We start from the raw sequence: 121896 nt of genomic DNA on the forward strand, positions 1-121896 counted from the left end.
TATGCTAATTGTAGAAGGCGCTGAAGACTTTTTTTACTCCCTTCTGCAGACTCTTACTGGGAGTTGAATTTAATGATAAATAAAGGAAAACATTTTTTAAATATGAAATTGGAGGAAGAGGTGGGTTTATTGATAATACAATCTACGCAAAGTGAACGCTAATGTTTTAAAATATCTGAATGTATAGATGGCTGAATATAGACATGGAAATGTTTTCACAGTGTTGCAGCCAAATGCGTGGGTACTTGTACAAGAGAACTTTCATGGTAGTTTAAGATATTGGAGGAACTGAAGGGAGTGGGTATTGATTTCACCAAAAGGAAAGAAAACAGGTCTGAGTGACAATATTTTCATTTCCCTTCACCATTTTGTCCGTTGGGATCAAACTCCAGGTATGCTGTCTTCCAAAAAAAAACGGGTCAGCAGGGAAGGAAATTCTCAGCTGGAAATTGTAGTCTTTCTCAGGCAAAAGTTTTGAGACGAAGTAAATGTGAAGTAGTGTGCCTGAGCCAGCAAGCAGCGGGTATCTATGAGAAGTCTGGTTTGCAGAGGACAGCAGTGCACTGACTGTTGCGTATCACATAATTGAGACAGTTTAACCCATTATTGAAGGATCAGTTGGGCTTTTATGTATATTGGCTTGTTACTGCTATTCCCCACTGGAAAGCTGAAGATAGAGCACCCTTAGTGGAAACGCTTCATCAGTCTGAAACAGAAACCCATTGGCAGAGGTCAACAGCATCAGTGTATGAGGGTTCATAGTGGTCGCAAGAGCCTCATATTCTCCTGTTTTGGAGTCATAGGAAGTAAAAAAGAAAGGAAATGGTATAAAAGGATTTCTTTTGCAATATGTGCTCCTAGGTAATGGTGTGTTCTGAAAATCAAAAGTAGATGAGCACTGCAGAAAGGCTATCTCAATGGTGTTTGGAACTTTAAAATGTTGATAACCTTAAATAAAAAATGAATATGGCACCAGTGTCTGCATCCCTCCTGCAATTTCCTGGGAGCACTTTAGTAGAGCACTTGTAGGACCATGACCAAAATGCTGTCATATAAGAGCAACTTGAAACTATGTGATTAAAGCTTAGTCAATTTATTTTTGCCCCAAATAGAAATCCAGAGACTTTTGGCCCCAAAAGCCGTGCTCAGTATGAGAAGGAAAGCAGTTTGACTCCGTGGGAACAAGATCCTCAAAACCTCATGTCAGGGCTCTGATATCAAAATCATTAAGCAATCCAGGCGTGGGGCAAGACTCCCTGTTTGCGAGAAAGACTACATGACTGCACTGAGACACAGATCATGTACCTGTGAATTCAAACTCTACCAAAAAGAGCAGCAGACAGCTTTCAGTTTTACTGGGTAGTACCTTACCATCTATTTGGTTCCACTGAAATAAATGGTATTTCTCGCATACCAGGGTAAAGCCCATGGTGAATATGCCGTTGTCCCCCTGCTCAGTACTTCAGAGCAGCCTAATCCTTCTTCGTGCCTTAAGAACTGCTCTGAAAGGAGAACTCTGCTTGTCTATAATACTTCTCTAAACAGCTTTTTTTTCCCTCTAGGTTCAAATCTCTAGTGCATCATCAAAAATAAAAACCGTTTCTACACAGCACATTAATTAAGATTCACGAACAAGGTCCTATTGCCCTGGGCTGTGTACAAATGAGAGAGATGATCTTTTCTGTGAAGGACTGGCAATTAAAACACAAAGGAAGAAGAAAGTGCGCATCTTATTTTCGTGATATACGACAAAAGAGCAGATGACTATTCCTTCTAATAACACAACCTTATTAGTCTGCGCATAAGCTGGTATTTCTGTTGGGAGCAGTAAGACAGACAGATCTTGAAGCTGAGTTCAGTTTGGGAGCTTGTGCTATGATTAGTATAACTGTTGGCCCAATATGGAAATTTTTACCTAAAATTCAATCCCAAAGCCATGTCCGAGGATGCAGGAGAAACAGTATCCAATAATTTCTGACTACTGCAGGTCAAAGTCTAACTGTAAAGCATCTTAATCACTTACTTCAGATACATGACTGGCCTAAAAAACAAAAAGGCTACAGAGTAAATGAAAGACTGGGGGGGGGAAAACATCGTGGGGGTCATCTAAGTGGAGTTTCCTTTGCTTGCAGAGTAGATTGCTTGCTCCTGTCTACAGGAAGGCAAGGCTTTTAAAAATCCTTAATAGAGTATAAACGAAAGTAGAAGTTCTCCCTGATATCTTGTGACGTGATGTTGGGATGTTTGGCACTATGCAAACTGCTGCAGCTGGCAGGTGCTGCACCGCTTACTGTCATTTATTAGTTGAAGGAGCAGCTGGATGCCAAAGGTCTACAGCAGGTTGCCCGCATGCTCCCAAAGGCAGTTATGAATCACTTCAGAATTTAGCTCCCCTCTTTTTTTAGAGCACCACAGACTATAAAAGAAAAAGTAGTTTTCTGTACCACTCTTTGCAGAGTATTTTGGAACTGCAGATTGCAAGAGTGTTTCTCAAGTTAACCTGTGCTCAGAGATAGGGGTTTTTTTTGTTTCTAGGCAGAAAGTCCCATTCCAATAGCTTTATTTTTGAGTTGTCAGCTTACCTCCGTACAGCTGGTAATGTCACATAACCCACCACTTCTGAAATCAAGGAGCAGGGTCACAGGCAGAGTATTAGTTTACTACGTAGCCTTGTTGGGTACGGTCATGAGAACACTCGCTTTATGCTGCTGGAGTTAACTTTGAAGAGCGGGGATCCCATAATCTTTTTATACCTGATATTGTTGCAGTGAGAATAAGTGTCCTCTTTTTATCTAGTAGCACACGTCGGTGCTGGAGCTGAGCCTGTCTCGGCCTCGCTGACAGTGCTCACAACTGGACTGGAGGCACAGGAACGGGAGTGCAGGAGGCTCTGGCTCAGTTGTGCCTACAGAGCTCTGTGGGAAATGTTTTTAGAAGGATTAAAGGGCTGAATAAGCCGTGAAAGCAAACTCCCTCATCAAACCTGGGAGGCTCAGCAGAACTCCCACTGAAGCTACTGAATATTTCGCTTGCTCAAGGACAACTGAATTTGAACTTTTCTTTAAAAGAGCAAGTGGGCATATCATGCACAGCTGTGCATAGAGGTAACCGGTAATATGAACAGAGGATAGACAGCAGATCTCAGATTCCGGCTTCAATAGCAACGTTCTTTCAATTCTTGACCAAATGATTTATTTCAAAAAGTACAACTCTCCCCATGCTCTTCTAATCAGTTGAGTAGGAAAAAAAAAAATCAAACCACCTACTCCCATGTTGTAAGGACTGACTGTTCGAGTTTAAAGCATTTCAAGTGCTAAATATAATATTTGCAGTTCTGCAGCTCAGCTATTGGAGGATTCAATAGCTGTTTGAATACCAGTAATCTCTTGGGACCCTGGCCAGGGAAGACTTCATTTAGTTTGTGTGGGAGTAGGATGCACAGCACTCCCCAAAATGGGTACTCTAGCTTCTCTGCTTAATTCTCCACCTGTATAAAGGAGATAATGCACTTCTATTCCATAAGAAGAATGGAATTAGTACCTGCCCTTCAGGGATCCCTGTAGTGTCAGTTCTTTAAAATCTTCTTAACAATTTGCCCTGAGCAAACAGGACACATAGTAAACTGGGGACAGTAACAGAGTCATTCGGTCTCAGTGGGTAATGTGTGCGGTTTCTCTTCTGGATTGCTGGGTTTTCTAGTTCAAGGAAAATAAGGGCAATGTCCTATTGACTCTGTCAGTGCTTAATGAAATACCTTCTTTCACTGTGAAGATTGCATAAGAACAGATTTTTGACATGAAGGGTTAATAAAATATTTAAAATGAAACATTATGAAAATACTAAAGGATACAAGGTTTAACAGGCAGGTTCTGGAGTAGTAGATGCAACCTGACATTGTCACCTCTGGCTGCCCGGCTGGCCTGTGCCAGAGGCCGCAGCTGGCGTAGCAGGGCTCTATGTGAGCCCCAGGCTCCGCTCCCACGGCGCAGTCCCGCGACTTGGTCTAAAATCACTGTCATCAGGGCTCAGGCTGAGAACTGAGCCCCCTTCTTCCTGGTGGGGGCTAGTCGTACAGCCGAGGAGGGTAATGCTGTGAAGAACCTGACTAGAACTTCATCTCAGATCATTCAATCTCTCCAATATGTGCCCTGAAGAGTCTGTTCCATGGCTAGAATCCATTCCAGTGCAGATTTATGAGGATGCTGGAGCACCTACTCCAGAGCATATTTTTCTCCCCCCATCAGTATAGTCAGTTGTTGTCAACAAATGTTCCATAACTCTTCCTGGGCCCCAAAAGGTTGGTGTGTGTTGAAGGAATCGCAAAGACTCTTTCCCAGGTTTGACGCCATTTTTCAATAACTCTCTGCAGCGTAAGAGAGGTGCTGCTGATGTTTCCCATTGCTGCTGTTTGGTGGAGTGCAGGAGACGTTAAGTGGCACTGGAGCCGGGACTCGGGCTTCGAGTGCTACTTCAGGACCCGAACACATCAATTTCCTCTGAGAAGCAAGGACAGGCAAAGATTGGTGTTGCAGAGAGTGGAAACGTACTCTGATGGGGCAGTTTTCTGGGTTGCTATGGTGAGAGTGTGTCCTGCTGTGCTCTGTTGTAACAGCCTTAGAAATACAATGGCTAGAGTCTATTCCAGTGCAGATTTATGAGGATGCTGGAGCACTTACTCCAGAGCATATTTTTCTCCCCCCATCGCTATAGTCAGTTGTTGTCAACAAATGTTCTGTAACTCTTCCTGTATTTTACTCCTGGGAATAGAACAGAAACAGACCCTTAAATCCAATAAACATGGAAATGGAATAAGCTTCCTTTCTTTAAAAACTTTTTTTTTTCTTTTGTATTTTCTTTGCCTTTTACTCCAGATCTGAAGTTCTGGTTCTGGCCTTGCAGCTTGAGGCAGTTTGGGTCATCTCTGCCTACTTCTCCCGCTCCAGCTCAGCCCCGCTTCATTTGGTGGGAGATGAGGGCAGTGTCAACCTAAAGGAGGTTTAGGCAAAGGAGGGGCAGTCACCAAAAGTTCCTCCCCAGCCAGATTTTTCCCTCCATTTCTTTTATATCAGCATAAAAAAAAAAGGGGGGAGGTCAGATTAAAACCAATTTTTTTATCTTATCATGTTTGAAAAAATACTGATTTTCAGTCAAATCAGTTCCCTGAGCTGGCTCGTTGGCCTCATGTGATGTGGAGATGGTGAGACACATTCTGGTGACAGAGCAGACTTGAATCAATATGTAGTCATCAAGCAACAACAACAGCTAAATATTGTGGTTTAAGTCATTCTTCTCTTTTGTAGGTAAAATATTAGCTGTCTAACTCCTTCACCTTTAAATTGTCTTTTGGGGAGGAAACAGGAGGGAAGAAGGGAAGGGAAGGAGGGTTTTTTAGACACTGGCCTTCCCTAGGGAGGAAATATCTGCTCAGATGTTGAGGAAAAATCAAATAGTTCCAGTACAACCTGTAGAACAAGTAAGGTATGCTAAAAACTCAGTTTAATTCCCTGTGCCCCCACTAGGTGTACAGCTTTACTAGGCTCTGCCAGCCCCATGGACCATTGCCGCTGCCATCCAGGCAGTAACTTATCGTTATTAAAATCCCCTTGTGCGGAACAGAAAGCGAGGTGTCGGGTCTGCGGGTGGGTGCTGGACGCATGGCGCCCGATAGCTGCGGGCCCTAGAGGGGCTGCTCACGCTGGGAATTTCTGGGCTCTGTCGTAGTTTGGAGGGTTGGGTTGGTTTTCTGTGCTGGTTTAGCTCCGTCTCCAAGGTTTGAAGAGACTGTACTTGACCACTTCTAGCAGGACAAGTTTGGTAGCTTAGTGTTTATGATGAGTAAAACCTGGCTAGAAGGTACCTGTGACGTGTTGTCAGGGGCACTAGTTTGATCTTGTCGGATATTTTCTAAACTGCTTTTCGATTCGGGGTTTTCCTATACCCTAAACCTCTATAATTGTCGCAGAGATGCAGCAATGCCATCAGCTATTTGATACATTTCCCTGCTTCTCGTGAATTCTTGCTATTCCTTTTCCCAAGTCATGCTTTGCTGCTCTCACCTCTTTGGTTGGTTGGTTGGTTTGTTTTTTTCCAAAACTGAATTGTCCACATGGCACATCATGTTTTCTACGTAATGTTTTCTTCATTTTGGGGAGAATTATCATCATGTGTCTCTTTAAAAAGGTGTGTTTGTATTTATTTCTGTCATCTAAAGATCGCTGTGCCGGGTCATTATCTGTGAATCAGCGGAAACTCATTGTAAAAATACATATGGGTTAAGAAATGTCTGAATTTCCTTGTCTGGAGCAGGCTGAGTGTCTTGGCTCATGATGTGCCACAGCTGAGTTCTGGGGTTGTTGGGAATGAGGATGGTGGAGGAGAAGATATGTCTCAGTATACAGGTATTGAAATATTTGGGGAAAAAAGATAGTTAATCTGTTCTAAATAGTAATATGTTTCTCTAAACAGCCTAGAAGCATCACATTGAGTTAGAGTTGAGAAAGGAAGAGATACACTGCTGGTTTTCCTTTTGAGGGCTTAATACTGCACGTATGATTTTTTGTAGCTGTTTTGTCTGAATTCATGACAGTTAGATTATCCCTTGGCTTTATATTAATGTATAATGTTTTTAATATTCTGAGATCCAGAGTTCAGCAACTGTAATCAAATAATTACAGATGCCGTTAGCCGAGTTACTGCACCGATCTGGGTGTATTTCAATGGATAGTAATTTAGTAAAATTAGCACTTAACTTCTGGAGTCCTCTTCTCTGCACAGAAATGAAAACGAAATGACAGTGCTACTCTTAACTTCCTTCATTAAGAAACTCCGGCCTTGATTAACAAGATTTGAACATCAAGGCAGTCAGAACGTGTTTTCCTAAATTTCTACCCCCAGTGGCATTCGCGGGAGGACACTGGATTAAAAAATAGAACAGAATCTCCACATTTACACACACCGTGCGTGGGAGGGGAGATGGGAGCAGCGGTGCCTCCTCTCTGGCCGCTCTCCCGGAGCAGGGCACACGCTGAGCCGTTATCTCCATCAGGCCTTTGGATGGCAGGCACGGCCATACGTGTAGCAGGTGAACGGGGAAAGGTCTCTGTCAGCAGCTCCTCTCCGCCCTTAAAGCCTGTCTGTGAAAGAGGTGGCTCATCAGAAAGGTCAGGAAGAGGCGTATCAGCATCGTTGGGGAAGAACAACAAAGGGAAAGAAGGAAATGGGCACCAGAGTGCCTGTTAGTGTCCCCTCCAGTGTCTTGGACACGGGCAGAAGGCTCGGGTCTAGATATGATGATGCTCTTTGCTCTTCAAAATCCAGTGTCTTTGCTTGATGCGGTGTAAGTTGTATAGTTGACACTAAATGACTCCTTAATGTGTAGCCACCAACAGAAGGGATTTGTGCTGCGCTGCATTTGTACCACCTTTAAACTTATATTATTTGTCAATTTAGGAACAACGGTATAAACTAGATGCATCCCCGCAGCTCAGAGCAGTGGGATCTCTTTAGGTGTTCCCTCCAGAAACCCCTGAGGCAGCCTGAGATATTGTCTCTCACCTTACCCAGTCCCCCCGTTCTCCCAGTGCTCATGTCCTTCACCTGTATACACCATAAAAAGGCAGATTGTTGAATTTATGTGGCATCCACAGGGGACAGAAGCTGGGACAGTGAAGCCTGGCGCTGGAGCAGATGAGGAGCATCCACTCCATTCCTGCCGTGCTGCTGCAGGGCTGCTGTCCTCTGGCTGGAGCCTGCTGCAGCCCTGCAGGCACGGAACGTTTGCTGCTGAGAGAAAGTGCACCTGAGCATTCAAAGGAGAATGAAACAGCGGAGAATCTTATTGTAATACAAGAGAACCAAAATAAAAGGATTAAAGAAACTAATGGATTCGTTACCATGAAGGAGGGCCACAAAGATGCTGGGAGGGCTGGAGCCCCTCTGCTGTGAGGACAGGCTGAGAGAGTTGGGGCTGCTCAGCCTGGAGAAGAGAAGGCTCCGGGGAGACCTTAGAGCTTCTTCCAGTACCTGAAGGGGCTACAGAAAGCTGGGGAGGGACTCTGGATCAGGGAGGGGAGCCATAGGACAAGGGGTAATGGTTTTAATCTGAAAGAGGGGAGATTTAGAGGAGATATTAGGAAGAAATTCTTGGCTGTGAGGGCAGTGAGCCCCTGGCCCAGGTTGCCCAGAGAAGCTGTGGCTGCCCCATCCCTGGAGGTGTTCAAGGCCCGGCTGGACGGGGCTTTGAGGAGCCTGGTCTGGTGGGAGGTGTCCCTGCCCAGGGCAGGGGGTGGCACTGGATGAGCTTTAAGGTCCCTTCCAATTCAAACCACCCTATGATTCTGTGATTACCAGCATTGCAGTGGTCTGGATGCTCCTGACTTAGGAATTCCCTAAGCCGCACTGCAAAGCCTGCAGGAGCGGGTGCAGGAGGCTGACGCCCGTCCCAGCCAGGTGGCAAGTACAGAGCAGCTCTTCCCTGGTGCGCACTCACAAAGCAGCGCCCTACGGACTGTCTGAGGCCAAGGCTTCATCCATTTCCAATAAGAACTGACTGTTAATTAATGCTGCTGATCTGTCCCTTTATAAATAAAAACAAAGCTGTTGGGAAGTTACATACTAGGGGATCGTTTTCAGCAAACCAGACTGTCAGTAGCTTTTTTCCTTCTGCCTGGCCCAGGAGCGAGTGACACTTTGGTGACCAGAAGGACACTGTGGCACCGAGGTGTAAGCATGGGGACTCTGCCTGCCGGGACGCTGGACACTCCTCAGTGTATAAAACTTTGCGGCTGAAATTCACTGCTCTGTGATAAGCAGAAAATCAGGCAGTTTTTCGTAATAGTGTTTCAGGTAACACTATTGGGAAAAACAAATCGGAATTCTAGATGCAGCCTTTTGTTGCAGCGCTACCCTATGTCTGGGTTTAAATGCCTTCCCATTCTCGGCCCCATCCTTGGAAATGGTTCCTCACTTTCTGTGCTGTGTGTTGCTACGTGGCAAAGTGAAAATCTTATAAATCCTCAGGGAGTAGCTCTTTGAGATGCTTCAGGACTTAAAGGGCTATGAATTTGGAAGCTCTACTAGCATGATCTCCATTTATGGCATATATTTGTATCAAAATACAGGATTTTCACACTCAGATTTGACATGTGGATTTCTTCCAGGAGGAATAGAAAGATGGCATCAGTCATCTGTATTTAAAACATGAGGAGAGGAAGTTGTGTATCAGAACTGGCATTAGGGCATGAGAGGGAAGACGCCAGTGATTCCTATCGATCCTCAAGGTGTGACCCTGAGCGAGTCCCGGCATCTCCTGTGCCTCAGCCTGTGGTGCTGAGACATGATTAGCATGTGCACTTTATCAGCGAGGATGTTGTGCAAGTTGTTTAATGAATGCTTGCAAAATGATTTGTGGCATTCGAATGAAAGAGGCTGTGTAATTGCAAAGCAGCGCTGTATTGTATAATTGCAGATGTTGCAGGAAGCGTATGGCAAGCCGCTTGCTTGCTCCTTGCTGGGGTAGCCCATGAGCAAATGATCTTTTTAGTGCTGGGAGGAAAATCGTGTTATGCCGAAGCTCAAGCGTGAATCCTCTGCGTTTCCGGGCAGTTTACGCTTCCTTGTATAAAGCTCGGTGGTCGAATTTTGCTGCTGTGTGCTAAGCAGATTTTCATAGTGGTGTCTTCTGGCTTGAAATCATTATTTAAGCAGAGAAAAATCTGGCAAAGTCAGTAACTTCCATCTCAACAGCAGGGAGAAAATATCACACTTCAAGCGTGTTCCCATCAGGATTGAGACCGTGCCACTGGAGGTGTCGTTGTCCCAGAGGAGGAGTGCCATCCTTGCCTGTGTATTGTCAGTCCCCCGCACTCGTCACACGTCCAGCTGGAAGGTCAGATCCACAGATGTCTCATACCTACCAGGCAGTGCTGAGCCCTTCCGAACGAACATCTACGACAGCGAGGAAACTCCTCGCTGGATCTCTCTCCAGAGCCAGCGTCCCCTGTCGCTTGTCTCTGCCTCTGCCAGCGCTGACTTGGGGACCGATGCTGTCTCTGATTCCCTGACCCCTGAATACACCATACACAGCTCCAGCCTGGGCTTTGGCCTCCTGCCTGGGTAAATAAAACAACTTTTTAGTGGTGTTTGCACTAGAATTCATGACCTGCAGCATTGCAGAGAGGAACAAGTTCAGCTGTCACTTGTGCCACCATTTTTTGTCCCAAGCAGGTGCCTTTATGCAGAGTGTTTCTGTTTTAAAACTCTACCGCATGCTTCAGGCGGCTTTGACATGTAACTGAAAGCACAAAAGTATTTTGTGTTAAAGAAAGTCTGTTTGAAGTGTCCCAAGGACCAGCCCAACTTGAGGAGATGACTTCTTCCTGATTTGGCCTTTTCCCCCATAACATACCAGTCTTATGTCCTGGTTTGAGCATCGCAGGACTAATTGCTCTCCTAATGCTTGGGAAAACTGCACTTTTAGAAAACTCTAATTTGTGAAAATATTTACTTTATAGGTGCAGGGATGAGGAGGGACAAGAGCTGGGCACTTGCCCCAAGCTACCAACAGGGTTATTTCATACCATGAACATCACATTCAGTATAAATTTGCTGAGGAGTTCTCTCTCTCTCCCTTGATGGCTGCCATCCTGGGAACTCCTTGCCCCGGTGCCGGAGCCCTGAGCCCTTCCCTTGCTCCCAAAGCCGCAGCCCTCGCAGTGTCCGGCATTGGCTGTCCCTGCGGGGAGTGCACGGCTTCTGCTGATGGAATGGGCTGAGTGTGATCCTTGTGTATTTTATATCAGTATCGGGATCAATATTGGTTCTTTAGTGTTATTAATGTTAATTATTTAGTCTTACCCTATTAAATCTATTTATATTTCAACTCTCATGTTTCCTTGTTTTTCCCCAGTTCCCCTTCCCAGGCCGGGAGGGCTGACAGAATAATTGTCTAAACAACAGTCAGTTGTTGTGGGGTCCTCAAACCATAACAACGCCACATAGCACCTACCTGTTTCAGCTCTTCTTCTCTCTGAAAAACAGCAGGAAAACTTCCCAGCGGCCCCCCACAGGAACAGGGAGCGGACAGAAAGTCAGTTGTTGGTGCTGGAATATTCGCTGCCACCTGAGCAGGCTCGACATGGGAAAATACAAATTTACGGAGCTGGACCCCAAGGCTTCTTCACAAGCATTTCTGTGTTCACACAGACATGGGGGCATGGGAGTGTCGGGTGCATATTTTTTTAGCGTCTTCATATTTTACCTCCCTTTCTCGCTGTAGCAGCTGAGAAATGCCCTGGAGCCGAATTCTGCCTTTTCAGGAGAGTGACCGCTCCACAAACACCCCTCCACTTAGGGGTCAAAAACACTTCCTAAAAATCAGCGTGCGGTTCATTTTGTTCCACGTGGAGGTATATGCCCATCAGGTTTGAATGTGAATATAAAGTCCGCAGATTCAACATAACCTGCCTCATTCCTCGGTAGGGATTTCACTGGGATGGAAGGAATGAAGCTGCTGCCCAGCCCCGGCCGCCAGCTGATTTTTAAGAGCATTTGCTAACTTTTAAGCTTTAAGGTGGCACAAAGACAAGAAGTTTGAATTGCTGTGGCTACCTTAGCTAAATGTAATTTGAGTCTAAATTCTTTGAAGGACTATTCATGAGCTTAATTTAAATAAACAACCTGTAATAATAAGCCCAGATGTGCTTACAATTGTAGGTGATCTGTTTCTGTAGTGGATGTTGAATTATTCTGTATGATTTGGGAAAATCCTCCCAACAGAAAATTTTTAAACAAATAAACCGGTTTCTTAGGCAGAGACCAATTTAGGTGATAATCTGTAAATAATTATTTTTTGTACCACTGCAGTTTAAAACAAGCGTGACTCCAGCGTGACAGTTGGAGCTGTGCTTTAGCCAATACGTTATCAAAAATCAAGTCTCTGACATTTTCCGTGAGTAAGCATGTGCCTTGGGCAGTTTGCCATCCCCCTGGGGGGCTCGGGGATGGGTCCCGGCGAAGTGCCGGCTTCCCACCGCTCAATCTGACGCTCGGGCGACTTGGATGGGCTTTGCAGCTGGCGCAGCCGAGACTTGGAGGAAAGCTTGGCAAACAGGAAAAGACTCCAGGCTACGCAAGGCCTTGGGCTGAGCTGAGCCCTGGCAGCGGGAGCAGCGGTCCCCGGCTCGTGCTGGACCCAGCTCCAGGGTTCAAACGCACGCTCTGAAACGAGCCGGCTGAAAACCCCTTTCTGTGCCATCAGGCATCTCCGGGTGTCTGCGGGCTCCGCAGGACAGGAGCTGCCGGGCGGTTTGTGCACCTGTATTTGGACCGAGAAGCCCCGGAGCGAGGTGCGACAGCCCCGGGGATGGGACGCACCCAGCGTCCCCAGTCGCACGGGCTCTGAGATCACTGTGTTGGACTGCATGAGACAAACCCGGAGCCACCAACGGCCAGGAAGCTCGTTAGCTGGGGAAAATCATCCACTTAAGCAGGCAAAACTCTTAGTTTCTTCCAAGAGGAACTAAGTCTGGGAAAGCTTTTCAGATTGGTTCTTTCTGAATGCGGATCTAATTTTTTAGGCCAACTGCACAAAATGTCTGTCTAGAGAGCTCCAGAAAGAGGAACAAAAGTAAACTATAAATATTCAGCTCTTGATTTCAGGTTTTAATAAATGATGAGCTCTGGGAGAAGCGTTTTTTCTTTCAAATATCAAATGACTTGATTAATTTTATAGTTTGGGTATATAGCACTTGTCACCTTCTATCTGGATGCAATACAGCAGTCTCTGGCAATGCTTTCAGGTGACACATCCCAAAGGAAATTGGGTCCAAGGGTCTAATGAGAAGCAGCCACTCCCCCGGGAAGGCTGAAGGCTGTACCTCCGCATCCCTATCTGTGCCTGCCTATAAATAAAATCTCCAGCACAGGAAGGTCTGATGCGAGAGACGCGATGTTCAAAGATTCCCTGACCTATATAGAAATGACGGAGCGCTGCGGTGGCAGCCCCCGAGGCAGGGTGACGGGCAGGGGCTCGCTCTGCCGCCCTTTGCCTGCAGCCATCGGGATGCTGCGGCTCCGCTGCCAGCCTGGCACCATGGAACCTGCCACCCCCCTTCCAGGAGCACACCGGGGTGCCCGCGGGGAGACAGGATTCTTGAAGATGCATCTTGTGGCCCAGATGGTATCACTGGCTTTGAAAATCTCAAGACACAGATGCTTTCTGCGCCAAGGGAGGTTACTGTGAAGCCAAAGCAGGCTTAGGCCCGTGTAAATTTTTAATGTTATATGTTACTGATGTTTACCAAGAACGGCTCGTGGCTACATGGTGTAGTCCATTGGCAGCACCTGAGCGTGCCGATTCCATTAGCGACAGCATCGCTATGATGTGCGGCTGGCTCAGACCCTGCTCCTGAGCACACTGGTAGGATAAACGATAAAGAATTATTCCACCAGCTTAAAAATTGCCGGTTGCTTTACCATCTTCAGTTTTCTGGATGGATAAAAATACATGAGAGCTGAGCTCTCTCTGGGTCCTGGAACACTCAGGCTGCTTGGTGGGAACTGAAGGAAGGAAGGGAACAACGCGAATTCCAACTGTTGCACACATAGCCAATGGAGAGAAAACAATTCCGCTGATCATGTATGTGCTGGTGGCGTGAGGCTGAATGACAGGCATCTGGGAACACACAATGCACTGTGTACATTCCCTATAGCTGTTAATGACGTATTGTGTGGCTCGCAGCATGCGGGCTCACAGCAGTGGCAGTGGCAGCGGCTGCCGCTTGGCTCCGGGCTGCTCTGTGGGGTGTGACATCCCTTATAAACTCTGCCTTTCCTGGTATGGTCATAAAAAGTGCAATTTCCCAGGCTAGGTGCAAAATACATGATGCGCTTGGGCAAAACCCCTAGATAGCAGCACATAGGTATTGTTTGAAGTGTTCTGAAACGGGAAGAGCTGTGCTCGGTGGTTTACACCCAAAGCAAAACACCCTTCAGCAAAGTGAGCATCCAAACCACGGCTGAAGTGGCTGAATTAAAACAGGTGTGCAATGTCAGGGTAGCGACGTGTCCCTCCACCTGGCTAGCTGGGGTCTGCCGGGGAAGGGCGGCTGGGGCTGCTTTGCCGGAATAAACTCTGGTTTGAGTGTGCGCAGCCGGTGGGTGCCGCCCCTCTGCCTGGTCCCCAAAGTCTGGAGCAAGTGGTTTCCTGGGAAGGAGCATTAGGAATTGCACAGTTTAGGGTGTCTTTCGGAGAGATTTTTGCTAAAATAGATGATTGATACATTCTTCCCTCCAGATAATGTCTAACCTGCTGTTTGATAGGAACTCCGCGAGCTTGATGGTAATGTGAGGAGGGGGCTGCCTGTTGCCAGCTGTCTGCCAGACCCTCCATAGAGATGTCCCCTTCCCCAGGACAGGGCATCCCAGCTATTGCCGTGGCAGGAACAGCCCCGACCTGGGGTTGAGCTGCCAGAGCGAGTGCTCGTTGGCTTTGGGCTGCTGGGCTGCGAGTCGCGAGAGCTGCTCTGCAAACACCGGAGACGCCTCTGCCACCTAACAACGTGTATAATCACCGACTGCCTCAAATTGGTTTTGGCATAAGTAATTTGAATTATATTGTCTATTTGTAGTATTTAAAAAGTCATGTATTTTCTGGACTAACTGTACCTTAAATCCCGTTTCAAACTTCCAGGCTCAATGAGGGATAAGACCATTGTCTACTCTTGGAGGATTCTGAAGCGTGTTTCCAGCAGTACCATGTTCATTGTACAGGTGTTAACTGTGGCACGGACAGTTAAGACAAGCTTCCCCTGCTCCCACGGCCCGTGCAATCCTAGAAAGTGACGGAGTCTTCAGCCTCCACTACCCCAGCACCGCGCTGGGTAACACTTTTCAAGCACTTGTGTTATCCAATGGTTTCACACAATGACCTTGGTTTAATAATGGAGAACTGAGTCCAGCCTTAAACCAAACCATCTCCCAAGTCATTTCCTGGGAAGAGCAGATCCTTTGGGGAAAAAAAAAACCATATAAAAATAAGCAGATACTACTCCTGCAGTGTGTCGCAACACGAGAGACCTTTCATGGGGGAGATGAAATACCGGTGGGACGGTGAACGGAGCCATAGCTGCTGTGCTTCCTCCAGCCCCACATTCACAGCTTACAGTCCCACAACCTACAGCAAGCTGCTTCTCTTACCTTGAGAAAATTGTTTGAATTCACTATTTTCCAGAAAGTTCACAATCCCAGGCTGGGAATATTTAACAGCACCAGGCACAAAGCTCTATAACCAAGTTATTTTTCTGCTTTGCTCTGAAGGCACGCGGTGGGCACATGTGTAAGCAATCAGGCTGCCTGCCCACCATTCTTCCCCAGCCCACTGCCTGCCGGAGGAGAGGGCAGCGCTGAACCCTTCCTGCTCCGCTCACACGCAGCTCTCCTGGCCTCTTCTCCTCCAGACAGACACACCAGCAGAAGACTTGACCGAGACAACACAGGAGATGACCTTGATCTTGTATTTTTGTCAGCAAATCTTCATCTCCCTAGCAAAGGCGATTCCTGCTTGCACAGGCACGGATGTGCTGCTGGCCTTAAGGAGTCTGTGTTTCACCCACTGCTGTAGCTGTGACACAGGAGGTTGCTCGGTATATCCCAAAGCAATGCGATCTCTACCTGTAACTCTGTGCTTTGAGGAGCTTTGCTTAGCAGCTGTGGAAAAGCCATCCCCAAATACAATGAGACAGCACAAGTGGGTTCTGCACTGCCGGCTCCTGATTTCAAGAAGTTGACTTAATCTGTGCTCTGATGTTCTTCACTGACAGGGGAAATCTTGCTCCCGAGGCTGCCGTTTTCTTTGACTGTAATGCGCAAAACATCTTTCTAATTCATGCACTTCATAACACACACATGTTCCTATTCTCCCCAAGAATTATCTTTATAAAGGATTTGAAATGTTGCATTTCTTAAAAGTGTTGTATGTTATTACAATTTTTCACTGCAAGAATTAAAATTTGATATTGAAAAAAGCCCCTAGTTGATGAACATAATTTTCATAGCCTGTGCATCTGTAAGGTTTTTGTTAAACCCCCTGAACACAGGATCGAATATAAAATCTATGTTGCAATAGTTTACAGGGCTTTCCCTTTTTGGTTGATTCAAAATCTTACTGGAAACTTCACAAAGATCTTCAGAGACTTGTGGCCACATCCCTGGGTAAGAAGGTGGTTCCTAGAACACGTAATTAGCTTAAGCCCAAGTATGACAAACCTAAAGATGGGATATATTTGCTGCCGCTCGTGGTGGCAGCTGGATTCTCTTAGCCCCATCTGGGGTTTAAAAAGCCTCAGGATGAGCCCCCGGGGGTCTGCAGGAGACCTAGAACAAACGACACTGCAAGGGAAAAATGTGAAGCATCTACACTTCAGAAGAAAGATGAAGCTTTCTTGTTGTTCCTGTGGTTACTAGCGGCGCTAAACTGCGGGAAGAGATGCGTTTAGAGTTTATGCCAGCTACGTATGTGCTGTGACGCAGCCAGTGTTCCACTCTCACAACCCATGATGTGAGAGTTTCTTAAGCACATGTACATGGTCATGAATTCTGCAAGGCTGCCTTTACTTTAATGCCTTTTCATCCAACCGTTGCGTCGGTGCTGCTGTGCAATGCCCAAGGAAGGGGTGTCTTGGAGGGCACCGGGAGCTGGCGGCCGCAGTGGCAGGTCGTGGGTGCTGAGACACAGCTGGGTCTTCTCCTGTCCCCTGTCCCCGCCTGCTGGCCTGGAACAGCAGAGCCAGTAGCTTTCAGAGAGTATTTTGTTTACCCTTTATGAATTTAGGTGCCTACGGTTCCTTGACTCATCTCTGTTTATGTCGCTTGCAATTTTGTGGGAAAATTCCCAGCTGGGCTTCCCTGCATCCATACTGGGGATGTGCAATCCCTGAAAACACCTGGTGGTCCTTACCCACGCACACTTACCCAGCCCCTGCGCCGTGATTTTAAAAACTTCCCTCGTGTTCTCCCCGCGGTCACAGAAATCCTCCCCAGTGGTTTCCAAACCAGCTCTGGCTCTCCCTGGCTGGGGGACCGTCTCCCGGGCAGGGGACGGGGGCAGGGGACGGGGGGGAGCCTCGGGGCGCGTACCTGGGCGGGAGCCTGGTGCCCGCTCCTGCCTGCTCCTGCCTGTTCCTGCCCGCTCCTGCCCTCCGCTGTCCCCTCCTGCCTGTTCCTTCCCGCTCCTGCCCGTTCCTTCCCGCTCCTGCCCTCCTCTGTCCCCTGCTGCCTGCTCCTGCCCGCTCCTGCCCGCTCCTGCCCTCCGCTGTCCCCCCCTGCCCGCTCCTGCCCTATCCTGCCCGCTCCTGCCCTCCGCTGTCCCCTCCTGCCCTCTCCTGCCCTCCGCTGTCCCCTCCTGCCTGCTCCTGCCCGCTCCTGCCCTCTGCTGTCCCCTCCTGCCTGCTCCTGCCCTCTCCTGCCCTCCACTGTCCCCTGCTGTACGCTCCTGCCCGCTCCTGCCCTCTGCCGTCCCCTGCTGCCTGTTCCTGCCTGCTTCTGCCCGCTGCTGCCCTCCGCTGTCCCCTGCTGTCCCTTGCTGCCTCCGCTGTCCCCTGCTGTCCCCTGCTGCCTGTTCCTGCCCGGTTTTGCCTGCTTCCGCCCCCTGCTGCCCGCTCCTGCCCGCTGCTGCCTTCCGCTGTCCCCTCCTGTCCCCTGCTGTCCCCCGCCGCCCGCTGCTGCCGCCGCCTCCGTGTCGCATCCCGCACCCGCGCGGGTTCCCAGGGCTGCCCCGGGTCCAGGGAGCGTTTGCAGAGCCTGTACCCTCCAGGCACACGCTGCGCTGGAAAACAGCGTTCCTCTGGTGATTTTGAAATGATTTCTGGTAACTTTAAGCTAAGACAGATTTCATCATTTCTTTAGCTTTTTCCTTTTCTCTAGGGAAAGAGAAGGGTGGTCACGCTTCCCTACAGGCTTCCACATACTGACCTTTCAGGGTGTTGGTTTTTTTTTTTTTCAATTATTTTAAAATCGATCTAAAATATGTTCAGAAATTCCAACAAATAACTTTTCCTCCAAAATAAATTCTGCCTAGCGCTGCGTGGGTTATTACACCATCACCCCAGGCACTTCGAAGTAAGAAAATGAATAATTAACCATAAATGTGACTTGAGCGCTAACTACACTGTACACATCGGCAAAATTTCATAGGGAACATTTTCCTCTAGCAGAAACCATCAATTTAAATTCTACCTGCTGTTTTAAGTGGGAAATCTCAATTTACCCTTAAAGATTATTAAACAGTAAAGTAACTCTAACTTTGGGAATCTGTTTAAGAGCGTGTGTTTCCATGAAAGAAAAGCCTTTTTTTGGAGTTAAAAATAATATGAGTTATGTAAGGAGTGAATAACAGAAATACTATAGAGAGAAATCCCATAGAGAGAAATCCTGAAATATAGATCAGTTTCTGCACCCCTGCTCCAGGTTCCCTGAAGGGCCACCCAGCCCCCTGCTTACGAGCTGTCAATGAGAAAAGGTCATTTTGGGCTTTTGTGTGGGATGCAGAAAGGGATGGGCTGCCCATTAGTGCTTCATTAGCATCATTAGTACTTGTGTCCTGTGCGGCAGAGGGAAATGTCCCTTCGTGATACCGCATTGACTGCAGAAGAGCAGAGCTCACTCACTACCCGACACCTGCCACTCCGAACAAATCCTTATTCTTCTGATTTCAGGCTGCTCGCCTCTTCGTTTCTAACTCCGTGTTCATCCGTACTCTGACTCCTTCGGGTCCTTGCTCTGAAAGATGTGCTGGCAGTGCCATTTCTATGAGACTGTGCCCAAATACAAAAGTTTTTCCAAGTACCTTTCTCCAGCTGTTGCGATGCTGCTGTAAGGAAAATTAAAATTCCGCCTCTCGCCATCATACTGGCTTTGAACAGGGATAGCAGAGAGAGGCCGCCAGCTGCCGCCCTGTCGGGAGGAACACGCTTTGCTCTGCCCGGCCCCCTCCTGCTTCCCAAGCCTTGTCTATGGCCCCTTCGGCCCCCAGCTTCCCAGGGAGCAGTTTTGGGGCTGGTGAGGCTCATCCCCTCCCAGTCCATGGTGAGGAGTGCTTCTGGCCGAGCACTGCCCCTAAAGTCACACAGCGTCCCCCATCACCCACCCCCCCTCTGAAAGCGCAAGCTGCGGGTTAGAAAACAAACAAACAAACAAAAAATGGATGCAAAATCTGGGCTGAAATTCTCACGTATTGATGAGATGTGGAGCTTTAAATAAAATTAAAAAAAAATACAAAAACCAAAAAAACAAAAAACAAGCACACAAAATATCGTGAAATGCCTCAGCAATTCAGACTTGGGAGCACCGCAGGAGGCTGTACACCTGAAAGGCCTTTCTCCCCCGCCAGCCAGTTCAGGCACAAATGGTTGGTTGTTGCTACCATTAAGATGGAGAGATAAGGGGGAGCCGGCAGAGCCCAGGAATGCGGGCTGTTAAGGGACATCTCCCACCCATCTCGGCTCAGGGGCTTGGGGCAAGCAGCTGCCCTCCCCGGGCCACCGTCCCCGTCAGGCGGGCACAAAAAGTCACCTCTTCCTTACAAGAGCTCCTCTTCGGGCTTCAAGCTTTTATTTACTGCTTCAGCTCTGCAAATCCCAACACGCACTATTTTTAGCTCCCTCAAAGATGGCCCATGGTTTGCTTTGTTCCTGGGACCGATATCCTTGTGCCTGGGCTGCGGAATGCAGCATCCTCCCGCCTTCTGCTCTGACAGGCAACATTCGCTCACTTGACATAAAACGACGGTTTTTTTGGCTAGAATCCTCGTGCAGCAAAGGGGAATCGAGTACAATACCTGGTACTGGGCTCCTTGCAGGCTGACTGGTTTAACTGTCAGCATTTCTTGTGAAGGCAAGACTGCAAAGGTTTAAACGCAATCTTCTGTCCTTCCCAGTTCCTGCTGAGCACTCAGATGGATTTAAATCCCTCTTGGTGACTCTTGAAGTATGAATGTGCTAAGATACAGAGTATTTGTCATTGTGCACGCTAAATGTTTGTATCGGTGCCATCGCCTGTGGCCAAAACAATGAAACTTTCCTCTCTCCAGAAGCGGGAGCAGAGATGGCCCTCACAAAGCTTGGCTCTGTTTGACATCAAAGCGGATTTTGCAAACTTAAGATGAATCCAGCAGCTCTGAGGAGGTCCCTCTTCCTGCATCACTGCTCTCACCTTCTTTGAAAGACCTTGTGCAGAATTACGGCCTTTCGGAGAGGGATTCAGTGAGGGGGGATCCGGGGAGCACAGCCCCAGGGCCCGGGCATGGCTCTGCCTGGGGTTTGGTGGCTCAGCTCAGCCCCAGCACGGCTTTGGAGGGAAGGAGGGAGCTGCTCCTCTCCCAGACCCCTCAAATGAAGGGGAAGAGAACACCAGGATGGCATTGGGGACACAACCGTGTCAGGGTGGCCCTGTGTCCCCAGCGCCGGTGAGGCTGAGCATGGGACGGGCTCGTTACAACAGACAACGTCCCTTTTGCTTTAAAGAAGCGTGAAAGGTTTCAACAACGGGCACTTCCTCACCCGAAATATTTCTCTCCAGTGTTTGTCTTGAGGTGCTGCGTAACCCTCGGCTCGGGACCTTAGTGCATCGGTCCCTATGAGTGTAACATTCAAAACCCAAGTGGAGCAACTGATGTCCTTAAATTAGGTTTGATTTATTATTTTTTTTTCATTGTGCAGCTTTACAACTGTGTCTTTCTAATGAAATAAGAAAACCGAACTATGATCTTGAATGACTAATGCCATTAAAAGTGCTTCTAAAGCAGTTGTTCCTGGGATAACCAGTGGATGAGTTATGCTTTCTGGGAAGAAGTAATTTTCACAGACCTTAATGCTGATCTTTCACATAAACCCCTGCTCTACTTATCTGTTAGAGGGAACAGAATCTCTTCCAGTTACACGTGATGTTTTCCAATTACATCCCTTTCAATTACCCTTAACCCATTCACTGCCAGTACTTTTAGGTCCAAACACATTACAAAGCCGTGCCACATATTAAGATTTTGTGTTTCATCTGAAAATACCCATTTAGTTCAGATAACGCCATCTAGCTTCGTTGCTAAAGCTGCTTTAGCAACTCGCCTAAAACAAATATTGCCGTCGCTTCCATTTCGCGGACTGACAAACGGAGGCAGGGAGGAGATAAGAGCTGTACTGGGATGTACTGGGAAGGGTGGCGGCAGGGCTGAGCCCTGGGTTTGTCCTCTTGTCCTTACAGTGCCTCCTCCTTATGGACAGGCTGCTTTTCCTGGACCCGCCTGGTGATGCGCCAGGGGAACAAATGCAAACCGCCCGCATGTGCGCGTTTTGAAGGGAGAAAAGAAGATTGAAAAGGCAACGCACAATAACGCTGAGTGCTTGGGAAATCGCCGCCATTAGGCCAGATTATCATTAAATCTTCCCCTTGAGCAGAGCCCGGGGTGTGTGTGGGGGGGTGGAAACACAGATCACCCCAGACACTGTCTGCCCCCAGCGCCGGGGAGCAGCGAACGCTGCTCCCCGGCGCTGGGGGCAGACAGTGTCTGGGGTGATCTGTCCCTTGCTGGTTTTGTGCTGGGAATACTCAAACCTGAGCTCAACTTCCCATTCCGAGTGGCAAACTTTAACGAAATCAGTAAATAAACATCCATCGGCCCCCGAGAGCGGAGCCGTGGAGCCTGGGATTAAAGCAAGGCGTCACGCACATTCCGGCGTTTTCCTAATTCGTTGAAGTCGGGGCCACGCGGAGGTGTTTTTTCAGTGGTGCCCAGTGACAGGACAAGAGGTGACGGGCACAAACTTGAACGTAGGAAGTTTCATCTCAACATGAGGAGGAACTTCTTTGCTGTGAGGGTGGCAGAGCCCTGGCACAGGCTGCCCAGTGAGGTGGTGGAGTCTCCGTCTCTGGAGACATTCCAAACCCAACCTGGACGTGTTCCTGTGCAACCTGCTCTGGGTGACCCTGCTTTGGCAGGGGGTGGGACTGGGTGATCTCCAGAGGTCCCTTCCAGCCCCGACCACTCTGCGATTCCGTGATTCTGTTGGGGTTGGCGAGGCAAGAAGCCAGCCTACACAGGAGAACGAGAGCACTGTCCCTCACGTTGTCCCATCAGGAGGCTTAACATACAAGACGTCAATGCCACTAAACCAAAACTACCCCAAGTAATTCACTTGCGCCCGCTATATCTCACAGACCTACAGGGTGTCCTGTACTCATGGTTTTCCGGTATTTCAGATGCTATATGGATTGCATCTAACTTATTGCAGAATCCTGCTGCCCAGACGGGCTTGGGGGTGGCCTGAGTGTGGTGTCCCCTCCCCTCGGGGGGGCTTCAGGGAAATGAGCACCCCCTCCATGAGCTTCCCCCTGGGATGAAGGCTTGGTGGAAGCGGAGGGGGCTCCCAGGGAGCTGCCCTGCACCCTCCAGAAAGGCGGTGCTGCTGGGGGAGGCAGGAGGTTCTGCCGGAGCCTTTGGGGAGTGGGCTGGGAGCAGACAGACGTAGGGACCCAGCTAGGCAGCTCTGCACTTAGGGGCTCATTTGGACCATCGTGAAGCAAGTGCACTTAACTCAGCTTTCACGGGGCCCTTTCAGAGATGCTGGATGAGGTGCCCTGGAGGGGGACTCCGCTGCAAATGTCAGGAATTACCTGATTCCCCAGCACTGGCTGGGAGCAGCAGCTCCCGGACCATTTAGTTCCACCTTTTAGAAGTCAGCCCTCCAGAATCAAGGAGTGACTACGCTCTAAAGGGAGGGAAACAGCAAAAGAAATTAATCTTCTCCATGGCAAGAAAATGTTCCAATAATATTAGTCATTTAGTCAAATAAGTGCCATAAAAGCAATATTTCCTGAACCTTTTAAAAGGAGTTTTGCTTTAATCACAGACCTGACTGACAATTAGGAGACCTGTGATGGATGTAACGGAGACCCCAAGGGGTAACGGACACCCCAAGGAATTCAGACTCGCACAAGGACAGAAATACCAGGACCATGATGCCCATGAAATTGAGACAATGATATCAGACATCAGTACTTTCTTTCAGTGAATCCACAGTAGTCCTACTACATTAATGCTCTCAGTTTGGGAAGCGTGAATCTCTTAGTAGCTCTAGCCAAACTGCATGACCTTTTTTTTCCTGTGGGACTAGAAGATATCAGAAATCATCAGTGTTGCCTCGTTAGTTCTTAACGTCAAGACTTTTTTGCACTGAATCTTGAGTGGTGACCATCAGAGTCCTCTGTTCACACAAGCGGGGCCAGGGCTGTGCACTTCTCTCCCGTGATTTACACACCAAAGGCGACTGAAGGTGAGGATGGAGCGCATCTCCCTGCTTCATACTGAAGCTCTATATGCTGGTACAGGCTGCAGAAAAACATTTAACTTTATAATATAGCTATAGTTAGAACAAGCTTTAGGAGACACAAGTAGCTTGACTTTAGAAAATTGGAAAAGTGCCTCCTTGGGAATAGGGCTGTGTTAGCAGGGTATTTTGGCTGACTAAGTGAATTTGCGTGCAGATTTTGCTGCTTCAACAAGGCAAAAGAAAAGATTTTTCATCCTTTTTGGCTGTTAATTTTTTCAGAATTTGCCTGCCAGGGTCATTGTCTAGGATGGCGAGCAATTGAGATCTGTTTTGCAAACAGAAGTATAATGAGGTTTAAATATCTGGCATTTCCACAGCAATACCCTAGAATCCCCATAAGATAAAATACGCAGTCAGGAAGAACAACAGACACCTCCTGGGTTGTCACCAAGGAGTTGCTGGCTTCGGTGCCTTTATGCGGTTTAAAAAAAAAAAAAAAAAAAAAGAATTGAGATGTAAGATTATAATTATCCGTGATGGCAACACAATGCTCATAATGAGAAAACAATGCTCTTTGCACTTCAACCCAGGGCAGCACTCGCCTCTTCCTCTCTCCATGCCTCTGACTATCTGAATTAAGAACAAAATAGGTCCCGGCAGAGCAGGCGCGTTGCCCATCGGCAGAGGGAGCGCTCCCGGCCCTGCCGTGCCAGCCCTGTGCCCCGCTCCGGCGCGAGCTGCCCGAAAGCCCCCGTGCCGTAATAAAGTGCATTTTGGGCCCACACCAGCACCCACGCGGGAGGATATTGGATTATTTTTTCGCTTTGACAACAGGAAGTCTGAGACAAGGCATTTCCCATTCTCGTTCCAGCATTATATGAATGGCCTTTAAAAGTGTTGTGGAGAAGTAAACACAAAGGAATGTCCCACAAAGGAATGGTTTTTAACAATGCCCCTGTTTTCTCCGCATTCGTTTGGCTGCGCAGCTGAGCACGCTGCCTCGCAAGTCAGGGCAATTCTGCTCACATCATGGCATGGTGACCTTCCTCCTCTGTCCCCTCTCTTGGTGTCACTAACCATAAGACCACTTGCACTTTTAAAAGGGGCCCTTCATCTGGGGCTCTAAGACTGATGATCCTCACCCGGCACTTGGGGGCACATTTCCAACAGTATGGGAGGGTTAGATCCAGACCCATTTTCCAGGTGCTGCCCAGGTCAAATATTTAACGCTCGCTTCAGTCATGGAGGGAGCATCCCAGCCATGCTGAGGTCTCCCTGCTGAGGTCCCATCACCTCCTAGGCACGGTTGAACAGGTCTCCATTGTCCTTGATGTCTAGGGAGAGCCTCTTCCAACTCTGACCCCACTGTCTCACCCCTCCTGCCTTCTTTCCCCTTCTGCAATCCCTTTTTCCCCCATCTTATCCTCTTCTGAAAATCCCTTTTCTTCCCATATCTCTCTCCCCACCTGAATCCCTTCTTCCACTGTGCCTCTAAAATAAGATCTCGTGTTCAGCACCACAGTTTACAGCACAGCTTGGACTTGTCCCAATCACTGTGTGATGCCTTCACTGTTGCCCATTCCCTCCTCTTCCTCACCCATCAGCTACTGAGCAGGTGAGATGCTGATTTTGCATCTCAGGAGAAGCGGATCTGTTCCAAGACCAGCCCATGGAGGGGGAAGGAGAGTAGTGGCATGGGTTAGTCCTGGACCATCTCATTGATAGAAACCTGCCCTTGAAGCAGCTGCTGAGGCTATTTTCATCTGGAACCCTCTCCTGAGCAGGTCTCAGGTCTCCCAAGTCTTGTCCAGATAGGTTGAGTCCCATCTTTCTGAATATTCTTAAAATAAGAACAAAATGCAAGTCAGAAGCAGTAAGCTGTAATTCCATTGTGGGTTTGGTTTTTTGTGACGACAAATGATAAAGCCCAAAGTTTTCAGCTACTCATTGTTGATTACAGACCTGATTATGGCTCATGGTCTATGTTAGACCCCCCCTGTTCACACTTGTCACTACAAACCCATTGCTGACCGTGTGTTACAAAGGGTATTCAAAGTGATGGATCATGAGATGGAAAATTAATTCCCTTTCCTGCAGATACTGAGTGTCCGGGTTGTCCTGTGCTCCGTTTGGCAGCCCCTGCCAGCTTCTGAGAAGCGTGTCTCCAAAATGTCGTGTTGAAGGCTGATGCAAGGAAACAGCAAGAACTGGGATGGCTGGTGGAGCTGCTAGATGGCCTCCTGATAGTTTCTTTCTTTTTATTATTTTCATTATTGTTCATGATGTTTCTGCACTTTCACAGTATAAAATAGCAGACATGCCTCCTGGCTGCCTCTGTACACTGCCCATTAATCAATGCTTAGCTAATTCATAAATAATCCCTTTAATTTCTTTTTGTAAGCCTTACAGCCTTTGGGCTGCTCTGTAAACATTGCTACAGTGCGTTTTGGAAAGAACCTTTAAATGATTCAAATATTGCCTGAATTTTTCATAGGTCCTCTGGAGAGAGGTGACGTTCATCTGAACAATCATCTTTAATTTGCAGCACACAGGAAATGGGACAAAGAAAGGTTAAATGCTCTCCTCAGGGTCATGCAAAAGTCTGGGGAGAGAAGTAGTTTCTTGACCCTAGTCCCAGCCCTGGCCTCAAACCATGTGGCAAGTAGATATCTATCTCTTTAGAAGGATTGCCATACTGATCTCATCACTGGCATCTCCCTCACCCCTTTTTTATCTCTAATTATGTACTGACATAATTATCCTTCATTACATAGAGTGCACGCTGTGCACACACAGACAGGAAAATAAGCTATGTAGTGCAGCTGGGGCATGCTTTCTTCTGTCTAGAGGTAAAATTTACCCACCATCATCAGTTTTTAACTATTGAGAGTAACAGGAACCAGTTAGGGGGGTGGTTTTTCATTTTCAGGATTGAACTGCCCTGATGTCATGGTTTACGGTTCATCCATAAAGGTACAAATTGTTTTCATTTCTTCTCACTTCTGTTCTATCATTTTCTCCAATATTAAAGTGTCTTCTGCAGTAGATATGATAAAACTGCTATCACTAAACCTTTCTGCTTGGTTCAGGGCACTTTTCCATGTCACCTACTTGTATTTATTTCTCCTTTGTGAGGCTATAAATAGACAAAATATACCGCCTGAGGCAATCTGAGTATAGTAAAGTACTCCTTAAGTCACCAGGTGGAAATCAATCAGTTCTTTACTGAGTAAGAGGTGAATAAGGATAAGGATCCCTGGCCTGAAGACCACCATCGACTGGGTCATCCATGAGTGAGCTTCTGGAGACGAGAGGAGAATGCAAGTGAGACTAAACATCAGATGCCACACATCTCATGTTTAGCTACGCATCTGCCATTAATGGCAGCAGTGACTGCCAGAGCTGCTCAGGCGAGTTCCCCGGGCCCATCTCCCCCTGGCCACGTGGCAGTTGGTGGTGGCAGCACGCCAGGTTCATGGTTTACACTGACTGCCCACAGGCTCCTTCAGTAACGCGTTGCTGAAGGCCATGGCTGATGGGTGCTCAGGGTTTTTGGGGTGGCATGCTGTGCCTCCTGCTTACAAACAATGCCAACGCCCGATGCCAGTGGCCTTTCCTTGGCACATGGGCCCTCCAGATAACAAAGCCATTTGATGGCAGGAGTTTATTTTTCCAAATTGGCCATAGGTCAGTGCTATAAGTATTAACCTTTTTAATATCCTGGTTCCTCCTTAGTGTTTTCTCCTTTCATCTTCCCTATCTGAGTCAACCTGAGAAAGAAAGAGATGGTTCCTGATGCAGTATAAACCTCCCTTTTAACAGCTGAGGATGTGAACATCTATGTCTGATACCACCTAGGAGAGGAACTTCTCTGCCGTCAAGAGCAGGCTTTCCCATTTGACCCAGCCCTCCATCCTGCTGCCAAGGCAATGAGCGTCAGATTCCTCTGAATTTTCTTGGATGAATGCTTAGACCATGTTGGTTTGCAAACTTACTAAAAAAAGGAGGCAGGGCTGTGTTTTCATTTGCTTGTATTGTTTTAAGTAAGTTGATACGTTCCACAAATAAAAATGTTCTTTGTTTTATGCATAACAGTAAAAGAGGTTGGGAGGCTGAGGTTCTGCAGAAAATCCATGAGGATTCCCCAGTCTGGTTTTTAACGTGTGTCACCTCACCAGGAGTGAGGTGCTTTGTGACTGATTCATATTTTGGTAGTGCTGTAGTTTATGTGCCATACATCAGGTTTTGGCACCATCAGAAAAGCTCTAGTGAAACATTTTTGTGGGAGGCAGAATGGGAGGCGGACAGGAAGACATTCTCCCCTGTCTTGGGGAAAGGAATGAAAAATATCTCCCATAAAAAAAGAGAAACTGCCAGTTCACAGGAATGTAATGCACTCTGCCTGTGGCTCTGCCGTGTACCGTGTTCTGAAGCACTAACGACTCTTCTTTTTTTTTTTTTCCTTTTAGAATCAAGGCAAGCTGTAGACTATTTACATCCTTCTTTAACAGATCAACGAGTGAGCCATCACGCTTATCTCAGGCTGCGGTCCGTGACAGCATCCTGAGGCGCTGTGCGGTGCCGCGTTACTCAGAGCAGGACGGGAGGCTCGGCAGAGGCTGGCACTGGAGGAGCAGGTCCCCGGCTGGCTGCTGAGGAGCCACGATACACACTTACAGAAGAAATCCTGCCGTAGTGGACCCTGCATCTCTGAGTTACGCTCTTTCTAAAATTGGGGCATATTATTAAAGATTTGGGGACTCTTGGTGCAGTTTTTGGTTTTAAAGGAAGTTTTGCGCAAAACCAGGTTCAACTTGATGAGCCAATATTTCTTCCAAGTTATTTGCCCCACTTGTAACTTGATTGGTAGCAAATTCCACTTGAAAGGCTTTTAATCTGATACTTTATGCCATTCCACCGGATCAATGTAATATTAGTCACCATGCAGAGCAGAAAGAGCTGAAATACAGCACTGAAATGGCGTTGTTCGTGTCTGGAGTACTCCTCAGACACAGCTCAGCATCTAGCTCTGCCAGGGCACCTTAAATTGACCTTTTGTTCCTATGCTTGCCTTCTCTGGAGATAATACCCACTGAAATTACCCTAACTTTATTTGGGGAGGTCTAATGTCAATCAAAGAACAGGATACTTTCACACATAGAACGCTATGAGATAAATACCAATCTTAGAAACAGAGAGGATGCAGAGCATGCCTTGTCCTTTCATAATGAGCTGTGATAGGGAAATAAAATTACTTGTCTGATACTTATGAATTTGGGAGGACTGAAGAGAGAGTTCAGATAGGTCCTTGCATTACTTTGCTCAACAACGATGGTATTATTTTCATACTATGTTCATAGTAAAAGAATTTATTATATCCTTTTATATACTAATAGCGACATTTCTGCATCACAATCTTTTTTATTTCCTACCACTGTACTCCAAATATCCATTTCTCCACTGAGAGAGAGCCTTCCAACACTGAGCCATGTTATCACTGTCAAACAACCATCTTAATATTTGATTATTATATCACAGCTGCCTGTGACATGAACTGTAAGCTCCTTGGGACAGATACTGCAATACACATTTAGAGAGAGATAGGGAGAGGAGATGAAAGCCTTCCAGTACCTAAAGGGGCTACAGGAAAGCTGGGGAGGGACTCTATCAGGGAGTGGAGCGATAGTACAAGGGGTAATGGTTTTAAACTGAAAGAGGGGAGATTTAGATTGGATATTAGGAAGAAATTCTTTACTGTGACGGTGGTGAGCCCCTGGGCCAGGTTGCCCAGAGAAGCTGTGGCTGCCCCATCCCTGGAGGTGTTCAAGGCCCGGCTGGACGGGGCTTTGAGCAGCCTGGTCTGGTGGGAGGTGTCCCTGCCCAGGGCAGGGGGTGGCACTGGGTGATCTTTAAGGTCCCTTCTAACCCAAACCATTCTGTGATTCTAAGATTCTGTGAAAGTTGGTCTCCTTGCTATAGAGCCTTCTCATGACCTCCTGCAAGCCCTTCAGCCGTCCTCCACTGCTGAGCTTTGCCTCTCACTTTTTCACTGGGCACTGTAGATCCTTACACTCTCAATAAAGCAGGGCAGTACATTTTGCGCTTCCCCCTGAAAGCTGTCTTGCACTTTGAGACTCAGGAGTTGAGGCAAGAGGTAAGCAAGCTGCTTTTGAAGGGCCTCACAGTTTGACCCTATGCCAGAGCTAATGGAGGTTTAAACCAAAATGAAAAGCAAACGACATTAAGCAAACCGGAGATGACTATGGGAGGCGGAAATGAACATTTTGGGAACTGACAAATATTTTTTGAGCCACTGTCAACCTACAGGCTTTGCTTTCCATTGACTTATGACTTTATTGCTCTTAGTATCAGGATAACACAGATTCTCTCACACATCTGATAACCAGGGAGAATCCTTCTCTCGCGTGGTCTCGCATGCACTGCATACCTCGCATTGGTGGTCTTGCAAGCTGTGATAGTGTCCTTCCTGCAATATTTCTCAAGATAGAAATAACAACTGAACATTACACAGAAACTTTGGCTACATCTATGTGCATTGCTTGGAAGTTTGTGACATTTATCATGTTAGGGGCTTGCCACTGCAATACTCTGGGCTTTACACCGGGCTCTAATTCTGGATCTATGACAAGTTCCTTTTGCCTGGGCAGTACATCTCAAAGCTTGTCTTTATATCCACCACCTTACTCCTGATCAACACTGCATTTGGAGTGCAGTGCACTTAACGATGAAGACTCCATGGGAGGCCTTCTCTTGGGAAACTTGCTGCAGTAAGACACTAAGACAAGCTTGTATCTTCAAAGACAAGTTAAAAATCTTCAAAATTTGACATGAGAATCCCTCAATACATGCTCACCCTTGCTGCCCTGTCTGGCCTCTGCAAGACAATCCCAACAGTACCCTAGAACAGCTCCTGCTGGGAAACATTCACCAACATCCCCTCACTGTGATATGCATCTTGAAAAAAGTACAAATTTGATACTGGAAGCAGAATAGAGGCCGCTTTCTTAAGGAACAAGGTAATGCATTTGAGACCCTGGTTCTCAGGTTTGGCGCGTGTACCTGGCATCCCCATTTGCTCTGGCATGCCAGAGTTTCTGAATGTGTTCCTCTCACGTCATGTGTTAAGAAATATGCCCCCAGAATCATGAATTAACCAAATTCAGACCATAAAATTGAGTGTCTGTTCCACAAGGGATCATTTATGTTTTCCCAAGTGCAGAACCACGGATGCCTGGACGCTGTCTGCTGAGAAGGTTCTCACCTTCACTCTAGAAAGATTTCAAGTAGGCAGTTAATATAAAATTTCCTTCTATCTTATATTTGCCTTTGCCTGTCTCTTTTCAGGCCACTAGGAAATAAGGTCAGCATCATCCCAGAGAATACCTTCCATGCTGTTTTGCTGTTCCCTATTTCTTCAAGTTGTGCTCACCAAAAGCAACCCTGACCCAGTCAGGACAAGGTTCAGCCCTCACGCCTGGAGGGTCCATGTCGTGGGGAGCCAGGAAGACTGCATAAACAAAAAGGCACATTCACGAAACAGGAAAAGTTATTCTCCCTAAAATTCTCGCTGTTATTTTATTTTCACTCAAGATTTGAAACTCCTCCTTACAAGAAAGACCCAGAGCTTTTCCTGTCTGTGAGGCAGTGAAGTATTTTTCCATGTCTCGTAAGGATGCCAAGCTCTCCTAGGATGTAGAGTCCTTAAGTCTTTCTGCTGTAATGGCTCCATCTCCTGGGATGCAATCAGTGAGTTTTCCAGGTGTGTTATCAATATGATGCCCCCAAATTCTCACTGCTCCCTAAGCCCCATGAGCTTGGTAACAATGTCCAGTGAAAAGGCTTCTAGCCCGCCCAGCCCACTCGCCGGTGGGAACTTATCAGTCCTGCTGCCTCTCCAGCATCAAGTCCAGACTTGTCAGCAAATGACTCTTCTTTCAGGAGTCCTACATGCCAGAAAGCAGATTTAGTTTCATTACCATCTCCTATGAAAGCAGGATGACTCTCAGTCCCGGGAAGAAGTAGGTCGTATTAGGGAGACTAACAGGATTATGAGCAGTTCAGTAGGACACGCGGAAGGCCACAGATGTCTCCCCTGCTGCAGCTGACATGCACGGTGCAGCACATCTGAAAGTGCTGTGTATCCCTGACAAAGGAAAGATTTAAATTCTTCTCCCTTGGGTGCACACCTACTTTTACGTTGAATAAAGAAAAGAAGGAACAATCTCATAACGGGGCCCAGAGGGCCACTGGAAAGATGATGCAAAATGATTCCCATTTCACTCTTGACTCATCTCTTCAGTTGTCACTCCTCGAAATTCCCACTGTCCAAGTGGGAGCTGTGAGTATGCGCGGGATGCAGGGCTGGGCACAGACGGCTGTCCCTGCCCTAAATCTCCATCACTGTCATAACAGCAGCAATTATATCCTCTCCACTGCCTCTAGAGGGTAGAGCAATCATGAGTAACAGGGCAGGCAGGTTGAAGAGTGCCATTCCAGCCTCCTAAAAGCTTTAACATTTCCTTAGCGGCCCTGCACTAACATTGCCCGTCAGCGCGGGCAGCCAGCAGACCTGGGACTGGTGATACAGCAGTTTCGCAGCAGCGCTCTGCCAGATTCATCCCGCTCCAAACATATTCATAGCAGTCTCATGGAAGTCCCAGGACTGCTTTGGCAGCAATTGTGCAGGATAAATAAAGCTCCCATTGTTGCAGATGACTCTGCTTTCAATTGCATGGGAATCCAGGACAGCAGGGACTTCTGACTGAGAAAGGTTAGCACATTTGTACTACTTTTCTAGTAACGCAGGGCTTGAACTGCGGCACTAAATAGCACCTTTTGGAGTTTATTTTGGGGCAGCTGTTTCCTAATTGCTTGCAGCATTTTTCTAAGCAGCTAAGCCTCCACTACAATGTTCAATCCTCGCGTCCCCAACCTCACTGCACTGTCATTTGAACAGGCATGAGGTACTGTATTCTCAGCCATAGGCACGTCTGGCTCTTCACATAAATACAGAGGGAGTCTTTGCCTCAAAAACCTTTGGGGGAGGAGGGGTTTATGACATGGGAGCAGAAGTCAAGTCTATAATCAAGGGCTTGTGTGATTTCTGAAATGTTGCGTGGAAGAAATACTGCTTTTTTTTATTATACGCTTTGATAGAAAGTCTTTTTATAGTCAAGTATGAACCGTGCAGGTTCATTTAAAGTAGCCGTGATCGCAACCTCGGAAAGTATTTGTGAAAACTCTTTCGATTTTACTACCTGTAAATATTCCTTCCATAGCATAAATTAAAAAGTCCTGATGCAGCTCCTTGCACGCTACTTTAACATTACAATACATTTATTCGTCCCTCCAGTCATCTACCAAACTGAATATACAGCATGTAGACAATAGAGATACAACCTCTTCAAAGACAAAAAACCAGTCCATGTTCATTTGCTTAACTACATTCCTCCTAAAACACTGAAGAAACTGCACGCAACTTCCCTGAACCAGAAATTTCCCACTAGTAGGCACCTGAATAATTAGAAGCGATGTTGAAAATTTTACTCCTGCAATCTGGTCTGCATATACGGCACGTGGTTTTTTGAGCCTAATCAGAGCTCGGAAGGCAGTTTATATAAATCAGCCTCAGGATGGTAATATGATAGCAACCGCGCTTGTTTGTAATGCAGCCTTCTACATGGTGCAAAGTCTGAGTTTGAGTGTTTATAGCAGGCAATGAAAAGGCATGCCTCTGCCTTGCCCTTTGATTGCTTGCCTGATCTCAACCATTGAAAGCTGCAAAAAACATCGGCAGCCTTTTTTCCTAGATGTTCAGTTCACTCTGTTGCAGCCTGCAGAATAGAGAGGAAAAAAAAAGGTATGTAATAAAGTTAAGGCAGACGGTTTTTCAGAAGTCTAACCTCCCTCACGTGGGCCAGAATGAGAGTGTAAAAGCATGTGTCTCTTCACACCAGCACCCGGACAAAATTCAGGGTGGCAGGCTGAAGCAACGACCCTGGACACCCTAGCCCAGCAGTGCCGCAGCTAATTGCCTGCGCGCTCGCAGCCAGCACGCTCCGCCAAGCTGGTCTCAAAGAAGAGGCAAAAAGTGGGACTGGGGCTGTGAGAGAGTTGTTTGTTTTCCCACTTCTCTGGATGCCAGACGTCTCAATCGGCCTGCAATTTGGGGAGGGAGAGATCCCCAGGGGAGAAGGAGGGAAGGGAACAGAGGAGGCTGCTTCCTTTGCTCTCTCAGCACAGCAACCCATTGAGAATTAAGGGAAGACAGACAAGAATCTTGTTAAAATATAGCCAATTAGGGCTAAGGACCCTGTAAAAGGAAGAAACGTTGCTTATAAACAATGCTCTATGAAGAGCAGAAAGAATGAGACTTAGTTTCTGCACGTTCTCCCGTGCAGATTCTCTGCTGTCTGATAGCACAGTTGTGCTCTTCTTACAGCTTTTGTACTTGGAGAGATGTGGTGGGTTTCTCCCCTGAGCAGCACTCTATTAGAGTGACACACGGAGCACTCCAGATTTATTAATTTGGGAGGTAATCTCCTTGATTCTTTTGTGAAAATGAAAAATGTGTGGGGCGCAGCCTGACCCCAACACAGACACACTGGGGACCAGAGCAGAGGGCACTTCCTCGCCCTTGCAAGCAGGTTGGCACACCTGAGCTTTGTCCCGGACAATCACAAGTACTGCCACGTGTCTAGCTTGGGGATCATCTTTGCTTTTATAAGCTAAACGGCAATCTTTTTCATAACGGACTTCCCATGGCCCTTCTCCAGCCGTGCAGAGAGCACGTGGCTGGCCGGAGATGGCAGACAGCCCTTCCCGGCACTCCTGGTTCATCCCAAGTGCTGCACACATGGGCAGCCCCTGTCCTCAAATCACCAAAATAATGTCCCCAGCGGCTGGGTCTCCATCAGCCCTAGCAAAACTTGCCCTTTTAAAGCTCTCAGCAAACAGATCATTTGCAAGTATGTGAAATATCATGAAAATACAAGTGGCCGGTACTTGCTGTGCAGTAAAGATGTCTGTCTTCTGAGCAGACAGCATGGGGGGGTGATGCTGGCCAGGTTTATGGCCGTCGTAAAGGCTACCTGGAAAGTCGCCTGATGCTGTTGGCTTGATATGACCACTGTGGTTTATGGCACATTGTTTTCCCCTCTATTGTGCTTCCCCAGGAACGTGGTGTCACCTGAGATGTGCAAGATGTGCTGCCTGAGAGCCCTGAACCCTCCAGTGCCCTGAACCGACTGCACTGAACCGTTCACTTTTGCAGCAGGTGAGGTTTGAACTTGCAGAGCCTGTAGCATGTTAATTGTGTTATCTTTGTAATTTTGTTATTGGCCTCTCCTGCAGCTCCCTGGGGGAAGCACTGCCTTCACCCATTGCTGTCCTGTGCTCTCCCCGCAGGACGAGCTGCTGTTGGCCAAGGAGCCACTGTGTGCTCCTCTCTGGGGAGCTGCTCCAGGCTGCGCTCTCCGTGAAAGACCAGGATATTCAGAGGATACGCTGAAGTAATTTTTTTGGTTCCCTTTATCTGTTTTCGGAATCTTCCTTTAACCTTAATTTTATATTTATACTTTTGGTGACCATATCGACTGCCTTTCCATCTCTCTCTTAACATTGCTGACAGTAACAGTGTAGATATTACGATGTATTGTCCTGGTTGGTGTACAATGGTCTTAAATCCATAAAGAAAAATTAGACTTAGAATTGTTATCTCAGTGCTGACCTTTTCTACTAGGGTAGGATACAAACCACAGAGCTCTTAATTTACTTTACCTTGGTGCCCAGTCCCCTCTGTTCTTGAATTAGCTGGCATTTCTTCCAGCTCATCAATGTGCTAAGATGGTGATAAACCTTACAGCAAATTATTCTGGAAGTGGGAGTAGGTAGTCTGAATTTGTGAATTTTGAATTTCAGATATATTGCAGAACCATTTTGCCTTTCTGTTACAAAATTCCTCTGGGACAAACTCAGGTTACCTACTGGTTACTTTTATCCTTTTGTGCTTCTTTCACTTACTTATTTTTCTGATTCCTGGATTCAATGATTAAGGCTACACAGTCCTTCAAGGAAAGATACAAATTTCCTAACAGGGAAGCCATTGATATTTGAGGCCTCTTATCTCTTGGGAGCAGTTCCCACAGGACGTCTGCAATAGCTAAACATACTTCTTTTTCTAGCGTAGAAGTTAAGGAATTGTCCCAAGCAGCAGAGGCAACACCAGGCTGCTGGCTGCAAAACATCACACAAACGCCTTCCGATTGTAACATCCCTATTCAAGTGTCTTTTGCAGAGTAAAAGCATTTAGCAAGAAATACAGGCCACAAGGAGTTTATTCGTGTCATTGTTTGCTATAAGAAATGCCACACGTGAGCATCTAGTGAACTACAGATTTTTTTAAAATGTCACCAAATGTATTTTTTGAAAAAGAATCCCTGCATCTGCTAATGCAAAGCAAGATGACAGATCTATACGGGAAGACATGGTCTATACCTTTCCTGCTCTAATACCCAGTCTTCCTCTGTCTTCCTCTGTCTTCCTCTGTTTCACTGAGATGAGCCTATTTCATATAATTTCTATGGTAATTTTGCTGTACACAAACTTCCAATTACTACAATATGTGTGTAATTGGTTGTTGTGTTAGTTAATCATGTGGCCAAATAATCGCTCCATAAATAAAGCAGGAAGAATCACGCACCATCAGTCTAGGAAAACAAACAAAAATAAGATTTTCTGCATAAATATTTGTAAAAAGCCTGAGTTCCCTTACTCTCAAAAAAAGAGAGAGGGGACAGCTGCTGAGCCCGGTGTCCCCCGTCCCCTCTGGTGCAGCCTGGTCTTCCCAGGGCCATACTGGGGTTTCTCAGACGGGCTCTGGGAGTATTTGCTGGGCATGACGCAACACAAGATTTGTTATTTCATTGATCGATCCACTTCACGTTCTGTCTTTTGGAAATGGAAAGAGGTGGATTCAAACATACCAGGGAAAGAATGAGGAAGCTCCTCTGGGCAGGGACCGGCAGAGAGCTGATGGAGCCAGAAGAACAGGAAGAACAACAACACGAGGACCAAGAGGCCTTTCTCCTTCATGAAGGTTATTGCTATTTCTTTTCCTCTAAGTCTCATATCCCCAGAAATGACTCCTGAACCAGTTCCGTCTCCCTCTGGGTTTACACAAGTGATGTTTTCTGGGGGGAATTTTCAAGAAGTGCTCTGAAGAACTAAACTTTGAACAGTTCTGGCCTCCCTGATGATTATAAAATGGCTTTTTTATCTCTCTCTTTTTTCCCCCAAAACAGTGATTTTTTTCCAAAATAAGGGGGAAGGAAAAGTAATGAAGCTGAGTTGTACGTGACAGCAAAACAAGAGAGGGTGAGTGTGGTAGCGTAAGCATTGCACAAGGAGCATGTGTTTGCACGTGTCTCTCTGTGAAACAGTACTTTCCTTGCAGTGCTTCAGATCTCACCCACTATCAGGCAGAAACCCATCAGCCGGGTACACGCTGTCATACTGCAAAGGGATGTACACGTCGAACGACTGTGTCTCCCTGCCAGAGGATCGGGGTACATGCCTGGGCTTCCCTGCTCCCAGGAGCCCCCGTCTCTGCTATTTCACCCCTCCTTGCTGGGGCTTCCACCTACCCTTGGAAATTCCCTTCCCTTCAGGCAGTGGGTGAGCCTGGGCTTCCACTCCTGCCTCCTCCCACCCCCACATTCGGCTGTAGCTCCCTCCCGTCAGCCACCCGTTCCCAAAATCAGTGGCCGTTCTTGCAACCCCTAAAAGTCAACCAGGGCCCTTCCAGCTGTGACTCCTCCACATGTTTCCCTGCTGTCCTGCTACTGTGTATATAGGATAACTACTTCACTTTTCTGTCTCCTCCATTGGGGCAGAGGAGGATTGAGGATGTCCTGTGAATTTCTAGATAGCCAGTCCTCAAGCTTTTGCCTGGCAGGGTTCAAAAATAGCTTATCAGTATGGCCAAGCTCTCCACAGCCAGCAAAATCAGACCAACAATCTACCTGGCCTTTAGTACCTGTCACATAGCCCAGCTCCTCTCCATTGCTGCCACTTTCTGATGCTTAACCAAGCTGCAGCACACTTGGGACTGCAGATTAAAATCAGCAGTCTGAGGTTATGCTGCCTTCAGCCTTACCCCTCTCCATGTCAGAGACATCTGATCCTCTGGGGAATCAGGTCCTCCATACTGCCACTGTCATCAGCCCAATACAGCGAAGGAAAATTAGTCCTGCAGCAGTCCCAGGGCTAATTCACAAAGGATGGCAAAGGTGACTAACAGAAGTGACATCTTTAGGCATACTCACCTTTGCAATGTAATACTTCTGGGACTCTGTGACATGGCTAGAAATTATTGTTCAGGAACATAGGAAATGAGGACATTGGACTGGAAAAAGTTTCCTACTTCCTTGAAACTAGTGCCTAGTTGTTGTCTTGAGAGATGATCACTAACAAATTGGAAGTATCCTTAAAAAACAACCTATTCAAACATCAAGTTACTCTCATGTTTGTACAATTCTCCCTCTACTATGAATAATTGTCAGCTCTCAAATTATAGGCTATAGAGAGGAAGAAATCAATTGCATTAGATTTGCAGGTCTGCAAATGTGTATGTGTAAAGCTACGCATGGGAATATCCCCACTGGAAAGCTGTGCATGAGCCTGAGGGTTTCAGACTCACCCTCTTCCAGCTGGAGCTCTGCTGGGTAAAGCAATTATTGCCTTCATCAAGTCCTAAGTGTCTGTGTAACCAGTACTTCAGTCCGTCCTATCTGCTAATGCAGGATTGCTTCCTACTATTTTAAGCCCCTTGAGGGACAGGCTTCCACCTTTTTCCTTGTAAGATATGTCCATGATTTAGTAAGTAGCACTAATAAGACATTTTTCACGTACTCAGCCTGAAGTTTTTGAAAAATACTGTCTCTTCTGTCTTACCTTTACTCAAATTCCAAGGACAAATAATCTTTTTTCTTTGTACCTGTGTAAATCCAAAATTTATCATAGAATAATCCATTTCTGCGTTAATGTATGCATGGCTTTGCCTAGCTGTTGGTTTGTTCTCTAGTTTTGGTTAAGCTTTAATGCTCTGAATGCCTAATGAGATCTTATACTATACTAGCAACATCCCCAACAGTATTGATTATGAAATATCAACTGCCTAAAAAAAGAGTTACTGATCTATAATTTTTGCATTTGAAGAGAACATTCAGATTCTCATTCCAGTGAAGATTTTCAGTCCTATATGTTGACTACTCAGAATGACATAAATGCAAGCCTTTATAACCCTGAGAGGTTTGAGTCCGTACAATGGTGGCTTCATACTAGTTCCAAGCACAAACTGGTGGTCTCCACAACTGCACCAGCTGCTCCATCCAGCTCCTAGTTTAATCAGGAGTTAATTTTTTACCAGAGAAATAAATCAGCCAAAGAGGGCAGAAAATAAAAGAGGATGGGAATGGGAAGAAAGTCTGACAGAACAATACAGAAGATACAAAATCGATATCTTATCAGAGACTCTCCAACAATAGGATAGAGGTGAACAGTCTCTTCAGAGATGTCAGTTCCAGTGGGTGGCTGGCCCTTTCCAGAGGTCTGTCTGGATTCTTACCCCTGGAGTGTCAGGAGGCGTCAAAAAAGAAGCTACAACTATGCGAAAAGCCATGTAAGGATGGAATTGGTAGGAGAAGGGGATGGAGATAGAAGCCAAGTCGTATTTAAAACAAAAGGTATGGCAACTCAGAGCAATCTTCAGCAGAGCATTGCTTCCTCTGAAAGATGCATCTGAGACTAGAGCAAATGAAACTCAGAGCTAAGTAATGTTATCCTGCAACAGATGAAGTTTCTACTGGGTTGAACAGCTTGATTCCTATAACATTGGAAACAATTTCCACAGCACAGGATGACTAAAATAGGTTTTCTTGCTGTAGACCAAATCTAAATCATAGTGGTTTTATAAATGCCTGGAGAAAAGTCCACGCAGCTAACTTGCAGTTGTCTTTGATGGAAATATCCCTGAGACAAATAGTGGAGGTTGCTTTGCTTCAGATTAAATGCAGTCTGACATAACTTAAAACTTCAGGCTAGACAGGTTATAAAACCAAAATGTACTGGAGTAGTTTAGCTGGTAGACAAAGTATCAGTAACAGAGTTGCCTATTGCATTGATACCAACTGAGACAGTAAGTTAGACCTTCCAATGGAATTAGTTTGCTCAAGTAGCATTTTACAACTGGTTTCTATCAAAAATTTACAACAGGGGCTTGTTATAAAAAGAGGGTGAAACTGGCAAAGGAGCTCAAGTCTCCTCTTTGCAGTGATTCTCAGGTGAGTTCTCTGCAGCACCCTACTGTGTAAAATCTAAGAGAAGATAAATGACTGATGCATGAAACCCACTTGATGTCACCAAGAAAGTATTTAAGAAACCAGACAATGAGTGGTTCCAAGAAAGTCAGCAATGGCAGACCCCATAAAGACCCAGAACAGAGCTTTTTGTAGGAGGTTTCAAAAATACCCATTGCCATATGAACTCGTAACAAAGTCTTAAGAGTCTGCCTTGGAGTAATTCAGTTTAGGTAAAACTTGTTGGCAGTTTTACATCAAGGAGCCTGACTCCTTGGATGTACTGCTTCCCATGTGTATTGGGGAAGGTCAGTGCTTTAAGGTTTGGGTTCTCATGGACTAAATCACCAAAGAATCATCAAATAAAAGTGTCAGTCCTTCTTCACTTGCAGCTGTAGGTCTTCCCAGATTTGAAACCCAGCTGAACATCACTCAAAATATTCTGCTTGTTCTGATCTGAGACCAGAGGTAAAAGATTTGCCTTTGTTAGAAAGCTCCTGACAAGATCTTTAAATATTCCAACCTCTTGGGGCTTGGTCTGTGTTGAAAGACGGCTTTTGCTCCTTCAGCCTCTGCTGTGGAGGACCTCTGGGACTGATTTCCTTGAAGCTACTCAGAAGCATGAAATCCTATTAATAAAGAAGAATCCCTCTCCCCTGCTGTGACAGAAGCATTCAGATGAGGCCACGAGCTAACCCTTGGCAGAATCCTCCAGTTTGATAGCAATAACTTATGGGGCCTATGGATGGAAATAAGAAAAAGCCATCCAATTGAGCATGTAGAAGCACCAAATTAATGCTTTTGTAGAGGATACTGCATGATAAGCTATTAAAGATAAACTTCTTGAAAGTATCAAGGCACCTTGAGCATTGAGGCAAGAAGTATAAAGAGTACCAACAACAGCAGTCTGCCAAAACACTGAAGTAGCCTCTTGAGAAGCCAGGGAAATCAAGTGTCAAAGCAGGTTGCTACACGCATCATATCACTCTGGGCAACAGCCTTCAACATTGGCAAAGCAGCGATGATTCTGCAAGGACTTCCTTTGCCAGGTACAGTCAGGAAGAAATGATGTGGGATATTAAAAAAAAAAAATATATATATGCTTGGCGGAAAGGCTGAGAACCATAGGAATCCTGCTTTCTCCTTCATGCAGCAACTGCAGACATCAAGGATCTAATAAGGAATTATTGAAAATTATCTTACCCTAAGGACCTCAGACCACTAAGTGAATTCTGACCAGAGACTGTTTTTGAAAATGATCAATTGAAGGGTTTTTCCAAGCATAGCATGTCTGAAAATTTTCATCGGTGATTCTCTTTCTTCCCCATGCCCTACTACTACTGACGGCACCACGCAACAGAAGTATTTCAAATACAAAATACCTAAAACTGCCCAATAGATCTTTTTTCCCCCCAGTTTTCTCAAAAGAATTAAATGGTTTATTCTTGCTAAAAAACAAGCTCAGCCAAAATGTACCCTGAGTGAAAGGCCACTTCACTTTCACTACAGTGGACATAGGAGGGGTTGCCTAGAAAGCAAGGCATGCTGAAATAATGACAGCCTGCTTTAAGCTGTCATGTTAGCACCAACTGAATGTTTAAGCGAGTTTTGTATTCAAATAACAAAACAGCTTGTATTAAATATAATTAATATTAATTGCTAAATATTGAGAACAAATAAAGGTAGTCAGATGCCACGTTTTTCTTTGACTTCACCACTGTTGAGATGCTAATTCACGCTCTCATCTTGCCTCCCACGCTCCATTGTCAGTTCTATACTCCTTAAAAGTCCAGCTTCCTAAACTCCTCCGAGTGTAAACTACTGCTGATAACAGGAAGAAGTGCAATTATGTGATTCCACCCGCAAACAATTCTACTAGTTTCAGTTCCATTTCAGGATCCCATCCTTCCTATTTTTAAGTCTTCAAATGCAATTGCCCCAGGGAGCCTTCCAGATGTTTATCTCTGTGCTCCCAGCCCTGCTCTTTCTATTACTCTAATTGGTATCTTCCTCCTCCCTGCAACATTCTGCACAATTCTGGCATTGCTGTGGTGAGAAACTCCTCCTCCTCAGACCCCACATACAGGAGCAGTTTTCTAGCAATTAATTCTCAGTCTCTGCTCAAATATCTGTAGCAATCATTCCTCTGCACATATGCCTCTGTAAAGTATCTTAAAAAGGAGGGGGAAAAAAACCACATCTCATTTGTTTCTTATGGATTTTATGATAAAAGGCTGAAGATATCTTTTTTTATTCTGTCCTGGGTTTTTGGCTTGCTTGCACTTTGACCTCTCCAGCTTTGCTAGCTGGCAGATAGCATAGGAAAACCAGGAGTATGACAATGACAACAGGGCTGACATCCGAATAGTCAGAGGGCAGGGGCTTCTAATCAAACTACTTCTTCTTCCTCCTACTGAACTCAAATTCCTAATAATACTTAGGAGACAACTGACTCTGAGAAAAATTCAGCGGTCGCATCTTTATCAAAAGCCAAAGGGCTTTCACTTCAGCAGTTTCTCGGAGGAACAATGAAGCTTCATAATTCTGATATTCCTTTCATACACCCACACACACACACAAAGAAAGCGGGACAGGGAGAGGGAGAGACTTTTTTCCATTTTACTGCAAATTTCTGACCTGAAATCAAAACTCAGGACACTGAAGGACACTGCAGTGGTTCTTGGATCTGCCTGCACAGAGCTCCCTGCAGGATCAGGGCTCTCATATGGAAGCGATAGAGTCATGTCTTCTAGGACCTAGTTTTATTCACTGTAAAGCAAAAGGTGTATCTTCCCAAGTTTAAAAAGTTTCTTTCTTATTTTCTTTCTTTTAATTTATTCCCTCTTTAGGATCTTTTCTCTGCCACTTAAAACAAATGGATTAATTCAGTCAATGCTGTAACATTCATTTGAAGTAAAATTGTCAAGTGCAGATCTCAGTTGCCGTGTTTTATTTAGTCATTTTGTGACTAAAGATTTTGTGAGATTTCCTTGTTAAACAGTTTAAAAGAATAGTCTCCCATACTGGAATCTGATCCATCTGTGCAGACTCCACTGACTTCATTGGGTTTACCTGGGCTGATCAAATTGCAGGATCGGTTCCTACATTTGTACTGAACTCTGCCAGATAGTAAATAACACATTGAAAAGAAATCAAACCTAGCCTTTAATATAGGGCAGATTATTCTAATATGATAGATAAATATTCGATGTAGCCGTAGCATCACCCATGCTTATGCTGCCCCTGCTCTGTTTTCACTTTGTTAAACTGTCAGGATCAAGTGAAGAGCAGGGTGAAGAAGAGTCAGCGGCAGAGAGGAGGTAATCAGTGATGTGGACTCTTGAAAGAAGGAAAGGATTTGTGGAGTCAGGTTTTTCTTCTGATGAAGAGGGTAGAGTCAGGAGGTAAGGAAATGGCACTAGATAGACAGCACTCACTGGTCTCAGGCTGAGGCCTGTGCTGCCGTCAGCTTCACGGTACACGAAAAGCTAAACTCAGTATCCAAGTGGAGATTTGATGTGCAGACAGTTAAGGTAAGGTACCTTAACCAGAAAGTTTCTGTTCCTGTTGTCTTCGAGGGCTCTCTGGGCAGAGGGCACGGAAATTCTTTGGTATCCTCCACAGCTGAATAGACAAGTGGCCAAATACCATTACAGGTGATACTCGCTTTAGATGTTAGAAGTCAAGAGACTAAAACAACAGGCAACTTGCAGCAGGGTGATCAATGGCTAGGTCACGCCAGAAGAATTCACCTAATTTTCATCCCTCTGTACCACCTTTCCCTGGATGTGTCCAGTCCCCACAGCAACGTGCACATGGGCTCCGAGGCTGCAGGCGCATTGCCTGTTGGGGCACACGCTGCCAATATCTGCACATGTAACTGCATATGTGACATAGGGATGGCCAGAGCATGCAAACCACCAGTTTTTTTCTAAAAAAGACCACATAACTCACTTCTTTAACATATACACAGCTCACATTCTGGCACTGATAGTGAGTTAGCTGCTGTATGACCTGTGGTGCGTGACAAGGCACTTCATCGTTGTAAATATGATCTTAAAACACCTCACCTCCCTTACAGAGGAGGGGATGTATAGATTATTCAAACACCTCAAGCATTTTGAGAACCTCTGCAGGTGGAGGCGCTTCAGCAGAACCATCTGTGCTGCATGGGAGACACCAGTTTTCTTACAGGTAACCCCTATCTTCCACAAAAAATACATTCATTTTAAAAAGATCTGTTGTGAGTATACCTATCTGTTATTTGGAGCTACTTGTCACTTTGTGAAAAGAAAAGCCATGGAAATCCAGGGTTATTGCAACACGTTGAGAGTTAGAAAATGTGGAAAATACATTTATAGGACATGAAACTCCATCCATCCCACTACTTGTGCAACAAGTTGTTAAATACATACGTTGCAGCCAAACACATTATCTAGTTTTCCCAGCTAATTTTGTGCCTTTAACGTTTTCTGCATTTTGCCTGTTGCCTTCTTGAGTCTCAAGTGCTGCAGGAGGCTCATGATTATTTTCTTCCCCACACTCAGCTTGAAGGTGCTCTTCACAAGAGCAGCTGATCGCTTGGTTCAACTGAAAGGTCTCTGATTTGTGATTGCATTAACTTAGACTGCCTGGGATGTTGGATTTGATTCTTTGGCCCTGTAAATAGGGTCTCCTGGGATCCAGCTTTCACTCTCTAGGTACAAAGCAAGCCAGGCTTTAGCAATGGGGCAAAGCATCAGAAGGACCATCAACAAGGGAACAGAGAGCTTCTGGCAACGAGAACATTTTAACTACTTTCATACTGTAGTACCAAGCGTCTCCAACCATGGATATGGCATGAAGGAGAAAAACTGTGAGAGATCATAAGAGGCTGCTTGAGTGAGGAAAGCAGCATGGTATAACTGCGGGTATGGTGCCACGAGTGCAAACTCAATGTCTTGAGGAAGCACAGTTTGCATTAATGTATATTCATCCAGAAGCACAGCAGAGTAAGCTGCACAAGTGGTAACCCCAGTTTTGCTGGTTTAGTGCATCTATACGAAGGGTGTGTGCTGGTGTAATTGCCCTTCTGTCATTACATGGCTATAAATTTCCTTAATTATAGACACGGCCACCTGCACACATTATGGAGCACCATTAAGTGGTGCTGGAAGTAAGTGTAGAGACTGTCCAGGAGAGGCAGCAAATGGAGACAAGTGGGAAGCAAGATTTCCTGAAGCAGCTGAGGAGCAGGGAGGAAAGAAGCAGACTGGCAGAAACTCCTGGTCCAGCTGATTCTGCCATGGGGCAGAGGATGCACTAAGCATCCTCCGCCTTTCCTTCAGCCTGGTTTTCTGTGGTTCCCTCCTACAGTTTTCCCCACGGTGGCCATCAGGCCCTGCTGAAGATGGGGGTATCCCAGCACAGAGCCCTTCGGGAGCAGCAGCAGGGCAGGGTGAGTTCCACGGCTCCACCACGGCCAGGATCTCTCACCCGGAGGGCAGAAATGCAGCTCAGGCATGGGGCTCCTCTGGTTCATAAAGGCTCAGCCTTGCACACAGGCAGATGAACACTTGGCTTGCGAGTGTTTTAAAAATAAACAGACTGAGTTGGATTTATTTTTAAATTGCAGGGAGGCTCAGGAGCAGGTCAGCCTCACAAAACCAAGCCCATTTCTTCAATGGCATTTTAAAGATGATAGCACCTCTTTAACTTCATCTCTCATGACGATGACTAATGCGGAGGGAATGCCGGGAGGCTGCAACCAGCCCCACAGCCCCATTGATCCCTAGCACAACAGCGAGGGATCTCCTGCGTCTACAAATCTGCGACTGTGACTGGGAGGATGAAATCCTTTGCTCAGGTGCAGCTTCCCCAGACTCCCCAGTGCTTTGTGTGGGCACAAGGGCCGAGAGAAACTGGATTAGTTGACAGGACAGAGGCCTAAATTTAGACAAGATTCAATAAGTGGGTGTAGGAAATGAAAGGGAGGCGTGGAAAAGGAGGAGAATAAAAGCGATAGGAATGGATACATAGACTGTATTCATCATGTTCCCGCTTGGGATCTTTATTTTTTTTTAAATATCAGTAACCCTTGCCAGGGACTTGCCCAACTCTTCCACACAAGGAATTTGCCATCAGAACTACAGTAGACAGGAACCACTTGCAGAGGGATGTGGCTGTCAAGGATGGGGTGTGCAGTGCAGGAACAGATTTATTAAGAAAATAGAAGGCATTTATGGAACAGCTGGGTAAATAAGTGATTGGATATCAGTGCTGGAGTTGAGGCTGTGTGAAATGCCGGCAGCAACGGTCTGGCCAGGTGGTTATACATATACAAAAGGTGACCGTCCTTTCCTTCAAAGGACAGAGCTTTTGCGTCTTATACTGGAGAGAGGTGAAGGGCAGAAAGTTTCAGGAGTGGCAATGAGCCAGAAATATTCAGTGGAGTATTCTTCATGTAGTTGGGATAAAATGTTAGCATATGTTGAGATCTGGACTTCACCTTAGGCTTGGCAATTAATAAGATTTCTACTTCCTGTCTAGAAACAATCAAATCACAATGCTACAATCACTGGTTCATACTATAAAATGCCTCTTATTTAATTATTTCAGAAATGCATTTGAGATTATTAAATACACATACTTAAAATTTATTCCCTCTTAAATATAAATACCTGAATCAATTCCCAATGCATTTTTTTTTTTACTTACAGCTATTTCCCCACAATATAAGTGATGCCTTTTCACATGTCTTTTCAAAACATTATAAGGTACTTCAGTCCGTATTGTAGCTGGACTCTGAAAAGATAATGTTCTTTTAAATTATGAATATACAATCAAGTACTTGATTGCGATATGCCGTCTTCCCAAACTAGTGATACATTGTTCCTGCATCCCGTTACGGACAGGAAAATTCCTGCCTCTCCCTTCCATACTGCCCTTTCCACAGCAAAGGATTTGTACAGATGCATTTTGCATGACTTCTGCTCCTCTAAAACAGTAGGAGAATTCAAGAATTTTGGAAAATTAGCTACCTCAAAATGAACTGAAGCTCAGAGAATTTTCTGTATGTAAAAGAATGTTTTTAACGCTTACGATAACATCAGCTTATGGCTAACTTTAGGGACTCGCTTGTTGCAGTAGTGAAATTGTTTTCCTCAGCTGATCCGTGCCCACAAACATAGTGTCCATGGCTGAAGAATCAGGTAATAACTGTAGCCACCTTCTTGCGACATACTGGTTTGTCCTGTATTGGGGATCACTTCTAGAGGGAGGACGGAGGGATGAGTTTAAACCTGTGTATGATTTAGGAGGTTGGAATGGAAGTCATTAGGAAAGAGCAATTGTTCTGGGAGGTAATTATAGGGAAGACTGGTGGTGGGGAATTCAAAGTTTAGGACACTAAGAAACAAAGATACGTGCATCAATCTCTGTCCAAACCTCTGTCCTAATGCCCCTTTTTTGCTGAGATATTGTAAACCCGGGTTTAGCAGATTTGTCATGTTTTTGCCTGGGTTAATAGCAACAAACCGCCTTCGGGTTTGTAAATCATTTTTTCTTTAAACAGCTTTTGAGAATTGAGAGGAACAACAGGGAAAATCAGAATGTACTTTTTGGAAGGCAAACTATCAAATGAACTGTTTTTAAAACCTGATCTTCCCACTAATATCCTCAACTCCCCTTATTTTTCCTCTTTCTGGCCCTGGAGTTTTACTGCTTAAAGTGGTGTTTCAGACGTAGAAACTATTTTCTCTCCTGCTCGCCCCTGTTGTTGAGAAGGGGCCAGCTGGAGCCCAGACAGGCTGGATTTGTCCCCCAGATTGGTTTTTATTTGCATTTTATAAACTAGAAAAATAAATAAACTTTTAGTTCATTTATCCACTTGCAACCAGACCAGCACTGTCTGCTCGGCTACATTTTCAGTCCCTTCAGGAGGCCCAATTTTGCACGTCCTGAGCCCTTCCCTTATAGAATCATAGAATGGTTTTTGTTGGGAGGGACCTTAAAGCTCATCTAGTTCCAACCCCCCTGCCCTGGGCAGGGACGCCTCCCACTAAACCAGGCCGCTCAAAGCCCCATCCAGCCGGGCCTTGAACACCTCCAGGGATGGGGCAGCCACAGCTTCTCTGGGCAACCTGGGCCAGGGGCTCACCACTGTCACAGTAAAGAATTTCTTCCTAATATCCAATTTAAATCTCCCCTCTTCCAGCTTGAAAACATTACCCGTCATCCTACCATCCTCAGAGACTATCCTGCTGCTTGGACTCCCCAGGACTATGAAGTAAATACTGGGCTGTTTAATGCAGGTCTCCACAGCCTTCCAACTCCTCTTTCATCCTTAAGTGAAGTTGCTCCCTTCATTGCTCTAACCCCAAACTGGACCAGCCAGGTGGTATTTATTCATCCACACCCCTTCCATCAGAGGAGAGCAGATGGGACTCTTCCTTGGGAGGGACCGTATCCTTCATGAGCAGGGCCCACCTCACACCTGGCCTGTGTGTGTGCCCTGCCCGGCCGTGCCGTGGCTCCCAGGAGGGGCCCACCAGCCCCTGGGCCGGCCATGAGCCCCGCACCCAGCCACACACGGGCGGGCCAAGGGTCAAGAGGCGAAACGTGCCCGTGGTGGTCACGGAAGCCCCCAGGGGCGCAGCCGGCGCCCAGCCGGCCCTGAGGCGCTCAGGCCCGGCCCGCCACCCCTCAGCGGGCCCCGGCTGCGGGGGGCGCTGCCCTCGGCCGCCAGGGGGCGCGCGGTGTTGGCGGGGGGCGGCGGGGCGGGCGGGCCGAGCTCTCGTCAGGCGGGGCCGGGGCCGCTGCGAGGAGTAGGAGGAGGAGCGGGTCTCCACCGCAACGGCCGGGAGGGGCCCGGCGCCTCGGGCAGTGGCCACCGCACGGGGACCCTCGGCGGCGGCGGCGGCGCAGGTGGCGGTGGCGGCCTGCCGGGAGGCCGCGGCGGCGCCCGGGCCCGGCCCCTCTGGCCCCGCCCCTCCGGCCTCCTGTGGCGGCGGCGGCTGCTGCTGTTCCCGGGGCGGCCGCTGCGCTGCCTCCCCCCTCCCCGGCTCGCTGGGCTGCCCCTCATGCGGATGTGACATTTCACGGCGTTTACCGCAGCCGCCATTTTGAGACAGAGAGCGCTGGCGGCGGCCGAGTGGCAGCAGCGCGCGGGGGCACAGGCAACGGGGGCGGCCGGCCGGCCGGGAGCAGCGAGCCGGGCGTCGGCCAGCGGCTGTGCCGGGGCGCTGGGGGGGGCGGGAGGGCAGAGGAGGGGCCCCGCGGTGCCTCCCCGACTTCGCAGCGCCGGGGACACCTCGCCGGGGGAGGGGGAAGCGCCGGGCGCCGCCGCCGGGCCCTGACTCCTGGTCTCCCGTCCCCCCCCCCCCTCCCCCCCTCCTCCCGGTCCCCTCCCCTCCGGCCACCCCGGGGGAAGCCGCCACCCCAGGCCGGTCCCTCCTCCCCACCCCTTTCCCCCCGACCCGGGTGCCGCCGCCGAGATTGGGCGAATAGCGAGCAAATACGTGCGCGTCTCGCTGCCTCCGCCGGCTGCCCGCTCCCTGCCCGCCGGAGCCCAGCCGCAGCCCCCCGAGGCGGGTGCCCACTCCCGGCCGCTGCCCAGGCCCCGCCGCTCCTCCGCCCCTTCCCCTCCCGACACAGGCCTGCAGCCCCCAGCGGGAAAGGCCCAGGCCGCCGCCGAGACCCAGCCCGAGCCCAAACCCCAGCCCGACATGAACCACCATCAGCAGCAGCAGCAGCACCAGAAGCCCGGGGAGCAGCAGCTGAGCGAGCCCGAGGACATGGAGATGGAAGGTAAGGCCGGGCCCCGCGCCCTCAACTCCGAGGAGAGTTTCCCCCCGCGTCCCCCTGCCCTGCCGCCGGCTCCTGGGGCTCCGCCGCGTCCCCCTCGGCCACCTCCCGTCCTCCCTCCGCGGTAAACACGCGCCCGGCCCTCCCCGCCCCTGCGAGCAGGGGCGGCTACTGCTCGCCGTCCGGTGCCCGGCAGCCGGGGTCGCTCTTCCCGGCTGCCCGGCGGGGCTTCGGCGGGAGCGGGGCGGGGGGAGACGAGGACGGAACGCCGGGGAAAGTTGGGGCGGTGCGGGGCCGGGGGAGGCGGCCCGGAGGGGTGCTCCGCAGGAATTTGCATGGCGGGGGGGGGGGGGGTGGTGTGTGCGGGGGAAACGGGGTTACAAAAAGGGGGGACACGCCGCCCCGGGGCCAGGCGTGCGGCCGTGAGCCCGGACCTTCGGCCTGGCGGGCACCGGGAGGTGAGGCGGAGGGTCGGTCTGGAAGTAGTTTTGGTACCGGGGGAGGGTTTGGTGCTCTTGGGGAAAGAGGGGGTGGCTGTCCCGAGGGCTGCCCGCCCCCCGGGCGCCGTAGGGTGGGCTGCAGGGCCTAGCCCGGCCCGCCGCCCGCGTCCTCCGCAGCCGCCGCGGGGCGGGCGGGGGGCTCCAGCCCTGCCCGGGGCCGAGCGGGGCGGCGCGGCCCGTCCGCTCATTGTATGCAGGCGGCCACGCTGCTCGCCATTTTTAATTAACCCTCCTCGGAGGGTTATTTACAGAAACGGCTGCCGGGCGGGCCTAGCGCGGGGTCGGCGGGCTGCGCTGGCCATGTGTAGCCCTGCACAGCCCTCGGCCCGGATCCTGCACCGTCATGCAGTTGCGTTGGTTCCATAAAGGAGGCACTACATTTTCAGGCTTGTGCTCTGCTCCCGTCCGGTGTGGTCTCCGGCGGTGCCTTTAGTGTTGTTTTTTTGGGTTTTTTTTTTTTTGCATCATGTTGTTATTTTTACACACCGTCCCCCTTCCCCCCCGCTTTGAACAGCACCTTCCGTCTGCATTCGACGACGTAAAATTATTTTGGGCAAATGTACGGGGGGATTTGTTCCCTAAGGAAGGGCAGACACTGTAGCTCGTAGCGACGGTATTTGACTTGGGGGTCAAAAACACCAACTACCTAAATATCGTTTAGAATGCTTGGCTGTGAAGATGCCAGTTCTGTTACGACCGTTTTAATCAACAGTGACGTAAATATTCACCAACAGAAGATATTTTGCTTGGAAACGTGACAGTCGACTTAGCAATTGTGCCTTTCAGCTAAATAATAGCCCTTGAAATCAGGAGGAGCAAAGGTGTTTTAGTGGAAGTTTGTCACAGTGACTGTGAGATTACATTTCAAGATTAGAAGGTCATTACATAAAGCCTTGCTTTCTTAAACATAAATCTCTATTTCATAAAATAATAGCTAAAACTTATTTACTATCGGAGCAAGTATTTTTGGTTTTGTTTTAGAAGAATCTCCAAACTGATGTTTGTGTACTGTGTGACAAATACGTAAAAGGAGGTGACTTACAATGTACCTCATGTTTGTTTGTATGCATACAAATATTAACATCTTGTGGGTTATATTTTCCAGCAGATTGTTTGATAGCCTTTAGCAGTCTGCTTTTTCTCAGTGTCCTCTTCCAGTCCTTTAGAATATTGACTGTATTTAATGTTTTTATTTTGATTTTTATGGGCTTGATGCTCTAGATGCTGGGCACGCTGTGAAATGCTGAACGTTTTTATGCAGTTTAAGGTGTCCTGAACTTCCTTGGATCGCATCTGCTCTGTCAGTGAGTGCGGATACAGGAGTCCAAAATACACGTGGAAGTCCCTTTGATGGTTGTGTAAATGTTACGGTGGTGGCCACCTCCATTGGAGGGGTGAGGAAAGAGTCTCTGTGTATATCAGCATAGCAATACTGAGACTACAGCGTTATCTCAGAAATCAATTTGAGATCTATTAGGCCGCACACAGCTGATTCTGGCTGATATTACGAACGTGGCTAATTTGTCAGAGTTTACAGAACTGTCCATTTATGCAAGAACAAAACCAAAAAAGTTTAACCTTTGGAGGTTTTTTTGGAATACTTGATTTTTCTTGAGAAACATGTTAAGTTTACAAGACTGCAGAGATCAGATAATTGCAGCTTTTAATGCAAGTTGACATCATGGGTATATATGCATTTAGCGTGTAAAACAATGTTCATCATCTTAATGTATGGGTGTTTGTTTTCTTGAGAGAGGTGATTTCAAGCAGTGAGGAAAATATTTAATAACATGTAGTTAGCTTAATTTTAACATGAACAGAACAGTGTCGGATGCCATTCTTCAGTGAGTGATCATGTTAGATTTAGGAGGTATGTGAAGAATGCGCAGTGGAAAATTGCACATCTTGATTTTGAATTATGGAGAGGTTTGCTTATTCTGTGTACAGCTATGCTAGATGAACAATTTTTGATGAGTGAAATAACCATTTGAGATGTAGTAATAAAAGTGTAGAATTAAACTCTTTAGGATTAAATCAGATGTGGTATTTTGAGTGTCTGCTCTCACATCCCTGTTTTTCTCCTTTCCCTTATGACTAATTTACTCTTCCTTGATGACCTTATGGACACTCTGTGTAAATGGAAGTAGTACTAGACAGGGCTACAGGACTTCAGGAGGGAGGAAGACATTTCTTTTAGGAAGAAAAAATACTTAATCTCTGCATCATGAAGGAAAGGAGCAATGACAGCCTTACTAAGGGGCAGGTACCTGCTCAGCGGGACCAGGTGTGGTGCAGGCCCACCTACCTGCAATACTTCAGCTAGAATGCTGTAGACATTACAGATCACCTCTTTGTATATTTAGTCATTTGTTACCTGTAGATGTTGTTTGTAATCGTCTGTAGCCTTACTGAGGCTTGGCAGTAGTGGTAAGTGGACAGAGAAACTTTACATTTGTTAGAACTGTCAGGAGAGGTTGTGTCCCTTGGCTGAAGGCAGCCGCTTCCCCTGCTCAGGGTGCGGTTGGACAAGCACAGCGTTTGCTGCCACTCGTTTTCATCCCGTGTGCCACGCCAGCGATCAGGCTAGCGCACCTCCCTGTTACTATAAAGTGATCAAAACTAAAAACAAAAAGTGGGGTTTTAAAGTGTAGTTTAGATTTTTAATTTGGTTCTGCCTGTGGCCCTGTTTAGTGTTGTATGAATGTGGTGAAGGTTTTGGCATTTGGCAGGATGGAACAAGAAGGGCTGCTTGAGGTGGCATGGATGGTGGCAGATACCTGGCCGAAGGCGGTCGCTATTCGTGGATTCTGTGTGCACCCCTCATCCATTGCTGCATAAAAGCATGTGATTCTGGCTGCCTTTGGGCCAAAGCAGAGCGGGAGTGTGCACATGAGCCGTTAGTGCCCGAGTTTGAGATAAATTCACAGTTTGGGGTGGTGATTAGTAAATTATCCTGTAGAAATTCTGAAGAGTTTATTTGTATGCTAAATCAATTTAGTGGAAAAAATTAATAGTTTTTCTGTACTGTAAGTAGGGTGTGGGGGTTGCTTTATCATGCAAAGGATTACAGCGGTTTAATTGCTGGTGAGTTACTCTATAAAGTGTAATTGAATCCAAGTCACAATACTTTTTACATATATATATATACACACATATACACACACTTCCTCTGTATCATCTTTTCACAAATGTGTCTGAACTTCAAAGAACTTGGCTTAATACAAATGTACAGTTACCTATTTCAGAAAGTCTTATTTGCAGCTTAATAACTGTACGTTTCCCCTGTTTATAGTTTGAATCTGGTTTTTTTGTAGGTTCAGCCTCTGTCCATAGTTACTTATGTATGTGTGTTTCGCATTATGAAGTTTTTCTTCTGAAATAGCCAGCAGAAGCTTATCAAGACAGTGTCACAGCCCATGAACACGCAGTGGCTGGTAGTTGAGGTTGCACACTCGTATTCTTGTGTCAGCTCTGCAGCCTCTCTGGCAATGCCATCTTTTAAGTCTTTCCTTGGTTAGGGCAATTGAAAGTTGAGATTTGAATTCCGGGTGAAATGATGGAATTCATTTACAAAGAACAAGAAAAAAAAATGTGTGTGTGTGTATGTGAGAAGTCTAAAACCGCCCTTTCCTGCAGTTTCCATGCAATTGAAAGTTTGTTGCTGGCTGTTCATTCTTGTTTTGCTCACTACTGACAGAATTTACTGGATTACTGACCTGCTGTGTGATACTGGTCTCAAGTACGTGACTGATTTTTGTGCCTGTCTTCTGAATGCTTACTTCCCTCTCATATTTTGTCCTCATTAGTATTCTCAATTCCTGGCAATTTAATATCATTTGCATACATAACACTGTGTTCGTTCCTTTTTTTTGCCTGCTTCCATGCCTTTCTCCTGAAGGCCTGTATCCTGCTTTTTCCCTGAGCTCCTTCGCTGTCTTCTCTATTGCTTCTAGCTAAGTTGTGGTAAGGAGAGGAGAATATGCAGACTAAATTCATCATACGACTGTGGGTGTTTGCCTGTTTATATGTTCTTCCTGCCCCTTCCCCTCTCCAGCCTTGACATTTTTCCATGAAATAGATGATGCTCAAGTCGGGGGAGATAAAAACGCTGATGCAGCAGACAACAAGGAAAATTAAGTTAATTCTGAGGTTATACCTAGAGCGAAGGACCAGGCCTGGCCTCATATTCCCAGTAATGATAATGTGTAATACCTCTGGAAACAGCATACTTGGCCTTGGGTAAAGATGTGCATTGCATCGTTCTCAGATCCCTGCATCATGCCAACTGGGAAAGCAGCATCGGTGACTTTGGAAGAGTGCTACCTATGTCTAGAGTTTCTTCTGTGCATTCTTCATGAACTGGGTGATCAACAGGTCATCAGATTTAGTGAACTTTCTGTGAAGGAGAAGTGGAAATAGTGGAATATATGTGTAAAATTCAGAGGGAAGTGATAGCATGCTATTCAGGATGAACTATGTTTATCAGACGTCCTTAACTCCACTCCAGTTATTCCATGCTATTGACTGAATTCAGAAGAGAAGCAAAATGTGCTCCCTGTCATTGCTAGGTAGCTATACTAAGTAGCAAGTTGTATGTAAAAGTAATATAAGCCCAAACTTTAGAAAAGGAGATGGAGATAGTTGTTTGGGACTAACTGAATCGGTTTCATTGCTGCAGAATAATTTATCACAAGAAAATCTAAACAGTGTATCTAGCCTGTAGCAGTTAAACCAGTTTAGCCAGTACATCTTGCATGACATCATTCGATATTTGGGGTAAGGGTGAAAATGAACTGGTTTAGAGCTTGTGAAGCATCCAATTTTTCTTAAATGATAATAAATTTAAAATAGGGCATTGTTTGCTTTAGTTTTTCCTTTGAGGTGTCTCAGATCAGTTGCTTTAAATCAGCTTTGTCTCTTGTGGCTGTAGAACATTGATTGTGAAAGAGTCAACTATTGTGTCGCTTGCAATAAAAGGCATTAGTAATCCATAGCGAGTGTGCTTTCCCCCCTCAAATACATATGTATATTAATATATATAAAATCTGCAGTGCGCTAGTTTGACATTACCAGCAACAAGATTAACAGTTGTTATAAAGTATCCTGGCAAGTAGAATGGGAGCTGGAGACTGGCTGTCTTATTTGTTAAGTTATTAAATATGCAGTATTGTTTTCTGAAACTTTTTTTTTTATTGGTCACTTAAGATAATGTATTTTGCTCTGGTGGTTTTAGAGTTTTCATTTGATACCCTAGCAAAAAGACTAAAAGTGCACCTAATCAGTGGCGAGGCTGTAGCATAATGTATCTGTGCATATTGTTGCAGGCTTAGACTTAACACATCTCAATATTTCTGCTAAACTTTTTTTTTTTTTCCTCCCCCTTGGCTTGGCTTACTGATGATAGTAAAACAAGCTTTGTAAGTTTAGAAACATTGAATGGAGTTTAAATGATTTGCCAGCAAAAGGAAGAATGGTCAGCCTGGAAACAGTGTTTTATTCTGACTTGTATTTGCCAAGTTTCCCTGGAGGGCTGAGATTTTGTTAACTAGAAATAACTAAGCTTCTGGAAATTAGTAGATGGATTTTGAAAATACTGAAACTGTATTAAATATTTGCAGTTTGGGAAAGACAGTGTTAGTCTTTTACCATAGTGCTGAGGAATCTTTGGGATTGTATTCAGAATATAAAAACACGTTTGAAGACTGTGGACTTAATATGCAGGTAGAATAGCACAGCTTGATTGTTCAGGGTTACACCATGTGCATATCTCTTAAAAATACGGAGATTAAACCTAATGGTAAATTTTGATAAAACTAAAATTTTGTCATGTAATCAGTATAGCGTATCTCAGTTTGTGTTTTTAATTGCTGTTTGGCAGCTGTTTTAAACATTACTGAAATAAGTCATTCCTGACCCATTTAGTAGTGAAGATTTAAACAAAACCCATCATGCTTTGTAGCATCAAACGTCTTAGTAGAGCAGGATGTTCAGTGTCTGCAAACCTGGAGCTCTCCCTGACTGCAGCTGTAAAGCGAACTCCAGAGTGATGCCACTTGGAGAAGATGTGCCAGGAGTATCCCATTAAAATTGGGGAAGAGAAAACACTAGTACCTCAGCTTATCTTTGTGTATATACTGGTATGTGGAGACAGACAGACTTCCAGGTGTCCTGAACATCTTGGGGTTCGAAACCAGCACCTCAACTCACCTTCCAAAGCATATCGTAAGCCGGAGGAAGACGATGTGGATAGGGAGCTGAAGTATCTTATGAGAAGAAAGTTCAAAATAGATATATACATATTTTTTTTTTTTTTAGCAGTACTGCAGTGTTTTGCAGGCTAGAAGCGGTGATGAGTTGTTTTTTTAATACAGTCATGCCTCTTTGATACGAAGCATCATAAAAGTGCTGGAAAACAGAACATGGAGGCTTATATTTGGTGTGTTAAGGGACTGAATGCACTCCAGTAGAACTTGCTTTAAATGCAGAAATCTGCGAAAATTCTTAAGGTCTTTTTTCATAATTTCCCCTTTCCTAGTGTAAATAGGAAAGAATGTGTAGGAGTATCATTGGTGTTCACCATAACTTTAAGCTTCATCATCTGCTGATCTCACAAGGTGCAACTGTGAGATGCACCTTGTGATCTTAAAAAATACGGCATCTCCAGCTGTACATGTGTGTTTGTAAAGATCTAAGGAAAATTTTGTTTTAGGACTCTAAATGTGATGTTATACTAATACAACAATTGGGTGAATTTCTGTTGAGCTGTGTTTAAAGAGAATGGCTGTGTGTTTCCACAACAGAGATTTTCCTTCCCATATGTTTTGGTGTATTATTTTCTAACATCACTGATACCGTTTGGCAGAACTTAGATGGAGATTCTGATAAAAGTATGGTGGTGCAAACCCCTATTAAAACTTGGTGAAGGCTTGAATTCCAAATTCATCTTAGTGCATTAATATTCTTACTGTTAAATAGATCAGGCAGGGATTAGTGGTATAGTTTTGTTTCATAAAATGGATAATTTGTGAATTAAAAATGTACAGACTCTATGTCTGTAGTAAATAAGTTAATAAATGAGTTGATATATATATAAACATTATTTAAGAGATTCCATTCCTAAGAAGAGAGGCAGACTTCCCAGTATAAGATCAACACATTATTCTGTGACTAGATAGGAAATTTTTGGTGTTAGAACTTGCTTCTCAGCCATGAAAGTGGTGGATAAATTGCGGACTACAGTTTCAAGTCTAAGCCATGGGGTGATCTGTCTGCACTCTTGAGCATCTTGTGCGAGGTTGCCCATGCCGGTCGTCCCTTGTGAGCCAGCAGCACCTCGGGGATGCTCTGTGGGCTGGGGGAAAAATCTGACCCCCAGCTGAGGAGGAGGCCCCAGGCACGGGGGCAGGCCTGCCGCCCCCTCTTGTTGCTCACCTGTGTAGTTTAGCCCATATCTCCTGGTAGAGGATGACGACTTTTGGGTAGGCATTTTGAACTTGCACGTGTTCTGCAGTTCTCTCGCTGTGCTGGACATTGTGGTTGCAGCAGCAGGGGGTTGTGGCTTGTAGTGATATGAACATTCTGGTTTGCAGGTCTTAAGATCAGAAAGGTTGGGCACCCTGCGCCTGGGATCTGTATTTTCATGCATCGCTATTTTATCCATCACCTGTGATAGGGTGATCTGGTCCTACTAGGCTGCCCCAGCCCCTCTATGACTAGAGGAGTGTCTGCGTTGAATTGCACTTATTTAGCATACAGTTTTTGGACAGTAACCTGTTGTATTTTTTGTCTTGATAGTCTCTGATTAATGGAAAAGAATGAAGAGATTAAAAAGCATTTGGGGAGTGATGGGTTTCTTTTTTTTCTTTTTTCTTTTTTTTTTTTCCTTTCCCCCATCTAAAAATACATTTTGTTTTAGGCAGTCACGGTGGCGTTGGCAATCCTAGTAGTGGGGCATGGTGGTTTCTGCATTATCTTTGTGTTTTTTCAAGAACAGAAATCACTTCATTTGGAGGTGGGGAAGAACTTACATTCTCCCTTCCCGATGCAGCCGACTCTTTGCTGTTGCTGTTCAATAGTTGTGAAATATGCCTCAGTTACCTCTCACCAGAATATTTCTGGTAACCATAATCAGGTAACAATTTTTAGACGCAAGTTTACCTTCACAGCATGTCTTAACTATTCCATTTAGAGAAATGGTTGGTTTGCTTCTGTTACAGATGTTAGAGCTGACTAGACACTCAGATGCTGTTGCATGGCTTTACAGGCTTCAAGTCCGAAGACAATGAGAGATGTACTTTTTTTTTTTTTTTTTAAAGGAGAGCAGCTTAAGCAGAGGCTGTGTGAACCCTCTTTTATTGTTCATTAAATCATGCTGAGGATAGTTAGATTTCCTTCTTCACTGGGCGTAGCAAGGAACTGACCTCTTCTAAAGAATTTTTTACCTGGTTAAGTGTTAGTTGCTTAATTATCGAGGGGTGAACCTAATTTCTGGAGAACAGTAGATACTATTAGAAGTTTGAACACAGAGATAACTCATACATGTCTGTAAATTAGATGAATTAAACAGTAGGTCACAAGCCACATGCAAAACCCTCCTTGCTAGTAGCAATTACAGTAGTGGTGTTTCACAATTTTCTTCTGCTTTCCTTTCCCTCTTCTCATTCTTCCTGTGTGGTTTTTATCTCCTCTCTTTCAGTCTGACTGTTTCAGATACTTCTTGGACTTCAATCCTGCACCAAAAAACCAGTCACCTTAAAAACTAGTATAACTACAACGCTTTGCAGTATTTCTGTCATGCTGTGAAAGTAGTAACCAATAAGCATAATTTTGGATTTTGTTTTTTTTGTTTTTTTTTTCCTTTTTAACGTGTCCTTACAGTTGAGGAATTAAAATAAGCAGCAGTAAAATCAAACCAAAATCTGCCAGAAAGCGAAACGTACTAATTATTTTTTTTAAGTAGTTTACTCCAAAAGTTTAACCACAGGATTTGATAATAATTGTTTGTTTCTCCAAATGTATTGCTTCAGTTTCGTATTGATTGAGGGCAGTTTTTTATTCTCGGCAGATTTGTCTTTTGTGATTTGTTTTTTTTACTCTGTTTTGTTCATTGGGCTCATGCTTTGGCTTATAACCTGTGCCCTGAAGTGTTTCGTCCGAAGTGGGAGTGGGTTGGTGTTGGAGGGATGGGGTCCTCACAGGAAAGGATTCTTGGGGTTTCCCTCTGAAGGAGGGAAAGCTGAGCAGTGGAGCTCTGCTGGGGAAACCCTCTCTTCATCTTAATAGCAGAACGGATTAAGGGGAAAAATATTTAGAAAGTTACACAGAAATGTGTCTCATATCACCTGCGTTAGCTGCCTGTTCATAAGCAGCCCCGTTCAACCATGACTTTGTTCTGTCCCCTCTGCTTTGCTGGAGATGTAGTAGAACGAGTGGGTTTTCCGCCGCCCCTGCAGCTGACCAGGCTCTGGGGAAGAGCAGGGTGTGAGTGAGACGGGGACTGGGCACATCGGCGTGGGTGCTGGAGGGGTGTGTGTGGAGCCACAGCGTCTGTCTTCGGACTCCTGAACTTGGGATAAAACACTTCAGCTGTATTGGTCAGTGACCTCTCTTGCTGGATTAAGAAAACATTCTAATTCTTTAAGACCTTTCAGCAGCCTTCAATATAATGAACCAAGAGGTGTTAACGTTAATGCAGTGAGAGACCGTGCCTCAAATGGTTCTCTTCAGTGTGTTTGTCTGTTGGTTGTTTTACAAGTTATGCATGCCCCAGAAGCGTTCGTATAAATCCGTATTGCAAACTAATAATGAAGATTAATCAAAATTTAGATACTTTGTGGCACCTTTGAAGAAAAAAACTGAAGTCAAATCTAAGAAGAGTAGTTGGCTGCCTGAAGTACAGCGTAATCAAGATGTGAACGTGAGCCATGGGAGCCTTCCTAATGCCTTATGAGTCCAAATGTGTAAATACATGCTGTTGCTAGTAAGGTTATACCAGTAGCACTGAATTCAACACAGAGCATGTCTTCAAGGCCCATTTTATTTAATAATATAATTATTGTTACCTAGTTTTTGCTTAAAATAATGTGGTGGAAGCCCACTTGCAGTTAGGTGTGCGTGCCAGACCTCTTCCACATCCAAGGAGTGTCTCTTACCTGGTGGCTGTGCAGCAGTCCAGCTGAGGAGAGTACCTGCAAGAAAGAGGACTCTAACCCAAAACTGAGCACAAGCTTCAGGGAAGGTCCTGGGTTTTGGTTTCGTCACCAGACTTCATTGTTATCAGGTGACTTGTATGTGCTACTGGGAGCTGGGAGAAGAGTTTGTGTCTAGTTCACTCTAACTGCTACAGAGAAGAGCTATCTTCTAGAGCAGGTTTTTTTGACCTCTGCGCCTCCCTTTTGCCTTCTCACTTGCACTGAAAGAACTGTGTGGGAGCACGCGGTAAACGAGATGAATGAAGAGATCTGAATTTAAAATAACTTCCTTATTTTAGGTTTATTTTTAACCTACCTCAGTTCACTGCTTTCCTTTATTGTTTGGCCCCACAAACAAGTGGGTCAGCTTGACTGAGGGAGAGAAAACTCTTAAGCCATTAATAACTTTTAAATTATTTTTTTAAACTTTCCTAAGACCCTTTATTTGACACCTGGGCCTGCCTACCCCAAGAAATGCATTAGGGGACAGGGCAGTAGGAAAGTTCCAAGGGTGAGTATCAAATCCAAGCTTAGAGAGCACTTAGTGCAGACACATGGTTTTAGCATTATAAAAATTGAATGTTGTTCAGATGCAAACCACTTCTGGGGATGAAATTGTTCCCATTGCAGGTCTACTTCTGAATGTCTTTACTTCTGTTACTTTTTTTTTTTTTTTTTGGCACAAGGGTATTCCTTGTAGGTAAAAATAGTCTCTTGCATTTTCCAACTTGAAGATACATCTGAAAGATCTTCAGCTTTCTCGTCTATACTAAGGGGTTTACTATTTTCTGATTTAAATGCCTATTAAAATCTCAGTTACCTGAAATCATCACCTAAATTTATTTGTGGGGATTTTAACCTCCTGTCCAAACTAGCTTTTCTTCTGGTATTTTCAGCACAGTGATAAAAATTTCCAGGTTGCGCTCAGACCTGGAGTTGGTGCTTACTGCAGCTGTTCTGTCAGCCAAGCTCTTTGGCCAGTGTAATGGTCCTAATTTAAACAGGAGCCACTGGTTTCTGGAATGTGGTTGGATTATACAAGTTTTTAGCAGGTCTGTTAAAAAGAAATTTTGGAGTTAACCTGCTTCCTAATCTGGAAAGTTTACAGGGGAAGATGCGTGAAATTTCAGTCATTTTAAATTCAACTTAAAGCATACCTATTGCTATTAGCATCATGTTTGCAGGTTAGTCTTAAGAATATAAAACTGGCTTAATATCGACTGGCTTAATGCTAGACAGGGTCTAGTTAGTGTGGCTGGAGCAAAATATTGGCAGAGATAACTGGTCTAATGTGGATTTTTGATCTCTCATTTTTAATATACCTTGAAATGCACATTAACCACCTCAGATACATGCTTTATTAAATCAAAGGATAGGTGTACAGTAAAAGTATTTGAAATTTTGGCAGGATACAGCTTTGTAAATAGAGAGATATTTGTGTTTTCTGAAGTACGAAATTTTTTTTCAGTGTAATTGTTGAGTAATTTATGGGTCATTTCTACCCTAAATATGGACAGTTGCGTGCGATGAAAAGCTAGTTAAACTCATGGTGTTATAAACCCATTCTTAGTGGCGGTGTTGCGCTTTTGATTTCTACATAATATTCAGAAATTTGGGGAGGGGTTGTTAATTTGGTAAATTGCCTTTCCAGTGGGGATGCCTCGCACCCCCGTAGCCACGTGGTGTGCCAGCCTGGTTAATCTGTCCTGTTATTGGCAGCGCCCTTTCCTTGGGAGCAGTCTCCTGGCTGGGTGACACGTGGGCATGGCAGAAGCCTGCTTTATGCCCCTGTGTTTCCCAGGTGAGGGTACTGCAAAGGTCAAGGAAGGGGTGCCTTGGCAGAACAAGCTTTGAAAATAGGTCGTTACTTCCAAAAGAGTAATTTTGTCCTACCTATTGGTCCAGTTCAGAAGAGCACCTGGGGAAGTGGACAGCTGAGAAGAATTGCAGCCTTGTCTAGCTGCTGTTTGGGCCTGAGCAGAGGAGAGGCTGGAGGGGTGCCCGCTCCTTCTCCCCTGCCACCACCGAGAAGATGGTATGTTAACTGCCTGCCAGGCAAGGAGTGGCAGCAGCAATCAAATGGGTAACAAAGAATTTGTGGTGGTATATATTAACTTCAGAAGTTCAGCTTATATTCAAAAGATAGCTGTATACTTGACTATATTGAGGTAGGCGTGAATTTTCTGGGACCTGGAGTGCTTTCCTCACCCTACCGTATTTCTCTCGCATGTAAATTCACTCACTGAGATCTGTAACTGTGTCATGTTTGAATGTATGCAGCTACCTTCTGGATCTGCAGAGAAAACTGGACTGTCCCTGTGATATTCATCAGCAGAAAAACTATTTTAAGGTGATATTTTAATGGTAGTTCAATACCTGGACATAGCTGAATAATTTGGTTTATAGCCTACCCAGATAGTTTAAGCACTTGCAGTGTTGTAAGATTTAGGAGAAAATACCAATTGCTGTAGCTACGCCACTTGTAGAAGTGAGAAATACCTTCTCCTTTCCACAGAGCTCTACCAGTTCTTTCAGATACGTTTTCCAAACAATGACAATCAAATATAAGGACTAGAGTTAAGTTGTTGGAGCTGTATTGAAATGCGTGTTACCATTGTAGAAAGTTTAAAAAGCACCAGTGCAGATAGCAGTCCACACCACTGGCAATAACAGCTCTGTGGGCATCGTCTACGTGCCATGGTTTCCACTGATACTCTCTATTTCTAAACAAAACTCAAAAATGCAATCTAGTCTTGAAAATCCTTAATGACCTAGAACTCATGCTTTTTGTCTACTGTTTTTCTTTTCTGTTTCCACCTTAAGATAAAGCATGAGCAGGTATTCTGATTGCTGGGTTTTGAGAGAAAGTGTACTGTTGGCACATGGGTTGTTGCTAGATAGATCTCGGTCTGAGATCTGGCCAAACCAAGTACACCGGTATATGAATTAATGTGTAGGGGTCATTTCTTTGATCCCAGATCAAGTATCATGTAAATTGACTACTACAATATTAGTAATAGTTAAGTAATACTAAATACTGTAAATAATACCAATACTGTTGTTTCTGACTTTTTTCCTCACACGTGTAACAGAAAGTGAGAAAGCTGTATCTTGTTTGATGTGGTCTTTTGCCTGTTTGCATACTTAAAACTTTGCCGGTTAAAATTGATACCAGTAATCACGTGGAAACTGCATATCCAGCAGGGTTTTTTTATGCTCAAAATGCTGTTCCTCTAAAAAATAATTCATATTTGTATATTAAAAAAAATTAAATGGGAAAATAAGGTATATAACTATCCCTAGAACAGTAGGTGTAACACGGGATTAACGCAGCACAGGCAATGCTGTCATGTAATGGGAGTTTGTCACATAATGCAGGTTCTCCACTTTAGCTGCAGGGGGATGCTGTAATTCTGCCAGAGTGCTTCGGACACCGGTGTCCTGAGTTTTAGTTTGTGTGTGTGCGCAAATGGGTGAGGGAGTGCATTTAGTGGTGGATCTGGAATAACCTTTCGCTTTCCCCAGTAGCTGAGCTCAGCATTCAAGTAGATGTTCCCTGTGCAGCTCAGCAGGGTGAGTTCAGAATCGCTGTGCCTCAGAAGGAAGGTTGCAGGGGCCTGAAGTGTGCTCGGACTTCAAGAATACTGGATTGTATGATGTGATATATAAGGTGCATATAAGATATATATATATATAAAAAAAGGGTTCCTCTTTGTTCTGGGGTCATTTATTCTGTGTCAGCGCTTTGAACCAAGTATTTTAATTTGCAAAGAAGAGAGGGTGGCATTTGCAATGGTTTGTACAATGAAGGAATGCTTTTTTTGTCTGGGATTTAGCAACCCAGCAGTAGTGGGTGTGCTATTTCTCCTGGGCGTGCGGTCCAGCCCTTGCGATGGACTTCCTCTCTCCTCCATGTGGCTGTGCACAGGTTAAGTGCCAGCATCTTGTCCTGACAAGGGGGGAGCCTGCAGCTTGATTGAAGTTGTCTAATAAAATCCCAGAGATCCCTAGCATCCCACAGATTATTGTCTGGATGTTTAGTGAAGTCTCTTGTTTACTGAGGCTGTCCAAGCCAAAGTGAGACAGACATCGACTCGCCCTGTCCGTTGTCTGTGGCTCTGTCTTTTCGGTCTTGTGGGGTTTCTTTGATCTTAAAAAGTGTGCTGAAATGCATCAATGGTAAAGAATCCACAGGGACATTAAAATACCTGAATTTGGCCATACGGGTTACAGCAAATCAGAACATGTGTATGTTTATTTCTTTATTTTAACATTTTTATGGTCAAAGGAGGGAAAAAAGTATATCTGCTAGGTAAAAATCCAGACAATGTACTGTGTCTGATGGGGTTTGTGAACAAGCTTAAACAGGTAAAGACTCTCCTGTTACATGTGCACAGATAAATTTCCTTTGGTGTAGCTTAGCTGTTAAAGGTATGCCAGTGTTGTGTTACCACCCTGATAAACACAACACTTAGCTACTTACTTGTAGGCACCTGGGTTTTATAGGTGAAACAGCTGAATGTTGTATCAAAGGGTTGGTTTGGTTTTTTTGCTGCTCTGAGTGCTGCGTCCCAGAGTGTGGCTTCTCCTCCATGATAACCTCCAGCGAAATAACTGATCTCTTTTCAGTCCCACTCTATTTTGTCTTTGGTTTTGTTGCCTTTTACATCTCTTCTTATTCTTTATTGCAAAGGCATGGCACGGCATGGCTCTTCCTCTTTTTCTGAAAGAAAGTTTTCCCATTTGGAAAGGGTATTCCTGCATGGATAACAGTTGCAGTTAAATTATTACCATCTCTAGTGATTCTTAAATCCTGGTCTTTATTCTGACTTTGACCAGTAATATCTGGAGCTTGTTTCAGGTTTGGGTCAGACCTGACAGTAATAACACTTAAATTGGAGCACTCTGCTTCAGTTCTGTCAGTTTGAGGTATTAAAAAAACAGTGACTTTTAGATGAGAAATCTTCAAATAATGCACACTAGTTTCAGATACTTCTTTTGTGTGTACTTTTATTTCTTAAGCAAGATCTCTTAAATTGTGTCCTCTCTGCTTCTGAAAGGAGAAACATACTTATGGATTCTTAATTGAAATTTTTTTTTTTGATCAAAAAGGTCTGGAGCTGAGGAAGTGCCGGGAATTATATATTAGGCAGTTTGTGGTGTACCTCTGTGTTTGGATTTATTTCTCTCTCCTCCACTGTGATCCACTGCTGTGCACTGTCCCATGCTCACCCCCTTCCAGGGAAAACTGTTAGCAGTTTTAAAGTCATGGAAAAGTAGTCCAGGAAGAAGAGAGGAAATGAGATGAGGATCCAGTAGTGGGGAGGACTGACAAAAAAAATCTGCTTTTGTGTGCTCCAGGGATATACTCAAAACACTGAGGGCATTTGTGGGATGAAAGTTATAGCAGGAAATGTAAAGGGAGAGGAAAAGTGTGACTAGTAAGAGTTTCTGTCCCTGCTGTCTGAGTTTGTAGTGGATGATGATGACACAGGCCACAAATGCTGTGTTATTAGAGAGAAAAATAAAGGAGGGGGGGGAGCTTAAGGGACTTACAGTTTTCCTGCGACAAAGGAAGAATCATTCGTTGTCAATAGAATAAGGAATTTGAGATACAGGTTAATTTGGTGGTGATGTTTATACCAGCTTCTAGCCAGAGGCAAAGCAAGAAGGCAGTAATTAATTTTGGAAGTCCTCGAAATTTGCTTCAGATGAGTGGCACTAGCAATGGAGCAAAAATAGAAGTAGTTGGGAAGATTTGACAGAAATAATTGAGTATTGAGATTGGGAGTGTGTTTGTGGGATTAGGGTGTTTTGCAGAGCATAAGAAAGATGTAATTCACTGGGTGATACACAGTAGTCAGCTGTTCTAAAACATTTTCAAGTATATTTTGTTGCCTTTATTCTCTAAGAATAGTTGACCAGAAACCTATTGTAATAGTGTCTGAGGATTTGGCTCAGGAAACAAAAAATGAAATGTACTATGTAATAAATAAGAAAGTAAATACACAACAAACGTGAGCAGTGAAGTACGACTTCCTCTTCAGAATGTATTTTTGCTCACAAATGTGCTAGTTATATCTGCTGCCGCTTGTGAGGTAACTGGCTTTCCAAAGAAAAAGGAGAAGAATTTTGACCAACTTGTTTTGTTTCCCCTTTCAGAGAAAAACTAATTTGTGTGGTTATTTGGGGCCATGGCACATCAGAGCTTTAATGAGAGCGCTGAAATATGCAAGAGCCCCAGCATATGAAATAAACTCCATCCAAAGCATCATCCCTCCACCCTTCATCCTCTTGGTTGCACTGCAAGATGAAATCTAAATGACTTAGGTGCAAGGTCTCATTTCTTGAATGTGTCTCTCAAATTTCTGTTTCTAAAATAGCTGTTTGCACGATTTGCATAAACCACGTAGTTTTTGAAGTTTGCACCTGCAAATGTTACCGTATGATGTACATGCTTCAAGGAGTGCTCTCAGTGATAAAGAATAGTTTAAAAAATGATTGCTGCTTTACAGGTGTTCCAGTGTTTATCAATAGATTTTTTTTTTTTTTTAATTCTTGTTTGTATTCCAAGTAGCTTGATTTTGGAGATCTGAATTTATCTGTTCTCAGCTAATGCGGGTGTGGAGTACACAGTAGTTTCTTTGCCTCATTAATTTCAATGCATTTGTATTAGGATTTGAAAAAGAAAGCCTCAAAATGTGTGTATGGTTGTGCCTTTTTTTGTATGTATATTGTTTTGTCTAGAATACACAGTATAACTTCATTTCTGATTGTGTTTGCTTAACTAATACGTGGACTTGGCTACTTGGTCCCATGGCAGCCTTGTTGGCACCAGAACAACCAGTTGGCTTTTTAATGCTAACTAGTTAAACAGAAAAAGCTTTTTTTTTTGACACTTCTTAGAAGTTTTCTTTTCTTTTAATTAAAAAAAAAAAAGTGACTTAAAATTGCTGACAAAAAAAGAAGTGGTAAAATTGTCAGTGGAGTGCTTAACCGAGGATTATAAAATTCCCATTCTGCATTCTTTTAAGAATTCCTTGCTAAATAAGCTAACACCTGAGGTTCTGTATGTTTTCTATATAAAAGTTTTTCAGCTGTTATTTGTTTATTTGTTTGAAGAAAGTTGTTCTTCATGTAGACAGTATTAAATAATTAACATAGTTTAGTGCTAATTTTGGTGTCTCCTAACATTTGGATATTTTCAGTTCAGTAACTTACATCTTCAAAGCAGTGAAGAGAAGCTGATCTTCAGAACATTTTACAACAATAATCAGCTCTTTCTCAGAGCCTAAATAATTATTTCACTGCGTTAGCACTTGGGGTTAGAAAGGTTGCTGTCAGAATGGAAAGGGAAAATGAGGTTAAATCTTATTTAGAAGTGAATGCTGAAGAAAGCCTAAACTGCTTTGGGACCTAGTGGTTCTGTTGTAAAGACTGAGGAGGACTCTTGGTTCAGTCCTCAGTTAAGGCTTCATAAATTATTTCAATGATTGCCGGTGTTTGTGCTACAAAGTAGAAGGCAGAGTAGTGACCTGGGAGCTGATTTGGTAAATAACTGCTGGTCAGAAATTTAATGACTGTGGTTTCTTTAGAGTGTCCAGACCCCAAAATCTAGTGGAGACCCTGGTCAAAATGGGGATGCTTCTGGTGTATGGAAGAGGATTTCTCTGCCAAATTGGAGTGGAATGGGGTAAACCACCCCACAGCCACTCCACCAGCCCTCAGCTTCTTGCCAGTTCAGAGCCAGGAACGTTGTCACCAAGTTCCCTGCCCCAGCCAGGCGCTCCTGCCGCCGACAGTCGTTCTCTGCTTGTCCTCCTTGGCTCAGTGAAGTTTTTGTAGAACACACAACAATGCTAACAGATGAGGCTGGAAAATTGAGCTTATTAAGTAACAACCTCAAAAACTCCTGGGAACCATGTCTTTCAGGAATTTGGGAAACTGGTGGAGAATAGAAAACTCTTGAAATCTTGTGTCTTGGAGAACAAAAAAAGCAGTTTCTTGTCCAGCTCATTGTAAAGCGTCCCATTTGAAAAAGAAATGTTTTTTGTTGTGCTCATTCCACAGTTGTTAATTTTAGATGAGAGCATAATTACTTCTTGTTAATTACAGTGAAAACAAATGGTAACATTAACCCAAAGTGTAGATGTTTTGGGTTTTCTTTGGTAGTAGGAGTCCCTTAAAATCATAGTTTACCATTATACTGGAAATGTATGTGTTAAGGAACTTAAACATAGTAAAAACTGAATTTCAGTGGAAAATAATGCTTTTGCCAGCAGTGCTGCTTATATTGCTGGGAGGAAACAGTAAATGTTCCTCTGTTACCAGGACTTGCATGTGTATCAGTTCACATAAAGGACTTAACAAAAAACAAAAACCAACCACCAAACCTTGAATGGTTTAATTGTTGTTGTCGTTTTCCCCACGGTTAATCTAGACTTGTAAGAGCGACCCTGACATGAGGTTAGGGTTTATCAGCACCGGGCAGACCCAGGCTAATTGGTTCAGCTCCGTGCTTTACTGCTGCGGCTGCTAATCTGCCATGCAGTTGGGTGCAGTTCCTCCTGCGGCATGCTCAAAGGAGCAGGAAACTCTCAGAAGCCCCGACACTGGGCTGGGAGGCGAAGCCGTCATCACCTGTGCGTGTAGGGCTGGGTGGGAGCCCAGGGCTGATGCCGCTCCTGCCCTGCACCCTGTGGATGCTTCTGGCTGCTGGGATTGTTTATCTTGAAGCGGAAGAGAAGCATGACTTGGGTGTGCACTTATTTTGAATGCAAAGTGCTAAACACTTCTGTGATAATTTTTTTTTTCTTCAGAGAAGTTTATAGATGGTGCAAAACTGTGTTCTGAGTCAGAAATCCTGGAATTTTTTTTTTATCCCCTTCATTTTACCCAATTTTTATACAGTGTGAACTTAGGCTGGTAGCAGGTTTTTCCACTATGAATGTTCAGAAGCTTCTTACAGAAACCCTGCACATCTAAATAAGATTAGCCACCCTGGGCTGAACAAAAATTGTGTTTAACGTGGTATGTTGGGAGCTGTCGGTAGCAGATGCTTCTGTTAAATGTTAGGGCAGGCGAGGTACGAGGAGTTCCCTTCCCCTCTGTGCTCACCCCAAGGGTGTCTGAGCCTGGCCAGGCAGCCTCCCTGCCTTGTCACCGCTCCTGATGGAATCTTCTTCCCATTCATTGCTTTGCCTTTGGATGTGAATGGGCAATAATATATGCTTTGTATAAGGTCACTGTGCTTCTGCATCTTGAACACTGAGTGCAGCCAGGTTAACTGCCTTGCTTTCTTCCTCCATCTTAAAAAGGTATAGGAGAAGTATAGAAGTTACAACGAGGAAAACCAAGATCATAAAAGGTATCAAATGGCCACTGTAGTAGTAAAGACTAAGTAGAGTAGGAAGTGTTTCTCTGGCCCTAGTGTCATGGATAACTGAGCAAGGATGTGCTAAAAGTTTGGAAAGCACAAGTGCCAGGAGAAGGTGAAACAGAAGCAATGCAAGACCCAGAGAACAGATTGAAAACAAACAAACAAAGAGTTATTTTGTATAAGGTAGTTAAACTGTGCCCTGCTGGGATGTTGTAAATACTATTAAGATCTACTGGTACTGATTTGCAAAGCGGGGGCAAATGCTCATAGGGCATTTTGAAGTGCAGAGACACCATCCACAGATGCCGGGGCCCTGGGAGGGTGCTCTACAGCAGTGTCCCTCCCTGTTCCTGTTCCTTCAGCCTGCCATGGCTTCCTTTGGTGCCCGGTGTGAGCGAGCGTACGGTGCTTTGTGGACATCCTGTTTTGCGCTAGTGCCGCTGCCTTTGAGCCAGAGGGAGCAGGGAAGGTGTCTTGGGCTCCACACATCTTCTGACAAAGTGTTCCATAGCTTTCACAAATTTCACATGTGGCATGAAAAAGCATTTTGTTTGTTTCCTTTAAACTTGCATTCTGGTGATTTCATGTGAAGCCCCCCTTGTATTTTGAGTAGTAGAAAATAATTGTTCTCTGGTGGGTTTTGGTTGGTTGGTTGGTTTTTTGTGTTTTGTTTTGTTTTGTTTTTTTTTTTTCCCCTCCATGCTATTCAGGATATTTGTCTGGCACATCCCATACCCCCCCTCCCTTTAGTCACCCTTTCTTTGAAATGAATACATCTAGCCTGTTTGCTCTGTCCTTGTTCTTAACCTGTTAATGTGTTATATGAAGAAGTCAAACCAGCACACACGGCAGGCTTTATTTACAGTTCTCCCTTACAAACAGTGTCTTTCTGCTTCCATATTACAATTTAGGTTGTTGTAGTATTCAGCGCATTGTGCTAATTAGAGCCCATAGTAGTAGTTCTTTATAGAAGCACTGCTTCAAGAACAACATAGTCAGATCCTGTGCTTTGGAAGCCCCAAGATCTTCCAGTCATGCATCCCAGCTGAGCAGCATGTGCATCGTGTGTCATGGCATAGATCACCACTGTGTACGCAAGGACATTTTTGCATTTTTCCAGGTTTGCCATAGGACTACCAGATCAAGTTTGTAGGTGATTTGGCTTGTGATTTCATGCTGCTTTGCTATAATAGCCACCTTTAGTAGTTGTATAATTAGCCTAAAAGGAGAAATTTCTTGTGAGCAAATTTGATTTAGACTTCTTTACTATTCAGCAAAGAAGCCTGGATCTAAACTTCTTTGTCTTGTCAAACGAGAAGGAAATACCATTCACTCTGCTTGACTTCTTTTTCAGAATTGTGTAACGTTTTTTAAAGTTACTCTCCTGAATCTGATTTGTTTGCCTTTCCCTCTTTTACAAAGCCTGGTCTCAGAACTACCTGTAACTACTGGCAGATTCCTCTGAACCTACTTTACGTATCTGTCCATTTCTCTGCACAGCAGAAAGCATTAAGGAAGAAGAGGTAAAACAAGATCAGCAGTAGCAAATCCAATGATAAAGGAAGACCTTTAAAAGCATTACTGAAAATAACAGGAAGAAACGCTGAAGGTGTTAGATCCTAGGTGTGAGGTCTCCGACGGGCACATTGCACAGTTTCTCTAGCTCAGTCGTCTGTCCTGTTAAAAGGTAAATTAAGGTATGAGGCTAAAAGCTAATTTATTTTCCTCCTAATGTCTGTACAATTAATTGCAGTGCAAAATCCATATTATTATCTATTCTTCTTCTTTGCTAGGAAATTATTTTTGCATGTAAACTCAAACATGGACAGATCAACAGTGTTTCAACAGTTTATCATGTCAGTATTAGGAAAAAAAGATTTAATATATTCATGCTACCTTTCCATGCTACTGCTAGTGTGAGCAAAGCTCAGCGTGCTTCAAGACTGAGTTCAGGAGTGAGCAGTGCAATTAGCATTTGCTGTAAGTATGAACCCATTCCCAGACAGAATTTCAGATTCTGAAATAATGGTGAGTAATGTTTTGACTTTGTAACACAGGAACTACACAGAATCAGTCTACCTTCAGAGCTAGTTTGGGCAAGTGGTATATGTCACCCGTTTTTCAGAAAGAGTAAGGCAATGTTTTATATTACTGTTAGAGGTGCAAAACCTTTTTGCCTGCTTAAATATATAGCAAGCAGTCAGTCATAGTTATTTACTTTGATATACCCCAAAACGTTCTGAAACAGCGGACTGTACTCATCCAAAATGATACAGAAGTGAGTTCTGAAAAATGCATGTAGCTAGCTGACTACTGAAAATCATGCTGGCCCAGGTGGTGAAGGTGTATGCTTTTCTATACTTTCACAAGAAAAGAGAGAGATGCTAATGGGAGCATAATCCCCAATCCCATAATGTGCTTGTATTATTATCCAAGTAAACTCACTTTAATTGCTGTTTAATTGTCTCTTAAAACACCAAGGATGTGATCACTGCGCTCCAGCATGCTGAGTAGTGTCATGTGTAAACATAAAATGCTCTGTGATGTTTGGACTGCTCTGGTTCCAGTAGAGAGTGTATCCCTTACTTCCCTGTGTCAGAAGTTCATTTTTCTTTGAGTAGTTTTTCAGCCTTTCTAGTGATGATTGCCAAAGAGCTTTGCCTTTGCTGTTGAAAGAGATAAGTCCATTACTCAATAAAGCAGTAAAACATAGAGAGGGGTGTGATACTGGGAAAACACGTTGTTTAGGGCGTGTTTAGTAGGTTGGGACCGAGTGCCTTGTCTTCAGCAAAGATGTAATCATACTACCATCTCTGGAATGTGCAGAGACAAGACGTGACGAGTTAGGGTAGTTGCTTCTATAGCCTTGCTCCGCTAGATACAGCAAAGAGAAGGTAGTGCAAGTCCAGTAGCTCTTGCCATAATAGGTCATGACACTTCTGATGTTTCAGCCTTTCCTTATCGTGAAAGAAAATAATTTGTCTTGTCAACTGTTCTAGTTACTGGGTTTTGAGTATCACGTGGGAGCCAGAAGCAGTCTTCCTTTTGTCCTGATCTGATAGTTTTCTAGAAGTGTAACCTAAGCTAACAAAGCTCATTGGACTAAGAAAAGGAACTATAAAAGATTTTTCAGCAGACGTTCACTTGCCCTGATGACTGCCAAGGGTTGTGGCACTGTAGAATGAGTAAAGCCAGGTTGCTGAGACAGGCAGGTTGGCGTCTTTCTGATTTATAACATCACTGTACTGAAGAAAAACTTGTGCTGGTGCTGCTGTCTACCCAAACACCTGGAGCTTAAACAGCTTATGAAAAACTTCTTACAATGAGAAGGCTGTCTGTAAAACTGCTTTAGCAAGAGTATAAGGTTGTAAATACGTTGGGTAATCATAGGTGTGTTGTTAGTGTCCAAACTGAACTCTGGTGCACGCAGCCTTTCATTTAACACTGAATTATTCATAAAGCAATGAGTTAAACTGCTGAAAGCAGACAGGAATTTAGTCACTGTTTGGTTTAGTAAATTTTTTGAGGTGACTTCTTAAATGGCAGCTTTTGGTCCACTGAGTAATTGCATTGATGGTATCCTAAATGCTTTATACATATCTATAAGAAGTTAATCACATTTTTAAGGCTTAAAGTTTTGTTTTGTAAAGTGCCATCAGACTGCTTATCTCTTCAAAGATAAGCAGATAAATGAGTTGTTGCAGCAAATTGCTTGGTTTATAGAGCAGGTTCTGTGTAGGCTATTTGTTCTCCACTGTTTTCCTATCCACAAAGTTACATTGTACCTCTCTTTTTATTTTCACATAAGGATAACTTTCTCAGTAGGATGAACTTTCAGATACTATTTACCTTACAGACCGGTATACTTCGTGCATGTTGTTTAGAGTTCAGGAGATTCTTAGGGTAATAACCTCTTCGTTTTATCTAAGAGTAGAATAGTCAAGTAACCTATTAATATAATCTTTTTTTAAAAAAATTCATTAGGTACGTTGGTGCAATTTAAAAATCAGTCTTGCCATCCTATGTTTTGTCAAAATGTTTGTTCTCTTTGGACAGGCAGACAGTAATGATAGGAATACACGACAACAGCAACGTAATGATTGATCAGTGTAATAAGCGGTGGCTGCAGCGTTACTGTCTGTCTACTCATTGCTAAATATTCCGTAGGCATGGCAGAGGTGACGAGTCTGCTTCCAGGAAGTTCTCCCATGGCAGTAATGTTTGCTTTTTCATTTACTGTCTCATGCAGCATCATCTCCTTCTGTGGGGGATTTGCAATTCACAGTCAATAATGCAATAGTAATTTGTTTCACATGACAATTAGAGGGCAAGAGACTTCCATATAATACTGTTTCTATTTATTTGGTTTTTTTGAGATCTAATGTTGGCTACTTGCTAGTTAGTAAATAAATGTCCTTTCTACTTTTCTTTCTTTCTAAATTTGCTAAGGCAAATTTTGAAAGCACTGAAAACCTTTAAACCTTGTCTCCCTTGCTCAAGTCATCTCACTTCCCATGCTTATAACACTTTTCTCCCTTGATCTGTAAGTTTGCCTCTTCATACTTCTCTAGAAACCTTTTCCTCTTAAGTCGCTGTCCTTCATAGCCTTCGTGTTTAGAGGTTTGCATCACTAGATACAGCTTTTGATACCGGATCAAGTAATGAAAAAGTAATGAACCCTGAGGAAGAAAAATAAGAAATGAAACAAAAGCAAATTATCCACCATTTTGCTAATGTGAGAATTAACTTCTAGCTGTAAAGGCAAAGTACGTGACTTTTAGAAGTCATGGAGACATCTGTAGTAGTGGTTATCTGTGCCTTGACATCAGTCTTTAAGATCTTGGGGATTTATGTACTTCTCTCCTCCCATTCTGCTGGCCAAATTGATATCCATCTCTGTTACTGTTTCAACCTTTAAAAATGTTTTAGGTGGATTGCTTTATTTTTGGATGCCTTTTGAAAGGCAGCCACGCCACATAAACTGGTTCATACCTCTCCAGATTTTCATTACAGCAACCTAGGACTGTCTTGAAAAAATGAAACTGTGTAGAACACTTCTTGTTTAATTCCTTTTCTCCCGAGTCCCTTTGTGCAGTAAGTGGTGTTTGTATTCTAACTGCAGGGAGGGATTAGAGACCAAATAGTTTCTCTTACTTTTGAAAGGCTGAGTTCCTCCAGAGTGAGTGAGTGAGGGGAAATTTTTGCTTTGAACACTTCTAGTTTAAAGATTGACTATTCTAAGTTAATTTCATTCAGATCATAGAGCTGGGAACTTTTTTGGCTAATTTTGGTATGTGTGGTTTCTTTGGGGGTTTTTTTGGTGTTTTTGTTTTGTTTGGTTGTTTTTTTTTTTAAACCGTGCCTCCTGAGAGCAATGCCTATTAATCTGGCTTTCGTAGCAATGTTTTCCAGACTTTTGGAGAAGCAAGTCACTGGAGCCCACAGGTTTTCTTGTGAGCTGTTGGTATATTCACATAAAAACCAGTTCCAGTTGTTCATTGGGCTTCTCGCAGGCCGCTTACAGGCATAGTGTGGGGAGTCTCTGCTACAGAGTTGTGAAGCAATGCGTTCGCATCTTTTTTTCCAGTTAAAGGCAGGTATTTTATCTTCATCTTCGTCACATTATTCTAAGTTTTCTGTTTGCTTTCAAGAAGTGATATTCTTGCTTTAAGGTTTTCTGAATGAGTCTCATCAGTGTCTTCTTCGCACCACTGCAGTTCGGTAACTGCTTCAGAAAGCGCTGCATTTACTGCTTGCTTTAGGAATTTTTCAATTATGTATTTTGATATGCTGCCTAATAGTTATGATAGCAAAGGTCATTTTGGTGGTAAAAGAGGTGATATTTAATACAGCACTTGAAATCACTGAATGTTTTTTTCATTATAGTTTCTAGCAATGGTGTGTGTTTGTTTTGGGCTGGTTTTTTTGGTTTTTTTTTTTTTACTTGTGTGGTATTATCCATGTGAGGGTGATGCTTGGAATTTCAGTTTACGCTGAGAAGAAGTAAACTTTTAGAGACTTATTTGACATATTTAAAATACTAACGTACTCTTAAAAAGAGGTTATAGTAGGTTCCATGATTGGAGAGGAGTTTATTTATATTAAAAACAACAAAAAAAAGTTATAAAAGTCCCTTTCAAACCTTTTATGAAGGCTTTGATTCTGGAATGTCCATGTAGCCCAGCAGCAGAGGAGAAAGTTGTGTGCTCTCAACTTCCCCCCTTCAAAGGCAGAACCCTGGGTATGAAGTTTGGCTTGTCAAAGTTTTCAAGCCGCTGCCAGCAGAGAATGACTGTCTGACTTCTCTTCGGCTGCTGATGCACCCTTAGTGTGGCTCCCTCCTGGTTTCTGGGGTAGCAGTGGTGATTCTGCATGGAGGTCTCTGCAAGCCGTCTGTACTGACATGTGAAAGTCCTCAGTACTGGTGATTTCCATCGTGAGGCAGTTGTATGTGATAATTGTACGCAAGTTTTTTCATATCGCTATTACTCCTCCATTGTGGTCTCTTTAACCTCAAAAGGAAACAGAAATGTTTCATAACCTGCTAGGGAGACTGCTTCAGTTTCTCCTCTGTGGCTGCCAGATCCAAAAGCTAATGACAAACACTGTAGATAATCTTTCAAAATGTGATATGAGTCATGACTGAAACCTATGAAGTTAGTAGCCTGCTGTCATCATTGTTAAAATAGTCGCAGTATTCTGCCGTAATTTACTTGCTGTGATAGTGGAGTCATTCTGTAGCTTTTGTCCACATGTGACTGCCAGCACGTGTTCTGCATCTTGGAGAGAGATTAAATTCTGCAGTATTTCCGTCTTATAATGGGACTTAACAGGCCAAACACCATATGATCTTGACAAAATCTTTTCTGCATATATAGCAAATATAGCAAACTTTGAGATTCCTTGCCTGTAGATTTGCATTACTGTGAACAGTAGAACAATAGAGCAGTGTATCTTTCAGTGACATTGAGTTCATCTTATTACACCAGCTGAATCCATCTGAACAGCTTTTTTTTTTTAGTACAGTCTTTTTAAATCATTGGTGCTATTTTTGTTCTGATTACTTAACAGTGAGAGTATTTGAGTATGGTAATGTTGAGGTCATGGTCCATAACAAGGAGAATTTTTTTTTTTTAAAAATACTTTCTGTAAGGTCTGGCATCGCATGGCAAGATTGTAGTTTCAGAGAATTTTAATTTTTTTTTTCCTTAGCATCACTTGCAATAACCATTTTGCTTTCAGGCTTTCATATCAACACTTCAGTGACAGACGTAGTTAATGAGTGATGAGACGTGTGCACCTGCAGAGTCATTTATATATGATCCAGTAATTTGTCTGCGTAAGGTGACTGATGCCTCTTACTAACTTCCCAAACTATATTGTCTTGCTCCAGTTTCTTTCCAGTTGCATATGTCAATTTTTAGACTTGATTTCATCTCAGCATTCATGATATTTTAGTAAATAAGTGAGAGCTCTTGTTTTACTTAAACTCACTAATAATACCTGAAATACCAAACTCACTAATAATACCTGAAATACCTCTTGGAAGGTGTCTTAATCTCCAAACTGCAGAGACCCCCCTTTAAACACTTCAAGCAGTATAATTTGTTTGTAATGTAGTGGCATGGGTAGATAGAAACCTTAAATGTTAAATATTTCAGAAGACATTGTCATCGCTATTCTTCATGTTGCCTTGCATTCCTTTTTGTAATGAAAGAGTATCTACAAAGTTGTATGTGTTACATTTTTGGGGAGGTAGAAAACAACTTAAATGCTCTTCACAAAACACTCTGACGGTGTCTAAAATTCCAGTATTGAAAGCTATATTTATTTAATATTTTGCAGTACTGTATTTAAAGACTTAAAAACATTCCTTATTCATAAGGTCACTTCATACTTTGTTGTAATGCTTTCTTAATTTAAGTGGTTTATGTCAACTTTTAGTTGATTAATAGACTGCATCTTTAATTTATTCCAGGGCTACGATTAAAACTGGGTATTCTGGTATAGGAACTGTCAGATGACATGGCTGGGGTGATGTTGACACACTGGTTTCAGCTGCATTAAAGACAGCAGTGCATTAAGTGGTACATTTGGTAGGAAGGTTTTCCTGGCCAGTGTGGACAGGTATTTTATTTTTTTTTTTTTAATCCTGTATTGTTTAATTTGAATAACTCTTTGGCACCGTTCTGCTTGAGGCAAAGGAAAACATGTTTCTTCATTCAATCTTGGTGTGATTTGACAATTCTTTCCTATGAGCTCTTAAGGACAACAGAGGAAAACGTAAATTGCTGGTTTTCAATGCTATAGTTGAAAATAAATGTTGCCATACTGCTTGCTAGTAAATCTGTTGAACAACAACTGTGTTTTGTTTGTGCAAAGTATTTACTGTAATAGTTGAATTTTATTAGAAGTTAAATTTTTCCTTTATTCACAGAAGCCAAAAGTATTCATTAGTGTTATCGAGGTCTGTATCTGAAAGCTGTGTTACAAAATATGTGTCAATATATGTCAGGAAAAGCAGCAGTGGCACACATCAGGATTCACTATATCTTATCACTAAATAGCATCTCTCAGAAGCTGCCTCTGTTTGTCTTTTGAGCTGATTGCTTTTGCTATGATCTCTTCTGCATTTTCTTCCTGCTCTCTGCTAAGCATTCATATTTTTGAGGAATGTAGAGCAGTATCTCATAGAAAGCTCTTTATTTTTGTAGTTAAGGACAGTTCTTTCCCCATAAAATATGGTATCAACAATCCTCTATTAAAACAATATTTTGGATGAGCTTTTAGTGAAGAATTGACTATTCCTCAGGTGTTTGCTTCAGTTTGTTTCTAGATACTAAGTTGCCTTGATGATAACTTTAAAAAGATAATAAAAAAATCCTAGCATTCATTTAGTGTAAGCAATTGTTGCATTGCTTTAGGCATGCTGTGTGCTTCCAGAGAGGAGAGAAGTGACCCAGAGGATGACTTGTTAAACTCTTGCCATGCTGTTGTTAAAAGATTAAAAAAGAAAAAAAAAAAAGGAAAAAAGAAAAAAATGAAATAATAAAAAACCCCCAACAAGCTGTGGAAATAAATTTGGGGATCTTTCCTTCTTACTCTTCGTTTTATCCCTTTTCCTGTTCTTTAGTTGCAGCAGTTTAAACTTGTGGCCCCTCACCCTCCCATTTTGTTGTAGTTAAGTTTGTTGATTTTAACTTGCTGTTCTGCCTGCGGTGTTGCCAGTGCTGAGAGCTGCCAGCAGGGGCCTCTGGCTGTATCGCCCAGGAGCCATCCTGCTGCAAACCTTTCTCTAACAAAATCAAAACTTTAAGTCATACTAGATTCTGCTTTTGTACTAATCATGAGAAAAGAGAAAGGTGCACACTTCATTGTGGGTGCTGCATACTGTATGTTTCAGCATACGTATTTCACTCATGCTTCTGTGAGATTTGCTGCATCCTAGCAAGCTTCCAAAAGCTGTGTTGGAGTGTTAAGTTTATGATCTTTTGTAGCTCTGTAATCCAGAAGTCAGTCTCTAACCTGATCTGTGTCCATGCTGGGGTCCATCAGATCCGTGTGTCCATGTCCAGTGGTTATTAGCTCTGTGTATTTCCTAGAAGAGTAAATATAGAATAGGAATGCCACTTGTGAAAGTATCATTTCTTGTGTTCTGTGAACTGGAATGAGGCCACAAAAGCGTGTTTCACACACGTTGGCATGGCTGTGAGGAGAGGGAGGACTGTGAAACCACTGGTGACTGACGCTACTTCACCCTCTGCGTGGTTAGGGGACCTGTGGCCTTAGTCCCCTGCCTTTTGATAGACTCCAGTGATTGCCATGGCTTGTCCCGCTTTTTGTTGCATGTGTTTTGTCCAGGAGAAATTCAGCTGCATTCAGATAGGAGGGGAGTGTCTAGGCTCGTTGCTCCCGCCGTGCCCAGCCGGTGTTGCCCACAGCCAGGCCCCCCGCGCCCCCACGCCTGCGGGTGGGGGAACCCGGACACGGGTAGGGGGGGCGCGGCTCAGCCCCGGCGCGGCCGGCTCTGTCCAGGGTGCTGACGGGCGGGCCCGGCGCTCCCCGTGCTCCTCACATCCATAGCTGCCCCTGTGCTTTGAGGTATGAAATTGTTCTTAATCGCTGACTTTGGGGGGCTTGTCATGTAGCAAATATACAAGTTAATGTCAGGACCTGGTATATGAAAGAGAAACTTACCAGAGACTTTAAGGAGCATCTTTTAAGTAGTGCCTGTCCTTGAGCTGGTTGCAAGGGGTTATAAGTGTTACAGTTTGATGATAAACCCCAGTTTATTCCAGTGTGTATTGGATTGCCTGTAATCATGCTGAAACGATCCATCAGCTTTTGGTGTGCAAGCAATGGAAGGAGGTGTTGTTCAGTTGTTGGATAAATCAGGAAGATGTTTGTTCAATCAAAGCAATGCATCTTTAAAGTAGTGGGGTTTTAATTCATGGAGTTTTATCATATCTCTTGTTTTAGCGGTGTTTACATTACTGTACCAAAACATTATGGCTAGAAACTGGAAAATGTTACCTCTAAAATGTTTCTGAAATGGGAAAGGATTTCCTTTCCAGTTTTTCCCATGTAAGATTAAAAAGCTTACTGTTATATTTGATTAAATGTTTAGGTTGTGGGTTTTTTTTTTTTAAAAAAAACCCAAACAGTAGCACCAAAGAAGTCTTAAAGTAAATTGTTAATTTAGAAAGTCTGCTATTAGAAACTTTTATGTGTATAAAAATGTGGAAGGCCAGAAAAAGCCATTTAAAAGTTCATTTTTATTTAATGAGACTTGGTTATGCATGCTGACTGTAAGGTCATTTGGAAACTCAAGAATGAATTTATGTTCTTCGTATTTGTATTCTGCATTAATGTGGACTTCTTGCTTAATCCATAGGTATTCATCTATTTGAGGAATTTTACAGTGAGACTCATACCAGTGCAATTGTTGTGCTATAACTTTAGTATATCCTGTTTTGCAGGAAGCAAGTGTGCCGTTTGTGTCTTGAAATATTTGTCTCTCATAAGCACTACTCAGGACAGAAATGTTAATATAGATGATTAATTTTTTTTTTCTGTGTTAGCTGGAGATACAGATGATCCTCCAAGAATTACTCAAAATCCTGTCATTAATGGGAATGTAGCAATGGCTGATGGGCATAACAACACTGAGGAAGACATGGAAGATGGTAAGTACATATTTGATAAAATCATGTGGTTTGTTGGCTTCTTTATGATTTTTGAAGCACAATGCTCCATGTCTTAACTGTGTCCTTTAACTGCAGCTCATTAAAAAAATGAGATCCTCTGTAGTTGTGACTGCTGGTTTTCTGTATAGGCATCTTTTTAAATCAGATATACAGTAGGATTAGTCATCTGAGGGCTTGGAATTTTTCTCTCTTACTCTTTCTAGGTACTCATTTAAAAATTGCTGAAAGTGATGCTGTCCAGTGTTATATTTTGTGATACGTCCCTTTAAACGTACTGCAGCTGTTGCTTTGCTGAATAATAATTTTGTCAGTTATGCAATTCCTTCAGGATGTTTAGAATCCTTATCTGTCCTGCTCTTGTCAGGTGGCAGCTGTGATCAGTTTTTATCTTTGTATGATAAGTCAGTGGTAAGTGTTCTGTTGAGGAACATTTTTCCCCCAACTCTGATGCCCTTTTACTTGCAAATGTAAAGGAGGAAGTATGTATTGATGCCCTGTTAATAAAAGGGGACAGTGATTGTGTTTTTCAAATGTTTTTGTTGGTCTATTAAATAAAAATAAGAGTGTACATTTTTTTCTGTTACAGAAGATCAAATAATTTTTAAGTAGATGTGTCTGGGCATATTTAAAGAAAGATAATGAGCTTGTAATTCACTTAAGTCTGTTGTTATATTTAGTGAAGAAAATGTACAATGATATTTATTTTCTTAGGAGAGGATGGGGGGCGGGGAGGGACTGCCCCTATTTTAAAGAACTAAATAAAATGGAATTGGGAGAAGGGAGACAAAATATGTGGGATTTGTTCCCCTCTGTTTATTTCATTCTGTCCTGTGAGAGTACATTCAGGACCAGGCTTAAACTTTAGATTTGTGCAAAATGATGAGTGATTTTTATTTGAGAAAAGTCAGAGTTTGAGGTTAAAAGTGAAGAAAGTGCTTACTTCCATGTATTCAAGAAACATACAATAGTTGAAATACTGATAGAAAATAGTAATGTTCCATGAAGAGAATATGGTTATATATACGGTTTAAATTCAGGACAAAAGCATCTCATGGTTGATTTGCCTCTGTATCATTGGCAAAGGTAAAGTTTACCATGATCAGATTCTCACAATAAAGTAAAAATGACATCTGCTTAGCCTGTGAATTTTTTTTGTCTGATCTCATTCAGGGGCCTTGGATTTCTTCCTCGGAGTAAGTAGCTAAGACTGAAATAGTGAATTCTGTTTTTATCAAAATCGGATTACCTGTTACAAAAGATAATATATGTCTTTGTCAGGCCATGGTATTTGGAGGTTGGCAAGAGATCATGTGAGTTGACACTGACTGGCAAGGACAGCTGTGTTGAGCTTCTGTTATCAGTAATGATGTTTATAGGTAGAAAGCCTGATGCTGTTTGCTATCTGTAAAGCGAGTAGATAACACATTTAGTGTCAATTAGTACAAAAATTTGTCTGGAAGTTGCTCTGTATATACTTGCACAAATGAAACAAAACGGACTTCAGCCGCAGAAGCAGCTCATGAAACCCAGGCCATACCAAGGATAGAAAGTAATCAGATATACACCTTGTCATTCAGAATAACATTGACTTTTTAACCAAAAGCTGCTGTAAAACAGATTCTATCATTTACCAAATATTCGACTCCTCTCAGAGAACTGGATATGAAGATGTCACAGTGGGGAGAAGTAGTATGTGACGGTATTTGGCAAAAGGCTTGTGAAAGCTTCTGTGTTTATGGTAATATGTCTTTGTGGATGTTCAGTCTTGTCAGGAGCTTTGGTCCACTGTGCTGTGAGACATCTTTCAGGGTGAAATTCTGATTATTAAGCAATATTCTAATAGTTCCTCATTATCATCTTTGAATAAGGAGTGTCTGGACACATCTCGGTGCTATGATAGCTCTGCATTGACACAGATAGAAAATAGTGTTATTGCAAAATGTTATAATTGCAGAAACATTCCTGAAGACTTGCATCATGTAAGTGGATGATGCCTCTCTTCCAAGTCTTGTAAATCAGATTAGGTGCTTGCTGTTGTATTATTTACACATCAGGGCAATTGCCCTCTTGCTATTTGTTCTGTTGCTATCCTGGTTTGCAGCATGATATGTGTGTATAATGGACAGCTTGGAGATGCACAAGATAGGAAAAAATGGAGGGAGACATTGGCCTCTTTGGTAAACATGCTCTGGTTTTCATTGCAGTTATTCATAGCAAGTGGGACCAATCTGAGCTGATAAAGAATGCATGAAGAGAATTTAGATACCTCTTTAGTGAAAATCTTAATGAGTTTAATGGTTCCTGCGAAAGAGGTGAAGAGCAGGATAAAAGGTTGATGCCTCCAGATGGTTCATAGAAACCAGCTTTCTGGTGAATTTCTGAGCTCAAGAAACTTCTGAGGTGATTTTGTTCTTCCTGCTTAGCACAAAAAGAAATGACTGATAAGACTGGAAAAAAGGGCAGCTCTCATCCCCTTTGCTAGGCAACTAACCACAGGCATTGTGAAGAACACGTAATGGGGGCAGCAGTGGACCACCAGGACTCTCAGATAAGGCTGTGTTCTCCGAAGCGGTTTGACTAGAACCTGGTGTTGCTATGTGTGATGTCTTAGCAATTAAAAAGAACCAGCTGAAGGAATGTGCTGTGCTTTATGCAGGGAATGACTCAATGAAACAGGCTTTGTGAGCTGGAATAGCAGCTTCTGCGAATAAAATAAAAAATGATCAAAACAGGGTTCTGATCAAATTTTGTTTGCAAGGGCATCACTATTCGAAACAGCACATAGAATAAGTTCCCTTAGAAGTTAAAGTTCAAACAGAAGGTCCCTAGCTAAACATAAACTCACAGCTTTGCAATTACCTACTGAAGTCTCATTTCTGTGAAGAATTGCAAGGCTAGGAGGCTTTCAGAAGCATCAGTCTTAGCCATATGCTAGTATTGCATGCTGTATTTGGATCATTATTAAAATATTCATAGAATATTCAGCCAGTTTCTCTATTAATAATTCAGGTTCAGAATATTTTCATAACCTCAGTGTACTTTAAAGGTAGCAGCATTTACTAAGAGAATAAAGAAATCTGCTTTTCTCAAAGGTATAAACACTTAAATATGTACTTCAGTCTTAAAATGGATCATGTTCTGTATTTGGATCTCTGGTTTGAAGGATCTTTGTTGTATCAAGGTGCTAAATGTGACATTCATCTCATCAGTGAAAAAATCTTTTCCCTGCAGCAAATATAATCCGTTGCATGTAAATTCAGCAAGCATTGTCAGCTGGTCTTTTCTTTTTACCTTGTGTTCAGGATCAGGCATTATATTTGTAGTTCAGGGATTTACAGTCTTACTTGCCAGTCACTACATGGTTATTGTGCTGCCAATTGCAGTCTTTTATTGGAAACTGGCCGATATGTCTGTGATGGTGAAAAAAAGGTGTTATTTATTTATGTGCTCAAAATACTCATCACGCTTACTATTTAAACTTCATTTTTTAATATAATTCATGTTTTAAATCAATTACACTTGCTAAAAATATAGTCTTTCTGGAAGGGAAGAAAGGTTGTTATTTTGGGGGGTTGTGCTTTGTATTTTTAAAGAAACTTCTATTTTAGGGTTGACCTTTGTTAGGAAGCTGCATTTTTGTGGAGTAGTTACTAGTGATTGCACAAATATTTTGGTGAGAAGAGCACCCTTCCCTGGTGAGCTCTCATGCACAGGCTTTCCTGAAAAGAAATCAAGAAATACAGGCAAACTTTCTCTGAAGCATCTGCAGATGCTGTGTGGGCTGCATTTTTCAGCTGACGCTGTGGCAGTGCTGCTGCATCCTCGTCCTGAAGGGCTCTGGAAGCTGCATCAAAGCAGGCAGGAAGCAAACTTGGTCGGCTTATTTCTTTGGAAGCTTAGACCAAGCCCAGAAGTACTCATCTTGATCGTGAACAGGGAGGCGTTCTCGAGCTGGTTTGAGATACACGAGATGCCAGGCTGATTTCTACATTGTTAACTGTGTTAGGGATGTTTTTGATGCTGCCTGTAATCGAGTGTGAGAGCGTACGGCTCCTCTGCTGTAGCCTCTCTGGCTCTTGCTCATAGAAGACTAGCTCTCTACTCTGTCAGCGGGCAGTGAGCAGGTAAAATGGGCAGGGAACAGTTGTTAAGTAGGTGGTAGACTGATGGTTAGCTACACTTAGACGCAGGGGAAAAAGAGGAGAAAATAATCCTTTTAACTCTTCTGTCACTGAGGGAGCTGGTAGCACAGGGTAAGGTGAAGGTCACTGCAGGTGTGGAGGAGGGGGAAGCTGGTTCTGCTGTAGTACTGTTACTTTCAAGAGATCATTGGGAATGCTTAGGACTGTCAGGCCATACAAGATAAACCGTGTTGCCAAGATCAAGTTCAGAATTAGGACAGCTGCTTGAAAAGAAAATAATTTTGCAAGGGAGAAGAATGAAATCTGGCAGTCGTGGACAGAGCTTGTTAATTTTCTGTATTCTGTAAGTGTATAATCTTTACATTGTTGCATATTGTAATCAAGAGTATTGGTTTTTAAGTAAGGTGGCAACCAGGGCTCACCTGTTTTTTAAAAACAAATCATTCAGCACTGTCTCCTGTGCCATGCAAAGCTTTCTGAGTGAATGATGGCTTTGCGTGTCCAGAAATAATACATTTGTTGTATACTGTGCACCTTGTCGCATAATTTCATGATTGAATTTCTGGCTTGCTGTGGTTGTAGCTCAGTGCTTTTGGTTTTGGGTGCAGCTGTGACAGATGTGCTTCAGTTCTGCATCGCCCGTGGGCTGCTCCGACCTCCTTACTCCTGGCAGCAAAGCTTTCCCTGTTACACAGGTGTTGTGTTGGAACTACAGGAAAGGAGGGAATGTCTTGTGCATACTCTTCATCCCTGGCCTGTAAAATTTTTGGGATAAGTTGTGTGCAATATGAGGCATGTCACAATAAAGAAAGCCCAGCCCATGTGCCTTCCCAAAGCTGTCGCAGCCTCCAGCACCCTCTGATAGCCATGTACAACAGAAGCAGAACAGATTGTGGTATATGAAGAACTGGGGATGTGGGAAGAAGGCAAAATTAGTTTATTGTGTGTGTGTCAAAATAAGCTATTGAAAAAAACCAGTCATACTTAACTTTTAGACGACTAAAAATCTTTAAAATTGTCACGTACCACAAAGAATACAGGACCCTACTCTTGAGCTATTCTTCGGCAAACTAGTGTGATATTTAAAAAAATACCCAACATCAACCATGAGGTTCATCTGTTTTGAAGAGATGCAGAAAACAACTAAATGGTTGTTTGGATCAATAGGGCAGTTGAACAGATTGTGAAAGTCCTTTGCGCATCGTGGTTCATGCAAGCAGCTAACTTAAACTGGGCTCTGAAGATGCTACACAACAAGAAGAGTTAGAGTGGGCTGTGATTTGTGTTGTAAAGCATTTGACGACTCTGTCTTGCTGTACCCGCTGCTTTAGAAGAAACTTGAGTCGTAGCAAATTCTAGTGCTAAAGGATTATTAAAGAAAATAGTGGACAAAAGGAATGTGTCTTTCAGTGCTTAGTTTTTCTGAACGGTGTTTTTGAAAATTAAAAATTTTTTTGGTTGTTTCCAATATCCCACTACATAAAACATGATCACATTGCATGTTTTTTGAAAACAACATTTTGGAGTGAAGAATATCAGGTTTTTCAAATAATTTTGTGTGTGTTACAGATACAAGCTGGCGATCAGAAGCAACATTTCAGTTTACAGTCGAACGCTTCAACAGATTGAGCGAGTCAGTTCTCAGTCCTCCATGCTTTGTACGTAATTTGCCATGGAAGATCATGGTTATGCCACGACTCTACCCAGACAGACCACACCAAAAAAGTGTAGGATTCTTCCTTCAATGCAACGCTGAATCTGATTCCACGTAAGACCCTTTCAATTATTGTACAAGTCCTCATTTGAGACTAGTTAATCTGCATTGCAAGAAATAAACACATCTAAAAAAACCTGGTTTACCTAGTGAACTTACAGTTCACTCTGAATAAGTTGGTCTCTTCCATAATTTTTGTAATCTAAAAGATGAGTGCTCAGTGAAGGACGTAAAGAAGGAAGTTGTAAATGTATTAACTAGTCACATGAGAAGCGGTTCACACACAAGTAGTCACAGAAAAAGGATAATGTGGTCTTCAACCGTATCAACCGAGGTGCAGGTGGTGGAGCTAAGCAAGCACCAATGTCGCTGCATGAGGCAGTGACAGGACCTTGTCTGAACCAATATTCAGTCTGATCGTCTTGCACAAGTGGGATGAATTTGGACAGGAATGGTCATAAAGAAATGCTGCTGAGAAAATTAGAGTATTGGGGAGTTTATCCTGCGGGAGGGAGGGTAGAACTGCCTCCTCCATTCGTTAGCCGAAGGCTGAGTTATCACACTCTGGAGACACCAAGACTGCTTGCAGTTGGCCATTTGCACTGAAATAGCTCACCTGAGAGAGCAGTTAGCTTCTTAAACCAGTTACCTGCCATTGCCCCACAGTACGTTCATAACAACACTGTTGCCCTAAGAAAACATCCATTCCAGCTTCATCTTCATAATGTGGCTTCAGAAGGCCCCAGGGATTCATGCCCTCAATAACAATTAACCAGATCTTAACATCTAATAAAGAAAAGAAAAAAAAAATCCTATATGTGAAAGTAATATACCAAAAATCCCCAACAAAAGAAAAGGTATATTAATGACTAGAAAAAGCTTGGTTTTGAATGAGTTTCAAATGTTTCTTCTGTATTTATAGGTCATGGTCTTGTCATGCACAAGCAGTTCTCAAGATAATAAACTACAAGGATGATGAAAAATCATTCAGTCGTCGTATTAGTCACTTGTTCTTTCATAAGGAAAATGACTGGGGCTTCTCCAACTTCATGGCCTGGAGTGTAAGTAATTGGAGTGTATTAATCTGTTACTAGATAGGAGCAGTTTTGAACTTGCACTCCTGAATACTGAGTTAATACCTATAAAAAAGTGTTAGGATTTTTTCTCAAGGTGTTATTTTTTTCTGTCATTGTTGAAGATTCTTTTTCAATTTCTTATAAATTCCTGTTTAGATTGCTTTTGCCTATGATGTGATTTGAATATTCCCTCCCTTAATACAGGAGCAAGTTTCCTGTATTAAGATATTAAAAAAGAATTAAAGTGTATTAAACAGAAAAACAGCTTTGTTGGTGTAATTTGATTTTTCTTCTTCAGTTTATTATTACTGATACCTCCATCTTGGATATAAGGTGACATCTAACTGGATACAGTCATGTGGTGAGATTCAGTTTTCATGTTGGTGTGTTGTTCCTGTTTTACAGGAAGTTACTGATCCTGAGAAAGGCTTTATAGAAGAGGACAAAGTTACTTTTGAAGTCTACGTTCAAGCAGATGCTCCGCATGGAGTAGCGTAAGTATCTTTGTTTAAATAAAATTCTTAATTTTAATATTTTTATGTTGCTTGAGATTGTTCAAGTATTTTGTGTAGCTGTCATTAGAGATTCTGGCTTTGCCACCTTTAATTGATGAATCGTCACATGGCAATGTTTTTCAGTAGTCACATAGAGATTTTTGTATAGGCTACATTTCCATTTGCATTAGTCAGCATAATGTTGTGGAATTTTGACTGCTGTATGAGTTGATTTGTGATTTAACACCTCTGCAAATCTAGCCTCAGTGTTTCTGATCTTACAGTTGATAAGGGTTTCAGACAGAGTCGGGTGGCTCTGCTAACTTCCCTTGCCTTGCTGTTGTGTTAAAACTGCCTCAGCTGAGTCATTCTGCTTCATGTCACTTTTAAACAAATTGGTTGTACTGAAATGCACGCTTGGCTGTAAAGTACAGTTCTGGATTCCAGTACACTTTCATAGTAAGTAATTTTTTTGCCATACAGTGTGTCTTTAAAAAAAACCCAAACTGACACAACCACAAAGCTTTTAATTGCAAAGACTGTTGTTACTATCAGGCAGTAGTGAAGTGTAGCCTCTTATTTGAACTTTAATAATGAAGAGTAGCTGATATCTACAAGCAGTACTAGGTTATAATAAATCCTCCTTATTGTAGTTAATACAAAACTATCTTGTTTTTAACTACTAACTCTTTTCTAGGTGGGATTCAAAGAAGCACACAGGATATGTTGGCTTAAAGAACCAGGGAGCAACTTGTTACATGAACAGTTTGTTACAGACTTTATTTTTCACAAATCAACTACGAAAGGTAATTAATATTTGAAAGAAACCGAGATTCCTAATTGAAATATCCAGTATGTTATGCTTATAAGTGCTTCAAAACAGAGCTGTCCATCCTTTTGTCCTCTTAGAGAAGTTATGACTTACATGGTAATGCACATCTTACTTGAGGCCGAGTGCAGGAAGCTGCCTTTTGTAGTTTGTTGAATGTTGGCTCTTGGTTTTTCTGAAAGCACACAGAGTACCTGGTGAAGATCTGAGCCTAAGGGGTGTTTCTTAGACTGTCTTATGTGTTAATGTTGCTATGAATTGTTGGAATTAAAAAGATGACTATACATGTTGCAGATGAGAGACAGAAGTAACTTTCCTTTCTTGAAATAGTTAAAAAGTCAATTATGACTTCTCAGCCCATAAACAGTGTACAAAGATAAACATATATGACCTTTGTAGTTCATTTGTTTTGTCTTTTAATTTATATTATACAGTTGAATTTTGTGTTATTATGGTTAGTATCTTTGTAGTGATGGAAAGCGTTATAATTTCAGTAGTTCAAATGACTTAATTTTATTTTTGCTTCATTCATATATTTTTTATTTACTGTAGATGTTGTTTCTTTGCTGGAAGGAAGAACTGCTTTAAATACTAGCTTAATAAATCTCTCATCCAAACCCAGGATGAAATATACTAGATAATGTCTTGTTTTAAAACAATGCAATAGCCTTAGTGGCATAAAACCATAAATGCCGACTTGACATTGGAGCTGGCTATCTGGAAAAGGGGATATACTTGGGAAAAAACGTAACTTGGCACCATTTAGTTTACTGGAGTGTCCTAGTGAGCCTAATTCATCCTTCTGCACATTCCTATGCTTATTGTGTATTTCCTAGTGAAAACGGACTGTTCTGACTTCTGCTTTCTCTTGTGCATACTAGTTGTTACATTTCCTTTAAGCTTTCTTTTCTCAAAACATTTCCCTTTTTAGTGTACCTACTTTCCACTGTCTATTTCCACCATCTTATCATTATTTATATCACCGTGGCCTGCAAGTGTCCCAGTTGGGGTTTCTTTTTTCTCTTTTGCAATGTGCTGCTTACTCTGAAGCACTGTGAAAAATAGCACATCGAACTCCATAGACTGTAACTGAGATCTTACCAATGCCACGTACAAGAAATAAATTCTTGTTTTACACAATGTACCTGTTTGTTTTCATCATTCATTATAATGCCTCTTCTTTTTGCTCAGCATTCATAATGTTTGTGCATTTTATTTTTTTGGACAACTTCATGTTGCTCTTGAAAGAAAAATGTGTTTTTACAATAGCTACATCTAATCCAATTGAGTAGTTCCTTTGAAGACTGTCTTGTAGTCAGGAAATCAATATGTACCATGAAGTAATCTTGTTCTGTGAAGAAGAAATTCTTTTTGTGATACAGATTTTTTTCAACTGAACTAATCTTTTCAGGCATTCCCTTGCACTTCTCCCCCAGTCTCCAGATAAATATCAGCTTTTAGGGAGTATTGGTATCTGGGTAGTGGGCATATGAGAAAGCTGGATTTACTAGCTGGTAACTGCAGCTTCCTTTATGGAAATGTTACGGGACATCAGCTGAAAAGCCCAATTGTCTGCTCATTCTTCAGGTTTTCAGAGCCCCTGAAAACAACAGACTACAGCAGTAGTTCTAGACAGTTTCAATACTCGCTTGCCGTTATTACAGATAAGGAAGAATCAGTGGTTGTCCTATCTGAAAAAATGAATTTCTACATTTTCGTCTTCACTTTGAGCAAACTTGTTCCTCTTTAAAACTGAGTTAAATAAAATGTGTAGTATCCTCGGTTTGCTTATCATCAATTCCATTATTTCTGTTAATCTACCTTACTTAAGAAGAAATAATGATTTCTATTGCTGTTATTTAGAGCTTTGTTAACAGAGAAGTTGCTGTCAGGAGCAGAGCTGGAAAAGCAATGAGCAATAGTGAAGGCAAGCAGGTACCAGAGTCTGGTGAAGCACAGGTGAGGGTTGACAGAGAGATCCTTTCTTCTTTGCTCTGCTTCCAGTTAACAGATGGGAGGTTCTTGAGTATTTGAAATGAGACCTCCCTTCATGAGCAACCAGGTGGCTTCAGTGGTAGGGAATAAAGCAAAGGAACTCTCTCTTCAGAGAGTATCTTATTTGTATGTCTGTGCTAAATGCATGCTTAAATATAGTCCACCCAGGCAAGGGATGGTGAGAGCTTCCCAGGTACCTCCAGGTTTGATCTTGGACCACATCATGTGAGTCTTCCTGTGTCTGTTGCCAGTGCCTCCAGCCAGTCAGTACTTGAGGCTGCATCCAGTCTGGTTTAAAACTCTTTGCTGCTTGAAAAATTCCCAACAATTCATGAGAACACTGCAGAATGTTTATATAACTATGCTAAAACCATAAATACTAGCCCAGTACATTTCTCCCTGGTGTGACTGTCCTCAATTTATCTAATACATTTTACCTTACATTGTAGTTTCATACACAGTGTTTTCTTCCGTTCTTCAAGTAATTGTCTTGACTTTAAGGACTGTGTTCGAGCTTATCTGTAGCATTCTTTTACTATGTAAACATCTGAAATTTTTCTCATATCTCTGTGTCTGTTGCTTATAGCCATTGCCTATACATGTCCTTGTCATTCTTTTGTCTTCGTTTCCTGAGGGAACTTCTCAGGTGTTAAATTAGAGATTCTGCTTTTTTCAAATGGATCAAAATGCTGTACTCCTTCATCTTGAGGTTAAGCTTTGGGATTTTGGGAGGCTAAGGCATAAAAGTAAAGTTTTGTAGAGGATCATATTTGAAAAGTCATTTGTTTAGCTTGGAGAAACAAGCTGTGAGAAATGGGCTTCAATATTACTTATATAGATGAACAGGAGGAAGAAACAAAGAAAGGCTGTGTGATAAGTGTTTTGTTTGTAGTAACACATTTAGAATTTCAGAAGAAATAAAACTGGTGTTTTTATTCAATGGTAGCTGGAATGTAGCAATTATAAATAAATTGTACATGATTATTTTAATATTACTTGAGAGATACGGGAAAGGAGTTAATTGTCCAGATGATATATGAGGAAAACAAATAGGAACTAAACACAAAGGATCTGATTTTGATTAATTATCAAGGTATTCTGAACTCCCGTTTATACTTTTTGATGGAAGAGTGAACCACTAGGTTGACTTTTAGCCTGCTGTAGTATCATCTTGGTTTGTTATGAAGAATATTTAGCATTTTCATATTTATTTTATGAAAATGTATCAGCACTGGCTGTATTTGAATTTTTTCATTACTTGATTTTCATATCTTATTTCTGTTTGTTTAAATATAGCAAGTAACTTACTACATATTTGGTTTTTTAAAAGCATTTATAAGATGTCAGAAGCAATAAATAGTGGCTGATTGTATATGCTTGGAAGATCTGAGAGTTGGTCATTTGACTATTTCCTGTTTCTACCTTTAGCCAGTGAAGACCAGCTCATAAAAGGATTCATAAACCCAGGGCGGGGAGAGGTTAAGTTAACTCTGCAAGGTGCTGACTTGTTTTGATGTTCATGTTTTAAAGCAAAGAAGTAACTATTGCTTGTAAAATCAAAGGTATAATCTTAACTACTCGTATTTGGAGTTTGCCCAGATCAGCATTGTTGACTGCAGTTCTGCATTTGGATACTAATTGGTGCGGCTTTACAAGAGGGTGTGTGGAGTCTCCAAGAGGTTGTGGGGTCTCCATTCCTTGGAGATGCTCAGAATTCAACTGGGTACAACCCTGAGCAACTGGACCCGGCTTTGAACTTGGCACCTCTGTGAGCAGCACCAGACTTGAGAACCTGCAGAGTTCTCTTACAAACTAAATCACTATAAACTCTGAACTCTAAAGCAACTCATCAGAAAAGTTGCAACTAAATGAGAAAATACTTTTTTTTTTTTTCTCCTCTTAATTTTTCCAGGCTAGCCAGATAGTTAGCCTAATGGATTGGCAAAAAGAACGACATGACGGATTACAGAGTTGCAACAGTTAAAATTTTTTGCTGATGATCAAATTGAAGGTGCTATTTTCTTCAATTTATGAAATTAAAAAAGCAATTTAAGCAAATTTTGAAATTAAAGCAGAGCAAAGGAAGACTTTTTTGTTGCCATTAGGGTGAGGCTGGGCTGTTGTTCTTTGAATTAGCCTAACAAAGTAAGAGGTCTGTTGGCTCTCCTTCAGCAAAAATTTGATGATAAATTTCAGCTAATTTCTATTCATGTTTTCCCTTTTATGTGCGTAAGTACTACTATTAATGATGTAGCTCACAAATGAGTAGAAAAATAAAATTTGGCTTCTACTGGTGTTCAGTCATAATTATGCTGCAGATAATCTGTGTTTACTGTTAAATTTTGGAATTTAAAAGAAAGCCGTGTGAACTTTACAGTTGCATAATTAACCAGTGTTTTTCTGTCTGAATGTAAGGGACTTGCTTTTTTTATGAAACTATTTGATATTTCGGTAAAACCATTTTTTGCCTTGCATCTTATTACTGTAGCTATTCTGCTGATAGTTTCTTACTATATTATTCTTCTATTTTTGTTGCTATACTTTTGAAAAATTCTGTGGATATTCAGAATTGGAATAGGAAGCTGGCCTGCCAACTTAACTTTTTTTTTTGCCTTTTTTTCTTTCTTCCTTTCTTCTTTATCATTCCCTTGTGTTCTTTTTGTCTCAGCTTTGTCTTAATCTAATGTCTGTGTCATCTGGTTTCCATCACCTCTGTGCTGCTTCCATGTAACAATGAATGTGTTTCCCCAACAATTCGGCTGCATACTGGAAGTACTGACCTTGCTGTGCGTGTAAGGAGCTGCAGCGCAGGACAGGTTAGAGGTGCTGGACACCTCTGAAATTTAGGCTGATGCAGAAAGCAAGTGAGAATTTTGAGAATTACTGAGATCCAGTTCAGTGCTTCACTTGCAGAAATGTATTATTCCTTGTTGTTTCACAGGTAAAAATTCAGGTGGCAATTCTTTTGTTTCTTAACAGATTATTTTCTTATATAGTACTTAATATTGGAGTCTTTATTTTCTGCTTCCAGAGTTGGCTGTTTTCTTCTTATGTTCATGCTTTCTAAATGAGCATCTCCCTGTAAATACCTTTGCTTTGCTGTTACTTTCCCTAGATATATTGGTGTATGCTTTTTAAAAAGTAAATCTCACTTCAGTGCCTGTTGAACTCCCCTAAACCCTGTTTGGTCTGTATGTGTAATTTCTTCGTTGTCAGTGCTTCCCAGGTCAGGATAATCAGTGAATGAATTGTTAAGCTGTTTTTGCTGGACAACGATGACATTAAGTAGGAATGAAATGTATTGGGGAATCTCAGAGCTTCCTCTGGTATCCTCCTCTTCCATGTGCACCATTTCTGGTTTTGTTCGCTTGTTGCCCTTTATGGTTTCACTTGGTTGTGTGTTTTGTTTTCTGGTTTTCTTCCCCACTGTAGGTGACAGTATTCACAGATAGCCAAGCTACGGCACAAACCTGAAGTTATTTTCAAAAGCCTGTAGTATTGATCAGTATATCTGGTCCTACTGTGATCACTGTGTAGATGTACCAGGTGTGATAAGTTGTTTGGAGGTGTTGAATGCTTTAGTGCATTTACTTTTCTAGGGTGGAATAAGGGAACTAGTTAGAAAAAACTAGGCATGAATGGAATCTGATGTTCACATCTTTCTAATCACTGTGCTCTAAGAAGAGTCATTCCAGACAATGTTTTCACACTACAGTATGAGATTTCTTTCAGACATTTTTGCAGTGGTGATTAAATGGAGTTATATGAAGAAAGTCGCTGAAGATGAAAGAATGCATTAAACAATATGAGCAATAAACTTTTCCTTAGATACTAATTGAACTAAATGCTTTTTCAGGCTGTGTACATGATGCCCACAGAAGGAGATGATTCATCCAAAAGTGTTCCTTTAGCATTGCAAAGAGTATTTTATGAGCTGCAACATAGTGACAAACCAGTTGGAACTAAAAAGTTAACAAAATCTTTTGGGTAAGTTTCAGAAACTTGGACTATTTATTGGGCTATTACAGGCTTCATAAAGCTTTTCTTTAAAAATGTTTTATTTAAATCAGGCTATTTTTAGAGAGGTGCAGAGAAGTGTTAATATAGCATTATGTTAATCGCTAACTTTTCTTAGTTTACTTGGATAGGTTTTTATTTATAGTCAGAACTAAAGACAGCTGATCCAGAAGTCAGATTTTCTGGGGGAGGGGAGCAGTACACAGTCAAACACAGCTGTTAGTAACAGGGCTATAATTTACCTGTTACCTGAAAATAGTGTGATGCCTTTGACTTAAGTAAAATTCAGGACAAAATATGTTGTTGAAACACTGCAGTTCATGTTTTGTTAATGTCTTTTTTTAAAATTTAAGTCTGTTTTAAATTTAGAGAAATAGCAGTAATTTGCATTTCCATATTGTTAGTTCTGCATTGATGACTGTTGTAACATTTTGTTATGACATATCAAAGATGCACGTATTTTTGCCTATGCAAAATTTAGAAGCATTTAATGCTGTATTCTGTTTCGTGATTTAAACCTTAAGAGGAGTATCTGTTGCCTGAGGTAAAGGTGTTGGAGCGCACACACAGAGTAATTCTTTGCATTTTCCTCAGTCTAGCACCCTCTTTTCCTCCATAAAAGATCTACAAAAGGGCTTGCTTTTTATTTTCACGATTACCCAGTATCCAGTTCACTGCCTGGTATTTTTTCCAATCTGGAGGTGCTTCTTGTGAAGATGGTGTTACAGGGTGTAATTTTAAATCTGGAGTATATAGACTTATACAATATAGCTTCATTGAGCGTGTTGATCTTTTTTTTTTTTTACTAGCTTGATGTTTCAGTTGAGCACAAGTTAGGACAGAAGATTAAGATCAGCATAGCCTTTACAAGCCTTCTCTTTGCATGTTGTGTAAGCAGGGACTAGGATTTTATCAGAAACTGTTCTAAAAGATTGTATTTCGCATTATGTTGTCACACTGTGTTTGTAGACTAGTCTTTTGTAGTGATATTGACAAGCATTTTTTTATTTAAAAAATGGTTAGGAAGTTTGTATCATCTTTTTGACATAGCTATCCTAGTGTCCACCCACATCTTCTGCTCAAGCTTGTAGTGGTGCTACTCTTTGTAACCTTGTGTCTTTGTAACATTTCCTTTTCACCTTTTGGGGGAATTTTAAAATGAAATCGGTAACCTCAGTGTTGTATGTTCATTTGGTCATACCCGCTTCCTACTAGCACACAGTATATTCAGTTTATCAGCACTCCTGCTGTCCTGGTACGCTGGGAAGACTTGCTGATATTGTAAATTATTTCATCTTGAGTTAAGATCCCAACTGCGTCATCTTTAGTAGCATGACGAGGTCTTTCCTGAGGGTCTTGCAGGTGCTTAATTTTGTATCTGAGAGCAAGGTTTTAAAAATATGTTCATGCCTGCCTTCATTCTTGGGAAGGAATGTTTGAATGTGTTTGAAGATTTGGTCTTTTCCCCCCATTAAATCCGAGAGGGGTTTCTGACCTTGTGCGACCTGCCTATATGGTGTGTGGAGCACAGCTTGTTACTGGGTATTGTGAGTTTCTAACCAAGTTTGGCTTCTTTCAGTAGAAAGTGATGCCATTGTCTGAAGGAGCCCTTTTTTATCCTAACATTGGTCTGTAACGTTTTTCTTTGATTTTGTCCTTTAACCTGGCTAGTGTTAAAAGCCTAGGGAGTCACGAGGTTATTTTCCATTCTTAATTGTCCAACGGGTCGCATCATTCAGCTTGGTTAAGTGTGGGTCCCCACACAGTTGTTCTGGCACACTTCTGGGAGTACTGCGGTGCTGTGTGACAGTGGCAGTGAGTCACTGAGAAGGGGGTGGGAGATGAAGCTAAAGTTAGTATTGCTCCTGATCACCCCTGTGCTTGTGACTCCGAGGGCCGGGGCTGAACCTTGTGCTGAAGCCAGAGCCTACAGTAAACATGGCTTGTTTCATATGTTTGAGTACAATGACTGTTGCAAAAAGAGTTGAAAGAGTGCCTTTTAAATTCGAAAACTCCTGAGTTCAAGTTTATAGGAGAAAGTATTTCATTCTTTCATAAAAGCCCTTTATGCTGGTTTTTAATTGAAGGCAGTGGTGCTGAATGCCCTTGTTGCAGTGTACCACCTTGACTACGGGGCGTTTAGAGACAGCGGCTCTCGCCCCTCTTCACATGAGCGTGTTTGCACGTGGACGGTTCAGGAAGCTCGGTGCCTCCTTGCATCCGTGGAGTTCCTGTGTGTCTAGGATTAACTGTTTAGATGAGCACAAAGGAGACAGGATTTCCTATAAATCCATTTACTTCCTTTTATGTGCTGAAATAATCCCTGAACGCTACTTGACTGCACCTGAAGGACCCTCAAAAAAGAGGCAGTGAGAAGCATGCTGTGGAAACTTCTCTGACAGCACTGAATTGCTCCCAGGCCTTTTCTGAAGAGTTTTTGATGTGAACTGAGGTTAGGTTGTAGACTGGAAGAATTCTGCTAGCAACGGCCTGGCCCTGGCCTCTTTGGCTGCCTCCGGCTGCCTGCCCCATCCCTGTCCCCAGATCCATAGAGAGAGAAGGCAGGTGGGCATGGAACTGCTGTCAAAATGTCCCCCAAGTTCACTGCCCCTTCGTCCTGCCACGTAAATGGTACAGAGCTAAAAAAACACCTGTGCATCAGCCAGAACTAAATCTCAGAGTCTTTACATCTTGCTATGTATTAAATTCTTGGTTCACAAAGAAATGAAAAAAATGTCTTTTGAGCTGTAAGTTCTCTTCATAATGTAGTAATTTTGTATTAATTTGCCTTACAAAGGTGGGAAACTTTAGACAGCTTCATGCAACATGATGTCCAGGAATTATGTCGAGTGGTAAGTTTTTACTGTTTCTTACTGATTAATTTAAATTAGGTCTATAAGATGTGGAGGATTTTGCCTTGCTTTACTTCTCTTTTTGAAGAATGGGATTGATGGTGGCCTTTTGTGGGTGAGAAATTCGTAAAGGATAGGGAAGGTTGAAAATAAAGTGAACGTATGCTAGTGCTCCTTGCATAGCCATGGAGAGAAATGCAGTTTTTAGGGGGAAGAGGAGGATTTAACGTATGAGAAAGGAGATGCCAGTACAAATAGACTAACGTTTCACTTTTACACAAGTGACTTAGTTTAATTAGTGGAGTAGTCAGCTATGTGTGTTGAATAAATTCAAAACCTGCAAGTTTATCCTGTGTAAAAATTTTTCTTTCAGCTGCTCGATAATGTGGAAAATAAAATGAAAGGCACATGTGTAGAAGGCACTATTCCTAAATTGTTCAGAGGGAAGATGGTGGTATGTATTTAATATATAGATACAGATATATTATTTAAATTAATTGTTACTTGTATACATTGAAATTCTGTGCATTTTTTTGTTTTTGTTTACAGTCTTATATCCAATGCAAACATGTAGACTATCGATCTGAACGAATAGAAGATTATTATGACATCCAGCTAAGTATAAAGGGAAAGAAAAATAGTAAGTGATACATTGTCATATGCACCAGTCAAATACTTGAACATGTTGGACATTGTTTCTGCCTGTTGATTTCAGATGGGTTTGTTGGCGCTCAGTGCTTAGAAATATCCTTGCTTTAATTTCAGAGGAAAGTCTCTGACACCTCATTGAAAACATTTTCTACAGAAAATGTTTTTGCTTATGTTACCTTTTTTCCCTTCTCCCATTTCCCTTCCCTGCTCCTTCCTTCCTGATTCTCTCACTGATATCTTTTCATGAAACTCAACGAATTTTAGGGGTTTTCCTGGTGCCATAAAAGTGCATACTGTGCCATGGTGATAACAGTAGTGTTCTCACAGTAGACTATAATTTACATATGAAGATGAACTTGGAGAAAATAGATTCTTATTTACACCTAAGCATAGTAGCAAGCCAATAAAAAGAATAAACTAATTAAAGGACCATTATTCTGCTGCTCTGTCATCACTTTACCAAGTACTTTGCATAGAAGAGACGATAAAAGGCATGTAAGATTCCAGCAAACAAAATCATCTAGCTTGATTTTTTCGTGTTTATAAAGACAGGAATATTCAAACATAAAAGCTCTGATGTCTTAGTGTTATTTGCTGAATACACTGTTAAGCTCCCAGCCTAGAGTAAACTTACACTTTTCTTCCTCCTTCCCTACAATTCCACAATCTTTTTTTCACTTAGTTTTTGAGTCCTTCATTGACTACGTTGCGGTGGAACAGTTGGATGGTGATAACAAGTACGATGCAGGAGAACACGGCTTGCAGGTATTTTTCTTTTTTTTTTTAAATTTGTTTTTAAATATTATTTCTGTGTCCTTGATAAAAATAACTTAAGCTATAGTAGCTAAAAAAATATTGCAAAACCCATTCTAGGTTGTATCAATTGATTTTGGTGATTTTTCTCCTTAGACAAGCTTTTACATAACTCCTTTTAATGGCTGTTAGGTTTCTTAAAATGAAGATTTTAAAGCAGTCTAATCAGCAGTGAGTTTTGCTTTTATACCTGCAAGTGTTTTAGTGTCTCAAATGGTTAACTTCTCTACTGATTTTAAGACTGAGAAATCACTGAAGTTCTTCCTCGGAGTAGTCTGTTCTTCTACGTGTCTAGTAAAAAAAAAAAAGTGACATAGCTCTAAAAGTAACTTTAGAAAGGTCATTTTTGTATCATGACCAAGAATGCCAAATGAACCTGTGGAGTTTTAAACATTTCTGTGTGTGCACGTTTCTGGGCTTTTCGGCTGCACTTTGCTCTATCCTCTGTAGGAACCTGAAGTTCTCTTTAAAAAAACAACCCATTGTTTTACTAAAGTTTATTTCTGCAGCTTTCATATACCAGGTTTTGTTGCTAATGTTCTATATAGTCTTTAGCTGTTCTCAGGAAGGCACAGGATGGTAGCTAAATATTTGCTGGCAGGATGCAATGAGCATGAGATTCTTATTTGCTCAAAAATGAGGTTTTGCCTTTGTATTCGCTTTTAATTTTATTTGTACGGGTAACTTGCTGTTAATGCAGTGAGATGTTCACATTTGCTTGTATGAATGGCCTAAATGTAAATGAACTGAGTTCTTGTGGATGTTGTTGCAGTAGCTCATGGGAAGGCTGGTGCAGCGTTAAGATAGTTAACTTCCACACAAGTTTTGCCATTCTTTGGTGCGCATTGTGTTGTCAAGCCTATAAAATAAAAGCCCATAGAAAGAGTATCTGCAGCAACCAAGTATTTTGAGTTGCTAAAAATCTCGCAATTTCAACCCTCCATTTCCTTTAAAACATCTAGGAGGCAGAGAAAGGTGTGAAGTTCCTAACGTTGCCACCAGTATTACACCTACAGCTCATGAGATTTATGTATGATCCTCAGACTGACCAAAACATCAAGATAAATGATAGGTAAGTTGGTGGATTGTTTTTTTTTTTTCATTGTACAAGTTGGACCTGTGAATGTATTTAACCAAAAAGTAATTTGCCAAAATCCTATCTTTTATTCTATTCCAAGAGAAAGGTGTGTGCAGTTGCACATAGTAGAGGTCCCCAAAAGGTGCACTGATTGAATGTTAAGGTTCTGAATGACAAGTTGAACACTTAAATAGTATTTTGTAGTTGTTGTTTTGAGTATGAAGCAAGTGAATGCATCTTTTGATGCGTTGTGGAACATTTTGTGCCATGTGGGGAAAGTTGGTACATTCCCATAGGCTGTCACAAGAGTAAGCAGGAGGAGTAAGTAGTCCTCTGCTTTCCCTCCATCTATTTCTGTGACCGCTCACTGTAAGTAGAGGCTGATAATTTCTTGAGGAGGTAACCTAAATCTGTATTGCAAGGATTTCAGTCTCACCAAGAAGGTGAGACTGCAGCAGCTGAAGGACATTTCAAAATAACGTTCCAGTCTAGTGGTACCTGTGCTAGAAAAGCTGTATTTGTGTACTAGAAAATAACAGGGTTTGAGCTTTTTCCTTGACACCGTGAATCCAAACTAGCGCTTTTTCGGTTAAAGTGCTCTTGCCCTTGTTACTGAGGGCATACTTTAGCAGAGGTGCTTATGAAGATTATTTTTATTCCATATTAAAACAGTATAAAATCTGCCACTGTATGCAGTATATCCTGTGTAGAAATGGCATTGTAACAGTAGCTTGTTCAATTTTTGTGACTTGCTTCAGGAGTAAGGAGTAATAGCATGTGTCTGTCTTAACTGCAAATACAACTGTCTTAATTCTTTTCAAAACTAGGTTTGAGTTTCCTGAACAGTTGCCATTAGATGAATTTTTACAGAAAACAGATCCTAAAGATCCTGCGAATTACATTCTTCATGCAGTTCTAGTACATAGTGGAGATAACCACGGTGGACATTATGTTGTTTACTTAAATCCAAAGGGGGATGGCAAAGTGAGTATTGAAAAGCCCGTAAACATATTTGTGTTTTGCAAATGTATACTTGCAGACTTCATCATGGGCAAATCTTTGGAATTTTTGTTCGCTAACAGAAGAGTGTGCTGGCACACTCAACTTCATCGCACAGGGATTTGACTTCTCTGTGTAGCACTTAGCTTGATACTTTTTCATCTGGTGCCTATTCTATTTGGGAAACTTACTTTGTATTTACAAAAAGAAAAACTAGCAGCCACTGTTGTCTAGTTTTTGCTCTTTAGGGAGGAGCCTGCATTTAGAGGCATTAAAGAATCACTTGCCCTAAGAGGAGCAGTTTCCTCTTTGCTATTGGCTTTTGGCAGAAGACTTCTAACTGAGGGAATCCCTTCATTTGTGTGTTCATATGTGTTGGAAGTTCTACTGCAATCAACTTTTAGCCAGTGGTTTTTTTAGGCTGACTTTATGCTGAAGCAAATATGAACGTTTTAAGTGTTTCTGTGACTCAGAGGTTCAATATCTTTGTATGTCCCGCTGTTACAGGTTTAGCTGACGTGATTGGATCAGACAGTTATAGGTCAGGTGCTGCTTCCCTTGAGTTGACTGGTTTTGTGTGTACAGGACTGTTCACAGTTAAAAGTAAAAGACACATTTTGCTGTGAATTTGTTGCTATTCGTCTTTCATTCTTAATAGGCTTCGTTGTTTTAATTTAAAATTTGCTGTAAATTACTTTAAACTTACAAATAATTATTAGATATCTTGTACATCACTGCTTTTTATTTTATTTTACAACAAATATGGTCAGTTTTCTGAAATTTGTAGAGAAATGTTAGATACTTGAATAACATTCTTAAGAAAAAGTTCCTTGAATAATTATTGGCCTTTTGATATTCAGTGTAAAATGTGCAAATATTTCAGTAAAGGTTTGGTGTTCATGGCCTTCCTTATGCAGAGCACAAGTAGCAGGTACCACAAATTATACTGAACGAGATTTTTCTTTTTAAACTCATGCTGCTTGAAGAGCAATTTTAGTTACTTCAAAGAGCTGAAAGACATGCCAGAAATAGGATTTATTTATCATACAAGAACATGTTTTCATATGTAAAATTATATTTATATAAAATTTTCTCTCTAGTGGTGTAAATTTGATGACGATGTTGTATCAAGATGTACAAAGGAAGAAGCAATCGAACACAACTATGGAGGTCATGATGATGACTTGTCTGTGCGGCACTGTACCAATGCTTACATGTTGGTTTACATCAGGGAATCAAAATTAAGTATGTATACTCTGTCTGTGTTCCAAGTTAGATTTACATACAGGGATTTAGGGCTATATTTTACTTCTGAATTGTTGATAGCCTTCCTATACAAGGAGTTCCGTTATTTATAGTTGGAATGTAGAGATTCTGTGGGATCAACCAGCCTTTCTGTGTCTTCTGGAAAGTGTGGCTAATCTATTGTTGTCTTGTCTTAGCACAGTAAGGCAAGACTGTGTGTCTTCTACACTGATAATTGATTGCTTCATAGGATGGAAAAATTGGCAAACTAACTTCAGTGATGGAAATGAAATCCAATTGATGATTAATCTCTAGATACTTGTATACTAAGAAAATTGAGTGGTCGTAAATACTTTCTTAATCCTGAAATGAATATTTAATTCAGAAGTCTGATATGGACTTCATGGAAGTAGGTAGTGCATTTTGGCTTGAGATAGAAAATACTTCCTTTGCCAAAGCATGATGATATCAAACCATGTTTTTAATTAGAGAATGAAAAAAGCCAGTTTTGACTGCATATCAGAGGAAAGTCAAGTATGTATGAAGAAAACCCTGTTTTGATGTAAATCTTGAAATGACATCACAAAATCTGCTTTACAGGTGAAGTTTTGCAGCCTGTCACGGACCACGATATTCCTCAACAACTTGTAGAAAGGCTACAAGAAGAGAAAAGGATAGAAGCTCAGAAGAGGAAGGAGAGGCAGGAAGCTCACCTCTATATGCAAGTGCAGGTCAGCTTTTTAAATAGATCAAGTTGCAACTACCTTACCATTAAAATTCAGAATATTGAGCCACCCAAGACAAACCTTGGTTTTCTTTTTCTTTCTTTCTTTTATTTTTTTTTAAATGATTTGTGTTTGGAAGTAGTGTTTGAAGGGAAATTATAATTTTGGTGCTTGTGAGTATATTTGTACGTGCAGTAAATCCTAATGAAACAAGCAGTACTGTATGTTTATAGACATTTCTGTTTTCTCTAGAAGTTATATGCTTGCAAGTAAAAATAGTAAGTTCAGGTGAAAGGAAAAGGACCAGGTTATTTTAAATGGCTGCTCTGCCACTGCACTTTTATCTCCTTCGGGAATTATTTTCTAAAATTAGAATGTATCTAGCCATAGGCTGCAAGCCTGGACTACTGCCAAACTGAACTCATCAAGTAGAAGCAGAAGGAGAGAGTGCTTGTATTTGCAATTATCTTTTTGGAAAAGCCAGATGGACTAGATTGTTATGAATTGCCTTAAGGAACCCTGTTTATGGCTCTTTCCAGAGCCCATCTGGCAGAAGAAAATAGAACCCATTATCTATTTGCCTCCATGTTTCCTTGCCTCTTCTTTCCGGTGTTCGTAAGTAGAGATACGGGCGATGTTTGGCTTGTTCCACACTGCATTTACACTAGAGCTCTTTTCAGTGGAGAGACTGTCAGAGTCACACCGTTTGTCTTTCTGTTAACAAAGAGTGTATGGCAGCTGTGGGAGGTACAGGAAACATTTTAAGCCAGCCTCCTTCTTGCATTACACCACTAAAATAATTATGTAGCCTTTTTTTAAGTGCCAAAATTGTCAGAGCACATGTATCCAAGATTGGGATCTAAGTGCAACTGGTTTTTAATTGTTTGGGTTTTGTAAGAATTAGTCAAATCAGCGTAAGTAATTAAAATACACTATCAATCACAATTTTTTAATTTCATTATAATCTGTATACTTGCAAATTTTCTTCATGAGAACATGAATAGTGTTAGCAATATACCACTATCCAGAGAGCCAGTGATGTTGCATGGTGACGCATCATGAGAAGGTATCACATTGTGCAGCTGAGTTAATATAAATAGTAACCTTTAAATGTAATTTTTCAGATAGTGGCAGAGGATCAGTTCTGTGGTCACCAAGGCAATGACATGTATGATGAAGAAAAAGTGAAATACACTGTTTTCAAAGTATTAAAAAACTCCACGCTTACAGAATTTGTTCAAAATCTCTCTCAAACGATGGTAAGTTTTCTGTAGCTGGATATCTGTATCTATTTATTTTATTACATTATGGTTGCTTCATAGTCTTTATCTTCTCCAGGTATTGGCAGCAGTCATAGTTTAGACCTTTTAAAATAGAAGATCTCTTTGAGTTTAATAAAAGTATCTTAGCCTTTTGTTCGTTTGTTTCCTCTCACAATTTTTATTTATTTTAGGGATTTCCCCAGGATCAAATCAGATTATGGCCAATGCAGGCTAGAAGTAATGGAACAAAAAGACCCGCAATGTTAGATAATGAAGCAGATGGCAATAAAACGGTAAATATTCATTGATAGAGGATGTTATTTCTGTACATCACCATGGATTTTTAGTTCTCTCTAAGAATCTGTAAATTTGGAACACCACATTTTTCAGGGTTTTAATTTAACCTGTATTTGGTAAAGTTGATACTTGAGAAGACTAGAGATTTAGTGGGTTGATTTGGATAGGAGGGAGGAGTGTGGTGCATGACTTTTCTTCCATGAAAAAAAGCATGATCATGATTTTTATGTTAGATTTCAAACAGAAATGTCTTTTTGAGTCCTCCATTATTTGGGCAAAAACTCTGGATTTATTGAAATGTGTAGATTAAAACATTGGTCTAAATACCACAAAAACCAGTCATTGGTTTCACTGTCCTGTTGCCTCTAAAGTGAAGTAATTTTCTTGCCATAATAAAGATAGCTGTAGGTATATATTTTAAATGAAAGAGAAATAGTTTAATTGTAAAAAAGCCAAAAAAAACCCAAAAAACCACAAACTAAAAACCCAAAACAAACAAACAAACTATCATTTCTACTTCGTTAAAACTTTTTGTTTGGTGTTTTTATATCTGTCCATGTTCTTCTTAATAAACTTCATAAACTTCCTGTCATCATGCAACTAAAAAAAATAAATACTTCTCCCACTCACAGAATGTCATAAAGTTCTTTTATCTGATGAAAATGCAGATATCAGGTTATATCATGTTCTCCAGAGACTTTTTTTCTTCTTCCACGTCTTTCTACATAGATGATTGAGCTCAGTGACAATGAAAATCCATGGACAATATTTTTGGAAACAGTAGATCCAGAGATGGCTGCTACTGGAGCAACACTACCCAAGTTTGATAAAGATCGTAAGCATATATGCTAAAACTTGAGTAAATAGAAAATACTTTTATTTTTAGTATATCTCAGAAAACATTGTGTGGTCCTTTTTTCAATAATGACATTGAGGTACCCATCAAACTACAGTGCTGAAATTAGTTTTTCTTATGCAGTTTTTCCCTCATTTCTCTTCAAGTGTAAGGCATGTTTCACTTGTTTTTAGAATCACTGAATGATTATATATACGTATGTGTGCGTGTGTGTGTATACACACATACCTGTGTGTATATTTATGTGCTTTTGCCGAGAAAGGTTGGACCAAATGATCCTTGTGCTCCCTTCCTACCTGGTATTCTATGATATAAAGTTGATTTATAATAAATCAGCATTTGAGACTATTTTAAGGGCATTAATCAAATTAATAAATCAAAGATACATCTTTGCTACTGTTTAACGAAAAACGTCGTGGTGATTTTTTTCCCCCAGACATACTCAAATCAGCCTTACTTAAAATTAAGTCTTGTTTCTTAATTTGTAGATGATGTTATGTTGTTTCTGAAGATGTATGATCCGAAGACTCGGAGTTTGAATTATTGTGGGCATATCTACACACCTATATCCTGTAAAATACGTGAGTTTTAAAATTTAATTTCATTGTTATAATTGATTTTTTTAAGAGACAGTAGCTTGCATATCTTTTTTCTTTTAATAGTAGTTTTATCACTGAAATCAAAGGTAGACCACAGAAAGAAATTCTGATTTCTCCCAGCACCAGTGCTGGTCCTCTGATATTTGTGTCAGTGAAACTTTCTGCAAGGCTGAGAGTGTCGCCTTAATGCACCATTGGCTGACAGTTAATTTTTTGTTACAGGTTTGCTATATTTACCAGATGTTACTGAACATAAGCAGCTGTTTCAAATTTGCTGTAAAGCCTTGTGATTTGATATTGCTCCCCAGTTTGGTTTTTTCCTTCTAGTTCAAGTTTTTTTGTGGAATGTACTCCTGCAATAGCTTTTAAAATAACTGTTGGACAAGTTCTTGTTATGGTAGCCTGAGCGCAGCTGCACAGACTGAATTGGGCGTGAGCCTTGGTTTTGAAGTGGGTCCATTTAAAGAATTCAGCAAATGTCCACTGAATAAAAATACTTTGATTTGTCTTTTTTAATGTCTCATTTTGTTGACTTGCACATGCTTGCTAACTTTGTATTCGGGCTGCCTTAATTTTTTTTTTTTTTTAAAGAGATTAAAATTTTTCTCTGGGAAAGGAGCAGTGTTATTTCATCTCCTTGATCTTAGATGGCCTTGCACGTATTTTTGTTGTTGTTCAGATGAAGTGGAAGGAAACCTTAAAGTCTGTCTCTTGATTGAATGTCAATAAAGGAAGCTTTAACCTAGAAGGCTCTCTTTCTTAAGCATATAAAAACTATAGGGTAGAAAAATAAGTTCTCTTTTTGCAGGCGGTCTCACTAGCAGTTAGTGCAATGCATTTCACATTCCTTTTCTTTTCCAATAGGTGACTTACTTCCAGTTATGTGCGAGAGAGCAGGATTTCCACAAGAAACTAACCTTATCCTCTATGAGGTTTGTATTGATAGACTTTTAGTAACATTTTTTGTCTTTTATATGGTATAACTAGAGAAAAAGCAGCTTTATTGGTTAAAGGTTGCTCATAGCAATGGTATTTTATAAATCATAAGCAATCTGTAACCTGTAGCTTTGAAGTCTATAGGGCTGCAAGAGAGTATCAGCAGATAGTTAACTTCAAAACAGATTTAAAATTAAACAACTTGAAGTGTGAGGCTTTAAAAACAGTCTCTCTACAGGAAGTCCTGCATGGGCGTTTTGCTGTGCTAAATCTGTGCATATCCTCAGAGTCGCAGTGTTAGAGGAGCTAATGCTGCTAACACTATTGGCCATTGGATTTTCGATGCCCCCCTTACACAGAGGAGTTGCAAAAATGTTGTCTCTTCTCCTTCCTCCCTAAGTTAGAAGTCAGCAAACACAACGCTTAGTCTAATGAGTTTCTGCCTGAATACAGAAGTAGTAAATCTGTATAACTGCTGTATTTATTGAGTACTGAAGATGCATATCTTGCCAAGGCAAAGTCCTTGCTATAGCAAGAGCCAAGAATTGGGGTTTTTATTGTGATTTTTGTTTGCAGTCATGCTGCTCTCTCTGGTGGTTCCAGGGGAGCACGCACACTTCCATCCTAAAATGCAAAACTGTCACAGGTACTCCTACTCTGTGCAGGTCAGTTTGATTACAGTTTTAGACAAGTGCTTTTATCCCAAGAGGTCAACCTACAAGTATAAATACGTAATATGCCTATGGATATTTTATAATATATGCAGTTTTAATATGTCTTTGTTTTGTTGTTTGTGGGTTTTTTTTAAAGACAGTAAATTGCTGTTAAAAAGTTCTGCACTATTAAAATAAGTGAGCATAATCAGGGTTCTCCAAGCTTCCTGGAAGCTGCATAAGTAGAAAATTAATCTCTGAATTTTGGGGAAAATTTTCAGTGCTAACAAAATCATGCTGAATGATAAAATACTTTTGAAAATTAAGATAACTTGAGTGAGACTCTAAAGGTAAAACTGAGCAGCCAGCTCCATCAGTAACAATTAGATGTATCTGGACCTTAGCTATGATTACATTTAATTTACGCAAACGTATCTACTCGTTTGTTTCAGTTGAAAAATGATACAAGTTACCTTATCTCATGACTTCTTCACTGTTGTTACCTTTGTCATTTATTTATTCAATGTGATCAACCATTTTTGTTCTTTATTGCAGGAAGTTAAACCCAACTTAACAGAAAGGATTCAAGACTATGATGTATCTCTTGATAAAGCTCTTGATGAACTCATGGATGGCGACATCATAGTGTTTCAAAAGTATGTATTTTAAGGGGGCAGCTTGTCATTGCGATTAAATCACCTGCTTTACTTTGAAAGCAGAACTTCCTTTAACTTAGTGTTTTTAACACGAGCAAAGTATGATTTTCCAACAGTAGACATATTCTCAGCAGTTCTCATTTCAAAGAGGAAATGAGAAAATATTGGTAGTATGTTAATGATCACACATTATTTAAGGAAAAGGAGGTTTCATGCTAGTTTAGGAAACTAATAACCTAAACCAGGTCTTAGTGTGGTTAACTTAGTGTGGAGAGTGGTTCAGCAATGCGTCTGAGTTCTGCAGCTTTATACTTGGAGCTGCTGTAACTCAGACACAGAAGAGCCTACCAGCATTTCAGATCTCAAGCTCTGTACCGTTACCACTGTACAAGGCTCTTGGCTTGGAGCTCCTTTCGGCCTAGAACTAATCTAAACCGCTTTCCCTTTTTTTCCTTTTACTCATGCTCACAGTAAGTTCCATATTGGTCTACAGTGATGAGATGCTCCCGATTTGCCTGAGCATATGCGACTCATGGGTGTACTGGTGCTTCAACTGGAGTTTTCTCCAAGGCAAAAGGAGAGCTCCTGCATCTTGTGTCCATTAAAGGGATCTTTCATAAGCTTGTCAGGGCTATAAATCAGCATTTCTATGCTCTCACTCCTGATCGTCACACCCAACTGTGTTGCTCTGTTTCTCTCCATGGGCTGACAGTGGGTGGAAGCCAGCTAGTCTATCTTCAGCACTCTTACCCCAGATTATGTGAGATGAATGTATTTCTCATGTCATGCCTTGGAACTCGCATTCCCTGTTGACCCAGTTGGTGTTATGCACCTTTGGCTGGCTGCTGACTCCTGGGTAAGTGCACAGCTTGTACCCTGGTGCTATTTCTCCGCTGAGAATATAGGGGTACCAGTCAGTAGTGACCCAAACCAGCGTCTGTACCGACTGTCTTACTTCTGTGGTTCAAGGAGTGCTGTTGTACATCTGGCGTCTGTGCAAAGCAGTGAATACAGGAGTATATGGAACGCTGTGGCAGCGTTAATCCAGATGCACAGTAACGTGCCAGGGTGGGAGGGAGGGATGACTACTGTTAGAATGCCTGGAATCAGTATTGCTGGATCACCAAATGAACAAGCACAGCGTACGCCTGTGTTTGCCTTTGCACCTCATGGAAATGCTCAGGGGTGTGGGTCACTACTGACTGTGTTAGTTCTACTGTGTATGAGTGGTGGCTCTTTAAAAAGGTTCTCAACTTTATTTCTGTGTCTCTCAACTATTGCTGACTTACTGTAGGACGTTTTTAAAAGCCCTAACTGCTTGTATGTGTAACAATGGGATATGTAATGGTAGTATTGTTTGTTTGCTCTTGTAGGGATGACCCAGAAAATGATAGCAGTGAGCTACCAACAGCTAAAGAATACTTCCGAGACCTCTATCATCGTGTGGATGTCATTTTCTGTGATAAAACCATCCCCAATGACCCAGGCTTTGTTGTTACTTTATCCAATAGGATGAATTACTTTCAGGCATGTGTCCTATCTGTTTCTCTGCTTTTGTTTTCTTGTTCTGAAAGTAACTTTTGCATTAATTCTCAAGCGTATATACGTATTTTTAGAAAAGAGTAGATCTGTTTGTGTACAATTTTTGCATTGTGGTAATAAAAAATCTAAAGAAGCTACTAATGCTTGTGAGAAGAAAATATTCTAAACACACCACCCCCCCCCCCCCCCCCCCCCCCCAATTTTATTAATAATGAGTTACTTGAGAAAAGGATTCTTTCTTGATATGGCATACCACTCTGTTAGGGAAATGATATTCTAATGAAATTATGCATTTGCTTTCTAAGTAACATGTAAAACTTGCTCAACTTATTTAGCTATTGTAAGAAAAATGCCTTGGGAATCTAGTTGTACCTATTTTCTACTTGTAATATAGCCAGCAATATTCATGCTCAGTGGCACAAACAGGTCAAACCTGTTGTGTTCATAAAGGGTGACCAGGGGTGTTTAGAAGAAAACGGGACAATTAAACTTTTTAAAAAAAAAAAAAAAAAAAAAAGAAAAAAAAAAAAGTTGGAGTGATCTATTAAAAGCCTGAGTAGATTTGGCTCCCTACAGTTCTCCTGCAGTTGCCTTTGTCAGTGGCAAACAGATCACTTAAAACCAGACAGTTTATTTTCTGCAATACACTTTCTCTACACTTGGAGTGTAAGTTCTTTATAGTTTATTTTGATAAGGGAAAAATAGATTGAGAATCCCCATGCTTTTTGTGAGGCAGTGACGTGAAATATGCTGATGGGAATAACCTGGTGATATTACCCAGCCAGATAACTTCCTCGCAGTGCATTAAAGAACAGTGGGAATTTTCAAAGAGGAAGTCTTGCTTGTTTCCCCAGTAATACTACAATTTAAAAAAAAACACAGACAACAACAAACCAACAACCCCAAACACAACAAAAACAACCAAACATAACCAAAAGATGAGTAGATCTGTTGCTGTGGATTTTGTGGCCTTTTGGTGACAGTGATTTATTGTAATAAAACAGTTAGTTTCCTCTTTTTTTTCTAGTGTATCTTATTCTTTGTCAACTGTTCAGAAGCTAAAGATAGTAGTTAATTTTGCCGTGGGGAAGTAGACATAGTTGGACTCTCAGAATCTCAGTATGTACAGACATGTAATGAATGACTGTGTGATTGTAGAGCAATGTCATAACTGTCTGAAATAATTCAGAACTTACCAAAAAATTTATTTGCAGGTTGCAAAGACAGTTGCGCAAAGACTTAATACGGATCCAATGCTATTACAGTTTTTCAAGTCCCAAGGGTAAGATGAATTTCCTTAGTGTTCTGTGTCTAAACTATTCTTTAAAATACTTAGCCCAAATATAGATAGATGGTAGTTACTTCGTAGTTTTTTTTCCTGCTCCTAAACTAGTTCTTTACCAGTAAAATGTTGTTAGTGTTCTGGCATGCATGGCAAGTTGCATAGATAGTTCTAAGTATTGCAATGGCTGGCTCTAGAACCTCAGAGAATTGCACATTTTAGAAAAGCTCTAGTAAGTGTCACTGAAAAAAGATGTGTTTTAAAGGTTCACTGTCTAAATTTCTAAAGTCATTAATTACTTCAAAGCCTTACTTTATGGGGCAAATTATTAAGCTGATGCAAGTGCTGTTTTACTGAATGCAGATTTCTAGAATGGAGGACATCAGGAACAAGTGTACATAAAAGCAGGATTTTTGCTGATTTTACAGGTTTAAATGCGGAAGCTACTTCACAGATTTCCACACCCCCCCACCCCCCCCAAGTCTGCAAATGAGGTTTTATGCAGATGATGATGATCTAACAAGCTGCTAAAAGGGACATTTCTGGTTAAAGTGGTGTTCTCAGGCACAGTTGTGTAAAACTGGATTTGAATCTGTATAAAACTATAGCAGAAACCAGCGTATTAGTAGTTCTATGTATGTGCTGCAGGAATAACGCGCACACAAAAATTACATCATCTTTTTGTATTCATGTAAATGCTCTTTATTAACCTGTAGGTATCTCCCTTCATCATCAGTGAGACTGTTGTTAATTTGAGTAGCTCTTTATAGTTTCCAGTGCTGTGGTCACTCTGGAATTTGCTGTGTCATACAGCTCCACAAATTAACCTTTCACAATCTAAAGCATGTGCTGCTATACTAGTAGTTTCAGAGGAATGTAGGTCTGCCACCCTGCAGCATTAAAGGTGAGCTTGTAAACATCCCAGAGAGTCAACGCACGCAGTGAATGGTATTTCTGTTCCTGTACACTCACCTGTTTTTAAAAATGGCTAAAGCGCTGAATATAATGCTGCTTAGGCTGCAATAGCAATTTTGTGAAACTGGAAGCCAGGAATAAAAATGTACTTGGTACTTTGATTTACTGAGCGGTGATGGATTGGAAAGAGATACTGACGTTTTTCTTTCTCCTTCTGTAGTTACAGGGATGGCCCTGGTAATCCTCTTAGACATAATTATGAAGGTACTTTAAGAGATCTTCTGCAGTTCTTCAAGCCTAGGCAACCTAAAAAACTTTACTATCAACAGGTAAGAGTCCTCTGTTTTTATTGGTGTGAATTAAAAAACTGTAATTCTGCCCTATACAAAGTATGCCTAAAGTGTTTTTCTTTTCTTCCTTAAGCTCAAAATGAAAATAACTGATTTTGAAAACAGAAGAAGTTTTAAATGCATATGGCTAAATAGCCAGTTTAGGGAAGAGGTGAGTGAGGCTGGCTGTTACACACTCTCTGTCGGTTCTGTGTCAAAGCTGCTGTGGCTGTGATTATGGTTCACACGCTCCGTTGTCCCTGAATAACACAAAATTAAATCAAAGTTGTACCTTAGGTAAAAAAAACCCCAAACAACAGCAAAACACCCAAGCCACCAAAAAAACATAGAAAATAAATTTTAAAAAATTGTGTCAGTTCTTAATGAAAATTTTGAAGGTAACATAGGTGTTCACCTTATACTTGTTATCTTTTAAAGATGAATTTTTGATGAAGAGAAGAATCCGATGTATTCTGTGCTTTAATATGGCTGTTTACATTTTCAGATTTTCTAACGATTTTTCTGTTTAAAATTCCATAGGAAATAACAGTATATCCAGATAAGCATGGGTGTGTGCGGGACCTGTTAGAAGAATGTAAAAAAGTTGTAGAACTCTCTGAAAAAGGTTCAGGGAAATTAAGGTAAAGCTCAAACACTTTCATTTCTTCTATGTGATCGTGTGGATTTTACACAGAAAAGTATCCATAGAATTTAAAATACTGTGGAAACCATTATTATCAAATGAAGTCTGATACTATGTTAAAACAAAAAGCTTACAAATATAATTTTTATATAATTATTTATTTTATATTTCAAAAGTTACGTCCTTGAGATGCGTAAGTTTCATCAGTTGCATTTGTTAACTCACAATTCTCTCAATTTAACAATTGTTTCCAATTCAAGCATCTCATGCTGTTCACTTAGGAGTTAAAAGTAAGGTCATTTAACGAGTGTAAAAAATAATTTAAACTAAACCCCATTGTCTTGTAATTGCACATACTGGCCTTTTTTGCCATGAGCCAGAAGTAATTTAACCTCTTGTAACTTCACAGCTTAATTTTTACTGAAGACTGAATTTAAAGTGTTACAAATGCAGTAGTTGCATCTGTTTATATCCCGATTACACCAATCCTTCTCAACATTTGAGAAAGAAATGTTGCACTGATATTTTTTTAATTATTTTTGATTTAATTTTTTTAATGCTTTCTCTGCTTGTTTATTTTTAAGGCTGCTAGAAATTGTAAGTTACAAAATAATTGGTGTCCATCAGGAAGACGAGCTGTTAGAGTGTTTGTCACCTGCAACAAGTCGAACATTTCGAATAGAGGTAAATACTACTTTCTTAAAGAGACTTTAAAACTTGACTTGGAGAGAAGAAATTCTTTCATCCTCTTTTTCTGGATTCCAATTTTCAAATACTGTGATACTTGCAGTAAGCTACATTACATGATAATATATATGTATTTTTGAAGATAATCCTTCTAAAATTTTTCCTTCATTCCGTCTGCTTCCCTATAATGATTTTTGATGTATATTTATTATAAGAATACGTGAAGGCTTGGCAAGGGCTTGTCCATAGGACATTTGCTGCCTTAGCAATAATTCCAAGATTTGTTTGAGGACTCATGATACGAATGTTTATGCCTAGAACCCACTTTCATACTCTAAACTTAAGTATTTTAGGAGACTTTGTTACCTTTTCTCTTAAGTTTGAGCTTCTTGAGCCAAATTTTGATACTTACAATGTGATTTTTCTTTAAACATTTCATCATTCAAATTTGTTAACTTGCCTCAAAGATCAGATTTTAAAAAAATAAATTTTCCAATGTAAACTGTAATGAGGAGACAAGAGGTCTGTGATATTGCTGTCTGCTACTACCACAGCTGATAGAAGATTTCATGTCAAAAAAGCCACTTGGGGAAGAGAGTAAATACAGGAGAGCATTTAGCGAGTGGGGGAAGCTGAAATGCTGTCATGCCAGCAGTGAATGACTCGTGTTTAAAAAAAAAAAAGACTCTGTCAAACAGCACGGTTCTTTTAATTGTTTTTAGACTTGTTTTTCATCAGTAACAGTACCTCAGTTATGCTTTTGGTTACTTAATAAGTTAGTTTTTTGTGGAAGTTTTAGCTAATTGCAGTCATATTTTTGTGTCTGGATCTAGGAAATTCCTCTGGACCAGGTAGATATAGATAAAGAAAACGAGATGCTAATCACAGTGGCACATTTCCACAAAGAGGTTTTTGGGACATTTGGAATTCCGTTCTTGCTGAGGATACACCAGGTACAGTGTGCCTCCCTCTTCCTCCCCAAGGGATTATATTGATGATGTTTTCTTAAAGTACTCTCAAAGAAATTGACTAGTATAAAAAGTGTATAGGAAAATACTGCTCCTGTATAAAAGGTTCTGCCCAGATATGTCTTTTTACAGTTAAATCATTTACCATCTCAGTTCGCTTTAGCATATGCAGATCGTTTAGTGTTTCGGTGAGCCTGTGCAATATCTAGAAAGCAGGCACTCAGCATCAGCCAGGGACTTCAAATACTATCAAAAGCAATACCACCCCCTAACCACCCACAGAAACCCCCCAACAAATCTAGAATCCTGTGTTCTAATACCACCTTCGTAATTGCGATGCAAACTTGTTGTCAAAAGTGGCTAGACCATGGTTTCTTGGCTTCTTACTGAGACACGTGATTATGAGAAATGAGTTTGCTTTCTTCAGCATCTTCTAAGATCACTGTGCATTTCATAACTTCTGTAATTCGATGTGCTTTATCTTCTAGGACTGGAAGTTAATACAAGAGGGAAAGCTAATTTGGAAAGATTAATTTAAATTCCTAAGTTTTTATGGGGTGCTGCTCCAGCCGAATGTCACATTAATTCTTTTAATATCAAAGTGTGTTTCTGGGGACAGTTTGCAATTTGCTTCTAAACTTTTTTCTGGTTCATGTATGTTAGTTTGTAGGAAAATTACCTACTTTTCTAAATGTTTTGGAATGAGAAATATGTACACATCTCTCCATCCCATAGAATTTTACTATATTTCCATATTTTTGATCAATTTAGAGTAAAACCTGTGTGTTGATTTCGGGTGGAAACCGTTTGCGCTGTGTTTCCCTGTCTATGACAGTTGATAAATATTACTGATATTTAAGTTGGTGGTATCCATCACTTTTTTGGGCAGCTTACATACACAGCATGCAGAAGCATACTCCAAAAAGTTACTATATTGAGAGGGAGCATCACAGGCATAGAGGTTTTAAAAAGTAATATGCTTAGAAGGGATATGTAAATTTTTTTCTCAAAATTCGTATTTTGCTGCTAATTTTCTAACTTTGGTTCTTCACTTTAACCTGATTTGCGTGTGTCACTAGCAGTGCTTGGTCGATTTATGGGACAGTTTGCATGATGATGAATCAGTAAGACTGACAACCTGCTATAAATTCAGCAGCTTTATGTTGTTATTCTGTGTTGCAGCGGATGATGTTGACACTTGCGTAATTTTGTAAATAACTGAGAGGTTAAGGCAGTATATTTTAGTGAAGCTTGAAGCAGGAAATATTAACAGCATCCCTTTTTTTCTGAGTTTTTTTTTCATCTTAAAAATCTTGTTGTAATTATTAGGGTGAACACTTCAGAGAGGTTATGAAGCGGATTCAGACAATGCTGGACATACAAGAAAAAGAATTTGAAAAGGTAATGGCAAGTTGGTAGAGTTTTATTGCTGATTGTAGACCCTAAATGAGTTTATTTTAAGAAGTTGGAACACCATAGATTGGCATAAATGTAGATTTTGATCAATAGAACCATTGCTTGACCTCGTGCTTTTTCTGAGAATAATTAAGTAGGAGGTGTAGCAGTAGTATTTCTGGCCTGCATCAAAATGAAACATTCGGCAAAACATTAAAGTAACCTAGATGACACAGGACCTCTAGAGGCCACCAGTTTCAGATTCTTGCGCAGAGCCAGAACTAGCCTGAAGTTGAGTTACCTAGTTGCAATTTGAAAACTCAGCACAAGAAGGACATGGACCTGTTGGAACGGGTCCAGTGGAGGGCCACGAAGATGATGAGTGGGCTGGAGCACCTCTGCTGTGAGGACAGGCTGGGAGAGTTGGGGCTGTTCAGCCTGGAGACAAGAAGGCTCCACAGAGATCTTACAGCCCCTTCCAGTACCTAAAGGGGGCCTACAGGAAGGATGGGGAGGGACTCTTCATCAGGGAGTGTAATGATAGGACACAGGGTAACGGCCTCAAACTGAAAGAGGGTACATTTAGATTGGATATGAGGAAGAAATTCTTTACTGTGAGGGTGGTGAGGCACTGGAACAGGTTGCCCAGGCAAGTTGTCGATGCCCCATCCCTGGAAGTGTTCAAAGCCAGGCTAGATGAGGCTTTGAGTAACGTGGTCTAGTGGGAGGTGTTCCTGCCCAGGGCAGGGGGTTGGAACAAGATGATCGTTAAGATTCCTTCCAACCCCAACCATTCCGTGATTCTGTGAAATAAGACTTGGAAGGTTTTATTTTAATGCAGCATCTTACCTTTTTTTTTTCTCCTTTTCTTAGTTTAAATTTGCAATTGTAATGATGGGCCGACACCAATATCTCAATGAAGATGAGTATGAAGTGAACTTGAAAGATTTTGAGCCCCAACCTGGTGAGTTGTTAGACAACCTGACTGTTCTTTTGACTTTCTGAAGTTGCTCTGCCAGTTGTTCTAATGTGATTATCATTAAATGCAGATCTAATGCACTCAGGATGCAGAAAGATTGTTCTTTGTATGTGAATGTGAAATACATTAAATGCAGTAACTAAGAAAGTATTTATATATGCTTATGTTCTAAGTGTGTATGTTAGACTGAAAATACATATTTTATAGGCATATAAATAACTAAATCTGTTCCCTTGTGAGTTAAAAGTGTGCATTTTATTGTCTAAATGGGCCAAATATCAGACTCTTCTTCTTTAAAGAAGAGAGTCACAATGTCAGTTGCACCTTGTCTGTATTGACCACCTGCTCCCTGTACGTTTGATTCTCACATTGTTATTGGAGTGTGTGCTTGTGCTATTCCTAAAAAACATTAAGGCGCATTCTCATAAGATTCTTACTTTAAGTGTGCTGCAAAGAGGTATTTGAATTCTCATATTCATTGAAGACTCTTCTTGCTCGTTCTTGGTATCTTCAATGAATCTGAAGAATCTAACAAGAGCATTACATATGTGAATAGGATGCTGTTTAAGTTTTCTTTTCCTAAGAGGTGATTCACCAAGCTACAAATGCAGCTCTGTTCTGAATTTATGGATGGTTTGCCATCTTGCTCATTTGACTGATATTTAAAGCTCTACTCTCTGAGGAATTTTTATGTAGGAGAAACCAGGTTAATCCTTCAGGAGTTCCACACAGTCATCTTTTGAGGATTTCAGTTGGGAATGGCACCTTTGAATCTGCAGTCAGAGCTCTGTTGAAAGCCAGAAAGCTCTGTCTGATAGAAATGAGATTGAGGACAACTTGCAGCCTGCAGTTCTATTTTTCTTACAATTATGAGCTCTGGTTTTTGTTGGCAGGTTGTGCTAGAGCCAAACTTTCACTGATTTTTTTTTCTCAAGCTGTGTTCTGGATTTATGTAACAGTTGTAAAGCAATCCTGTAACTGTCCGTTTATTTCAAAGCCCACAGAGAGTTAGACCTATACTGTTACTGAGTACCGTGCAGGAACCTAGCAAAAAGTCCTCTCATTCTGGTATGTTACACAGCTGGGTTTATGGCTCATGGCTGTGAATTTGAGGGCACTTGCCAAAACTCGGAATGTCTGCATCTGCATCATCCGGGAGCACAGAAGTGTGTCCCTAGTGGGACCTCTTCTTCTGCACTAGTTGTGAGGGGTGGATGACTAACTCAGAGATGAACATTTCTCCATGGACAGATAAACTCTCTCATGTGTGCTCAGAGCAGGCAGAGTCCTGGTTTTATTCTGAGTCATCTATCTCAGGGCAGGAAGGGGAATTCTGAAATGAACTGTCGGACTTTCTGAGCAAAACAGAGCCAGTATTGCCAAAACAGCGGGAAAGACTAACCAGGTAACTAGGTCAAAAGTATAGAACATGGCCGAAATTGGAAAAGGAAGAACTTAAACTGTCTGTAGGAGTTGTAGGGAATGCAAGATGAAAGGGTTTTAATTTGAGAGTTCGCAGGAAGTTGCCCCTTTGATATCATGCACTTTGATAGAATTCATTCCCTCCCTGAAATCCTCCCATGAGGTGATAATATGGTGCTCTAATGCTAAGTAGTATTTCCAAGCGTGGGAAAATTGGTTTCTGAAAATACCAAGTTTCAACACATGCTGGACCAATTGAACCAACGCTTTGGCGTTCTCGAATTTGATTGATGTAGCTGATGTCAGTAGTGTCCCTCTGCTTTTGCAAAGATGGACTCTAGCAATGATTGTACTGGTGCTAACAGTGTAGAACTTCCTGTCTTTCTTTAAAGAGACATTCAGGTGATCTCAGCAAGATTGGCAGTTCTCTCTTTTATGTGATATTGACCATTATGTCAAACAAAAAGACAAATAATTTTGATTGAAGAAAATATATCCAGAAATGCAGATACAGGCAATCAAAAAGGTCAAGTGTTTTATGCTTTAGTGGTTGCGGTTGATGGCTTTGAACGTAGGAGTGTGCTTCTCTTGCTGGGGGGCTATTTAGTTTCTGCCTTTATCATTTCACTTCAAAGAACATTTGATGCTTTGCATTGAGGACATCTTAAAAGAGAAATTCTTCCATTTTCAAGAAGTATGTGGACTGTGGCTTTTCATGAAAGCTAGTGGTAGATAAAACCATATTGGGCTGAACAAATGAAAAAAAAGCTGTATGCTTTCTTTACAGTCTAAATATGACTAATTTTTTTTTAATCAGCAAATAAAAGAGGTCAGTTGCGTGATTTCTCAATTAATGATTATTTGCATTTTACATGAATTTAACAAATATTCTCACTTAAACCAGGTTATAAGAATGACTTAATACAGCAGAGATAACTTATAATATAGCAAATACTATAGGTTGTCATATTTAGATGATGGATGCCTTCCTGTTTCAAACAGGCTCAGCACTTTGGTGAAAGCTGGTACTTTGATGTGCCTGTGGCCATAAATTATAACAGTAGCTTTCTTGCTTTAGCACACGCTTCACTGCTGTAAACTCCTGTAAGTGACTCAAGAGGAGAAAAAACAGGTACCTGATCCAGAAAGAGCTGTAAAACGTATTACTGGAAGGAGAGCAGCAGTCAGGAGAGCAGACCTGTTGGCTGTAGGACTGTTCTGCAGTCCTCTTCCCTACCCTGGGATTCCTAGCAAACTGTGAACAGGGCACACAGGAGTAGTTTATGTAAAGGAAACTTTGCAATTTAGTCTTAAAACTTCATTATTTTTTTTCTCTTTTCTTTTCTAGGCAACATGTCTCATCCAAGGCCATGGCTAGGGCTTGACCATTTCAATAAAGCCCCAAAGAGAAGTCGCTACACTTACCTTGAAAAAGCTATTAAAATCCATAACTGACTTACTTAACCAGATTGTCAAGGCAAGGGACAAAAATAAGTGTGTGTGTGCACCTTTTTAACAACTGTAGAACTTTGGTACACGTGCACTATATCTGAAGTCTTCAGCAAGAGGATTTGCTGCTGATGTTAATTTTATTTTGTTGAGGCTGTTCAGTTTGGCTTCTCTGTATCTATTGACTGCCCTTTTTGAGCAAAATGAAGGTGTTTTTATAAAGCTTGGATGCCAATGAGAGTTATTTTATGGTAAACGTAATGCAAGGCAATTGTCAGCATAATGAGGGAAGAGTTTAGTAGAACAGTTGACATTGGCAAAATATTTGTCTGTAGTACGTTTATAGGTGGCATAAGCTGGCTGGCTGCTCTTCCTAGTGTGGTGTTCACCATCACTGCAGCTAGTAAGTCTTATGTTTAGACTCACATCAGATTTATTTCCTTCAGTTATACTTTAAATGACATTTTTGTGCATTTGTAAATGCAAAAAAACTCACATCATCAATAAATAGCAATCTCTACTTCATTGTGTACATTGTTGGCACTTATTCGGGATTTTTGTCTTCTCCAGCTGCATAGAATCTTTTTTAATAAACTAGTTTTCATTTAATTTAGTCCCTACTTTGCATCCCGTTTTGCCAAGTGGATGCCCTGAGTCCTAAAAAGAGAAATTTGGGTATTTTTATTAAATTTTCAACCATTGATAAATACCGCTGCGATTTATTATGCCATCTTCTGGCAAATAGAATGACACTCAAAAGTTGGCAAAAGCAAGTGAAAGGATTATAAATATCATTACTTTAGTTAACATGGGAAGAGATGGGGAAAACACAAGAAATAGCCTTTTAGCACAGAGGGCATGCTCACTAGTGTTTAGTAAGCTGTTGACTTTGTATAAAAAAGGAGGAAAAAAAAAAAGAAAAAAGAAGAAAAAAAGAAAAAATGAAATTGTATATTTAATGAATGAACATGTACAATTTAACACTTGGAGGTTAATTTTGTTGGGTGAGTCTGCAAGTGAATTTCACTGATGTTGATATTCATTGTGTGTAGTTTTATTTCAGTCCCCAGACTGCTTCCTTTTTTTTTTTTTTTTTTTTTGGAGCTAATGCCAGCCGCGTGTCTAGTTTTGAGTGCAGTAAAGATAGATCAGCAATTCACACTTAATTTTACATTCTTTTCCAGTATTTTATTTTGTTTCTGTAGCCGCAGTGTACAACAACTCTTCCTGTATATTGCCTTTTTTTGCTGGAAAATGTTGTATGTTGAATAAAATTTTCTATAAAATTTTTCTTCGGTGAGTGATGACGTGGACGTTGAAGAAGATTTCTCCTCTCCTTGGAAATAGAGTTTTGGGAAATGTTTTCATTTGTGAGCTTTTGCTAAAGGTGTGGGGTTTTTCATAAGTGTTGACAATTGTATAACCCTCGTATTGGTTTTTTTGGGGAAAAAATGTGGGGTTTTCTGTTGAATTGTTTTGGGGTTTGGAGGTGTTTTTGGGTTTTTTTGGTTTTGTTTTGGTTTTTTTTTTACCTCCTAACTAGTCACATTTGAGCTTAACAAATAAAAGGTTTTTCCAGGAAGGAGCCATGTACAATTAAGACAAATGGAAAAATTATTTTACTAGTTCGTTTGTAAAGCTTGTAG

The 121896-nt window shown here is 42.1% G+C and overlaps 1 protein-coding gene across 2 annotated transcripts; it reads left to right on the forward strand.

The window, feature by feature from the left end:
- Positions 1-49064: 49064 nt before the first annotated feature.
- Positions 49065-121539, forward strand: USP7 (ubiquitin specific peptidase 7). 2 transcript variants are annotated; one of them, XM_054211002.1, is made up of 31 exons: positions 49065-49477; positions 80625-80729; positions 86462-86660; positions 87529-87667; positions 88088-88176; positions 88874-88982; positions 94857-94987; positions 97815-97869; positions 98243-98323; positions 98419-98509; positions 99203-99285; positions 100296-100405; positions 101239-101395; positions 102511-102655; positions 103256-103386; positions 104505-104639; positions 104834-104935; positions 105669-105774; positions 106284-106376; positions 107259-107326; positions 108539-108639; positions 110013-110166; positions 111396-111463; positions 112599-112707; positions 112802-112879; positions 113248-113348; positions 113935-114034; positions 114871-114990; positions 116335-116406; positions 117274-117364; positions 120150-121539. In XM_054211002.1, exons 1-31 carry the CDS (start codon positions 49396-49398, stop codon positions 120254-120256), a joined length of 3312 nt encoding a protein of 1103 aa, XP_054066977.1. In that variant the 5' UTR covers positions 49065-49395; the 3' UTR covers positions 120257-121539. The 2 variants fall into 2 exon arrangements, with proteins under 2 accessions (XP_054066977.1, XP_054066978.1); XM_054211003.1 differs by lacking the exon at positions 49065-49477 and adding an exon at positions 49914-49932.
- Positions 121540-121896: the final 357 nt, after the last annotated feature.

This window comes from Rissa tridactyla, chromosome 8 (assembly GCF_028500815.1).
Source record: "Rissa tridactyla isolate bRisTri1 chromosome 8, bRisTri1.patW.cur.20221130, whole genome shotgun sequence".
Lineage (NCBI taxonomy): Eukaryota > Metazoa > Chordata > Aves > Charadriiformes > Laridae > Rissa > Rissa tridactyla.

What these genes read in the sequence shown, in the direction of transcription:
- USP7 (XM_054211002.1), top strand. Translation starts at nt 49,396, where the DNA reads ATGAACCACCATCAGCAGCAGCAGCAGCACCAGAAGCCCGGGGAGCAG. An exon ending in TGAGGAAGACATGGAAGATG is followed by an intron (nt 80,730 to 86,461) that starts GTAAGTACATAT and finishes TGTGTGTTACAG; the next exon opens with ATACAAGCTGGCGATCAGAA. An exon ending in CTAACCTTATCCTCTATGAG is followed by an intron (nt 107,327 to 108,538) that starts GTTTGTATTGAT and finishes TCTTTATTGCAG; the next exon opens with GAAGTTAAACCCAACTTAAC.